The 144,179-nt window shown below is 35.8% G+C and overlaps 1 protein-coding gene across 1 annotated transcript; it reads left to right on the top strand.

Moving 5' to 3' along the window:
- Positions 1–30,618: 30,618 nt before the first annotated feature.
- On the top strand, positions 30,619–124,228 carry CDH9 (cadherin 9). Its single transcript, XM_036309358.1, has 12 exons — positions 30,619–30,748; positions 69,168–69,441; positions 97,484–97,778; positions 102,342–102,461; positions 103,024–103,191; positions 105,605–105,792; positions 106,984–107,237; positions 115,621–115,757; positions 116,231–116,352; positions 118,137–118,254; positions 118,354–118,605; positions 123,292–124,228. The coding sequence occupies exons 2-12, from the start codon at positions 69,217–69,219 to the stop codon at positions 123,777–123,779; spliced, it is 2,367 nt and encodes a 788-aa protein (XP_036165251.1). The 5' UTR covers positions 30,619–30,748; positions 69,168–69,216; the 3' UTR covers positions 123,780–124,228.
- Positions 124,229–144,179: the final 19,951 nt, after the last annotated feature.

Raw genomic sequence — 144,179 nt, 5'->3', positions numbered from 1 at the left:
TATCAAGAATTTAATAGCACAAATTAAGTAAATGGCAAATCATTATTTCATTTGTATGCACTGTAATAGTGTTATTATAAGACATTATTTTGGCATTTATGTGACTGCAACTCTCTATTTCCATGGAAATTTATTTTTATTTTGTTCTTAATTGAGTCAGCTTGACTCATTGTTCTAGATGGATTAGTTAGCTTGCTGGCTCAGAGTACCTTAGAAATAATTCAGGTACAGATGGGGGGAAAAAGTAATTCCATAGTTTTAACAATTGGTCTATTCAGTGTTATAAAATTTCTTAATTATTATCTGGGATAATTTATATAGCTGTTAGAATTTCTGCCTTTTTCATAAAGATGATTTGGGGATGTAAGCATTAACATTGCATTTGGTGTATGTTCTCCTGTTTAAGGACATTTGTTGGCAATCATACTGTTCTTGCTTTTTTTTTTAAAGTATATTCTTATTGATTACAGAGTGGAAGGGAGAGGGAGAGAAAGATAGAAACATCAAGTATGAGAGAGAATCATTGACTGGCCACCTCCTACATGCCCCACACCTGGGACTGAGCCCTCAACATGGGCATATGCCCTGATGGGCATCAAACCATAACTTCCTCATCCATAGGTTGATGCTCAACCACCAAGCCATGCTGGCCGGGCTGCTTCACTACTTTTAAGTAACTCCTATCTCTTCCTATCGCTTATGACACAGGCCTTCTTAAAGAGTACTAGGGACACCTTGTCCCTCTGTCACCTGTTAAGATTGGTTCTAATCTCAGGTTAGGTACAGGGCATTATGAAACTAACACTGTCATCAGCAGACAAGGAATCAAGTAGAGTATAATTTGTTAGGGTTTTCATAAATCAAGAGAGAAATATTGCTAACAGAATCAACCACCTGCCTGGACTAAACTCCTACTCTTGATTACAGAGAGGATACTCTCCCACCAGATGGATGTTGTGGAAAATAGATTGGCTACTTGTGATTCTTTGTGTTTTTGACAACTGCTAGATTCTAGAAAAGAAAAAAAAAAAGAGTTTGAATTGGGAAAATGTTATGGAACCAAATTGATTTTTAAGTCATTGCTAAAAGAAAACTACTTAAATATTCCACGTATCACAGTCCTTGATGTGACCATGCTTTGTTTTGCTTTGCTTTGTTCTCCCTCCCACCCCTTGTACTTAAAGAAGGCCCCTGAACTTTACTCTTTCAACCTCCTCAAGGTTACTGCATCAGAATTGCCAGATACTTTTGTATTGGCAAAATATAATTTGGAGTGATCACTTTTTCTAGGTAGCAATCATTATTGAACACAAGGTTTGTTGCTGTTGATTCTAAAAATACTACTTGCAATAATTAAACCTCTTTGACACTTGATCTAATTTCCTCATCTTCCAAAAAGGATAAACCCTTTAAAAGCCTTTGTATATCCATCAACCCTACACTAACATCCCTTCAATAAACATTTACATTAGCTATCCTTTTCTTATCCTCTCTTTTGCATTTTCATCATGACTGAAGAGAAAGTCCATCATTTGCAAACATAGAAATTCCTGGTTTACCATTTTCAGTTATGTGTAAGGGATCGTCCATGCTCTGCCCGTTCCGTATGACCTCCAATAAAAAATGACCTTTCTGAGCTTCTCTTTTTCATCTGTAGGTGTGGATACTACTACTTGGTTTGCCCACCCCAACAGTGTTTTTTTGTTTGTTTATGAAAATATATTTTTAGTGATTTCAGAGAGGAAGAAGGAAAGAGAGATAGAAACATCAATGATGATCCCAGCTGGTGTTTCTCTCTCTCCCTCTCCCTTCCTTTCTAAAATCAATAAAAAATATATGTTAACATTTTTAAAAAAGAAAAGAAACATTAATGATGAGAGAGAATTATTGATTGGCTACCTTCTGCACGCCCCCTACTGGGGATTGAGCCCAAAACGGGGGGCATGTGCCCTGTCAGGAATCGAACCATGCTCTTCTGTTTCATAGGTCGTGGTTCAACCACTGAGTCACGCAAGCCAGGCCCAAGAGTGTTTTGAGCATCAGTGATCATTATGGATTTAAAGATTGTTTTGGACAATAAAGCACTGTTCTTATAATTAATATTTCACATTGAATCATTTTATTTCTGTATGTTCATATTTATATTCAATGTGTTAGATTTGAAATGGAAGTATGATGATATGAATAATAGAAAAAGGTGGGAGAGTAATGAGATTTTACCATCAGGAATAAAGAAAGGCAATCAGGTTGAATGAATTTTCTAAAATTACAGTCTATTCAAATAAAATACATTTTCTAATACACAAACTAATAATATTGAGTCATTGCCCAATGTCCTTTTCAATAAACTGCAGACCATTATACATATTATGAAAGTTTCTCCATGATCTGGGTTCTGCCTGCATTTCCAGTCATTTAGGTTCCCAATGTCCATTGTGTATTTCCTTATCTTTATGATAAGTGAACTTATCTAAATGCCAATTTCTCAAATACATGTTTTTTTTTTTCTTTTTCTGATGTGTCCATTCTTTTTCAATTGTGAGTTTTTATTCTTGGAATTCCCTAGTACTTTTGTCAATTGACTATATCTTCCTGACATTTAAAAAATCCAATCAGGTGACATCTATATAGTAAATTATGCTTACTATTAGGAAGTAGAGTGATTACTTCTTTACTTTAGCTGTCATTGAAAATTCTATTCAGTCTTTTCAGATATGGGGGTGGGAGAGCTGAAATAGAATTAACAGCCAACAATAAGGCTGAAAGAAAATACAAGAGCCTATATTATGGGGCTTTATGGGAGGTGTCTGAACAACTTTCATTGGAAACTGGATATATACTGTTTTTGTGTCTACCTGGAATTGGCTCAAAAAATGGAGAGAATGGACTTTTGAACTACAGGTTTTGGAACTGAGATTGATACAAGAGTCAGTGACATAAATTTGAAGGAGCCATGTCAGAAAGGAAAAATCCGGACATGATTGTTACTAAATCAGAACAGGACAGTTTAAAGAGCAAAAAGAAGAACCTGGATTCTTTAAAATGTAATATAGTGGATAATAGTTGCAGAGATGGAATTTTTGTTACTTGTCTGTTTGTTTGTAGGACGATATTTTCAGACTCATTCATAGAGAGGGAACAAGCTGTTAAGAAAACCAAGCCAGTTTAGAAAGAGAAAGAAAAGAAAGGTTTGGGATCAGGCCAGGGTCTGAATGGTGAACTTTTGGGCTCATTAATTAGAAGTATCTACTTTGGCTCTGTCACACAAGCCTAATAATTCCTTAAATGCATTTCCCATGGATCTGATAAAAGAAGTATATATTTACATAATGGCTCTTAAAGCCAAACAAACAATTTTTGAAATGACTGAATATGATAATAAAAATATAATAATAAAAATAAATTACAATTATTGAATAGCTATTATGTTCAAGACATTGTTCTAAACATAATCTCATCTAGCCTCTTAAAATTTTTTAATCGCCATTTCATAAAAACAAAATCGACAGTTTGAATCTTGGAAGTATTGTGTAATTTGTCCAAGATCTATGGGTCTTAGAGAAAGCTAGAATATGGTCCAGGTACATCTGTTCCTAATCTCCTGGGCATAGAAATTTCTACTCCTCACAATCTCTCTCATCTCTATATGCTTACTTCATGGCTAATTTTACTTGTGGTTAATTACTACAAACTTTAACTGAGAAAGCTGTTTATTTTTCCATACATATTTTCAGTTTTTACTTTAAGTATTCTCACCAAAATATTTAGCACATATCAACTGTATGATTAAGTTGTACATGCATACATTAAAGTTAAAATAAAGGCAAGTATTATGCACTCACAAAGCAGTATACACTATTCAGAAGAATTCAATACAGAAACCATGAGTTGGAATTCCCCTGTTTATTTTAAATAATTACTTGCTGACAACCTGACAAGTAATTATTTAAAATAAAAGGAAAAATTGGGGGTAGATTCAGAAATATTTTCCAGGCTCTGTATCTGGAATTTGTACTAATTTCAATATTTTAATGGGAAAAATGTTTATTATTAAAGCTTTCTACATATCAAATAATTATTTTTAGGTTAGATGAAATATATTCTTCTAGTCATAAAACTAGGTTTATTTTTACCGGTGCTTAGTAAAACGTTTCTTAGGATATGAAACATTCTACCTAAAGGTATCAAATACTCAAAACTTCTTCAGTCCTCTATCTTTCATAGTATGTTCAGGTATTTGTGAGTAGGTTCCTATTTAAAAATAGACGTGGATATTTTTGTATTGTGGGAAAAAATGGTTTTTACTTAAGTTTTCCTCCTTTCTTATTCTATATTATAATTTATGTTGACTCTGTATTGAATATAAAATACATGAAAAATTCAGGTGAATAATTAATGCAATTTTAATTACAGGGAATTTGATACTTGATGTCATTTCCAGATAATTTATAGTTAATTTGATATTGATAATATCACTGGGTATCATGTTATTATACTTTGGAGCAGAGATTTGTAAGACATTGGGTCTGTAAAAAAAGGGGGGAAACTTATGAAATTAAAAAAAAAAAACCTCATCCTAACATTGGTGCCATTAGAATCAACCTCCTGCCAACTCAGAAAACCCAGCGAAGGCCAAAGAGCACAAGGGACACCAGAGTTCAACCAGTGACTTGCCATGATGCCAGAAGTTCTTGCCCTCGCTAAGGGCAGGACTATTAATGTTTGTAATCTTCCTGGACTTCTAATCAGCAGTGGTCTTTGGAATAACCCATGTTAAATTTTCAGTGCTCTGAGAGAATTTATAACTTTGTTTTCTAAATAAGCTGTGTTTAGCAAAGTTTATGCCAACTTTCTCATATTCCATTGGCCAGGATTTAGTTACATGGCCATATACAAGGGCATGGGGAAAAAAAGGTAATTGATATTTACTATTGTTTTCTAGGTTTTTTTTTCCAAGCAGAAAGCACAAAATAGAAATAATGGCTAAAAAATTAACATTTAAAAGGTAAATTAAACTAAGGGGAAAAGAAATAAATGTATATACCAGTACAAATAAATGTACATACCAGTACAAATTCCTCCAACTGGCATCCTATATAATAATAGTGTAATATGCAAATCGACCAAACAGCGGAACTACCTGTGGAATAACTGGTCGCTATGATGTGCACTGACCACCAGGGGGCAGACGCTCAATGCAAGAGTGTCCCCCAGCCTGCAGGCCTCAGGCCGGCCAAGGAGGGTGCCAGCGGGGGCCCCAATCACCCCGTCAGTCACCCCACAGATTGGCCCTGATCGTGGGCCAGGCTTAGGGACACTACCCATGCACCAGGCCTCTAGTGTTAAAAATAAGATGAATGAGGATAATCACTATTGATCAATCATAATTCTGACTTTTCATAAAGTATAATTTCATTAATCACTAAGACTTGTTCCATACATTTTTATTCTATGCAGTTTTAAAAAATATATAACTACTGTACCCATTGTATTCCTTGTGTTTATAAAGCAAAAAGCAAGTCCTAAGAACTTAAAAATTAAATGAAACTATCCTCAATAAGAGAATACAGTTATTTTTTAAAAAATTGTTTATTGATTTAAGAGAGAGAAAGAGAAGGAGAACCATCAATTTGTTGTTCCACCTAGTCATGCACTCAGGGGTTGATTCCTGCATGTGACCTAGCCAACTGAGGGCCAAATCCACCACCTTGGCATATAAGGATGATGCCCTTACCAACTGAGCCACCCAGCTAGGGCTAGTTTATTTGTTTTGTTTTTTTGTTTGTTATTGTTTTTTTTTTAACTTCCAAAGACCTTGGGAGTAAAGAGGAAAATCCTTCCAGTCTAAGAATAGCTGTAAAACCCCTGATTTTCAGTTTCTTCTTGATTTTTTTCTGCAGCAAAATGAGAAATTTGCTTCTCTACAAAGGACACAAATGATATTTGAATGTGTCTGTAGCCTTGAGTTGCTATTTTTTTTTTATATTCAAGGCATGCTATTGATTAGTTTGTAAATTTTGTCATGACTGTGACCCTGTCTTTATAGATGGTGATTTTAAAAATAACATTGTGTCAGGGTTTTCCAGGTTCCTGCCTTTGTTGGTAATTATAACGCCTAATGTGTGATCCTCAGTTTATGGGAGATGGCAGATAAAATTAGGATGAAATGGTACCTTCAGAACAGTGGTTCTGATGAACATAAAGTTAGAGAAGAATCTCATAAACCTAGGACCTATGAGGACTGAAGCAGTGTCTTGTTCAGCGCCATATCCTGGGTGCTAATTATAGTTTCTACAACAGAGAAAGTGAGTGCTCCATAAATGTTCAACAGATGAGATAATAAATAAGATTTTTTTTCCTGCTGACTTTGAGCTGAGCATTTTAAGCTTTTGGTTCAGAAATAAATAACACACCTCTTTATATGTTGTTGCTCTATAAAGAGACACAATGTTATAATGGTGAATAAGGCTTATTATGAAGTTAGATTCCCTGGCTTCAAACCTCTGATCTGCCACTTATAAATTGTATGATTTGGGGCAAGATGCCAACTTCTGTGAAATAATTTCTCAACTGGAAATGAAAGAGATAATAATAGCTCATATCTAACATGGCTGATGAGAAAATCCAACGTGCTTATATCAGTAAGGATTAAAGGGACACTGCTTAGCTCATTTAATAAAATATGTGGCTAAATTGTGTCTGTTTATCTCAATATTTTAGCATTATTTGTTTTTGAGTGGCTCTGAATATATAGAATGTAAAATTGTTAGTGTTTTATAAATTAAGCAGCAATGTATTCTTCCTAAAATGCATTAAAAATAAGTGCATTAAAGTTTTTCATTTCTAAAACATTTTGAAAATAGTCGCTTTAGCTTTGTATTGTTCTGGAGTAGAAGTAGTCTCCGTGTCAATCAAATGAAATCACTTGCTATAATATTTTGGAATAATAATATCAATGAATATATAGATACAGATAGATGAATAGATTAAAGTTTAATATTTCAGAAACAAAAATATCAATTGTATATAAATTATAACAAGTAATTTGAATTATAAGGTTTGTCCCAAAAAGGGGCAAGGATATAGTTTGTACTGGTGCTACACAATGAAAATATTAAGAATATGAACAAGTTACTTTCAATAAAGTAGAATATTTTTAAATTCCACATCTTAAAAGTTATAAACATAGATTCTACTTGGGCTTGTGTCAAAGTAATTTTTCAGGGTAGGCATCTTTCTACCGGTCATTTTGATTCATTTTATTTTGCTTTACCTATTCAGTGAAAAATTATATTTAGGATTTTCTCTGTTGAATGAACATAGTAAACCCAATCCTCAAGTTGCTAAAGTAGAAAGGTAACTGCTAATGTCATCAGGATTAGGAATGTATAGCTGAAATAAGTGACATATAAGTAGTGCTAGTAGTCATTTTCCATACAGAAATATTATTCCAGGGTCTCCAAAGGGTTCCTTTAGAAAAATAATTAAATATATTCCATTGTATAAATTGGCCATCTTTCTTAAAAATATAGCTGGCCATTTTGAAAGTTGTTAAATTGAATTTATCTCGCACTTCAATGAGAAGTGTGACCAGTAGAATGTGGTGACAGTGACAACCCTCTTGAGGTTGTTGCATTATCATCATTCTCATTCAGCTGCTCTTAGGCAAAAGTTGATACAAAACTTTGGACCTTTTACATGATACTTTAAAAGACTCTAAGAAAATAAATGTTATATTTAAACCGAGAGGATTTTTTAAATGAACATATTTTATATAAATATTTTTGTTGAATTGCTAGCCTTCCTCTTATCACAAGATATAATAAAAATTCAAAAAATGTAAGAAAATATGCAATTAAACCTAGTATTCTATAACATTCACACCACAGTTTATTGTTGTACACATTTGAAAACAATCACTTGTTTTGATATCTCTAATGCATATTGTAATACAGTGGGGCCTTGACTTACAAGTGTCCCAACTAACGAGTTTTTCGAGATACGAACCATCTCTCGGCCGATTTTTTGCTTTGAGTTGCGAGCTAAAATTCAGGTTATGAGCCAGCTTCAGATACCCCACCGCTAGTTGGTGCAGCGGACATCACAGTGAACGCCACAACATCAGCCCAGCATCACGTGTCTCACTCGTTCACTTTTTGATTTGACATATGAGTAATTTGAGTTATGAGCTCTGTCACGGAACGAATTAAACTCGTAAGTCAAGGCCCCACTGTATGCAGTAAATGATCATATGAAGATAAGGTAAGAATTTATTTTTGGAATATTTGTATTCATTTAAAAAAAATAGAGGAGAAATAGAAAAGCTATTCCAGGATTGAATAGTTAAAATAAATTTTAATTGATATAAAGGAATATTAATAGCATGACTGAGAACATAGATTCTTGAGCAACATAGACTTAGTGTCTTTAGTTCTATCAATCACCAACAAACAGGTTTTTCTAAGTAATTTAGCCTTCTATTTTTTTTCTTGATCACTAAAATTAGGACAATAATATCATCCAATTGTTATGAGGATTATGTGTGATAATGATTTGGACTTAATGTGATATTATTGTCTAGTCCAGATAAATCACATTTTATTTCATAATCGTGAAGATTTATTATAGATGTTTTTTCTATTCACCTATTTATATTTTTTGAAATGAAAGATATATTCTTACTTCCAATATTGAGCATATATTTATGAGAATTAACTTATAATTACTGAATCACCATGAAACAGGAGTGGTACTAACATTTTTGTGACTGGTAAAGTGTAGGCATGGTCAAATCAACATAGATGCCAGGTGTGAATTGCAAGTAAGCAAAGACTAACAAATCAAGTAAATATCAACCTAACAAAAGATAAACACATAGAAAAAGAATATACATCATATATACGGAATTGGAATAAATATGTTAATATTTTCCATTGCAAATGTTCTTCTCCTTTAATATTGTGTTGGGAAAAGTTTTTGTTTTGCTTTTTTAAATAAAAAAAAATATGGACTGCCCTGGTCAGTGTAACTTAGTTGGTTTGAGCACGGTTCCTGGCACAAAGATGTCACCAGCTTGATTTCCGATCCAGGCACATACCTACGTTGTGGGTTTGATCCTAGTCGGGGCACATGCAGGGGTAGGGGCATCTGATCCATGTTTCTCTCTCCCTCTCTCTTCCCCTCACTCTAAAATTAATAAAAAACGTATCATTGGGTGAGGATTTTTAAAAATTAAGAAAATATGGACTGATTATTGTTCTCAGTATACTTTATATTCTAGAGCAAGTATTGGCAAACTTTCTTGTTTAAAGAGTCAGATGGTATATATTATAGGCTTGCAAATCACAAGTATTCAGTTCTGCTATTTCAAGTGAAGCAACCAAAAATGTAAATAAATTAGCATGTTTATGTTACAATAAAATGTGATTTGCAAAAGCAAGTGCTGAATTTATATTTTAGACAATGACTTCCTCACCAATAGGAATACCTATTGGAAAGGAAACATATCTGTTTTTATTCACTACCCTATAGAAGTTACTAAACAATGTTAATGTCACATAGTATGTATTTAATAAGTGTATTATAAAGAGATAAATAAAATGTTTTCCTTGAAAACATCTATTAAATATTTTAGCTCATGACTTGTATGTTATCTATAATTCAGTATTATATATCTTGTTTTCAGCCAAGCTTAAACTTCATTAAAAGGATTCTAGTTATAAGAAGTTAATAATGAATGCACATCCTTCAGTAAAAAGAGTATTATTGCATATTACTCTGTGAATAATGTATATGATCATTCACATCTACTGGTAATAGTTTGTACAATTATATAAAATTCCTATTAGGTAACCTTAATTTCTACATTTAATACTGATGACTTTATGTAAGTATTTGTAATGGAAAATACATTTAGCTAAAATATATATTATATGTATAAGTTTCTCACAGCACTGATGTAGACACTCACTTAAATACAAGATAAAATGTTGACATTTTTCAGTAAATTTACTTGTCTAAGTGAGAATCAACTTGTTTTATATTTTATCATGTCAAAATTTCTGCATAAATTAGGAGCACTTTTATTTCTGTAAACCCTGTAGCCTATTTTTGTAGTCAATTGTGGTATTAATATTCAGATTTCATGATAGTCTGCTAATATTACTCATTCTAATCAGAATTTGTTATTCTTTACTGTTAATATCCCCTTAACAAATCACATGGGAGAAAAATGTTCTTTAGTACATTGAGAGTGCAATCTGAAATAGAGATTTTGTTCTCGTGGTATCCAAGAGGCATACTGATTTAAATAATCAGAAATAGAACATTATCTAGAAGAGTGTTTTATTTTTGCTTAGAAAACATTATATTTATGGAATAAAAGTTTATTTACTAACATGGACATATATGAGAAATACTAGTACAAGTCTATTAGAAATATATGTAGGGTCTTTTCTTTAAAAAATAATCTCAACAAATTATTTCCTCTGTTAGAAATTGGAATTTTTTTAGCACACCAAGATTCAATTTATGGTTGAAATTTACACTATGAAATCGTTAACACTTACACTATTGCATTATAATGGAGGTTGAAGGAGCCCCCAGTAGTTATCTGGAAATTAATACAATATCTATTCTGTGGGTTATAAAATTACTGAATTTATTGGTAAATTTTGACCATGAGAAAGCAGTACAAACAATTAATGATAAAAATTCTCAGGCCAAATTCTTTGCAATAGCCACTGAATATCCAAGCAAATATCCTAGTGATTTAATTAATGTCAACAGGATTTTAAGTAAAATCCTCAACAAATTGGTTATGTCTAATATCAGACATTATGTGCTTAGAATTTGTTTCCATAGTAACATATTTAAATTCATGGTAAATAAAGACTATATTAATATTTATATTACTGATGAATAAGGGCCAGATATATTAAGATATTAAATAGTTCATGTATGAGAATTTGATATGGTTTTCAAAACTAACTTCGTATATGTATATTATGGAGAGAGAGAGATGCGTTGTTTACTTATCTATGAATTCATTGGCTGCTTCTTGTATGGGCCCTGACCGAGGATCAGATCGACAACCTTGTCGTATTGGGATGATGCTTCAACCAATTGATGTATCCAGTTAGGGCCTAATTTTCTTATATTTTGTTTTAATAACACATTCCCCACGATGTACAACCACAAGTTATGGCTGCCACAATATTCACTACTGTGACACTCCAGTCCAACTTTCTGGCTCTGACCTTGCATATGAATTATAGTTTCATAGCTCCCAAACAATTTATAGAATGTTTCTACTTGCCTGCATGGCCCTTTCCTGAAAACACATGGTTTAAAAGTTGACATCATATTTTTCCCTTCTCTCTCAGCATTCCTGTCTCCTAACAAATAAGGTTAGAAAGGTTAAGTTTTCCTTAAGGGCAAATCCGAACAACAATTATAGATGCTTCAAAATGTAACCTTTCCTATGATCTCCATTGAAATATTTTGTGTGGGTCTAGGCTAGTTCTTCATAAAAAAAAAAATGTATCCAGTGAAAAAGAATAATACTTTAATTCTCAAAGTTTCACAGAGGTTAATAATAACTACACTTTATTGATGTAAGAGCTGAGGTTTAGTGAACTTTGCCAACTTGCTTAAAATTGCACTGCTGATGGGACTGGAAGAGGTAATAAAGATAAAAAAGAAAAAGATTTTTATGGAGAAAAAGGAGGAAGGAACTTCTGTGAGAAAGACAGTACACAGTTGAGGAGTGGAGGAAAAGGCAGTGAGGTATTGCATATAGCAACTGAGTAATGCTATGGATTATTAATGCTATTAAATATCAATAGTATTCAATACTGAAGAACATAGGGCATTTTTCTTTTTCTTTTAAAATATTAAAGAAATGGCCAATTTGAATTCACTGTGATTTTCTTTGATTTAGTTAATATAATTTTCATTATGTAAAATTTTTCATAATTTTTATTATTTTAGCATGCTCTTTAAAATGTTCTTCCTACATTGACTCATAATTTGTGGTCATTTCTATACTTCTACATTATCACAGTCCAGGAGAATGTTCTTTTTTCTTTAATATATTTTATTGATTTTTCACAGAGCGGAAGGGAGAGGGATAGAGAATTAGAAACATCAATGAGAGAAGAACATCGATCAGCTGCCTCCTGCAACACCTCCTACTAGGGATGTGCCCACAACCAAGGTACATGCCCTTGGCCGGAATCGAAGCTGGGACCTTTCAGTCCGCAGGCCAACGCTCTACCCACAGAGCCAAACCGGTTAGGGCCCTTAACTGGAACCCTTCAGTCTGCAGGCCTACGCTCTATTCACTGAGCCAAACCAGCTAGGGCAAAAATTATTTTTTATTTAATTTTAATTAAATTAAAACTTTCTGGATGTATCTGATAAAAGACACTACTAGCCTTTTATGGTGTGTGAGTGTGTGTGTGTGTGTTGGTGAATGTGTGATTTTAGGTCTTACTGAAAGTACAAGAGATTTACTTGGAGTAATACCTGTTAAAGAGACGAGGGAGTCAAAGAAGGCAGAAAAATCCTGTAGCTTAGATTCAAGATATAGGAAAGAAGGAATGGCCTGAAGGAATTTCAGATTGCAGTAAGGCTCTGAGAAAGTCTGAGCCAGCCCAATGGAGAAAACTCAAAATTCAAGAGCAAAAGTAACTTATTAGAATGAGATCTCTGTTGGGCAGAAACTTTGAGATAATAGAATTCCCACATACTCAGTTGTTTGGGCATAACCTGGGGAGAAAGTTGACCTAGCTCTTGTGCTATAGTGGAACCTCAAAGCTGTTGAAGGATGTCAGATCATTGGCTTTCTTACTGTAAATTAGAGGCCTGGTGCACGAAATTAGTGCATGGAGGGGGGTTCCTCAGCCCAGCCTGCACCCTCTCCAATCTGGGACCCCTCTGGGGATGTCCGACTGCCGGTTTAGGCCCGATCCCTGTGGGGAGTCGGACATCCCTCTCACAATCTGGGACGACTGGCTCCTAACCACTTACTTGCCTAATCGCCTCTAACCTCTCTGCCTGCCTGCCTGATCGCCCCTAACTGCCTTTCCCTGCTGGCCTGATCTCACCCCAAACTGCCCTTCCCTGAAGGCCTGATCTCACTCCCTACTGCCCTCCCTTGCATCCTGATTACCCCTACCTGCCTCTGATTCATCCCCCACCACCATGGCTTTGTCCGGAAGGAAGTTGGATGTCTGGAAGATGGCTAGTTGACCCAGTCTAATTAGCATATTACCCTTTTATTAGTATAGATTAGTATAGATTCTTACGTGTAATCTGCATCTCTCCTTGCTGCTACAGTAGCCCTTTTGCTACGCAAATTCTGTTCTCCCTACATGTTTGGGGTGCACCTCCTCCAAGGTTCACATGGATCTCTCTTCACAGGGTCAAATCTAGGTAAGGGAGGTTAATGGAAAGAACTACAAGCCTCATCCTGTAGTTTGTCTTTATGGCCACACCTGGTACTCATCTTTCCACTCCTCAGCTATCTGTTCTAAATTCACATCACCGTCAACTATTACCTTGGCAGTTCTTGGTGGTTTTTCTGGTGATGTGACCCAAACCCTCATGCCTAAGAATGCTGAGTCTCTAGTAGTCATGACCTTTTCAGGCTAGGGTTGCTGCACTTGCCCATTCCCAATCAAAATTTGATCAACAAGCATCAAGAAAGTTCTAGTTGGGTTCCAGAGTTCTACATATTTCCTTCCTTGTCCTTATTGTAAAACAGCAGCTCGAATTGTCCTGCTAATGAGAGTCAATTAACCCTGCCACAATAGTGACACCTTTTCTCAGGCGCTGGTCCCTGAACACAGAAGTACAAAGCGTACAGTAGAGAGTATAGGGAGCCCAAGGGCCTTGGCAGCTGTTCAATAAAATAGGGATGGCCACAGAGGCAATAACATACAACAAGCTTTACTGGGCGGTGTTTAGACAGGGTTGCAGGAAACAAAAATGCTCTCTTAGCATGAAAACAGCCAAAGAATTATGTTAAGGGGGGCAACATCCAGAACAAGCAAAGGGCAAGGGGACTCCCAGGGTAGAAGAGAATCTGAGAAAGGGCTTAGATGTCTAGGTTATATCACAGTAGCAAGTGTGGAGTCTCTGGGTCAGAGAGCTCCCATGGGTAGTATTGGTTTAGTCTTACAAACAAAAGGCCCTATCTTATCAATGACCAGCAGATGCAGGGTGTAGTTTAGCCAAAGCAGATGGGCTCACAATGACTAACAACCTTCTGGTTTGGGCTATTTTTAAATATTAGATATGTAAAAATATGAGTTTGGTGCTGGTGGTTTCTGAGCTAACGGTTCTCAGTTGGCTGTGGAGAAATAAACAAGCAAGGGGCCGATGTGCAGGTTCCACCGCTGGCTCACTTGCACAACAGACGGCTATAATTTATTATTAGGGAGGCCTCTGTTTGTGCCTCCCGGTGAGAGTGCACCCTCTTTGCGGCCCCGACCTCTTACCCGACAGCACTTACACATCTTTGAGAGTGATGATAAACAGGGTCTCTCTTATATCAGTCGCTTTGTTCTCAGCCTCAGGTATTCTTTCAGGAGAGAGCACTGATTGGGTGAGTATTCCACATCCTAGAGAAGGACATCCCATCCTCACAGAGCACTGTCCCATGTAGGTGCCACGGCAGCTCCTTCAGTAGGACATCCTGGCACCCGTGTCAGTCTACCTGCTGTGGCATCCACTTTGCTGTGAAATCTGTCTGCTGGTTAAAAGCTGTACTGTGTGGAATCTCATGTCTATAAACCAGTCATTCTGTAAACCCCTGGATGGTGGTGCTGGCTGAGGTGAAGCATGCAGGAAAGACAAATTTCCTCCTGGAACATGTGTCTATTCTTGTCAGAAAAAACTCTGGCACATGTAGGATGGAGGGAAACCAATATAATTGTCTTGAAACCAGGTGGCCAAATTGGTCTCTCTTAGGAATATTGGTAAACTAGGAGCCTGGCATTAGTCTTTTGCTGGTAAATTTGTCACATAGCTGAATATATAAATCATACACCATTAACTTTTAGAGAATATGTTGATTAAATTATGTATACATGTTTATCAAGGTTTATTGAGATCTTTGTTTTTTTACATATTTTATTGCTTAAATTTTTTTTTAGCGGTAACAGATGTATTAGTCACTTGCTTACTATATCAAATTATAAAAACATTTTATATATGTGGTATCTACTTCTATGAAATTGTGACTATATTATTTACTTTTTCAGTGTGAGTTTTCTTGCTTTAAGTTCCATTTTCAGAAATTAATAGTATATATTTTCAAAGATATTGTATATATGCATTATGTGTCTGTACGTGTATATTAAGATATTACACTCAAATTAACTCACTTTTATTATTCTATTCTATCATCTGGATTATAACATATAATGAAAATATCTTGTCATTTCTTTCTATCTTAATATGTCATCTGCCCTATTTTAAATAACATTTTCTCTACAAGTTCTATTCAATTAGAGAATTACATAATCAGTTTTGGTTAGTGGAAATAAAATGGATTTTAGATTCTTGAAAAATAGATTCCCAGTACTACCTATTATGGCTTGCTTTTTAAAATTTTTTTGTTGGAGGTGGTTATAATATTCAGAGATGTTTTATCTAAGGCATCAAATATATCGTATCAATATTGCTCAATAAGCCTAATGCATTATTACACTTTCTTGTTCACAAGGTCTTTTAGTTTACACGAGTATTTATTAACCCCCACCCCATCATCATATATCTATAAGAGAGGGACACATAAGAATAGAAATAACAGAACAAAGATGTTCTGCTTGAAAGCATATATTTTAGTGTAGTATGCAATATGTAAAACATAAAAATGGTAATATAGAATTATGTTCAATAATTTATTAAGACATAAAATGGGAAATACTTAATTCTGCTCAAACAGTAGGAGAGAGTTACAGGGATGATATCTGACCAATGTGTTGTGGGTTGAATGTGTTTTCTTTAAGTATATTTAGTTTGAAAGTGGAATGTTCTGAAATGGAGGGAGTAAAATGAAATGCCAACAACTCCACTTTTCAGGGTATTTATCCAAGTAAAATGGAATATTATTAGGCCATAAAATTAATGAAACCTTGGTATTTGTGACAAAATGGATGGACTTTGAACGCATTTTTCCCAGGGCAGTAGACCAAACAGAGAAAGACAAATGCCTTAGGATCTTTCTTACATGTGGAAACTAAAAACAAACATACAAACAAACAAACTACCAAGCTCATAAATACAGAGAACAGCTTGGTGACTATCCGAGATGGGGGTGGGTGGTGGGAGAAATAGATCATTTTTTTAATTGTAAAAAAATGTTAAAAATAAAAGGACAGGCAAAGAAGCAAAAATGAAGCAATCCGCAGGCAAGAATGAAAAAAAAATAATTAATGAATTCAATTAAATAATATAAAATGAACGGGAGACTTTCTGGGCAGAAGGATCAACATATAGAGATGGAAAATAAACTGAAATATTAAGCAACCTGAAAATAAGAACAAATGCTTAGATTCAGGCATATGTGTAAGAGATGAGACGGTTGGCCATATGGAGTCACCTAAGCCATCTGTACAGAAAAGGAATAGCAGTAGCTGATCTGTGAGTCACCCCTTCCCTACTTGAGGTTAATTTAATTGAGACACCGATTTTTCTCTTAGACAATAACCAATTCTGTGTTATGATACTTCTGATAAGGAAAGCATAAAAAGTGAGCTCCATATTTATCTCAGCTTTTTCCCTGGTATGTTTGCCAAAGGTACATGGGAAAATGGAATACAAGCAGTGGTAGCTATATTGATTCATGGATAAAAAAAAGAGAAACTAAGGCAGCAAAGGCAACTTAATTTGGGAGACAGGTTATGAGAAAGGTAGAAACTACATACAAGGATACCTAAAAATCTCTGTTAAAATAGTCCACGTATCCTTGGCTCTATGTATTCAAGGAAAAACTTTGAGCAACTTGGGAGAGAACAGAATCTGAGAAACTGAGAGCCAAATAGGCATGCCAGAGGTTTTCAGAGTTGAAATCCACTGGTGTATAAACTAAGCCAGAATAGAGAGAACTTAATGAAGATTCTAGGTATCCTGTTGAGACCCTGAAAGGCACAGGAAATATGTACCACAGATAAGCCTGCCCTAATGGTCCTAAAACCAAGTCTCAACAGGACCCAGGTGATCCATGAGAATGAGACTGTTTAACAGAGCAAATATCAATACCATTCAGAGGAAGACAGCATATTCCAAATTCTCGATAAGTGAAAGCCACGATGTTCAGTACACAATAAAATCACCAGACATGTACGAGAGCATTCGAGTGATTTTCAGGAGGTAAAACTGCCAACAGAAGCAGACTTGAAAATAACCGAAATATTGAAGTGAGCACAAGAATAAAGAATAATTTATTCTTTAAATAAATAAAAAAATAGTTGACAAAATGGAGAAAAAAGATGAGTTAATGCTAGATTAATATTAATATTAATACTAGAGAAAATATCCTGGGGGGTGGGGGGATAGACAGCCGAGATAGCATAGGATAAGGTAGCATATGACAAAAAACAGGCATGTAAATGAGGTCCTAGAAAAAGAACAGAGAGGAAAAATGAAACAAGTAAATTTTTAAAAAAATAATAAATAAGAATTTTCAAATAAAAAAAGAGAACAAATCACATATTCAAGAAAATAAATAAATAAACCACAAAAAGAGACACAGAGAAAACTACCTCTAGAAAAAGCATAATCAAATCTCAGAGAATAAAATATAAAGAATAAATCTTAAAATCAGCCAGAGAAAAACAAAGAAATACTATTTTTCATGATAATTTTTTTAAAAAAACTGACTTTTCAACAGAATCTTTGCCTCGGAAGACAAAGAAATGTTATATATTAAGTAATAAAAAAATATAGAACAGTTAACAAAGCATTTTATATCCAGCGAAATTAGCCTTCAAAAATAAAGATGAAATTAAAATATTTTCCAAAAAATGAAAGCTATGAAATATTGCTTTTAACTATACCTTCACTATAGGAAATGCTATATCTCAAATGGGAACAAACACGGAATTCCTTTAAGAAGGAATAAAGACTAATGAAATGGTAAATATATAATTAAATATAAAATACTATTATTGTTTATAGCAGTATTGAATATAATTACTTGTATTTTATTAACCTATGTAAAATTAAATATATAATAATATTGGACAAAGGTAGGTACGAAAATACAGTTATTCCATTATAATTATTCTTGTTTGGTTTTAGATGCTATAAAAACACTAACTTATTAGTTGTTTAATAATAAAAAATATGTAATGTTTCTCTAATACATGAAGGCTATATTTTTCAATTTTTAAGCTAATCAGTAGAAGACAGCAATACATGGTATAGCCAAAAAGCTAGTAGAAGAAAGAAAATTAAATAAACAAAATAAAAAAGATCTAATACAGCCCTAACTGGTTTGGCCCAGTGGATAGAGCATCGGCCTGCGGACTGAAGGGTCCCTGGTTCAATTCCGGTCAAGGGCATGTACCTTGGTTGTGGACACATCCCCAGTGGATGGTGTGCAGGAAGCAGCTGATCAATGTTTCTATCTCATAGATGTTTCACACTCTCTATCCCTCTCCCTTCCTCTCTATAAAAAAAATCAATAATATATATATATATATATATATTTTAAAAAGATCTAATAAAAGGTTGCTTAAAAAGGAAGAATAAAGGACAAAATGACAAACAGAAAACAAAGACCTATATGCTAGATCTGAATCCAACTATATTAGCAATGATATTACATGTAAATGCCCTATACATTCCAATTAAATCACAAAGATTATCAAGTAGAATTAAAAATAAATAATTATTCAAACTGTTTTTAAAACTTGTAATATATATATATATTATATATATATATGCACATATGACCTTCTGACCAGCTGGTAGGTATGACATGCACTAACCACCAGGAGTCAGAGGCTCAACGTAAGATCTGCCGAGCTCTGGAGACTTGGCAGTGGTGGTTCTGGGGTGACGCACCCAGGAACCAGAGAGGAAGGAGCCGGATTCCTTGCTGGGCCGCCTGATTCCACCCTTGGCTGTGGGTTATGTTGTTGCTGGGGCACTGTTGGCCCCTGAATCTGGTTTACTGCACACTTGCATTTGCGTTCCACTCCCTGTACCACAGTAACTTTGCAGAGTGCCCTCTCGCACTCCCAGACCCCTCTGGGGATGTCAGAGAGCCGGTTTCAGCCTGATTCCTGCAGGCCAGGCCTAGGGACCCCACGCCAGAGGGACCATTCTCACTCTGCAGATGCCCTTCGAGCCACAGCACCCCTGGTGCGGCAGCCTGGGGAGGGACCACGGTAGGTTGACTCCAGGGCATGTCTGGCCCATCTTGCCCAGTCCCGCCCCACCAGCCACCTTCTAATTAATTTTCTTTCAATGTGCATGAATCCATGCACCAGGCCACTAATTAATTATATATAAATCCTGAAGTACCGAGATACAATCATGCTCTATTATAGAAATACTAGAGGCCCGGTGCACAAAAATTTGTGCACTTGGGGGGAACGGGGGGGTCCCTCAGCCCGGCCTGTGCCCTCTCGCAGTCTGGGACCCCTTGGGAGATAACGACCTGCTGGCTTAGGCCTGCTCCCAGGTGGCAGAGGGCAGGCCCAATCCCTAGGTGCAGCCCCTGGTCGGGCTCAGAGCAGGGCTGATTGGGGAGTTCGGGCGCCACCCCTGTCATGCACAGAGCAGGGCGGCTCCAGAGGTTGTGATGCCACCCTCAGTCACGCTCAGGGTAGGGCCAATTGGGGGGTTGGGGCACAGTCGCCTGTCACACTCAAGGCAGGGTCGATGGGCAGGTTGCGGCGCCAACCCCTGTCATGCACAGAGCAGGGCCAATTAGGGGGTTGGGGCGCTGCCCCCTGTCACTCATGGAGCAGGGCCCATCAGGGGGCTTGGGGCTCCATACCCTGTCACGCACAGAGCAGGACCCATCAGGGGGTTGGGGAGCTCCCCACTGTCACGCACAGAGCAGGGCCTATCAGGGGGTTGGGGAGCTCCCCCCTGTCACTCACAGAGTAGGGCCGATAGGGGAGTTGGGGCACCCCCCCCTGTCACACACAGAGCAGGGCAGATCAGGGGGTTGGGGCACCGCCACTATCACACTCAGGGCAGGGCCGATGAGGAGGTTATGGCTCTACCCTGTCACACACAGAGCAGGGCCCTTGGAGGGCAGGGGGGGGGAGGGGGTTGGGGCACCGCACCCTGTCACACACAGAACAGGGCCGATCAGGGAGTTGGGGCACCGCAGCCTGTCACACACAGAGCCGCAGGGCAATCAGGAGGTTGGGGAGCTCCCCCCATCAGGCACAGAGCAGGGCTGATCAGGGGGTTGGGGCGCCTTCTCGTGTCACAAACAGAGCAGGGCGGATAGGGAGGTTGTGGCCCCGCCCCCTGTCACACACAGAGTCGCAGGGCGATCAGGGAGTTTGGGCGCTGCCCCCTGTCACACTGATCCTGGTGCTGGGAGGCATATTACCCTTTTACTATATAGGATAGAGGCCTGGTGCATGTGTGGGGGCCAGCTGGTTTGCCCTGAAGGGTGTCCTGTATCAGGGTGGGGGTCCCCACTGGGATGCCTGGCCAGTCTAGGTGAGGGGCTGAGGGCTGTTTTCAGGCTGGTGGGTGACTGAAGCTCCCAACTGATCCTTTTTTTCTTTTTTTTTATTCTGGCCATCTTTAGCTCTGAGGCTCCAGCTCTTAGGCCTTTGCTACTGAAAGCAGGTTTCTGGCCTTTGTTTACCTTCTGTATTTGAGACAATATTGGGATCCTGCTGGCTGAAGCCCGGCGGACTAAAGCAGGTTTCTGGGGTTTTGTTTAGCTTCTATATTTGTTACATAGTTGCTAGAGTTGCAGCTCAGAGGCCGGCAGCGGCAGGCGGGGAACATTGGAGTCCTCCGTCACTGAAGCAAGCAAGCCTCATGTTCGCTTTAAGCTGCCTGTCTGCTGGCCACCATGTTGGCTGGCAGTTAATTTGCATATCACACTGATTAGCCAATGGGAAGGGTAGCGGTCGTACGCTAATTACCATGTTTCTCTTTTATTAGATAGGACATGCTATACAAAGCTCAAGTCTAACATTGATGACATGAATACCATTATTTTCATTACTGCACTTTTTGCCCCCATAAGCCAACATAAAGGCTCTTGTGCTGCACATTGGAGAGGTTCAGGAAATACAATTTGTAATTTCTCCTTTGTCTTTCTCTACTAGTGTAACAATGTTGGCAGATTCTTTCCAAATCATCTTGCCCTTGTCACATTGTGCATAATTAAGTTACATTCCAAGAGCAGGCTCAGTAAATGTTAGCTCACAGTGATAGTCTGGAATCCCAAAGTGAAAAACCCAATCAGACATCTAAGACTTCAGCTGTGAGTAAACTGATGCAAAACCAAATGTTAGCCTTGGCCCAGGTGTCAAATTGGAAGAAGAGGCATCATCAGGTGGGAAGGTATAAGTAAACCAGAAGAATTCTTAAAGGTCAGCTGGGCCTTTTGCCTGTAGGTGAACTTCTGTTTGTTTAAGAGCAAAAATTCCAAATTTGATGCTAGTCACTTAACACCTGGTTCTCTATAATGCCATTGCCTCATTTGCTCGTCACAAAGACCCTATGATTATTTTATCCTTTGTTGTGTGAAAATTGAGACTGTGAGGCATTGAGTATCTTGCTCAGATTGACCCAGTTAGCACATGGAAAATTTGGAATTACGATCTAAATTATCAACCCATTCTCTTAAAAAGCAGACTATCATAAGAAAATCAGACAAATATGCTCAGAACATGTAATGTTTTCATGTATAGCACACTAGAAATCACACAAGCGTCAGAGTAGAACAAATCTGGGTTCAGCATTTGCACTAGCTGCTAGCTCTGTGATCTGGCTTTAGCATTTCACCATTTTGAACCTACATTTCTTCATTTGTAGGGTGAGAAAATTCATGCATGTGCCTTTTTATATTATTGTGGAGGTCCAATGAGGAAAATTTAGGAGGTAACTAATGCAATAACTTATGCTTGGTTTTCAACTGTGGTAGCTTTTATTGTTAAAAATGACACCAATTAAACTTAAAACAAACAAAAACACAAGTATAGTCTAGTTCTTCTGTGTGCATTTTTCTTTTAAGAACTGAAATTAATATATGGGTATTAAGATATTAATCTTCGTACACAAGAGCCAAAACTATGAAACCAAGTATTGACTAATATCATATTTCTTTTTAAGGTGTGTTTGTAAAATGGTTACCCTAGCTTTGCCGGTTAAATTACTTTGCTGTACAAATAAAGTTAGCCATATTTACATATAATGAGGTGATTGCAGACAGTTCTTCCTTTTGGTAAAAAAAAAATAATAATAATAAAATAAAAACCTTGAAATCATATACATTAATTAGTTGGCTAATTAAAAAATTAGAGACCCTGCTTTCTGAGCCCTATTTTTGTCAGGCATATCATAATGTATGTTCTGGTAATACCACCACGTGCAAATAAGAAGAGAGTTCAGCCTCCAAGGAACTTAGTCTGATGGAGGGAGAGAGACCTGTCAACAACAAGCAAAACAGACAGAAAGAGATGTGTGCCCATTAGCAATTCCCAAGGAGGAGTGGTTCGCCAAGGACACCTTCACAAAGGAGGTAGCATTTACACTGTGTTGAAAGATGTCAAAAAACAAAGAACAGACGACTTTTCTGGCAAAAGGAACAGCATAGGCAAAGTATGCAAACTAAACAAAATGCAATACATTAAAGGAAATAGAAAAACTTCTGCCGGCCAGTGTGTCTCAGTGATTGACCTTTGACGTATGAACCAAGAGGTCCCTGATTCAATTCCTGATCAGGGCACATGCCTGGGTTTCTGGCTCAGTCCCCAGTAGGGGTTGTGCAAGAGGCAGCCAATGGCTGCTTCTCTCTCATCAATGTTTCCCTCTCTCTGCCCTTCTCCCTTCCTCTCTCTCTTAAAAAAAAAAATAATAATAAAAACATTAAAAACAACAACAACAAACTTCTATTGACCTTGAGCACTACATAATGGGATTGGAAGAACTGGAAACTGAAGTCTTCAGAGACCTGTAGATCTCACATGTTAGACCCTCTCGTGAACATAACCAGGTTCTGACTTTGTAGGCCTGTTATTCTCAGATCAATTCCCTAGCCTGTGGTTGTGATTGGATTTTCTCCTCACTCCAATCATTAGGGCAGCTATGGAAATTGCCAGAGTCTGAGATTTACCCTAAAACAGTTGTTCTCAACCTTCTGGTCCTTTAAATACAGTTCCTCATGTTGTGACCCAACCATAAAATTATTTTCGTTGCTACTTCATAACTGTAATGTTCCTACTGTTATGAATTGTCATGTAAATATCTGATAAGCAGGATGGTCTTAGGTGACCCCTGTGAAAGGGTCATTCGACCGCCAAAGGGGTCGCGACCCACAGGTTGAGAACCGCTGCCCTAGAACAACTGAATGAGAATTTCAAGTTGAGCAGCTTATGCTCAGATGGTTGCCAAGTGTGAACACGGCCAAGAGCCACTGAGCTAGTTTCACTCCAACCAGGGTTCAATGCTAACAGACAGTATATGAGTCAAAAAAACTTTCCTTTTAGTGGGTTTAGAAAGAAAACTTCCCAAGGTCACCTTTCTGCAGGGTATAAGTTATCCTTTCGGTGTCTTAAGAGAAGAAACTCAGACTTTCTACTCTGTTTGAGTGCTTCTAGCTAACTTCTGTGTGTGTCAAGGTATTCTTTCAAAGTGCTTTTATTTAGGGAGATTATGTCAAAGTCACTGTCTGACTCAGAGCTCTCAATCTTTTCTTGGCTGTGCACTTAATATGCATATATATATGTATATATATATGATATGCATATAATTATGATATGTATATACATATGTAAGATACTTATATACATAGCTATGACTTTTTGTACTATGTTAATTATAACTTTTATATAAATAGGACAATTGGTAATACATTTATTACAATTACAATATAATACAATGTGTTGATATGTACTGTAAAACACAATATAAAAATTGCAAAGATTAAAGAAATATAAATCAAACAGTATTTTAAAATTTAAAAAATTGTAAAAACTAAAGGACCGATAACATAACTTAGATTTTTATCCTTAAAGGATAAGGGAAAATATCAAATTAGACATCATTAGCTGAAAGCTTATGTAAGTCATTTATATTAAAGTCACTGATGAAAAACTCCTTATGAATCACCTATAAGAAATGGCTTTTAACTAAATCAAACTATGACACACACATAGACATAAATATCAGCTTACATTTTGGGAAACATTTTCCTTCTTTCAATTCTCTATAATTTCTGCTATTTTCATGGGCAGGCTACTCTTTTGAAGCTTTGAAATACTGTTTATTACAAAGCTCTTTGATTTAAGGGTCAATGTTTTTAAAATTCAAATTGTTGATAACAGACTTTTACATATAAATATAAAAGTTCTCTCTCTCTCTCTCTCTCTGTCTCTCTCTTTCTCTGAGCAAATGCCATTTTTATTTTGTTATTTTATTCATTAATAGACTAAAACCAAACCTAGAATCCATATAATTGCAAACTAAACACCAATATTTAATTTCATTCCTTTATGATAATTAAATAAAACACACTCAAAGGGAGAAATAGCAGGGAAGAAGACAGAAAGTAAATTTCAGGAACTTGAGAGCAGGTGGGCAGTGTTTTACCAAGAAAAATAAATCCTAAATTATCAATTTGTAAGCTGATGAAACTTAAAAAACGACAACAAAAAACACACAAAATAGCAATAAAATAAAATAAAATAGGATGTTTAGCCGCCTTTAAATCAATATGTTTATCAATTAACTTGCAGAAATGTCCACAATATATTGTTAAGTATAAAAGCAAGATGCAGAGAAGTTAATGTAATATGCTGTTTATTTTTAATTAAAACACTAAGGGCACATATAAAAATAGGTAGATACATGATAGGTAAGTAGATATATTTTTAAAATATGGTTATATAAGATACAGAAAATTATAAAAGGCTGTTAATGTCAGTACCTACACTAGAAGAGGAGGTAGTAAAATACAAGGAGAATAGGGACAAGGGAAAGTAAGGGGGGAGGGAAGCAGTGTTAAAACACAATTTTAAAAATATCCATGATAAAAATAATATATAGAATATGATCTCATTTATTTAAAATTAATTGTGTGAGTGATTTCCCTTATATGCTAAATAAAAGCAATAGAAATTTTCTTTATTTTTGTGTTATCAAGTGATTATCTTTTAGAGTAAACATACAATGTTTATGTATAAGCTTATAGCAAAACCATTTTAATTTGAAAAGAAAATAAATTAACATGTGTTTTTATTAAATAATAGAGGCCCGGTGCACAAAATCCATGCATGCGGGGGGGGGGGGCGGTCCCTCAGCCCGGCCTGTGCCCTCTTCAATCCAGGACACCTTGGGAGATGTCCGACTGCCTCTGGGACCGCTAGCTTCTAACCACTCACCTGCCTGACTGCCTGATTGTCCCTACCCCCTCTGCCTGATTGCCTGATCACCTCTAACTGCTCCCATGCTGGCCTGATCACTCCTTTGTCTTGCCCCGCACCTGGGACCCAGGATTCCCTCCTCTGGCCAGTTGCAGGCACCCAGAACCCAGGCTGACTTCATCTGGGCTGGTCACAGCTGCAGGGGATCGTGGGCAGGCAGCTTTGCCTAGGCCAAAGCCACAGGTGCTGGTGCCCGGGACCATGGGGTTGTCAGCTTGTCCCTCTCCCAGGCTGCAGGCACAGCCTCTGGTGCCTGGGACCACAGGGCGGGTGGTTTGTCCCTCTCTCGGGCTACAGGCACAAGCACAGGCACAGGCACAGCCACTGGCACCTGGGACCACGGGGTGAGTGGTTTTTCCCTCTCTGGGCTGCAGGCACAGCCACTGGCACCTGGGACCACGGGGGGCACGGCTTGTCCCTCTCCCGGGCCGCAGCCTGGCTAGTCCCCATTCCACTCTCAGGAGCTCATTTGTGCCTGGCTGGTCCCTATTTTGGCGTGAGGGTATGACAACCATTTGCATATTAGCTCTTTATTATATAGGGTTCATTTTGTTTAAAACTTATGCTAATCACCCTAGTTGGTTTGGCAGACTGAAGGACCCAGGTTCAATTCCTAGTCAGGGCACATGCCTAGGTTATGGCAGCCAATCAGTGGTTCTCTTTCATCACTAATGTTTCTATCTCTCTCTTCCTCTCTGAAATCAATAAAAATATATTTAAAAAAAACTCATGCTAATTACATAAGATAACATTAATTGGCTAGTTACTTTGTGCTTTTCTATGTGCTGAAAAGATACAATGGTGAACAAACCTCTAGGGCAGTGATGGCGAACCTATGATACACGTGTCAGAGGTGACACGCGAACTCATTTTTTTGGTTGATTTTTCTTTGTTAAATGGCATTTAAATATATAAAATAAATATGAAAAATATAAGTCTTTGTTTTACTATGGTTGCAAATGTCAAAAAATTTCTATATGTGACACGGCACCAGAGTTAACTTAGGGTTTTTCAAAATGCTGACATGCCGAGCTCAAAAGGTTCACCATCACTGCTCTAGGGCTTTTAAACATATATCTTTCTTTAATGTAGGTGCCAGTAGAATTTTTGTTATATTATTTTCAGAATTCATATCTAACATGATCTAGGCAAGCATTTGTAAGTATTTTCCAAAATTTATCCATGAGCCAAAAAAAATTTAAAATATATTTAATACCTATAAATCATTTATAAATTGTCATGTTCTTCTAACCTAATTCCTTATTAGAACTTGTTCTAAATCTAGATACAAATTTGCTATATTCTATATAATATTAAAAAAATATCTTTGGCAAGGAAAAACCTTTTAGATATGATTCTATGCTGTGTAGAAATTTTGAGGATGAAAACTCTCTAGGGATACATAATATTCCAGTAACTTTTGTCCATCAGCTCCTGAGTTGGGCTGTACTTTGTTGCTAGTAGGCAACTGAAGGAGGCTGTAGGGCAGTGATGGCGAACCTATGACACGCGTGTCAGAGTTGACACGCGAACTCATTTTTTTGGTTGATTTTTCTTTGTTAAATGGCATTTAAATATATAAAATAAATATCAAAAATATAAGTCTTTGTTTTACTATGCTTGCAAATATCAAATAATTTCTATATGTGACATGGCACCAGAGTTAAGTTAGGGTTTTTCAAAACGCTGACACGCCGAGCTCAAAAGGTTCACCATCACTGCTAGGGTATAGTGCCTAAAAAATGGGCACTAAATTTAAATAGAACTAGTTTCTGCTTCCAGTTCTACCAATCTCTTGGGTAAGTAACTTTTGACAAAATAGCTTCACTGATCGTGTTTTTGCACTATATTAAGAAGAGATAATCCACGTTGTAGAGTTATTTCAAGAAATTTAAAAAATACTTAGTTACTGATGCAAGTATATGATAAATTATAGCCTTTACTATCATTATGATCAGTGGTATTGTTATTACAAGTAATAGTGAAAGCAGTTGTAAAGGCTCCAGTGATAAATATAAGTAAAATTTTTTAAAAAAATAGTGGAGTCATATAACCCATTTATATTCTACATGGCTTTTGAATATGCAAGGACAGAATCAAGCATTCTGTAAACTTTCTAAACTTTTATCTTTTATAAAAAGCTTGGACTCTGGTGAAGCTCTCTGAACCAGGAAGAAAAGACAAAGAACTAAGGACAGCAGCTCTGACTCTAAAACTCCACTTCGGCTGCACTATTTGAAGCATGGATTACTTAATAATCCCACAGCCTCTCCCTGGCACATACTTCAAGGCCACGTTTTGCATTTTCCTTACCTTTTTTCACCATTCTCTAAAAAAGACTTGCTCTCTGTAGTTGTGTATGTGCAGTCAGGGAGTGAGAAGAGACAAGAGAGAATGCAAAGGAGTTGGCGATGGGCCTTGGGATCATACATGATTAAGCAGAGAAAGGAGAATCTCAGAGAAGTGATCAACACTGGTGTGAGGTCAGTGGAGGAGAGGTCCTGCAGGGGACATAGTCTTGCTGGCACCAGATCACAGAGAATGATTTCACAGTAGAAGTCAGAATTGGTTTTTTTTAAATAAAACATAACTTAGAGGTCATAGTATTTTTTATAATGGCATGTGTATGTATTGAGTCACAGTTTAGGGGTAAACACCATCAGTGACACACACATAGGTGCAACTCAAGGTTCATCTAAGAAAAACCGTATATAATCTTGCTGTGATCTGAATGTTTGTGTTTTCCCATAATTCAGATATTGAAATCCCAAAGCCCAAAGTGATTAGGTGATGCTGTTAAGGTAGGGCATTTGGGCCATGATTATGTCATGAAGGGGAAGCCTATTTAGTTTTATTGAGTCAGCTCATGGCTAATCCACCTTGAGGTAAAGAATGGAGAAGATCTATTAAGGTTGTCCAAAAAAAAAAATCATGTTGTGTTTTTTTCTCCTCCTTTGATAGGGCATGACCATGAGCTTGCAGTTGAAGTGGAGAGGAAGCAATGATCATTGGAAATCGAAATATCAAGGCAAGAAGGATTCAATGCATTGTGTGGATTGCCTCAGGGGTTGCTGAATTTACTAAAGTCTTTAAATGATTTAAACAAGGAGACTTAGGCACCATGAAATCTATGGCAAGCATGGATACAGGTGAGAGGAAAAATGGCCCAGCAAAGATCATTTTTCCCAACTCCAGGTCCTGTAGTACATGGGCTATGGGACTAATATCCTCTCTCAGGTGAGAAATACAAAATAGAAAATAATTTTTATATGATAGCCAGCTTTGAGTTAGATCAGGGAATTAAAGGGAATGTTCAAAGACAAGACCTAGGACACAAAGAATTTTCTGAAGTTAAGCAGATTCACCATCAGGCCTAATTGGTCTGAGGGGACTCTGATGAGATTTGGGGACACCTCAAGCCACAGTGATAAAAATCACGGTGATGACAGATGATTGGAGAATCTTCAACTTCAGAGGGGCTTTGATGTAAGTAGGGATATGAGCAATGATGGTTTGTTAGGGAAAAGGAGGAAACAATTTATAACGCCCCGCTCCATTCCTGAGTATAGCTTAACCTTGAGGCTGTAGGAAAAAAATCCGTGGTGTTGAGGTCTGATAGAGTATATTCATAATAATGGCACCTGAACGTTGTTGTGCAAAGCATTTCAGTGTTTTGTTCTGTTTTTATTTGAGTTTTAATCCTTGCCTGAGGATTTGCTTTACAAAATGTTGGCAGTGCCACCTTATATTTGAGGATATGTAAAACTGTATGTTCGTCATATTTGTTTTCCTTTTTAAGAAATAAATTTCCATGATGCACATGTCTCAGATATGCAGCTCTATTATCTACACTTCATGGCTAAGCTACACCTCCACTGGAGAGAGAAAAAAATGTGGTGATTTTATTTTTTATTTCCTTTTTGTCAGTTTTCCTTTGAAGCATCAAGTAGGATATTGATATTGTTTGGCATTTAAGCTATTTACTTACTGTGGCTTAACAAGTCATTATAAAGTGAGCCATATTCCCACTGTACATTTTGTACAACTATTACTAGAACTCCTTTTCAGAAAGATTTATCTGCTAATCAATACCCTTCTATTGTGCCATTTCCAGGAGTGCTAAAGGGACTTCTCTTCTGACACAGGGTTTGACTCAGTTATGGTTCACCCTTCCTGGTAGCTGTGCAATGTGCAACAGTGAATCTAACAGGTGGACCATCTACTTCTTGTGATGTGGCTATGGTCACCATTAGTTTTGGACATTTCCAGAGAAGGTGAAAATCCCTTAACTGCACTATCAAGTAAAAAGCAAAATGTTGTAGACACTTGAAATTATGCTTGGTATCATTCTTGTTACTGAAAAAGAACATGTTAAGCATTGATACTAGATGCTTCTAAATTACCGTGCTGGAAATTTATGCTAGTTTATAAACTCAGAGAGACAGATAAAAATTCATTAGCAGTGACAAATATAATTTGGATTTTTTTCTCTTCCTTTTCTTAAACTTGGAATTGTGGTATTGAACTGAAAGAAGGGGTGGAGAATTCTGCAGGGAATACACACAAAGTCCCTTTGAGCCACCGCTCTCTGCATGGGATGTATATTTTCTTCAGATGATTTACAGGTTAGACACGCTGTGACCTTTCCCTCCCACCTGCAAACAGATTAAAGAAGCTGATTAGCCAAGACTAAAAACCCTGGGTGATGTTCTCTTATGGGGATCTTTGACAAAGCCCTCTTCTCCAAGCCCTCCCTCCCACTCCATTCGCTTGCAAATCGCTGTGCCTACAGAGGTCTTTACTGCCCCAGTCCCAAACCTGGAGCCCTGCAGCGCCATCAGCGGCAACATCTTCCTATGTGAGGGACTGTCTGTTATTAATCAGAAACGCTGAATGGAAACCAATCAGATAGAGAGTTCCTTTGGCTTCAGCTTCCTGCCTGTCTGAGTGAGAAGTAATGCTCCAAGAGGGAGGCACACTGAGATGCATGAAGATTCAGCTGTGAAGATACTATAAAAAGAGGAGGAATGAGACAGAAGCCACAACGCTGCCGGAATCGTCAGTGCTGAGCAAGGCTAAACTCAGTTCCATTGCTTACAACAGTAAGTATTATTTACTTAGCTTGCGAATATGAGCTATTCATTTTTTTTTCCTAATAATGAAGTAGTGCAAATATTGCTTTTTCTCCTAGTAGGGGGTCTCTCTCTCTCTCTCTCTCTCTCTCTCTCTCTCTCTCTCTCTCTCTCTCTCTCTCTCTCTCTCTCTCTCTCTCCCACCCCTCTCTCTCTAACATTTGGAAGCAGGTAAGAATACATAATTTTATAGTATTTGAATAAGGTATTAATAAAATGCTCAGTGAAATAACTTGCAAACATTTGCTTCTTATTTCACTTTTACAAAACTGATACCTAACCAAGCTCTTTCTATAGTGCTCAAATTTTACATATGAAGCATTATTATAAAAATAAAGTCAAACTTTATATTATGCTGCTTGATTTCAGTAGCTTTGAATTACTCGCACATTAGTGTGTGTATGTATATTGCTATTGTTAAATTAATTTGAAAAGGACCCTTGGTTTTCTCATAACTGTTGCTTATTTAATTTGAGTCAGAACTAAAAAAATAAATGCATCTTTTTCATAATTTAAGAAGACATGATTTCTTTGTTTTTTAAATATTAAAGTGAAGTGATATATGAGTAACATATATAGATGGAAACAGGATGCCAGGGTTAATGTGATCACTTTACCTGATATAGGTTTCTTCAACTATCTGTGGTTCTCACTCAGATCAGCGTTCTAAAATGTGCATGTTGGTTGGCTATATAATTGCTCTCCATTACCAGTAAGTAGGCAAATGTATCTTAATGTAATAAAGACTGGATGAAAACCACAGGAGGGAAAGAGTTGCAAAAGCAAAATTGGCAGGTTTTATTTGAAGTGACATGGAAAATGCATTGATTTGAGGGAGCATTGGTGGTTTTTTTTTTTTTTTTTTGCATAATCAATATAGCCATTCACATCTATTAAATTTTCAAGCACATTAATCTCAAATGGTATGACAAATTTTAATTGTAAGGTTATCAACATTTTATAATGTTTCCATTTAGATACTGCTAAGAGTGTATGCTCTTAGATTCTACTTTAAACAACAAGGGTGCATTAGACGAAAAGTGAGCACCTATAGCAGATAAGTTCACATTTATTTTTATGATCAATTTTTGATGAGAATGTAATGGACTATAGATTTGAGGAGAAGTTAGAGGTCTTTTTGGATGTTTTTTGTCATTTAATATTTTGTCATATAGATCTGTAAGATTTATAAAGATTTCTACAAGGTTTTTGAAATCTATGTACTGTGAAAAAAGAAGTGATGCCGTGACAACAAAAAGTGCTAACTTTTGCATGAAAGTTACTTTTTATATTATAAGTTAGAAGAGCTATCAATTTTCAACCATAGTTGACTAAGAATTAATGTGATCATTCAATGTTCTTAACTTGGAAAAAAAGAGTGATTTAAACACCTCCTGCATTCAATAGAGAATAAATCCTATTTTAAGATTCAGAGGCTGCTTCATTGCCTAGGCAATGCTATGTTAAGTGCAGAATACATTTGAGTAACTACAAAACTGGTTAACTCAGGTTTGGATGGTAGATTTTTTTAAAAGATAAAGAAGATGAAAGAACATGCTTTCTAGCACACAGAAGCAAAGAACTTGGGCATAACATGAACAGCTTGCACTTGTGATCTTGTCGAAGAATACATTATGGTTTTTAACTCAAATTTTCTCAAATTTGTAAAATACAATGGCAGGCATTTAGATATATGCCAATATCTTAAAAATACTGTCAACTCTATGTTTGTTTTGAAAAATGAGAAAATGTAAGATAAAGTACCTGGTGTGAGCAAATCTAATTCTGGGAATAATGAATAGAAAAATGCTGTAGAGGGAGCAGATAGGTAGTACCAATTTAAAAGTAATTCACTAACTTTGAGTCAGATTTGGTCGGACTAATAAAGCAAGTCATATAATATAATAATTTCTAAAATGGAAAAGCATAATGTTTCCTTTTATTATGCTATTTGATATTTTAAGACAATTTTGAAATGGTTGACATAATTATACCACCACCGTTGTATTCATTGCATAATTGAAAAAGAAATGCCTATGTAACAATATCACAATATCAAAGCTGGCTTTGAAATTGGAGTTTTAAATGTTGTGTTGCTCAACTTGATAAATTGTGTGTTGGAGCAGAAGCTCTTCTGAGTGTCACCTTGCAGGGAGATTTTATTTGGTGTATTCCTGTGACCCCAGTAAATGCAAAGTTTAGCCAAAGCACTTTCTCTTCTATGGCACATTCACCTAAAGGCTTGGAAAAATTAATTGGAGATTTTTCTCTTCTGGCTCACCTCTCTTTAGACATCAGTAGTGATTTGAGGCAGATATACATTCCCTACAACATTTGCAGTATGAGTAGCTGCAGTTAATCAGAGTGCTTTGAAAAATTACATAACAAAATACGTGAGCATTATGGTAATATATTGTACAGAAGAAACTATAAATTAAGGTAAAAGTTAACTTAATGAAAAACGTGAGTGTCTAATAAATAAACATTGGCTGTAATGTGTTCTCTATGAAAGGGAACAGTCTAGATGTATTATTATTTAGCATTAATATAGATGCTTCAGTGAAATGGATCTTTAGTTTGCTATACATTAGACTAATTTTGTTCCATCAAATGAAAATTTAAATATAAAAAATAAACCTAACATTGGAAAAAAAACAGTTTGATAGTTTAAAAAATGACCAATGTGATACTTTAAATATTTATACTTCTGACTACTTTATTGGATAATTTACTTCTTAAATTATCTACTTAAATAATATTAAGTTTTCTTAAGAAAGAAGAAAGTATGCTAAGACCAAAAGGACATTGGTTTTAATTAGCTTTGTTTCATTTCACCTGTCCCTCATTTATAAATATGACCCGTTGTATGTAGAACATAAGACATGTTTCTTGAGATAGAACATTTTTTCTTTGTATTTTGCATAATTGTTTCTTTAAAAAAGTCTTATGTCTTAAAACATATACCCTTCTAAATAATCATGACATTATGCTATTTAGATTTTTACATAAAATTCTAGAACTTTAGGAAAAAGATGTTAACCTCCAACTCTGATGTGACCCAAGAAAACTAAGGATTAAAAAATCAGGTAACATATCCAAAGCTGTCAAATTGTATATGAAAAATTAAACACACACACACACACACACACACACACACACACACACACAGTGATTAGCTGAAAGCAGTGCTTCCTGGATTGTTTTAAACATCTTGAAAAAGTTTTTCTGTGTGGTGTGTGTGTGTGTGTGTGTGTGTGTGTGTGTGTGTGTGTGTGTGTTTAGTCACTTTAAATTCCTCTGCCGGGAACAACCACCATCCTCATCATTAAAATACAGTAAGGAATGTGCAGTGAGGAGAGTGTCTTTGTAGCACTTTTATACATTTCCATAGCAGTCCTAATAAGTTAATGCACTTGTCCCTAAATTTAGCACTAGTAAGAGATCTTATAGCCACATTAAGAATGCAAAGTGCCTGAATAAAAGCATGATCTCTGGAGCCTAAGCAAGACATTTTACATTAGCACCAGCAAGAAACACCTCCCAAATGCTAAAGTCATGATAATGGATCTGCCAATGAAGAAAAAATGGAAACCTCGTGAGGTGTTATTGTTGTTCTGGAGGTGGTGTAGTGTGTATGTGTGCATATGTGTGTGCACGTGTGTGTGGTGTGTGTGTGTGTGTGTGTGTGTGTGTTGTGTGTGTGACACTTATTTACTTTTATGAGAGAAGGTAGTAAAAAGAAGACCTGAATATTTTCTTAAGGTGGTCTTCAAGATTTTTATTTTTCATTTTTTCTATTCAATTACTTTGCCAAATTATAAATCAATTGCAGGAATAATGAGTACTTTCATATTCTGTATTTCTCCTCATGAGCAAGATAATTCTTGGACTTCCTAATTAATCAATGAAACACCAGAGTATGTGATTGTTTTATAAGTATGAATTAAAAAACCTGCAGCTCATATTACTTTTTCAAATTGGCTCTACAATTATGACGAGCATGGATGACTTCATTATAGTTTTTTAAACCAAATTTATTCAACTTAATATGGAAAAATCAGCGGCTAGTAATTATTTGGTTTTTATTTTAAAGATGAACATGTTTCTAAATGTAGGAAATAGATATACCTCACAAATTTTATATTGGAATATGCTAAACTCACTAAGTTTAATGTAACATAATAGAGTATTCAATGCATAATGGACTTTTTTTCTCATATTTACTAAAGAAGGATCTTAGGAAAGTCAATAAAACAAGAAATGATATTTGCAGGAAGTCAGTATAACACGGGAGACAACAACACATATAACAATGTGTAGTGTAAGCATATAAATGTCAGTAATTCACCTACAGGGACATCTATAAACACAGTTTAGTCTTGGGTGCAATGAAGAAAGATCTCCATGTAAAATATGCTCTACTTCTGTAAAATATTCTCTATTCATATAAAATATGCTCTATAAAACTGAGACATCAATTCTAAAAGTTTCAAAGGGAGTTAGTTTTTCCTCAGATGATCATTCAATTTTTTTCCTACAAAGCAGGGTTACTATAATTTACTGTAATAGACAGAAGTATTATTTTTCAACATTCACATATATGTGCTATAAATACTTCACAAAGCAAAGACTATATCAGAAATTTAAGAAATTAAAATATATTTTATATTTAATGGTAATTAAGTTGAAACATCCAAGAAAACTTGCAGGGCAAATTCACATCTATTTACCTATTTATAATTTAATATCTTTTTAAATTTTTATTTACTAATTTTAAAAAGAGAGAGAGGAAGAGGGAGAGAGAGGGAGAAACATTGATTTTTGTTGTTCCACTTATCTGTGCATTCATTAGTCGATTCTTATATGTGCCCTGAGCGGGGATTGAACCTGAACCTTGGTGTATCAGGGTGATCTCTTACCAACCGAGCTACTCGGCCACGACTTATAATTTAATATCTTTATCTATATATCTGCAACCATATCTGTGTTTTCATTTAAATTTCTGTGTATCTGTGTCAGTAAGTAATTATGTACATGTGTTCACCCTAAATAGATATCTATTTAGGGTGAACACATGTACATAATTATAGATATGAAAAGGAATAATGCAATAATTTTTTATTTTGATGGTTAAATCAATTATAGACTTTTAATTGTTACAATGGTGAAACATTAGACACTACAAGGCTCTTTTGTCAAGCAATCATAGATGTGATATCATGAACAAATAATAACATAACAATTATAACTTATTTTAATTTAGTAAAAGTTAAACTCAGTTACAGTTCAAGTGTTATGGCTGCTTTGGATACTTTTTTGATTAGGGAGAATTAGACTTCCATATTTTAAAACAGTAACTGGAAGTGATCCTTCATTCAATGTTCACAACTCTTGAAGACCTAATAAAAATATAATCTCTTTACCCACTCTTAGAGTGGATGGAAAAGTGCTATTTTAAGTAGGAATAACAATGCTATCTTAAACAATATTAGGTAGAAATTTGATCATCAATATCAGAACATAAAATCATTATTTTTTCTTTGTTATGTATAATGCAAAGGAAGAACATTATGTGGTGAAATTTAAATTATTTATTTGGTCATTTCCTCTCACTGAGGGTCAGGTCAATAGACATTTTATATTTGTTGTATTACTGGGTAAGTTAACTATTTGCTAAATTGGAAATTTGCTTTATTATAAAAAAATGATATTAAAATTAAATAATATTGCCTTATATCTAATAACATATGCACAATAATTAATAAAACTATCAAGGATAATATATTTGTAATACTGTCACTTCTTCCACATTAATGTTATAACTTATTAGGACATTATAAACCAACTATGCATATACTGAGCAGGGATTGGAATAAATTTAACTATTAGAAGAGAGATAATAATTTTCCTTCTTGCCCAAATCTTGCCAGTTTATCTAGATGATGTGACATTGTATATGTATACTTTCAAATCAGTTATGTTTTTAATATCCAAACATTAAATAATACTCAGATTAGTATTTTTGACAATACTTACTCTTCAAGGACTAAGTAATTGATGGACTATTATCATAACACATATGATTATGAATGAAATGTATATTTGTCTGTTTTTTATGTTTAACTTGAAATTGAGACCCCTGATACAATCATTAACAATGAAGAATGTTGTTATTATATCTGCAATAAATATATTTTTCATTTATAATTAAAATTAACTTTGGTCAGTTAAAAATATGGAGTTTTATTAAAATATAAATTGTGAATGTCAATAATAAGCTTATATTTTAAATATTGTAGGGTTATTTTTAGTACATTACAATTAGCATTTTTATCAGTGCTGTCTTTATATATGTATCTCCTTATATATAAACAATAGATATTTAAATATGTATGATGTATATCAAGCTTACGACTTTGGGCTTGACACCTTGTGTTAAATTTTTTGTTTTCTGTAGCTAAATATGGATGATTATTTTATTTATATAAGAAAATAGTTCCAACTTTGAACATTTTTCATAGAAAAGTAATAGAATAATTAATTGTTCTGATAGAAATTTAATCATACATATATGTCAGGAAAGTACTTGAGTTTATAATTATGTATACCCAATGACGAACATTGAAACTGATGGAGACAAAATGATAGAATGGAGACAAGAAAGTGGTGGGATTGCATCACAGACTTAGTGGCAGTCTCACAAGAACTTGAGTTTAATAATGATGTCATCAAGGATATCTGACCTCCTACCTCCCCAGACCTAAGCTGCTGTGGCTTGCTGCTTGTCAAATGAAGCATTACCTTTGGGATCACCACAACCCTTTATTTAACATGGGCATGAAGGGCCTTCTTCATTATACCCACGGCTAAACTGTGTTTATAAAAGTCTGACATTGAAATTGAGCTTTAAACATATTCAGGGAGAAACAAAATGTTATTTTAGAATAAAAATGTCACATGTATATGTCTTGGACCATATTTACAAATTGTACTCTTCTAAAATTATAAGAAAATGTAAATAAACAATCCATATGGAAAGAGTGTGAAGAAATTCAGCCCCAGAATGAAAATTTTATCCAAATTATGGGTTTGGACAAAAATATCCCTAACTATTTATAAATCATATCATATTCTATAAAACATGGATTTGAAAACAGATTTTGAAAAGAACTATTTGATCATTATAAAATTCTATACATATTCAATATAGTGTTGCTTTTTTTTAAAACTTCACCCAAGTATATTTTTCCATTGATTTTTAGAGAGCGTGGAAAAGGGAGGCAAAGACAAAGAGAAATATCAATGTAAGAGAAACACATCATTTGGTTGCCTCCTGCATGCACCCTGACCAGGGCCCGGTGTGGGAAGGATTCTGCAACTGAGGTACGTTCCTTTGACCAGAATCAAACCCAGGACCCTTCGGTCCGCAGGCCAATGCTCTACCCACTGAGCAAAACCAGCTAGGGCTATAGCGGCTTTCTATAAATGAGAGATGTTTTATAAACTATCAGTGATATATATTCATTATTAACGTTAACACTTCAGATAATTTTTCTAAATATAATCATTTGATGATTATATTCTTTATATTCCCAGTATTTTAACTTGTGTCAAGGATTGTGATGATTATTCATCTCACTGTTTTTAACTTCCTATGATTCCCTACTTTCATTGCAGCTTGAGTCTTGCTTCTACATCTGTTTCCATATTGCTTGGCTTCTTTCCCCTTATCATCCTCCCCCACCACCCTCACTTCAAAGACAGAATAGATTTAACTCTGAGTGAGTATTCTTCTTAGCTGGGCTTGCATTTTGTGGACATGATTCAGTGAACTATCTCAGCAAACGAGCTTTTCCAACATGAGAAACTCCTTAGATATGGAGCTAATAAAAATTGGTCACTATATTCATAGATGATTTTAGAGAATCGGCCCCGCCCCTCTCTACCCTTACTGTCTAATTGACTGGAAATGAGCCTTCTAAGGCGTTGAGCATTACCAAGGTCACAATTCATTAAGAAGAGATAGGTCGAACAAGGAGGCACCCTGCTACTCACAGAAGTCTGACTGTAAGTTCAGGAATGCAGTGCTGAGTATTCACAGCTACACGAGAATTTCAGAGAATCATTAAAAAGCAAACAAACTGGGGCTTGAATACCTAAGGCTATCCTTGTATAATTAATATCCATTAGGTGTGTGTGTGTGAAGAGACAAATTGGTAAAGGGTATTGATACTGACTGCTGGACCTCAGGAGTCCCCAGATTGTCACATGCGAACTGTTCCCATTAAGAAGCTGATTTTGTGTTCCGTTTCCAGGGAGTAGAAATGACAGTCCAACTTACAGTGTGCAGGTGTAAGCAGAAACAACGCTTCTCATAACATCAGTACCACAATGTAGTGTCCTAAATGTGTGCAGGCTGGGTGAGAGGTATGGTCACAACCCCATATGCACCCTTCGTACCGTTTTTATTTTTTAAATTCACAATCAGGAAAAAAAAGAAAGATCTTCAGATTATTTGTAATAATGAATTAATGAATTCACTGGCTAATTATTTTATTTTTTTCACCTTTGAATTTACTTGTTATTAACCCCCTACTATGTCTTAGGCGAGCTGGGAGACCTTCACATGGAAACCACAACTTCCAAACAACTTCAGTTCTTAGTGACTCCCTTCTTGTCATAAGTGACAAATGTACCTGTTTGTAACCTCTTTTTATTTAGTCTTAGTTTTCCCCATACATCTTGCAACTAATCTGTATTCTACCCCTACCAAAAAGCATTAAACTCACGCAAAAAAAATTCCTCGTTACTTCATCTTAAAAATAAGTAACATTTTACAGACTACCTTGCCACTCTGGTCACCCTGTATAAAATTAACTCTTGTTTGATAATGTCCCTGAAAAATGAAAGTCATTATCCTAATTCCAAATAGGGAGCACAGATAGATAGGACTATATCTCCCTTTTAAAATCTACTTTTCAAATTAATTCAAGACAATTTTTCAATCTCCTCACTCCTGCCAAAGACATGCAAAGAAAAACAATGTATGATTTATAATTATCTATTTTTTTTAATTTTTTGCTCAATCCCTCCACCCCTCCAACACCACTGCCCCACCCAAGCTCTCTGTCTGCTTTCTATCTATGAGTCTGTCTTTATTTTCTTGTTAGTTCAGTTTGTTCATTAAATTCCACATATGAGTGAAATCATTTGGTACTTTTCTTTCTCTGAGTTTATTCCACTTAGAATCCATATAAGATAAACTGTTACCAAATTCTGAGAACTATAAACCTTGTCACATCTTACATTAGTCTTTTCCTCTAGCCCTTAGGCCACTCTTCTTCTAAGAATCTTAATATACTTTGCTGTACTAATATAATAACATTGCTGTACTAATATAATAACATTGTAATTGCTCTCCTCGCCAACAATTTAACTACTGATGCACTTCACAAAATATAATTTTGTAAATTAAAAATATGTTCAGGCCCAGCTGGTGTGGCTCAGTGTTTGAGCATGGACCTATGAACCAGGAGGTCACGGTTCCATTACAGATCAGGGCACATGGCAGGGTTGCATGCTCAATCCCCAGTAGGGGGCATGCAGGAGGCAGCCAATCAATGATTCTCTCCCATCATTGATGTTTCTATCTCTCCTTCTCCCTTCTTCTCTGAAATCAATAAAAATAAATTCTAAAAAAAATGTTCAAATAACCACCTCTTCTCTCACTCTCAATCCACACCCCATCAAATCCAGAAATAAGTCAGTACTCTCCAGCCTTGAATCTGAGACTTCGGCAATTGGTTTTATCATTATTTTTTTTCTGCTAAATTATGAGTGTCAAAAATATGGCCACAGCCTTAAGGAGCCTAAAGAATAGGCTTTTAAAGAGTTAAAACTACTTTGGAATCTTACAAAAATGTTGTGCTTATGATTTAACAAGAGGCCCAGTGCATGAAATTCATGCACGAGAGGGAGTCCCCTCAACCCACCCTGCACCCTCTCCAATCCGGGACCCCTTGGGGGATGTCCGACTGCCGGTTTATGCCCGATCCTGGGGACATCCCTCTCACAATCTGGGACCACTGGCTCCTAACTGCTCACCTGCCTGCCTGCCTGCCTGCCTGATCACCTATAACTGCCCCCCCCCTGCTGGTCTGGTCACCCCCAACTGCCCCCCGACTGGCATAGTCACCCCTAACTGCCCCCACCCAGCTGGCCTGGTTGCCCCTAACTGCCCCCCCCACCAGCCTGGCTTCCCCTTACTGCCCCCCTCTGCTGGCCTGGTTGCCCCTCACTGGCCCCCCTGCTGCTGGCTTGGTTGCCTGCAACTTCCCCCACTGTGGCCTGGTCGCCCCGCGCAGCCTGCTGCTCGGTCATTTGGTCTCCCCTCACTGACCTCCCTGTGGGTTGGTTGCCCCAAGAAGCCTTCTACTCAGTCATTTTGTTGCCCCTCACTAACCTCCCTGCCAGCCTATTTGCCCCACGCAGCCTGTTCGGTCGTCCGTTTGGTTGCGATGGTCGCTTAGGCATATATATATATATATATATATATATATATATATATATATATATATATATAAATACGTGTGTATGAAAATGGGAAAGTATTTTAAAGCCCTAGAGGGCCTGTAGCTTCCTGTGTAAAATTAAGATGTTAACAGTATTGACATGACAATGTATTATGAGGAGACTATGACCACTGTTCCTATGACCACTGTTGTTATTATTAAGAATGTTGTTGCTCAGGTTTAGCATATCTAGGTAAAGAGCATGGGGACTCTCAATATAGAAAAGCATGAGAGAGACCTAGCTTCATTTAAGGACTAATTTCATTGTTCTTTCATTTAGATAAGGTAAATCTGGGTCAGTTACCACATTCTGAATATAAATATTAATATACATGATATGGTTTTTTAAATTGACGTAGCATAAAATGGAAATATATTTTGAACAATTTTGTCATAAATTTATACCATATTGAATATAGAATATTTACTATTGCAGATACAATGCTATAAAGTTTATTGCTTTAAGTCAGAATGAGTACATTACACATGGATCTTAGAGATATGAGTGAGTTATGAAAGTCTTTTAAATCAATGTTAATAAAATTTCATAGTATTTCATATCATCACATAATTCAATGCCATGTATTTAACTTTCTTTTTCTATCATTTTTATGGTTGTCCCCTTTTATGCTTTGAATTATACTAATGACTATAAAGTAAATGACAGTCTTTACCTTAAAAAGAATACAGCTTATAAAGGTGGTTTATTTGTATGAGAATGTTACTATGGTTTGAAAAGTATAGTTCAAACCAAAATGTAACAATGATTGCATGCTTGTGAGTAACATCCACCATAATTAACCTGGAAGTTATATTTGTGGTGAATGTTAATAATTTGATAGTTTATCCCTAATCTTTATAAAGTAGAATTTTATTATTCATGAACTATAGAAACTATTATATTATTTAGTAAATTTGTTATTCTGAACTCATAGATTAGTGCCATTTTTTTCACCTTTTACAAAGCATGCGTCATTTCTCTGGTCCTGAGATAATAGCAGTGAGCATGAGACAAAGAGTTTCTAATCTCAGGAAGGTCTTCTCTAGAGTAGTGACACAACTAATAAATAACATAACTACGGTACTGATGAATGTTGAGAAAGTAGGCAGTGTGATGGACAGTTACTTAAAGGGATGGGTGAAGCTTTATCAAGGTGGAAAGAGGTTTTGTTGAGAAGATGATATTTGAATTGATTCTGAATGGAGATAAGAAAATATTATGAGAAACATCATCATAAATAAAAGAGATAGCAGTTTCAAAGGTCCTGATACATTAAAAACTTTGCTCATTGTATAATATCCCAATCACAATTATTTTAATTTGTAAATACTATATATCATGCTTATTTAGAGATAAATTTAGTAATAAGAATGTGAACTAGTGAACTAAACATTTCCTACTATTCATAGTATTGTTATGTTAACAACTTGGGTTCAAAAAAAATTTTTTTTTTGCTTATTTAAATAAATTGTTCCAATATATCTTTATATTTTTATGCCTATAAAGTTGGACTCAATAAATGTTATTATTTATGTGGTGGTGGGAATTTCGGACAGCTAACTGTGGAATATTTAAATATGAAGAATGTGTCCAAAATATGTAGTTTCTCCTGGTTATAAGTAGAAAAACTCACTTAAATTAAAGCAGGGATGAGTACCTTACTATAAGGAGGACATATAAAACTGTATATTTTTTCGTATATACACTGTATATTTCTACATCACTATCTATAATGATAAGGACAAAAAAAGGCATCTATACTAATAATAGGGTAACATGCAAATTGGTCGGGATGCCCTCACGCATAATGACTGATCAGCAGGCTGCGTGCACAGCAGGTGCGGGTGGGCAGGGACTTGCAGCATCGGGCACTTGCATCACACCATCACAATCCATCACCAGGAGGGCTTCCATGCAGCCCAGCCCATGGGCGGCCCCCAGCGGAGGCACCAGGAGGACTGCCCAGCACTAATGTGACACTGCCTGTGTGCAGTCAGACATCCCCTGAGGGGATTGGAGAGGGTGCAGGCCGAGCTGAGGGACCCCCCCCCCTGCATAAATTCCATGCACCAAGCCTCTAGTTTATAATAAGATTGATCCACCTTATCCTGAATATTGAGGGGAGGTTCTATCCTTGAAGGCGCTAGAATAGGATCTGCTCTAGAATTATCTCAAAATTTTCCAAATATTAGTTTCTTTCTACTTGTGTGATTTTATGTTGAACATGACTTTCATACTTCTATTATAGTTTCCAAAATCTAGTTCTTTCTGTGACGGCAGATCTCTACTTTGAGGATCTGCTCTCATCACTTTGTGTTGTATGGCACGCCAACCTTTACCTTTTGGCACTTTTATGGTTTCTCTTTTATTTTTGCTGATTTCCTCTTTTGGATGAATCTCTGGTTAAATTTTCTGAAATGATCATGTAAGTCTAAATCTCCTTTCTTCATACCAGAACCCTAGATATTGTTTTGGTGGTCATTCAATATTTTCATAACCATATCTGAATTAGCTATCTCTAGTTATGTTCTCTTGGGTCCAAATTTTAAAAGGTGGAATTATAATCCAATCTGGTATAATAAAGAGAATAATGGTTGGGAGTAAAAAGACCAGAGATAAGGGGTTTGTTTTCCTTCACCACTCTAGAATTAATTTCTTCACTGTAATAATGGTAGAGAGAGGCTAGAGACATCTAAGGGCTCTTTCACTTCCAAAGTCAATTGAATCTTTACTAGAAGTTAGTTATATATATTTAACATTCAATTGTTTCTCTAACAAGCTTCCATCTTGCAAGGAAAAATAAAACAACAGAAATTCTGTGCTTAAAAATATCCAAAAGCCTGGATATCATGCTGTCAGACCTGGTCCTCTCGAAGGATTTCTCTGCATTGGTGTTCACTCTAGTACCAGATCTATCACATGTGTTCAAACAGTCTTGTCCATATTGCGTAAATTCCCCACACTGATATCAGAATTTCAATGAGTAAAAATAATGAGTTGGAGTTCGATTATTGTCACACATATTCAGAAATGTATTTATTTCAGTGTGTGTACAGAACTACTCTGTTTCAAACATTCTATCAGCATATTCACAAGTAATATTACAAATTCAGATATCAACCACCTAAAAGAAAGACAAAATTCAGTCATCAATTTTAATACATTTTTGTGTTGTAACTAATTAAAACAGTATAATTTATTCCTTTGTTTAAAAGTATACATATTTCTGCAGGTATAAAATGATACTATTTTATACTATTTAAATACACAAATTATTTCTGTATTATAGCCATCGTTGCATGATATGGAGCAATCTCTTAATAAAATTGCCCAATCTTTGGAAAAAAAGAAAATATCTGTTTGACAATTTTAAAATAAAGACTGAATTCATTTGAAGAATAAATAATTATTATGTGAAATGAATCTCTAAAAAATTCAATTTGTAAAATACCAGATTTATTAAAAAGGAATGAATACAAGGCCAGTAATTTCTTTGAGGTTATCTATTGGCATCATTTCATGCTCTATCCTTGGATATTAGTTATTTTTTTAATAAATAACTTATCTTAGGGACTTCAGGTAGTAAACCCCGCTTAAGCATAGAAGAAATTACTATCCTAACCATTTATTATCTATAGTGTTATGAGATTAATAAGAAAAGCAGGAGTATGTTAGATAAGTTCTAACAAATCACAACAGAACAACATCCTGTTTCAATGTAATCTCTTGAGAAAACATTATATGTGTATCTGATAGTCAATTAAATATTTTGCTTTCACAATCTATTTACAAGAAAATTAATTATTTGTAGATAAAGTCTCTCCTTGCAATTTCCTACTGGAGTAACAGATTTCTTTCTGATGTTCTGAAGAAATAAATTAACCTATTCACTAATTAAATTAATCCCATTTTGTAATAAGGAAATGCAGATTCAATTTTTCTTTGTCAATGAACCCTTATTTATAATGGTATCCTACCCTAGTCTATGGGGAAAATGAGTAGCAGCTGTGTTGGATAAACCACACACATAATTAGCATACAGAATCCCTTTGCCAGTGATATTGCTGAAGTAATGTAAAATATGATAAATTCCTGGGTGTGTTTTATGGATGAATCATATTTTATGTTACTTTTAAGAGTGTTCTTGAAAGACATTGAATGAATCCAAATTCAGTATGTATTGTCAATATTGATTCTTTATTTGCTTACACTGAACCACAGATAGAAATTTAAGCAAAATAGATAAAGAAGCCTATTTTTAAACCTCTTATGGAATCCTTCATGATTAATCCAGAAATCTTAGCTTAGAATCAAGTTATTTTGTGCATCTTTTTATTGTTGATTTTCTAAGTAATTACATTTACTATTGGCCAAAAGATATAAAACAAACTATAACTAAAATAGCTATAACTAACTAGATAAAATGAGTAATGTGGCTAGATTTTTCTATAGACACATAGCTTTCCCTGTTAGCCTTACATTAAAACCTGTTATCTAACTGTTGATAATTTTATTGAGCAATTGAGCATTCATTCATTTATTCATTTAATTTTTTTAAAAATATTGACTGTTTGAAATGTGGTCAGTTTTCTTGGTTGCTTCTCAGAGGCATGTTTTTAATATATTTTAGCTTCAAGTAACTTTACTATAAATTGTCACCCAGAACCCAACCATGTGACTCAGTGGCTGAGCATGTACCTATAAACCAGGAGTCCACAGTTTGATTCCCGGTTGGTCAGGGCACTTGCTTGGGTTGTGGGCTCGATTCCCAGTGTGGGGTGTGCAGAAGACAGCTGATCAATGATTCTCTCTTGTCATTGACGTTTCTATCTTTATCCTTCTCCCTTCTCTGAAATCAATAAAAAATAAATTATGTGGCTCAGCTTCCCTGTTCTAGGAAATCCTTATCCCTTCATCTTGTTCCTTCTGAACAACTGGGTCATGGAACAGTTATTTAGTACTAAGAATTCTAGGGTGATTCATTCAATAAACCTTCCCCAAAATGTTTAAAAGTGTTCGTGTACATGGAAACAACCTCAATATTATTACATTAATTTCCCTTATCTGCAGGCGATACATTCCAAGACCCTCAGTAGATGCCTGGAAACATTGATAGTACCAAACTATATACTCTTTACACTATGTATATTTTTTCCTACACATACATATGTTTCACTGAAAGGAAGCACGTTAAGTCTTCCCTTCGGCATATCTTAATTACCACTATCACTACTCTTCTGGGTGAGAGTCATTATTAAGTAAAACAGTTGTTATTTGAAAACAAGCACTGAGATATGGCAACAGCGGTGGGGAGCCAGAGCATATAGAGAATGGATATGCTGGACAAAGGGATATTCATGGCCTATTCATGGCCAGGGAGCAGAGAAGGACAACATGAACTTTTGTGTGTGTGCGTGCGTGTGTGTATGTGTGTGTGTGTGTGCGCGCTACTCAGAATGGTGCACAACTTAAAACCTATGAATTGTTTATTTCTGGAATTTTCCATTGAATATTTTTGAACTACGATAGACCTTGGGTAACTGAAACCATGGAAACTGCAGATAAGGCAGGACTACTATCAATCCATTTCTATAAGTGATGAGAAAAATCATGTGGTTCAGGTTAGTTGAGGCTTATGTGATTCCACCCCTTCCTTAATAAGACTCAATACTAAGAAATGTTACTTAATTCTCCTTTCATCTTTTGTAATTAATTTTTATAATTTTATTTTTTTATTTATCTTTATTGTTGAAAGTATTACAGATGTCTCCTTTCTGTTTTCCCAAAGAACCCTCCATCCCACCCCCTACCCCCAAGGCCTTCACCACATTATTGCTTGTGTCCATGGATTATGCATATCCTATATAATAAAAGGCTAATATGAAAATTGTCCCCTCAACTGGGAGTTTGACTGAGAGTTTGATCAGAGGGTGGGGCTGGCCGGCCAACCGCCTGTGGCCCCTTCCCCCAAGCCGGCTGGGCCAGACCCCACCCATGCACAAATTATTGCACCAGGCCTCTAGTATGCATATAATTTCTTTGGTTAATCTCTTCCCACTACCCACTCACTCCCACCTTCCCTCTGAGAGCCATTGGTCTGTTCTGTGCTTCTATGTCTCTGGATCTATTTTGTTCATCTGTTTATTTTGTTCATTAGATTCCACATACAAGTGAGATCATGTGATACTGGTCTTTTTCTTTAAATGGCTTATTTCGCTTAGCATAATATTCTCCAGGTCCTTCCATGCTATCTCAAAGGGTAAGAGATCCTTCTTTTTTACTGTTGCATAGTATTCCATGGTGTAAATGTACCACAGCTTTTTAATCCACTCATCTATTGATGGGCACTTGAGCTACAAGTATTTGAAGATCTTAGCTATTATAAATAGCACTGCTATGAACATAGGGATGCATATATTCCCTCTGACTGGTGTTTTAGCTTTCTTAGGATATATTCCTAGAAATGGCAGTTTCATATTTAATTTTTTGATGAAACTCCATACCATTTTCCATAATGGCTGCACCAGTCTGCATTCCCACCAGCAGTGCATTAGGGTTCCCTTTTCTCCACATCCTTGCTAGCACTTTCATTTGTTGATTTGTTGATGGTAGCCATTCTGACAGGTGTGAGGTCATACTTCATTTTCATTTTAATTTGCACCTCTCAGATGATTAGCCACTCTGAGCATTTTTTCATATGTCTATTTTCTGTATGTCCATTTTGGAGAAGTGTCTATTTAGGTACTTTGCCCATTTTTTAATTGGGTTGTCTTCTTTTTGTTAAGTTGAAATAGTTCCTTTTATATTTTGGAAATTAACCCTTTAACAGATGTATCCTTGGCAAATACGTTCTTCTGTACAGTGGGCTCTCTCTTCAATTTGTTGATGGTTTCTTTTGCTGTGCAGAACTTTTTATTTGAAGTAGCTCCATTTGTTATTTTCTCCTTAGTTTCCCTTGCCCTAGGAGATGTATCGCCAAACATATTGCTACAAGAGATGTCTGAGATTTTGCTGCAAATTTTTATAATATTATCATGGCTGAAAAAATAATTTTCTTCTGGGATTATATACAACTTTATGGCCAAAAATTAAGTACTGCTTATTAAAATGTCAAAATTCATAAGTCAAAATGAGACCAAGCTAAATTTACATCTAGACACATTGTGCAATTCGTATGAGAAACTGATCCAAAACCGCAAATTCATAAAACCAAGTTACTTAGCACAATACTTTAGCTCCCTCTTTTGGATGGCCCTGATTATAATATGAAAATATGAGAAAATTCCCTAATTTCCCTTTATTTCTACTGTCAGTATATAATAGGTGAGACAATGTTTACTCAGTTGTTAAACTCTGTAAAATTAGTAGTTTTAATCAGTCTTCAAATGAAAATAAATTAAATCTACATCTAGTAATATTTTATTAGTTGAATACTTATTGAACACTTTGCTTTAAAGTTAACAATGTATTTTAACAAAGTATTATAATATACACTATTTAAAATGAATTAATATTCACCTCATTTTGTGAGGATTTTAAATGAGTCTTAAATAAAATATTTGAAGTTAGTTATTTTACTATGCAATAATCATTTAAAAAATAATTAATACTTTAGAAAGTATTGAATACCAGATATTGTAAATTGATGAATTATTACTTTAGAGGTTTTTAACTATCTTCCTTAGTTATTTCAGTAATGACTTAGAAGATAATACATAAAGAAGTATAAACTAATATTTGTGTCATCTCCTAGATATATACATGCATGTGTTGGGTATATATACATGTGTGTATTTACATATATGCATATGCTCTTGTACTTATTAAATTTTAAGCTTGTCATATTGCAGAAGAATAAACAAAGTCAGAAAAATAATTAAGTAACTTGATGACACTCTGACACCTCCAATTCTAATTGATCTAAGTGGAACCTTTTGAGAACTATCAGGTTTAAGTGAGTTAAAAAATGCCTTCCTTCTTGGTGGATTAAAAAACAATGTGTTCTTTGAAACTTTCTATCTACATCCCCAATTTTCTCTCAATCTAACCAATATTTTCTAAATATGTAAAATGTATCATATCTTAAGTTTCTGACTTGACTTTTAAAACAATATTTAACAGTTGGTTGAAGAAAACAAAAATGTATTTCATGGCTATTTTCCACAATGGATTTAAGTTATGCTGGATTTTAAACTACTACTTGGGAGAAAATTCTGTGACAAATTATGCTAAACTTTCTCCCACATAGAACCACTTTCAGATTTTTAATGCAATCATTGAAAAGCTCATAAACATTTGAAATTAAAATGTTTATATGCTTATAAGATAAGCATTCTTATCTTATAAGATGAATAGCACATACGTTTTTAAGTATATTGGCAAAATGGGCTTCTTCTCTTAATTGATGGCAAACATACATTGCTAGCATACACAGTGATTAAGCTTTTTGTAAATAAGTCATATAATTGTTTCTGTTCACATTGTGGCACTTTGTGATGAGTAATGTATTTTTTAGTCAAACAACAATCTCACCTTCATCCCTCTCCTCAACGTTGTATAGTCTATTTATTCTAGCACTGTATCATAGAAAGCACTTATGCATGCATGGCCAAAACCCATACTTGATAATATATCTATGTTCTAGAATATCTACATTAATAATAGACAAATATGTAAATTGACCATACCTTCATGATGCCCCACAGCCAATTGGGAGTGAGTATGCAAATTAACCCAACAAAGATGCCAGGCCTGTGGGCAGCGCTCAGGTGCCGAGCAGCCGTGGGGTGGGGTGGGATGCTTGTGTCATTGCCATGGCGATGGAGCAGGCGTCCGTCACAGCCCCAGCCACTCCGGTCCTCTGGGCAGCATGGGAAGGCGGAAAGGTGGCTCCGGGCCGGAACAAAGGGAGAAAGGTGGCTCCTGGCCAGAGCAAAGGCAGAAAGGCGGCTCTGGGCCGGAGCGAAGGCAGTGCTGGCAGCTAGGAGAAGGAAGGCCCATTCTTGCATGAATCTTTGTGCATCAGGCCTCTAGTTAAGTATAGAGTTCATTAATACTGGATACTCACATACCAGTACTGCATGTTAGAGATTTACTGAGATGCCAATAAATATCTATTTCTGAGGATGGTTACAATTAAGAAAAAATGCATTGCTCAAAACCACTAACATGTAGAAATGTTAAAGGATAGGTTATCTCAGTAATAAAAGTCACAAAAAGCATGATTGCATGTTGTATCTGTCTTTATCTATACAGTCCCTTTGTTTATTTACCTACATTAGTTCGAATGACAATGATGTCTCATTAGAGTAAGATGACAAAATCTCAAACTGAAAATGATTTTTCACTAAGTTATTATCAGGAGATAATGACATACTGAAAGTTCTGAGTCTCACTGTTGACACTGGCGACCCTCATATGCTTAATAAGCAGAATCCTATTAGAAAAGACAGCTGTGGCAAGAGTTTGGCGGATACAGAGTTACATCATTATGCAATAGGACATAAGTTAAACAATTCTGGGAATGACTGTTAATGTAAAAGAAACCAGAGCATATATTTTAGGATTTATATTTAGTAACAGGCACCTTCCTAAGAGGCAAATATTTGAAGATTTTATTTTGCATTGATGAATATATATTTAATTTAGTATATCATATATCTGATGTTTAATGATGCCATTTAAGCAGCAAACATATATGCCTTTGGCAAATATAGAGAAAAAATAAAATAAATACAATGGTCTTACCATGTGGCAAAATTAAATGAGTTTCATAAAGAGAAGGATTCCTAGTAAGAAGTGTAAGAAGCTTCAATAGGCCTGATTTTAAGAATTGACTCAGATGCATTTTTACTTTTTAGACTTCATCTTCCAGCAAAGAAAATATGTCCTAAAAGATCAACAGTGAGAGCATGACTATTTAGAGTGAAAATAATATTCTCCCTTTAAATTCAGTGGGTTAATAGAGATATTCAGTTGTGCAGTAATGTTCATCATATTTCAGTGTATGGTTGTGAAGTATTTCTAACCAAATTGTAAACATATTCAACTTTGCAGTGCTTTAAAAATGAGATGTAATTATGGACATCGTGTGTAAAATGAAAAATAACATATTCAAATTATTGAAATAGTCCTCTATAGTTAGCTGTTTTGTTACAACTCATCTTATGAGGCACAGACAGAGTGCACTGGATCACTTGAACTCTTGGTTTGTTATTTTTCCTCCAAGTCAAACCATAATTCCACACTAACCTCTGTATACATCATAAGGATAATTAATTTTTATTGTAAAACACTTCTGATTCATAGGTTTTTATTGAAAAATCTTTAGAAAATCATGGGAGCTGAGAGTGCCTGATAGAGATAAAAATAAATCAATGAAACAAAGTGAAGGCTCTTGTATGAAACAATAATTATGGTCCATAAGGAGAGGGTCTGATTCATTCAATAGTCTGCACTTGATGCTGGACCAGTGGGGTGGGAACTCAATCTGTTCCTTAATAATTTCTCCTTATGAATCCATATTATATAAACACTGACAAGTTATATTTGTGCCAATTTTACTACTTTTCTTTGATATATTGTTTTAAACAGACCTCTTGATTTGTTTAGGACAACTATCATAGAACTACTTTAAAAAAGGAAGTCACCTATGTTAATTAACTTTTTAATTCTCAAAATAAATACTGTTTTATTTGGATTACAGCATAGTGGTTATGTCATAGGTACTAGAGTCAGACTCCCTAAGTCAAAATTTCAGCTGCCACTGGAAAAGCCCATTGCCCAAAAGATCACCAGAAACACTGCTATAGCCAAGCAATTTCCTGCAACAAGGCATACTGCTCAATGTGGGATAATTTCAGATATGTTGGTCAGAAGAAGTCAGGATAGGCTTATGGCGTTTGGAAATATAGCGGAGCATTTTGTAAGTGCTTATAAAAAGCAGGGATGAGCACTTGATTGGGGAATATCAGGAAATTGGGGAAATTTTGAAAATGTGCATTAGATTCTGTCAAGAAAGCTGGAAAAAGAGTTTGAAGTTGACTTTGATAAGGAAGTAGAAACCAGAGGAGGAAGATGTTTGGTCATTCTTTTTGGGGGGTACCTAGCACCCCTCCTTTTTCTAGTTCGCTCACAGCTATTGAGTGAGCTTATCTGATGTTGATATTCTGTTAAGTTATTTTTGATCAGCAGGGGAAACCATATCGCAGCTCTTAATTTCCACGCAGGTATGAGGTATCAGAGCTCATTTTTGGTTGTTTCTCATAACCTAACAGGTATTATCTAGGGCAATATATTTAAACACTCAGTACTTTCATATTTTTGTGTATCAAATGTAAATAATAGCACCTTCATCAAGTTGGTTTGAGGACTGGTATGTGATTTAAGATACATGTATCAGTCAAAAGGACTAGGGTGTGCAGTGAAGTTTTTTTTAAAAAAGCTTCATTTTCCCTCCCATTATATATTTACTAGAGGCTGGGTGCATGAAATTTGTGCACTTGGCGGGGGGTTCCTTGCCCAGCCTGCACCCTCTCCAATATGGGACCCCTCTCACAATCCCTCTCACAATCCGGGACTGCTGGCTCCTAACTACTCGCCTGCCTGCCTGCCTGATTTCCCCTAACTACTTCTGCCTGCCAGCCTGATCACCCCTTAACTGCTCCCCTGCCGGCCTGATTAACACCTAACTGCTCTCCTGCCAGCCCGATTGCCCCCAACTATCCTCCCCTGCCGGCCTGATCTCACCCCCTACTACCCTCCCCTGCTGACCTGATGGCCCCCAACTGCCCTCCACTGCTAGCCTGCTCACCCCCAACTGCCCTTCCCTGCCAGCCTGGTTGCCCCCAACTGCCCTCCCCTGCAGGCCTGGTTCCCCCCAATTGCCCTCCCCTGCCGGCCTGATCTTGCCCCCAACTGCCCTCCTCTGTTGGCCAATTTGGTTCTGATTGGTCGGTTTCTATGACAGTCAGTGTCAAAAACTCTGTCTCCTAGGCAGCCATTGGCTCCTCACAGTTGACCTAGATTTGGTTCTGACTGGTCAGTTTCTATGCCAGTCAGCATCAAAAGTTCCACCTCCTAGGCAGCCATTGGCTCCTCACACTTCACCCAGATTTGGTTCTGATTGATCAGTTTCTATGCCAGTCAGCATCTCTGGGCCTACCAAGAGGGCCTGATCAGAAAGGCGGTGCTGATCAGCAGACCGGTGGAGTCCTGGAGAGAAATGGAGGTGTGGCTGCTGGAGAGAAAGAGAGAGGCAAGTGCTGATCAACAGAAGCCACAGAGGCTACGGATCAGACCCTGCTTCTCTTCAGGCCTCTCTCTGGGCCTTATTTGAAGCCTCCTCAGCAGTCAGTGCTGGGTCACCGCGCCTGTCGCTACAGCAACCCAGTGCTGACTTCAGGACTGACTTGTGGTTGGTCGAGTCTCCTGTTATGAGGGACTAAGGGTTTTTTTATATATTAGGATCACAGGTTGGCTGGTAGGGGTGTGAGATAGCTCCCTCTCATCATTTTGGTTCTAGGCTAACAAGTTTTGCTATTTGGCATGGCAAAGGAAAGAAGACAGTGACAGGCTCACAGAACAGTTCATAAACCCTCTTTCCAGAAAGAACCTACATTGCATCCACTCAAACTTTCCTGGTTAAATAGCTTCACAGAACTTCAGGATGGCAGAGAAGCACAACCCCAATGGGCTAGGATGATGGAGGAATGGACTATATGGGAACAGAATGAATGGCCACTACAAACTGTGAAACGCTACTGGTCCCTCACTCATTAAGAGTGCCAGATATGACAATAATAAAGGACTGTTATGTTACTATGATCTTAATTTTCTTTCCCTCCACAGGATTTAATTATTACATTCACATGTGATTGTATTTTCAAATGGACTTTTCAAGTGAAATAAACACAGGATTTTTAATATCAATGTCTGAAAATGAGATACTAAAAATATATATATTTTGGTAAATGTATTGTGTTCAAATAGGTGACTTGCAAAGGTAAACATGCTAATGCATATTTATACTAAAAAGTTTAGTTAGAGAGTATTTGAAATATGAAACCTACAGCTAGATTATGGTGGTTGCTTATTTCAGTTTTTTAATTGGTTAGATTACACTTGATAAAATTAAATAATATGGAGGTCCATTATAATGTTGCCAAATGGTGCACTGGGCTCACGTAATGCTGTGACTGTGTAGTGCTAATTGAAAACATTACCATGGTGATTGCGATAGTGACATTTAAATTGGCATCAGTGTAAGAAATCTTTACAAGAGGCTCTCACAGTATTACACAGTACATTTCAAGAATATAAGTGTAATTTTGCTGGCATCTTCATTCATATAGGCTGAGGAAAAGAAATACATGTGCATATGTTTAATATATATTTGAGAAAAATAGTTAAATGGAAATATTCATGATTTATGTATGATTTTAATATTTTAATATTATATCCTTCTATATTATAATTCCTGTTTGAATTCTCAAAATGTTTTAAGACATATGATATGTAACTCAACATACTGAACATTAAGAAATTTAAATGTATTATATAGTCCCTCAACACATATTTTGAGTCTTCTGTGCTATGCAAGACTGTTTTGGATTATAGTTTGAAAAGAGAGTCACAGTAATTTAAAGGTAGCTAAATTTAACAGAGCCTTTCAAAGTCTTTCAAGAGAAGTAGCAGGAGCTCTATGAGTATTACTAACATTACTAGAGGCCCGGTGCATGAATTCATGCACCAGTGGGGTCCCTCGACCTGGCCTGCGGTATCGGGCCATAACTGGCTCTCCGACATCCCCCAAGGGGTCCCGGATTGTGAGAGGGTGCAGGCCAGGCTGAGGGACCCTGCCAGTACACAATTGGGGCCAGGGAGGGACATAGGAGGTTGGCCAGCTGGGGAGGGACCACGGGAGGACTCCAGAGCCTGTCTGGCCCATCTAATTCAGTCCTTATCGGCTGGACCTCAGCAGCAAGCTAATCTACCAGTTGGAATGACTGCCTCCTTGTGGTCAGTGCATGTCATAGCGACTGGTCAACTGGTCAACTGTCTGTCCCCTGATGATCAGTGCACATCATAGCAAGCGGTTGAGTGGCCTTAGCATATCATTAGCATATTGTGCTTTGATTGGTTGAACAGCCAACTGGATGACTGGACACTTAGCATATTAGGCTTTTATTATATAGGACTAAAGGCCTGGTGCATGAAAATTCTTGCATTCAGGGGGCGAGAGGGAAGGTCCCTCAGCCTGGCTTGCACCCTCTCACAGCCTGGGAGCCCTCAGGGGATGTCTGCCTGCCAGCTGACAGTCAGACACCTTAGCGCTGCTGAGGAGGCGGGAGAGGCTCTCACCATCACTGCTGCATTCACAGCCCTCAGCCTGGCTTATGGCTGAGCGGAGCTCCCCCTGTGGATCGCACTGACCACCAGGGGGCAGCTCCTGCATTGAGCATCTGCCCCCTGGTGGTTGTTCCCAGTCGTTCCCACCATTAGGGTCAATTTGCATATTGCCTTTTTATTATATAGGATTATTATGACTTTCACAAATTAAGAAACTAAGACATAGAAATGTTTCTCTAAAAGTTACATAACTAGTAGGTAGTACAGTCTTTTGAAATAATTCTGAGTTTGTGGTCTTAAAAATGTCTTCATGTTACCTCTCTGTCATTAATATTATGGTCTCAATGACACGAAAGCACAGGGGAAAAAAAAGAATCTCTTACCTTTACCTGATAAAGTTAAGGAAATACTACAAATGGTTAATAAATATTAATATTTAAGCAGCACTATATTGGATTCCTAGGGCTACTGTAACAAAGTACAATGACCAAGAGGAATATGGTAGGGGAGAAATGAAATAGGAGAGAGAGGTGGAAAGAACACAACACCAACATTGCCTCAGATTGAGTCTAGCCTGGGCCTGATCACAGAGAGAAGGCTTTGAGAATAAAGACTCTTGAGGCAAGGGGTCTGGGTATTCATACTTCAGTGTCATTGACTTTGGTGATGAGTGAAATAACATCCCTAGCTTGGCGATTCTCATCAGTCTAGGAAAATTCCCAGAAGAAGAGGTAGATCTAAGCAATTGGCAGCCAAACCTTAAGGTAGTTGGCTTTGTCAATGACATCTGCATGGATCACCAGAATCTACTGCAGACTGCACATTAACACTTACAATAAACTTTGAATGTGCTTATCCCTTTAAAACGGTAAATGTAATAGCTTACAATGACCTTCTCAAATCTCATTTATAGTTTCCTAGGCAGATGTATATTCCTTTATTGCACCTTAATAGAATATAATTATATAATGACTTAATCAAGAATTTTGGTTTGAAGGAAAGGAATATACATATATTACATATTATAGATCTACTATATTTCAGTCCCACACACAACCTGAACTCATCCATTGTCTCTCACCAGTAAATGGTAACTCTAAATCTGTTTTTCAAGCCAAAACCTGGGACTTATTCCTAACTCTTCCACTTCTATTAATTGCAAGCCAGTAAAAACATTCTTTCATCAGTATTATTTCAATCACCTTCTCAGCATTTTCTTTGTGTCCTTTCTTGCCTTGGTAAGTCTATGTTTCATATGCCAGCTAGAAGAACCCATTTAATATTATGTCAGGATCATCCTCTACAGCAAACAAACCCTGATGTCAGTATCATGAAGATCACCGCTCTTTATCATGGCTTGGAGGACTCTGGGAGCTGGCCCCTCTATGACTTTGGAGTCTATAACTTTCCCCTTGTTAACTCAACTTAGGTCCTTTCCATGACTTGAAGGCTTCTAAAATGCACCACACACCTTGCTACAAACTACATTTTCTTGTTCTGGAACACTGTTCCCATTGAAATCCTCCTAACTCACTCCTGACTCTTTGGCTTTCTGCACAAATGTCACTATAATTGAAAGGGTAATTTTGACAGTATTTTTGAAAATAACAGTACTCTCCCAACACACATAATTTATCTCTTTAACTTGCTTTATTTTTTTTATTCTTTTTCTTTACTCATTTGTTTCAGAATAATGATGACCAATAAGCGTTTTTTAAACTATTATTCTCATATACTCATGGATTTGTAAACATTATATTTGTTTCAATCTATTTAGTAATTATCCCTTTTGATACTCATATTATCCCATCATTGGTTAGTTGGGAGCCCTTCATATGAACTCTTGAGTCCTTTTGACAAGACCCCAGTTGTCTTTGCTCACTTCCTTGCATTTGGATACAAGATGTTTCAATCATCTTGCACAAATTCTCCCTAAGACCTGGTATTAGCTATTTATCCCAGGAATATTGCTTCCTTTAGGAGACATGGTATTTATAGTCTGCAATCTCAGGTGAACATGTTATTGAGTGTCCTTATGCTGCTAGGATGGTGTGCATTTTCCTTGGCTTTACTATAGCCCAATGTATGTTATATTAAGTATTCATGCCCCCTCGGCTTGAAAATCATTTTGTCCAGTTTTCAGTATTTAATAACACAGTGACTAAAGATGTCCATTTGTTTGTGATAATATGAAATGTTGCCTTAACCCCACAACAGTAATACCTTGTTGGTCAACATTCTTAAAAAGTCGGGAGTATAGATACCTCTCTTCTTTTTAAATCTCTGACAGACTAAAATGATTTATTCATTAGGCATACCTCCAAATTAAATTATTTTCAAAATAATGCCACCTAAATTGTCTTATTTTTTCCTTATCCTGTTGTATTTTAGGGAATGTATTAAATGAGTAGATATAATAATATCTTGGCCAACTTCAAAAGGGGCATCATTATAATAGAAGGTCATATATCAATGTTGATACTCTTGATTCCCACTCAGGAAACCCACACTGGGGGTGAAAAAACTTGCTTGCTTATCTGCTTTTAATTGAAAGTCCATGTGTTTTCCATATAACAAAAAGGCATCCATCATACTTTTCTCAAATACTGGAAATAGGTTGTTTACATGTCTTTATATTCTATAATACCATGCATTCTATGTGTGTTTTTTTCATTCTATTACATGTAACTAGAGGCCCAGCGCGTGATTGAAATCGCGCGAGGAGGCACCCTGCCTCCCGCCCTGTGAGGAGGCACCCCGCGGGGGGCTGGAACCCTTGCCTGACCCCCATAGCGCCAGTCACTGCATTGTGTTGGCTGGGGTGGGGGCATGCTCCAAGCCGCTTGGTGCCCGGACGCTCAGAACACGTCCCTGGCTCCCGCGTTGTGTCCGCTGGGGTGGGGGCAGGTGCTCCTGTGTGTTGTGTCTCCACTCTGGTCCACCCCCCACCCCAGTGTCCCTGCAGCCGCTGGGGTGAGGGCGGCACGCAGTCCCCTCTCGCCCATCTGAGAGCGCAGCTCCTCCTGAGCCATGGTGATGCTCGGCTAATTAGCATATTTCCTGTTTACATATTTATATAGAAGTTTTTATTGTTTGTTTGATAGAACATTGGGAAAATCTTTTTTTTAAATATATTTTATTGATTCTTTACAGAGAGGAAGGGAGAGAGACAGAGAATCAGAAACATCCACGAGAGAGAAACACCAACCAGCTGCCTCTTGCACATCCCCCACTGGAGATGCGCCCGCAACCCAGGCACATGCCCTTGACCGGAATCGAACATGGGACCCTTGAGTCCGCAGGCCGACGCTCCATCCACTGAGCCAAACCGGCTCTGGCTGGAAAATCTTATTCAAGAGTCTCTCAGCTGATAACGGCTTATACTGCCGATTTTCTAGGAAAGACCTAATGCTAAATTTCAAAGCTGGGTGTTTGGTAGTGTTAACTACTCAGGGCTGCTTATATAAAGCTGGCAGCTCATATTTGTTCCATCAATTTCTGTGTTGTTGTTTTTTAATTATTTTGTATCATTTATTTAGAGAAGGGTAGAATCTTAAAATACAATGTGACAATATTTGGGTATGGATTCTTGAAAAAATAAATGTTTTAGAGAATATACATATGTATATATATATACACACACATATATGAAATAAATATATGAACACATACCTATGAGATAAATATAATAAAGTAATTATCTAGTACATGTACATTCATATATATCTACCTATATTTAATATAAGGATTGTCAATTACTATGAAAAATTGATATATTAAGACATATATCCCTAAATAGTTCCTTGATTATATAATACTCATAATTTTGGTGCTTAGTCATAGGATTTGATCCATTATCTGTCACTTACATAACTGAGCTGTCAGACTTGTGTCTCTAACTGATATAAAAACATACTAATGTGTTGGAAAAATAAGTGGCTGGCCTAGGAATCAGACATATGTAGGAATTCTGCCAAACCCACAAAACAACTGGATAATCAGAAACGGTTTTTTTCATCTCTCCAAACTTCATATCTCTCATCTGGGAAGGATTTAAATTTATTACCATATCTCACAGTTGTTGCTGTTTTAAATATACATAGGTTTATTTGTGTGGAAGTAATTTGTTGATGACAAATTGTATAATAAGGTACTAAAATTAATCCCATCTACTTGTCTTATACATATATTTCATCTAAAAAGCTTTGCTTGAAAAACAAGATTAAAATTATTAAAATACTTTATCTGTGTTTAAACTATGGGGATAATAAATAAAAACATAATTTAATTTTGGATGTAGATTTTATAAGTTAAACCTTTACTTAATTATAACAAGGCACATTTTTTCTTGATTCACAAATAGCCAAAAGAGATTTTTCTCAAATGCAATCCTAATATATAAAAACCCTGGGTCCGTCACATCCACAATGACCGGAGGCTTGACCTAACGCCCAGGCTGCATGCACAACAGGTTCGAATAGGTGGGGACTTGTGGCAGTGGAGACAGGGATGAGGGAGGTGGGGCCAGCACTCACACTAACTCACAACCATACACACGCACAGAAACACACACAGTGCCCACCAGCTCACAACCTTTTCTCCCCTTCTTTCCCTCCCTCCCAGCTTGCTCATGGAGCCTCTCTCAGAATGAGGAAACAAAACATGCTGGGCCTGAAGAGGCCTGGATGGAAGGGAGGGTGGGAAGAGGGTGTAGCGGCCCTCACTGGCCCCACCCCCTCCCAGCGGGGAAAGAGGAAGAGGGAGACAGGGAGGCAGGGAGGCCTGGAGGACTGCTGAGAAAAACAAAGAGAGACTGAGACTGGGCGAGATCAGGCTGGCAGGGAAGAGCAGTTAGGGGAGATCAGGCAGGAAGGCAGAGGCAGTTAAGGGTGATCAGGCAGGCATGCAGAGGGGTTAGGGGCAATCAGGCAGGCAGGCAGAGGCAGTTAGGGGCAATCAGGCAGGCAGGCACGCCAGCGGTTAGGAGCCAGTGGCTCCAGATTGCGAGAGGGATGTCCAACATTCCCCAAGGGGTCCCCAATTGGAGAGGGTGCAGGCTGGGCTGAGTGAACAGCCCCCTCTCCCCCCCGCACAAATTTTGTGCACCAGGCCACTAGTTGAAATATAATTAAGGGAAGAGGGAATAATAATAATAATAACACTATTTTCAGTTTTTAAAGTTTAAAATATTCCAAGTGAATTCTCTGGCTACAAAATCAAAGGTAAACCAAATTTAAAATATTATTATTTATAATGCATCTGATAGTATTTATTTGTCAACAAAAATGTGATTAAAATTTAGAGCATTTAAGGCTGATAGAGATAATTAAACATGGAACAATTAAGTAATCATCTTCTGCTATTGAATGAATAAAGGATATGACTAATTTTAAATAAAGTCTATGGGAATAGGTTTTATATCCTAAATGTAAAGAATTATGCCAAGAATTATGAGGAAAAAAGTAGATATTTCATGAAAGGGCTTCAGAATTTAAATAAACGTTCTATCATTTATAGCAATCGTGTGAAATTTATATTAATTTCATGTTATACAATATTTAAAAGAATATTACACTTACTTCACTGCCAATTGTATTCCACTTGTTAGGAAAAATAAGCATTCTTTTATTTTTTAATTTATTTTTATTACATTTATTAGGGTGACATTTGTTAATAAGAGCATTCTTTTATTTTTTATTTTTTTTTAAATTTCTTTATTGGTTAAGGTATTACAAATGTGTCCTCATCTCCCCATTAATGCCTAAACTCCCCGAGTCCCACTCATGTTCTCATCCCCCTGTTGTCTATGGTCCATTGGTTTGGCTTATATGCATGCATTCAAGTCCTTTGGTTGATCTCTTCCCCTTACCCCCACCCTCCCTTACTTTCCCTCTGGGGATTGATAGTCTGATTGTTGTTTCTCTGTCTTTGGATCTGTCCCTGTTCATCAGTCTATGTAGTTCTCTATATTCCACAAATGAGTGAGATCATGTGGTATTTATCTTTCTCTGACTGGCTAATTTCACTTAGCATAATGCTCTCTAGTTCCATCCATGCTGTTGCAAATGGCAAGAGTTCCTTCTTTTTTGCTGCAGCGTAGTATTCCATTGTGTAGATGTACCACCGTTTTTTAATCCACTCATCTGCTGATGGGCACTTAGGCTGTTTCCAAATCTTAGCTATGGTGAATTGTGCTGCTATGAACATAGGGGTGCATATATCCTTTCTGATTGGTGTTTCTGGTTTCTTGGGATATATTCCTAGAAGTGGGATCACAGGGTCAAATGGCAGTTCCATTTTTAGTTTTTTGAGGAAACTCCATACTGTTTTCCACAGTGGCTGCACGATTCTGCATTCCCACCAACAGTGCAGAAGTGTTCCTTTTTCTCCACATTCTCTCCAACACTTGTTGTTTGTTGATTTGTTGATGATAGCCATTCTGACAGGTGTGAGATGATACCGCATTGTTGTTTTGATTTGCATCTCTCGTATAATTAGTGACTTGGAGCATGTTTTCATATGTCTTTCGGCCTTCTGTATGTCCTCTTTTGAAAAGTTCCTATCTAGGTCCGTTGCCCATTTTTTGATTGGATTGTTTATCTTCCTTTTGTTAAGTTGCATGAGTTCCCTGTAAATGTTGGAGATTAAACTCTTATCGGTGATATCGTTGGTTTCCTTTGCTGTGCAAAAGGTTTTTATTTTGATGTAGTCCCATTTATTTATTTTATCTTTAGTTTCCATTGCCCTACGAGCAGTATCAGAGAAGAAATTCCTTCAGCATGTGTTTGCGATTTCGCTGCCTGTGGATTCCTCTAGCATTTTTATGGTTTCCCATCTTACGTTTAAGTCTTTTATCCATTTTGAGTTTATTTTTGTTTATGGTGTGAGTTGTTGGTCTAGTTTCATCTTTTTGCATGTATCTGTACAATTTTCCCAACATCATTTACTGAAGAGATTGTCTTGACTCTATTGTATGCTCTTGCCTCCTTTGTCGAATATTAATTGGGCATAGTGGTTTGGGTCAATTTCTGGGTTCTCTATTCTATTCCATTGATCTATATGTCTGTTCTTGTGCCAGTACCATTTGACAAAATCCAACACCCTTTATTGATAAAAACACTCAGCAATGTAGGAATAGAAGGATCATACCTCAACATAATAAAAGCCATATATGACAAACCCACAGCCAACATCATAATCAATGGGCAAAAACTAAAACCATTTCCCCTAAAAACAGGAACAAGACAGGGATGCCCCCTCTCACCACTCCTATTCAACATAGTACTAGAAGTACTAGCCATTGCGATCAGACAAGAAGAAGAAATAAAAGGCATCCAAATTGGAAAAGAAGAAGTAAAACTGTCCTTATTTGCAGATGACATGATACTGTACATAGAGAACCTAAAGACTCCATTAAAAAATTATTAGACTTAATAAATGAATTCGGCAATATAGCAGGATACAAAATTAATGCCAAGAAATCTATGGCATTTCTTTACACCAATAGTGAACTTACAGAAAGTGAGACTAAAAAAGCAATCCCATTTACCATCGCACCAAAAAAAATTAAGATATCTAGGAATAAATTTAACTAAGGAAGTAAAAGACTTACATGGGAAAAACTACAGGACACTGAAAAAAGAGATAGAGGAAGACATAAACAGATGGAAGAACATACCGTGTTCATGGATTGGTAGAATCAATATCATCAAAATGTCCATACTACCCAAAGCAATCTATAGATTCAATGCAATCCCCATTAAATTACCAATGGCATATTTCACAGATCTAGAACGAACGCTCCAAAAATTCATCTGGAATAAAAAAAGACCTCGAATAGCTGCAGCAATCCTGAGAAAGAAGAACAAAGTAGATGGAATCTCAACACCAGATATCAAGATGTAGTACAAAGCCACTGTTCTTAAAACAGCATGGTGCTGGCACAAGAACAGACATATAGATCAATAAGAGCATTCTTTTAAAAGGCACATTTCCTACAAGTTCAACTCTTTCCATATCTCTATCAACTATTTATGGAATAGATTATTAAATCAATGTATGTGATCCTAGGCTCAAGTTTGGGATTATCCATTTTATGCATGAATCACTAACCAATTAATTTTACAAATACATGTTAAGTACCTACTGAATGTCAATAACTATTCTATACAGGACACGATCATTTACCAAATATCTCATCACCATAAAAGTTACATTATAATAAGGGGAATGAGTCAATAAATTTATAATCTACTAAATGAAAGAATTAAAATCATGGTAAATAATATAAAGAAAATAAATCTGTGGTATGACTGAAATGGGGTAAGCTATTTTTGAAAAAGTTGTTTAGAAGACTTTTCCAAAAAGCAGAATATTATATAGAGACTGAATATAATGAGAAAGAGATGGCTCTGGATGACCCACATAGATAGTTGCAGGTGAGATTGTGAGTCAAGACAAAGACCTTGAACTGGGCAAGCAACTGAAGCCCATGAAAGAGGCCTCTAGGTGAGCACCTGTTGTAATGTACCCCACAAATCACAGAAGGACGCCTCAAGAAGTCAAATTAAAGAGTCACGTTTATTGCAATCTGGGACTATGAGGGGCCATTCCCCAAATCTCATAGTAATAAGATGGTCAAAAAACCAGACTTATATAGGAAAAGATCACATAGGTATTGATTACATCCCAAGGTTTGGAATGAGGAATCTGGTTTGCAAAAAAGCAGTTTACAGAAGCAGAATTAAGCATGTTAATTATAGTTTGGGGTCTCCGGATCACTTAGTTGATAGAAACACATAATCTGGGACCACTGGGTTGATAGGAACACATTATTTAGAGACCTCGGGTCTTGAGACCACTGAGTTGCCAGGAATTCATTATCTAGAGCCATCAAGGCAATTTAGAGTAACTGCACTGTCCTGGTCTTGGGACCACTGAGTCAACTGGAATGCATTATCTGTGGCCACTAAGACAATTTAGGATAATTGTGCTGTCCTGTTTCCCAGGTACAGAAGAAAGTGCTTCGATAACCAGTAAGATCACAATCAATGGGATAGTCACGTTACAATCAATAAGGCGTTCAATCAAATGGGATGATTTGTACAATTCAGAAAATCAAAGTAACTTTTCTGTTGTTACACAGAAGCCAAACAGCAGGGTTAGAGTTAAACTACAGTTTCTACCTGAGATGGTTGCTACCATACCTCATACCTATGGAGCAATGTTACTTAGCAGCAGTATAATTACTATAAGCATTGTCATCAGTAACACAGAATTCAAATCCTCAGTTCCTTCTTTTTTCCACAGGTGCCTACCACCTTGTGATATAAGTAAGTTACTTCAATAAGAAAAGCCTTAATTTAATCCTCTAACATGGCCATTCCCTCTTTGTAATATTACTGAGCTGGAAGTTAAAATTGTTTGAGGAAAGAGTCAGCAAATTGCCTAGAACACAGAAGGCAAGTTAGAATAAATGCTGGTTGCCAGCATCCAGCATCATAGAAGTTAGAAGGGTAAGCCCAAGTGCAATGGCATACCAAGATTAATTCTCAGTTCTTCTATTTGGGCAATCTTTGAACCTCTTTGTACCTCAGTTTCCCCATAAGAATATGAGGTGGAGTTGTCCTAGCTGGTTTGGTTCAGTGGATAGAGTGTCAGCATGCAGACTGAAGGGTCCCAGGTTCAACTCTGATCAAGGGCACATGCCAGGGTTACAGACCTAATTCCCAGTAGGGGACATGTGGGACGCAGCCAATCAATGATTATCTCTCATCATTGATGTTTCTATCTCTTTCCCCCTCTCCCTTCTTCTTTGAAATCAATAAAAATATGTTAAAAAAAAGAATATGAGGAAATATAGAAGACTCTACTTTAAAAGGCTATCAGCCTATATAATAAAAGACTAATATGCAAATAGACCGAACAGAGGAATGACCGTTTGCTATGACACGCACTGACCACCAGGGGGAAGACACTCTACGCAGGAGCTGCACCCAGTGTTCAGTCCACTCCCAGAGGGGGAGTTCCACTCAGCCAGAAGCCTGAGCTAGGCTCATGGTTGGTGCCTAAGCCATCAGTTGGACATCCCCCGAGAGCTTCTGGACTGCAAGAGGGTGCAGGCTGGGCTGAGGGACACCCCCCCCCCCAACCCCAAGTGCACAAATTTCGTGCACTGGTCCTTTAGTAAATATATAAATTAAATGAGTAAAATCAGTAGAATGGTGAATTTTTCCTTCCCATTATTAATTATGCCAAAATGTTGTTAGCAATAGCAGTATAAAATTATTTATTTATTTTGAATAAAAATAACAAAAAACTTAATTCTTAATTTTTCTGACAGAACTGCTTTTCCACTCAATGAATGGCTCAGTTCACAAATTAAAAATCTAAAAATTATATTTTTTATTTTTTCCACTGCTATAATGACCAATACATGAGATGGTAGTATTTAATCTTGTAAATATACAGATTTTTATCTATGTCTTAGGTCTTGTTCTCCAGAAACAAACACTGAGGTGAGGATTTGTGTGCAAGTGATTAGCTAAAACATTGCTTCCAGACCAGGAAGCTAGGGAAAGAGTGGGGGGGAAACAAAACAGGGTATAATCAAAATAAGTTCTAATGTTAGTCAAAGTTCCAACCCCAGCATGATTCTGCAGGGGAGCTCTGGGATGTATAGCACATGTAGGTTTTCATGTTTCTGCACCTGTTAGACAATGGCTCAGGGATTCTGTTGGAGATAATTGTCAAGTTGTAAGCACTTTAAGCTCCCTCTGCATATGGGCAAAGTGGCTCCAATAGCCAAAGAAGGTTCTCCAAAGAGAACTGCAGGTGCAAGCCATTAGAAGAAGCAAAACCATACAAAAACTGGAGTGTATGGTGTGTGTGTGTATGTGTGCACGTGCCTTTCTGTGGGCATATTAAAATAGCTAAGGGAACCTCAACAGAGTATCACTCTCCACTTCAAATCATTTCTCTATATGCCATTGTCATCTCCTACTGGACTAGAGTGATAGATTCTAACTGATCTCCCTTTAACCAAACCCTTTCCTACCCTCTAACTTATTTCAACTCTGTATTCGGATTAACCTTTTATAAACATGCCATGTTAAAATATTCCAAATGCTTTCCAATGCACTGAAAATGAATGCAATATTGTATTCTATCTTTAAGGACTATGGGATCCTAGCCCCTGCCGAAGTCACTGGCTCCATCTAATGCAATTGGACTTTTTTGCTTAAAGTCTTACATTCTATCCAAAGTGGGCATCGTAGTTAGAACAGACCTCAGGAAATAAAGAATGCTCTCCAATTTCTCTGGCAAGGGTTATCAGAAAAGACAATGGCCAAAGGAATCTCTCAGTGAGAAGAAATCACTGCCCTCGCGGCTCCACTGCCTTGCCCCCACCCACTGGTCATCCCAGTCATTCCAGAAGGTCATTTGAAAGGTTGTTCTGCTGTCCGGTCTAATTAGCATATTAGCTCTTTATTATAGAGGATTATATAGAATACTGTATACACACACATACACATACACATACACACACAGTGGGAGCAACCATGGTTGATGATGATATTAACATCTTGAGAATTCGTATACTAGCACTGTGTTAACTTCTTTACCTATATTATCTAAAAAAATACTGTTTAAGGCCTTGGTTTTAAAACTATTTCTGACACTTATTTCCTATAAGATTTTTATCAAATTACTTATATTCTTAATGTGTGAGTATTTTCATAGATGTATGCTGTTGTAAAAATAAGTCCTTGTACTACAAATGACTATTAAAAGTTAAACAAATATTAATGATAACTTGGGAATAAGGTATTAATTATATTCCTTTGATAGAAAGAGTAGTTAAGTCCTAGTAATGTGGGTAAATATCCCAAAGTCTCACAGATAATTAGGAATAAGCCACGCTAGAAGTTTATATTTGGTCTTTATGCCCTGATAAATGCAATTGAATTATAGGTGTACTAGAGGTCCGGTGCACAAAATTCATGTACTCAGGGGGGTCCCTCAGCCTGTGAGCCTGGCTTCTGGCTGAGCGGTGCTCCTCCTGTGGGACCGCACTGACCACCAGGGGGCAGCTCCTGCATTGAGCATCTGCCCCCTGGTGGTCAGTGTGTGAAATAGCGACCAGTCGTTCTACCATTAAGTTGGTTTGCATATTAGCCTTTTACTATCTAGGATGTTCCAGCATTGAGCATTTGGGTTAAGCCAGGTAAATCTGAATCCATTACCAGGACTTTTCAAACAAGTTAGAAATAACTATTGGTTGTTTTCTGGATTGGAACATATTAAATCTGAACTCCATAAATTCCAATATTTCATCAGATTGAGAAAGCTTGGTTCAAAGCAAGAAAGAGAAGAGAGACAGAATCAGAGTCAGAGCATAGTACTCAAGTACTCAACCCCGCCGATTCTAGTTTTCATGAGCAGGAGATGCCCAGTAGCTCTTTACCCCTTTCATTCTTTCCTTTCCACACTTAATGTGATTGTATAATTCAATTAATTCTTCTTTTGCCTACCCTAGTTTGGGATGGGTTTCTATTGCTTACCAAGTCATTATCATCATCAGCAGCAGCAGTATTATCATCTCACATCTACTAAATTAAATGCCTTATAAATTTAAACCAATATGCTAATAAATAAAATTAATTGAGATACCAATGAGTTATTGTTTTTACTTCAAGAAGATTCCACTTACTATCGCAACAGAGAGACATTCTTTGTTTCAAAAACTGGATCAAGGTATCCCACACCTAGTTTCACAACACCCATCTGTGTGCTCTTCTTTCTTGTTAGGAAATATATGTGTTGTTGTTTTTAAATTATCAGGTAAAATGTTTCCATTCAGAGCATGTTCAACTCAGTCTCAAATAAATTTGAGTGACTCACTCAACTGATTGTTGGGGGGAATAACAGCTATCAATTGTAAAGATCAGCATGGTATGGCACTATGTATTGCAAGACACAATCCAAAGTATATTTGGTATCATTGAATTTTCCTTGGGTCACCATCTCAACTTATTACAGAATAACAAGAGGAGGAGAAAGAGAAGAAACAGCTAGTAAAATGTAGTAGGTTGTTGGCAGAAGACAGTTTTCTGTAAAGTACATAGGTTCATATATATGCATATTTTAGTAAATAATACACATATGGCCTCTATGATCTTTGATGTATTATAGAGATTATTTTTTTCAAAATATATATTATTTTAAATTACAAATATACTCACATGTATATGCTGCCATATAATTATATTAAAGTCAGTCATTAACTTCCTGTATAGTTTAATTGTGATATATATATCTTCCTACTTACCTATATAAGTTTTTAAGAATAGTTCACTGATGTAACATGGAAAATAATATAAATAACATTTAGAAAAGTTTTACAGTTTACAGGTCATTTGAAAGTGAAACACAACCTAATAAAGCATTTTCTCCCCCTACTCCTCAGGGGAAATAGACGGTACATTGAATTTGATATCCTGCTGAAGCCGCAAATAATGAGGACTTACCATTGCCTACCACTATTCATCTGGACCTATATGTTTTATGCAGTTGATGCTATCCCATTACAAGAAAAAGTTAACAGTGATTTACCAAGCAAAAGGATGATGAGTTTGACAAAAGATGGTAAAATGCTACATCGCACCAAGCGAGGCTGGATGTGGAATCAGTTCTTTTTGTTGGAAGAGTACACAGGTACAGATACACAATATGTAGGCAAGGTAAGAATTTTTATATGATAATATAGAGGCTGAAAGTGGTTTATATTTTACAGTGGCTTTTGACATCACTAATGATTATTCAAACAATATTTGACTCATTGCGGTGTGCAAAAGGCATGACATTTCAGTAGAGTACAGTAAGGAATGTGATTTGTTCAGGTAGCTCAATATAGGTCAGTATTCATAGTATGTCTCAAAATAAAATTGGTTATATGTAGAATTGATTCATTATTAATCAGGTATGTATGATTTTAATTGTATGTGTATGCATCTAAAAGATTAAAATTTTCTTTGAAATTTAATTTGAAGTCATGGGTAAATAATAACTAGTGTGCTATAGGAGGCAATACAAAGTACAATTATAATATGCCAAAAATTACTAAATTATGTTAGCCTGTACTAATGAGTAATTTATTATAATTAAGAGTAGTATGATATGTATAAGAAAAAAATACTTCTAGACAGTTCTATTTCTTTTTTAAAAAATATTTTTATTGATTTCAGAGAGGAAAGGAGAGGGAGAGAGAAATAGAAACATCAATGATGAGAGATAATTATTGATCAGCTGCCTCCTGGATGCCCCACACTGGGGATCAAGTCCACCACCCAGCATGTGTCCTGACCGGAGTTGAACCATCACCTCCTGGTTCATAGGTGGACACTCAGCCACTGAGCCACTCCCAGTGGGCGCTTCTATTCTTAATCTCAGTCAAACTGAACAACTTCCTGCCTACAATTCAGACCCACGGGTTTGAGGAAAAAGAAAAAAAGAAGTAGAAGAAAGAAACTACCTTTAGAAAGCTTTAATAGCATTCTAGTAGCAGGATGATGTTGTTCATTCACCTGAAGTACTTTGTAGATGCTGCTCATTAGCAATCAGGAGCAAATGGCAATGGAAAATACTTAACACTTCTTGCATTCAATTTTCAGCAAACATTCATTCAACCTCTCTCCTTTCCTCTGTGTCACAGATTATGTGACATGACCTTTCTGATAGCCAAAGTTTTCTATTTATCTATCTTCCCCTTACCAATCTCATTTATGCTGTTTTATGTACCAGCAATTCCTGTGTTCTCTGTGCTTTACCCCGTATTTATGCCCACTCATTTCAAATCATGAAAATAAAAAATAAACAATTATGAATACTAACATCATCCATAGATTCTTATATATTTTCTTGGTTCTTGGCATATGATACTAGAGGTGATTGCAATGAAATGAGTATTGCTTAGTTCACTGCAACATCAGTCAAATAAGAAGAGGCCAAAAATATAAACAAAAAGGTACCTAATATCACAAAAGTTATGCCTATTGCTTTTAAATTATAAATGCATTTATCTGTGAAATTTCCAAAATCTTGACCAGATTCTTCTTTTGTGTGTGTGATATTATGTTTTTCCAAATGCAGCCTATTTTATCAAAAGTCTATTACTTTCACTTTCTTTGAAATATCTGTCCTCTGGTTCCATAGGTCATACGCATTTTGCCTCATACGGTCCACCTGATGACTTTTTTATCTCTTATTTCTCTTCAGGTTAGTCATATGGCATCCTACAGCATCCCTCACTTAACATCACTTTTCATTCCATAGTTAATAACTAACATCGTGATATTTCAAGTTCAACTGACAAATGTTTGTATCTAAGAACTTGAAATTGCTTTATGATTCTTTTTCTCAAGCTGTGTATAAAGGGCACATTCAGTTCATGGGGCCTTATATAAAAGGTTTCATCCTGGGAGATTCACAGATACAGAAGAATAACAACAGATAAAAAGACATACTTGTAATCTTAAGGCAACCAAGGCTCCACTACAAGCATTTATTTTTGGCTGTAAAAAAATTCTTTCTCATAAAAATTGAGTGTGTATTGATTAATTGACCACTACTGCTGCACATACATTTTATTTTATTTTTTGTTAAAATTATTGAGGTTACATTGATTAAAAGAACCATATAGGTTTCAAACATACATTTCTATGCTACATGATCTGTATATTAGATTCTTTGTCCACCATAGATTCTTACTCAGCCATAAGAAAAGATGAATTACTGATATTTACAACAACATGGATGGATGGACCTTGACAATATTATTCTGAAAATTTAAAACATACATATGCTTTAGATCTTTCTGTACCATTTTGAATTAGTTCTGTAATCTGTCAATGATAGCTAACAGTGTGTGTAGTTTTAACTACTTTTCATAAATTGTTATCACTTCTCTTGAGAAAAAAAACAACTATTTTTTTTTTTTTTTTTTAGCTATGGACAAGGTAAGGTGTTCGGTTTCCTGTGCCTATTTATTTTTGACATGAGTCAAGATGGAAAACCCATATATAGTATTCAGAATTTTTCTCAAATGAAGATAATCACATCAAATCTGTGTGTCCATTATTTTATAGTATTTATGGAAAACAATATGTATATGAAAGAGAGATTTTAATATAAACACCTGTACTACTTTCTGAAAAGCACACTTTCTCTGTTTTGCAATAGGATCTTGTCTTATATAAGCCATCCCCACATATCTACTTCATTATAAAAGTGGGCTTCCAATTATTTTTAGCATTTCTTAAGTTCGTCAGGGTTTATAAACTCTCTCCTAACCTGCTCTCCTGGCTTTGACATTATTATTAATTAGTATACAGAGACTAGCTAGACTCTTGCCTCTGAACTTGGTCGAACACATGAGTTGTAATGAGGATGGAACTGCTTGTACAATAACAGATTGTCTTTTTGATCACATTGTTCTGGCTGCTCTGGCTGAACACTAACCTAGTCTTCCCAGTTCTATTGCACTGGCAATATCCCATGTGAAATAAAGGCCTACCATATTTACCATGTACTACCAGGACTGGGTAAAAATAGGTAGCTTTTAGTGCAAAGAGATGTTCACAAATATTTTCTTAGTTTTACAGAAACTGGGAGTTCCAGAAAATAATTCCTATATTAATTTATAAGTGATATAGAATTTTATAAAGTCATAAAGGTATAATCCTTGAATGTAAAATCTAGGCCTTAATTCTGAAATTAGAGGAAGCAGTTTTGAACAAATAAAGTAGTGCTAGAAATATTTTTAAAATATATATTTTTTTTAAAATATATTTTATTGATTTTCCACAGAGAGGAAGGGAGAGAGATAGAGAGTTAGAAACATCGATGAGAGAGAAACATCGACCGGCTGCCTCCTGCACATCCCCTACTGGGGACGTGCCCGCAACCCAGGTACATGCCCCCGACCGGAATCGAACCTGGGACCCTTCAGTCCGCAGGCCGACGCTCTATCCACTGAGCCAAACCGGTTTCGGCTTTTAAAATATTTTTATTGAGTTCAGAGAGGAAGGGATAGGGAGAGAGAGATAGAAACATCAATGATGAGAAAGAATCATTGATAGGCTGCATCTTGCACACCCCCTACTGGGGATGCAGCCCACACCTGGGCACGTGCCCTGACCCGGAATGGAACTGTCACCTCCTGGCTCATAATTTGACACTCAACCACTGACCGACACTGGCTGGGGAGTACTTGCCAGATTTAATAAAATCTACATGTGCACAGACAAACATACAATTTACAAGGTTCAGTCATGATTGCACCATTTAGTAATTATGCAGAAGTTAGAAGTCAATTAAACTTCACATACCTTAGATTCTTGCTAGTTTAAATTAAAATTTCTTTAACTCCAAAGTTCAGATATTTTCTAAGAGTGTGAAGAAACCTGTCTGTGGGCAGGAGGATCTAGTAAAAATGTAATAAAAATTTGCATGTGTCCCTAACCGGATTGGCTCAGTGGCTAGAGCATCGGCCTGCGGACTCAAGGTTCCCAGTTTCTATTCTGGTCAAGGGCATGTACCTTGGTTGCGGGCACATCTCCAGTAAGGAGTGTGCAGGAGACAGGTGATTGATGTTTCTCACTCATTGATGTTTCTAACTCTATTCCTCTCCCTTCCTCTCTGTAAAAAATCAATAAAATATATTTAAAAAAATTTGCATGTGGATAATCCAAACAGGTGGAATTGCATATAACATGATAAAAGACACACACACACACACACACACACACACACACACACACACACACACACGTCCAATGGGATAAAGATAAGATCATTAATGTGAAAGGTCCAGAATTCCATGCCGATGGGATGGACCGGAAGAACATGAAAATTAATCACAATGATATTTTCATAAGGAAATACTTTAGAATGTTTTCTTATGTCATTTTAGATGTTTGCAAGACAGGAAAGAAAAATCAGCAATGTTGAAATTAAGAGCAATTTTTGTTTTTCACAATGCCATCTGAAATTTGGTTGCTCACTCTTGACAAAACTATCAGATATTTACCAATTCTGTTTTCTATACCAAGAGAAACCTTTGGTTCTTACAAAGAGGATTATAAAGTCACAGAAACTACTATGTAGTTTCCCTATAATTTGAATAGACACATGTGATGAATTACTTATGAAAACTAGTAATACAGCTCAAGAGAAGAATTAAAATATACTTGTTTCCTTTTAGTGAATTTTGGGTAACGCTGGTTAACAAAATTACACAGGTTTCAGGTGCACAATTCCACAATACAAAAAGCATATTAAAGGCTTCTATTATTCTGTTAGAGAATCTTCAAATGCATTTTATTTTTTGGATATTAGATCTAGATCTTGTGGAATCCCTAATGGTCATGGATTAATAATTAATTGGTCACATGCCTATTATTATTGAAAATTAAGCATAATTTAAATACTTTATTTTACTATCTGATTAAAACACATTTATTGTATGAAGAGTAGACAAACTTACAGGAGTAGTGTTTTTTTAAGGAAAACATTAGTAGTCACAAAATAATTTTGAGATATCAACTTAGTTGACCATTATATTTTAATTCAAAGATATGTGTTTAGCACTTATTTTGATTAGGGCAATCGACATAGTATCCTAGAACTACCTATAAGTAGTCACTATCTAAATATAAAATATCATTTTGCAGACTTAGCTCTAAATTTTTAATAGTTTTAATAAAGATATTTCATAGCTTAAATCATCATGAGTGTAATCATAGAATCCTAGAATTGGAGGGGATTTTAACAATTATTGGGCTCTTGGTTATAATTAGATACAATTAGTTTAGATGTTAACTAAAACAATGAAAATACAGATACCAACAGCAAAACAGATAGGAGTCTGGTTTATATTATATTGAGAAATCAATCTGTTGAGTAATTAAGCTTTTGCACTAATGTATGTTGACTTATGCCATAAACATTGCTATTTCCCCAAAACATACATAAAATAATGTATTTGGATATGGAGTTTTCTCTTCGGCTTTAGGATATGGCAGTTTGAAGTATATAAACACAGAAAAAAAGTCTCACATTTCCTGAGGATGTTTGATAAAGTTTTATAGTGTTGCAGTGTTTTTCAGAACCAAAATAAATTACATTTATAAAGGTTTTATAATGTCATTACTTATGGTGCAGTACATGTAGCAGCTGCTTCTGATTTAAAAGCACATTGTATCCCAAAATTCTCTGTATAGGTTGTTTTTTTTTTTTTTTAAACTAGAAACACATGAGGAAAATATTAAGCATTAACCTAAGTCCTCAGGACAATGCACAAATACTTACTTCACACCGAGTTATTTAAAAGCCAGCTTTTATATTAGAGAGCTATTATTTTATTCTTACTGCCAGTACTGTATTATCACATCACTGCATGCTACACTAGCCTTTTACGTACTTTAATTCTCAAACCATACTACACACTGTTTCTTGAACAATACCAATATCTTGGCCAAAATGGCTATAGAAAAAATCAACAGCCACCCTCAAATTTACTTAAATAGAAATCAAAGTATTCGTTACCATTGTACATTCCAGCCAGTGTCCCCATAACAATGCAGCCTTAGCTCTAGGCAGAATGCGACTTTTTTCTTCCATATTCTTGACCTCTACTTTCATTATGTTCACGGGCCTTTTTTATAGGAAATATCTAAGCACCCTTACCATAATTTCATCTCTTCTCCTTGTTTTAAGTCTAATCTCAAATTAATCCTCTTACGTAAAGTCGATCTTATCTCCATTCACCCCAGCTAGAATTCCCCATCAAAGTTATGTCACTTATCAAAATCTTACTTATGTCCAATTTTAATTATTCTGGTCTACTATCTAGAATCTGTGACCTTTGAATCTGTGTTGGGTTTCAGTTCTTCAAAATGTGTGACATCATATATTTACTCACAATTAGCATTCGGCTGCTCTCTTAAGAGAACTTTATTGAGCATTTATAATCTGGGTCCTGAGAAACTGACATTATGAATCACAGGAAGAGCAGATAAACTTTAAAATAAGTATATTCCTTTCTCATGACACATGTTGCACCAAATTCAGTACTTTTCCTGTATTCCCATTATACTCAGTGCCCTGATTGCAACCAAGCCCCTCCCATTTTGTTCTATGCCCTTAAACAGCAAATATTTTAATTTCACTTTCACTCCAAATATGATATGTCCTTGATACAGATAATTTAAAAGAGGTATCCATGATTAAAAGATAGGATTAAACAAATTCTGACTGAATATGGAATTGTAACTACTCCCAGAAACATTTACATTTAAAATTTTAGAGAGCTTTCCCTGCCCCTCTGAAATGTAAATAACTGTTAAACCATTCAAAAATGTAAGTGCGGTAGAAAATGTTCATTAGTATGATTACCAAATTATGGTGATTTTTCCTGATGTCCTATTTCAGTGCTTTTGTACTATTTCAAATACTCCAACATTTTCTTCCTCTATTTCCAAATTTATAGAACATCAAGTCCACCCGTACATACTCATCATTACTTTTAAAAAGTCACTTAGGTATCCAATTCCAGTGGCCTTTTTAAAAATTCATGTGTCTCTTTATGTTGTTCATGCATTTCTAGTCATTATGTTGGCATTTTTGTTTATCTATGTGTAATATGAAGCTGCCTTAATTATTGAAGCAATATTTAATTTTTTAATCTAGTCATTTAAGTTCCCTAACTGTGTTCCTCTTCTTCAAGATCACTATGGCTTTTGAGGCCTTTTGCATTATCATAAACTTTTTAAAATTAGCTTTTCAATTTTCACTAGTCTCAGAAACTATTTCAGATTAAAGAGTTTAAAATGATGCCTCTGTAAGAAAAGATGTGATCCTGGATTAAATTCTGAATTTAAGTGGGAAGTTACCATAAAAATATTATTAGAATAATTGACATATTTAAAAATGGACTGTTTATTTTAATATATATATATATATATATATATATATATATATATATATATATAAATCCAGCAACAAGAACACCATAAGGATCACAACCACCTGTCACTATGATGCCCACTGTGGCCAGCGGACTGGCTCGATCAGGGGTGGAGCCGGCAGGCCAACCTCCCACAGCCCTTCTCCCCCAGCTGGCCCCACCCCGATGGGCCCCCACCACCCCGATAGGCCCACAGCCCCTCCCCCTGCTGGCCTCACCCCTGATTGCCTCCCCAACCCTGGTAGGGGGCAGGGATCAACAGTCAACCTCCTGAAGCCCCTCCCCATGGCTAGCCCCACCTTCAATGGGGCCCCACCACCTCCATCAGTCCACAGCTGCTCCCCCCGGTCTGCCCTGCACCTGATCACCCACCCCCACTCCAATAGGGGGAGAGGCCCAGCTGACCTACCTCCTACAGCCCCTCCTCCCAGCCAGACCCACCCCTCGATGGGCCCCCTACTCTGATCAGGGGCAGGGCTGGCCGGCCAACCACCCATTGCCCTTCCCCCAGGCCGCTGGCCCCTGATAGGCCTCCCCACCTCATTAGGGGGTGGGGGCAGCTGGCCCACCACCCACAGCCCCTCTCCATAGCTGACCCCACCCCTGATTAGACCCCACCATCCCGATTGTCCTGTGGCCCCTTCCCCAGCCAGATCCTCCCCAGATCAATGGGGGGTGAGGCTGGCCAGCCAACCTCCCATGGCCCCTCCCTTGTCCACTGACTCTCAATTGCCCCCCCACACTCTGATTGGGGGTGGGGCCCACTGGCCAATCACCCATGGCTCCTTCCCCCAGCAAGCCCAGCCCTGATCAGGGTGGGCCGGGAGGCCAGTCTCCTACTGTTTCCTCCTCCTGACAGGCCCAGCCTCGATCAACCCCGATTGGGACCGGGTTGGCTGGACCCCACCCGTGCAAAAATTTGTGCACTGGGCCTCTAGTGTTATATATAATTATATTGTTATTTTCTTAATTTTGTGATTTTACTATAATTATATTAGTTTTCTAATTCTTAGGTTATAGGTGCTGAAATAGTCATCTCGAGGTATAAATGGATATGATGTCTACAAGTGGGAGAAGGTAATTTTAGTGCATATAATACATGTAATAATATATAGGACAAACATTCAAAGGCCTACAGAAGTCTATAACACAATAAGAAAAATATGAACAGGTAAATATAAAATTGGCAATAAGATTAGCTAAGTATTTCACAAAAAAATGATATCCAAATCTCCTGCTGGAAAAAAATATATATATATGTATATATATATATATATATATATATATATATATATATATATATATGTATATATATATATGACAAAGTGCTCAACTCATTAGGAAATGTAGAATTAAACCACTAAAAACAAGAATTACTATGAATAAAAATGCCCCAAATCCCATGGAACGCTCACAGATCCATGTTAAACTACAAATACTAGAGACATTAAAGGAGACTTAAATAGAGAAATACAATGTGCTTGGAGATTAGAAGACTAAAAAAATCTAAGGATTAAATGCCATTCCAATCAATACCCCTGTAGTATTTCTTTTAAGTTTATTTTGAACAAAATTAAATCTTTGGAGGATCACTCAAATTGTGCACAGAAGTTCTGTACATCATCCAGCAATTTGAGCAATGATCACCATTTCATGAATTTGTGTAGTCACTTTCGGTTTGTAAAGACTTTATATTATGGCAGAACTATTTCCATCTTGTTGCCGCTTCTAGGACTTGTCCCTTCTTGAGAACTATATACTTGGAGTACTTGAATACCCACACTAACTTGGCAAGGATTCAACTCTCACTTTTGTTCCCTGCTGATGAAATCTCTGTTCAGTTTCTTAGCTTTCTTGCTGATGTTATCTGTCTTGCATGGAGCTGTATTTAGTGCACATCAACTAAACATTTGGGAATGTTAAAAGACATTTGGGGGATCAAATCTCTGTGAGTCCCACCTCCCGAAAATTGTGTTCTCCAGTTTATAGTCACTCAGGCAGACTCAAACTCTAACCACTATCCCCTCAGCCCAACAATACTGCTTCTTTCTGTTTGAGCTCTGATTACCTATTTTCCCCATCCCCATAATCAGAAAGTAGCCTCTGTAGGGAGAATAGGCACTGACTGTTTGTTGATAAAGAATTTCAGTTTGGGAAGATGAAAAAGTCTTACAGATGGATGGTAATGATGGTTGCACAACCATGTGAATATACTTAATGACATTGAATTTTACACTTAAAAATAGTAAAAATTGCAAACTGAACATTATGTATGTTTTACCACAATTTTTAAAAAGTGTGTTCACCATTAGATTGTCATAAACTTCAGGATTTTATTATTATATGTTTTGACTTTTAGTAATGCCTTGTATTCAACAGAGTTCAGCAATATTTTGTTTAAATGGAGAACTCAGCTTTCATAGAAATAAATTAAATACTTATTTTTAAAAATTCCATCAATGCAAGAATAAAATAAAGAAAGGCTAAAGCTTAACTTAAGATCATGGCCTTCTGCACTCCTCCTCTATGGGTTGATGTCTAGTGTTATCAAATTATCCTCAAACTGTCCAGTGTCATGTTTATCGGTCTCTATGTGTGTTTGTTTCGGCCATATGTTTGTAATTTTTCTCTGTGAGTATAATTTTAATGCAACTACTTCATAAGGACAGGAATCCCAATTCCAAGATTGCTTTTGAGAAACATAGCAAAATGTGAATATGCAGATTGCATGCACCACTAAGTACTGCAATATTGTAAGATTTAAAAAAGTTTTCTGAAGTGCTAAGTCACAATAAGCTCCCTTTGCCCCCCCCAAAGCTACACTTAAAATTTTTGTTTCATGTCTTATTATATTAAGTAGAACTTGCAAGTGCTTTATATCATAGGGGGTAGCTAAATCAGTCACTTTTAAGGGTGGAATTGTTGGCATTTGGATGTCCTCTAGCATGTCAAGAACTGTGAAGGCCCTCTGTTTCCTTCCTGGCAAAGAACTCAAACTTTCAAGTGGAAAAAGCCAGGGGCCATTTGTAAACATGTTCTATTCACTTCTTGTCTGGACCGACACATCTCTACAGTCACACTTCTGCCCTGCCAGTCACAACTCCGCAAGCACCCATGAGATCCGTAATCACTGTCTTCTTTCCAGGGCAATTTTGTACACCTCCCCTTATTCCACCATGCATTGGTGAGAATAAAAGGGCAGAGGACAGTTCCACCAGTTATCTTTTAAACTTTCTAAACTTTTATTTTCTGTATATATAACAGTTATGTAAAATAAATATCACACCGCTACTTTGCTTTTACTGCATTTTATAAAAAAGTATTTCTGTCATATCTATTCAAACTGCTTATTCTTTGAAAATACAGACTCCTTTCCCCCTCTCCCTCTGCTCGTATCAGCACTCGATTCAATGTTGAATTTAGGCGAGGTTTTTGAGCAGAGGATTCTGTGATGCTAGCATCATTATTATAATTACTGCAAGAGAGAGATAAAAATGAACAGGCAGATATCTTCCAAACCCATTGAACTGCTTTAGCGGAGTTTTACGAAGGGAAAACAAATCACATGTTAGCGTATTTGCTTATTTATCTTTATGAGTACAAAACCATCAATCATTTTGCTCACTTAAGGTGGCCTTTCCTTAACATGAAAACATGATCTTAAAAATGTAACAGAAAGGGAAAATTTAAATTTAAAATATGTTATATGGCATGCTTAGATAAAATTAAGCTGTATTAAATAATATAAACATTACATGTTATTTTGTTGATTTTTCAATGTATTTTAAATTGCAAAAATGCATTATAAACATTGTTTTGAACCTAAAATTTATTCATATTAAAATAGATAATATGGCTAAGGAGCCCCCAGTCCCCAGGGACCCACGGGCAACTCGCACACCAGTTGCCCCCCCCAAGGATCCTTGCAGGCACTGCTGCTGCATCCCCTGCGGCCCCTGCCCGACGCCGGGGCTTAGAGTGCAGGGAATGCAAAAAGCTGTTTAGCACAGAGACATCACTGCAGGTGCACCGGCGCATACACACAGGAGAGCGGCCATACCCATGTCCAGACTGTGGCAAAGCCTTCCGTCAGAGTACCCATCTGAAGGACCACCGGCGCCTGCACACAGGTGAGCGGCCCTTTGCCTGTGAAGTGTGTGGCAAGGCCTTTGCTATCTCCATGCGCCTGGCAGAACATCGCCGCATTCACATGGGTGAAAGGCCCTATTCCTGCCCCGACTGTGGCAAGAGCTACCGTTCCTTCTCCAACCTATGGAAACACCGCAAGACCCACCAGCAGCAGCATCAGGCAGCTGTGCGGCAGCAGCTAGCAGAGGCAGAGGCTGCTGTTGGCCTGGCAGTGATGGAGACTGCAGTAGAGGCGCTGCCTTTGGTGGAAGCCATTGAGATCTACCCTCTGGCTGAGGCCGAGGGAGTCCAGATCAGTGGCTGACCCTGCCAGCTTCCCTCTTCAGAAGCACCATGCCCTGTTGCTGAAGAACCCCCTCCAACATCCCCTTAAATTTCTGTACAGAGCCCCCTTCACCCTTCCCAACTGCTATGTGAATTCTGTAACTGGATTTATTCTCTTATGAGGAGTGTTCTGGGGTCCCTAATATGCATAAAAGTGCCCCTCACCCTTCCACTTGTTAGCACTGGTGGCCCCAAAGTGAAATAGTCAATAAAAACTGATTTGGACATAAAAAAATTTAAAAAAGAAAAAAAAAAGAAGTAAAATAGATAATATCATAAAACAAAATGAAAGGAAACCATTAAAGGAAATATTTATTAAACCATGTTCCCTGAAGTATATTAGCACAGAGACACACTCAAATCAGTGAAATTGATTAGAATCACTTGAAAAGCTTTGGTTCTAGAAGGATTTGAAATTGATGGATAATATCCTATAATTAAATGTGACAAATATAAATTTAGTTTCAACTGTGAATCAACAGTGAATATGGTTCACACTTCCAAATGTCAGGTGACTTCTTTAGTAAAAGAATACAAAATATAATTGATGCCATACAGGTGATTGAAAACTAATGTAAAAAAGCAAATAACATACTATTTAGGCAATGAGATATCCAGTAGAATTGTCCACAGATGTTTTAAATCTTGGTAGCTTAATTTTTTTTTAATTTCTTATGCTATTAACATAAAACATAGTATAGAGCTAATATAGAGAGCACATTCAATATTGGAAGCCATGTCTCATGAACAGTTATCACTTCTCATGAACACTTATCACTTCAAAGTTGGATTAAAAGATAAACTTACTACTACCTTGCTGCAGTTAACAATCTGAAGAGGAGTGCAGGCAAATGTACACACACACACACACACACACATGCACGCACACATGTTAGAGCAATGAGAATGGCTTTTTTAAAAGATTAAGCATCACAAGCAAATATTACAAGGACAACTCTGTTGTCAAAGTATCTCAGCCATGCAGTTGATTTTAGAAACATATGCAAATATGTTGCATAATAATGATTCATTCTAAATTCCCTTCTTATTGACTTGCAGGTTTTATATTTCATGAATTTTGTGCATTGAAAACACAATGAATAACGCTATTTAAAGCTGTTCCTACTGAGGAGGTATTTCCTCAAAGTTGGGGTGAAATTGCTGTTGATAGCACTCCCTAGAATATGAAAATTGCCTCTTGAAAATGATGTATTCAAGGCTATATCTTTGTTTGTGTTCTATTAGATATACGATGACTGAAGAGTGAATCCTCATTTTCTCTCATGTCATTCACTCGTGGTGTAATATGTGCTTCATCTTGACCGTTTTCATGGTGAACAATGCTGGAGTAAGGCAGCACACATCTCTTCTGACTTTCTGGTCAAGGCTAGAAGTAGAGGCTCACATATTAGCTTTGCATAAAGCTAAAAGGAAGCAGGGTTTGCATTTATGTCAAAAGGAACTACATAGAATAAAAGGAAACAAAGGTGTAAAAATTATGATAAGAATGGCCTCTCTTGTCAGTAGCATTTCTGAGCTTTTTACTGCTAACACTATACATTGGAATTTTAGAGAAAATGAAAGTGTTTGTTGCTATTTAATTTGAATTATATGTGAAGATCCAGGACCATTCATACCTATTGTATTTACAGTTGGCATTTGAGTCACTGTAGCACTTGCAACATTTATAAGAAAAAAACATTTTTAATGTGTATAAAGTATATAGAACAAGGTCAAATTTGCAAAATGTGTTTTCTTGGCATATGAATAAGGTCTAGTCTATGTAAATGTATGGAAAGAGAATTCAGTGAAGGCAAAGAAATGAAGGTTCTGATTACTAATGCAAAAACTTCAGGGTGTACTCAATTATCCTATCATCCTTCTTTGGAGTTGTTGCGATGGTTTAGTTATTTTCTACATTTATTTTAAGCTAACAAGCCTGATAAGTATGATATAACTTAATGAAGCTTGATCATGACTGTGCAAGCAACACAATATTGGGAAAACCACTTATAGGACATACGGAACCACACACAGCATGTGTATGTACACATATTGTTGCAGTGAGGTTGTTTTTCCTCACACATTTCTGAGGTTAGGTAAGCTGTCAGAAAAACTATGAATAGATCTGTGGGGAGTATTCTTTCCTGCTAAACAATGTGCATCATGGTTATTTCTTCAGTAAGCTTTTTGAAAAACTTTAATTGATTATAAAGAAATGTAATTTAGATTAGTAACTATAAGTTGACTTGTCTGTCTAGACAAAAAGACAATGACTATTTAGATTTGGAACATGTTCATAAAAACAAAAGCCTAATGTATCTTAAATTATTAGAACTGAAGTTTTACTACTACATTTTAGCTTTATTTTATTTTAATCTTTTTATTTTTTATTTTTTAAATATATTTTTATCAATTTTAGACAGGAAAGAAGAGGGAGATAGAAACATCAATGATGAGAAAAATCATTGATCAGCAGCCTCCTGCACACCCCCTATTGGAAATCAAGCTCACAACCCTAGAATATGCCCTTGGCCAAAATCAAACCTGGGATCCTTCAGTCCACAGGTTGATGCACTATCCACTAAGCCAAACCAGCTAGGGCTATAGTTTTATTTTAATTTAAAAGTGTCATTTGAATTTAAAATTGGTTTTGGTATTAAGACATTGAGACTCATATGACTTACCTGGAAAAAGGTATTTGTATATGTATACATGGATATAAGATATATAACACACATAATATATCCACATATACATATATAAATTTTCTTTTTCAACCCACAAATAAAATCAGCAGAAGACAGAAAAAAGAAATCTAGGATCCTTATGTTAGCAAAAAAAAAAAAAAAAAAAAAGGAAAAGGAGTGAAAAGAAATAATGAGCACAGGTATCAGGCAAAGGACATTTTGCTTTTTATTTTTTTAATTTAAATTTTATTATTATTATTTTTTTAATCCTCACCTGAGGATATTTTTCCATTGATTTTTAGGGAGAGTGGAAGAGAGAGGGAAAGACAGAGAGAAACATTGGTGTGAGAGAAACACATCGATTGGTTGCCTCCTGCACTCGCCCCAACCATGGCCCAGGCCTGGAAGGAACCTGAAACCAAGGTACATGCCCTTGACTGGAATCAAACCTGGAACCCTTTGGTCAACAGGCTAACGCTCTATCCACTGAGCCTAACCAGCTAGGGCCATATTGGGTTTTAAAAGTATCAATGCAGTCCAATTAAACTCTACAACTCTGTATTGATATATGTTAGTTCTAGTTATTATGCTAGGATATCTCAGGTTTACAATGAGTGATACTTTACAAATATCAAAATGAGCAGGAACATACATACAAATGTAAGAGCTAACCTTACAGAGCCCAGTTAAATAGAATTTCTGTTTTTGCCTTATTTACATGCTCTAATTTATCATATTGATATTTCAAAAATTTCACACTATCACCATTCCAAAAATCTTTTCTGGCTGCTAATGTAAGAATAGATTCTCTATTTCAATCAAAACAACAAAAATGATAGTAAAGCAATTTGTTCTTTTTTAATGAAACTTGTAAAAAGGAAAAAGTTTGATAATTTGTCAAGGGATTTTGAAGTGCATTTTTAGTGAAAAGTAATAAAAAATAACAAAAAAATAATAGTTGATGTAGCAATTCACTCTACCCAGTAGATGTACTCTTAGAAATATATGAAGATATATGTACAATAGTATTCATTATAACACTTAACATAACAACCAATGACAATAACAAAAGAACCAACTTAAATATCTGTGCAAGATTCTTTAAATACAAACGAATAAGTCTTTCACAATTATCTGATCTGCTTATATCCCCTCACCAGAAGCAAATGAGGGTGATTTTTCTTTATGTAGTAAAATTTCATGATAACAGAAGAGAAACAAAATCAAATTAAAGAGATCCAAATTTCTATGTCTCATTGCTTTATTTTTTCCTTTTACTTTTTTAAAATATACACTTCAATGAAATTCAGTACATTATTAATGTGCCACCATTATTTCTATTTCTAAAATGTCTTCATCAACTCAAAAAGAAATCTCATACCTTCTGAGCAGTCACTTCCTAGTCTCCTAGACCCTATATTTTTGTTATATAGATTATTTTGGGGTTTCCAATTACCCTTCTTTTATAATGAAATGTTTTTACTTGGTGGACCTAAGTTCGTCATAAATATAACAAGCGTACAATTTAGAATTTATTTAAAATAATTTTGTCTTCATTGTACCAAGGTATTATCTTATGAGTTCAGTTTTCTAATCTTAACTTAGTTACTTTCTGGTAACCAATTTTTTCACATGTATCATGAGTTTATTTTGTTTTTTTGTTTGTTTATATCTATGAATACTATTGCCTCCACTATCCCCTAATTTAGAGGTAAACTTCAGCTTTGTGTTTAGGAAAAATCCCTACAGAATGAGAGATATCTCAGCTGGCACATGTAGGAATCAGACAGGCAAATAAGAAAAGCATCCTTTTGATAAATAAATAAATAAATAAATAAACAGGAAAAACTATGTAGGCCTTCTAATTTCTTAGAAAGCTTATATCTTATTCCAATGTGGATGTAAACCATCTCTTTGCTCCATGTTGGTTAGAGAAGAAGGGTAACAAAAACCAGCCAACCAACCAATGATGCCATTTTACACGCCATTCTTATCTCCCTCAATGTCCATCCTTCTTATTTTAACTTTTCATTTCTGTTAACCTCGGGGGTTCATATGTACTAACAATCAAACAAACAAACAAACAAACCCCAAACCAGACAGTTCTGTTCCTCACTAGAATTTTCTTTGTTGTTCACTGAGATTTATATCTCATTTTTCAGAATAATGTGTTAGTATATCCTACCCATTTCTTCTCCTCCAGGAATTCACTAAAATTAACTAGTGCATCAGTCCTTGTTCTCCACATTCTTGTAAATTTATTCATTTTAATAGTTTTTCACTATATTTCAGTTTGTTTGTGAGAGAGAATGGGAAGCTAATTTGTTAGCTTAATCTGTCATTTTAAATCCGAAGTCTCACAATGATTTCCAGGTAATCTTTAAATAGAATCTTATGTAAAATAAAGGTGGTTTATTTAAAATATAGGCAGCTCCAGAATATATTAATTAATTTGATGAAGAGAAAGCATACTGTGGTATAGCATGGAATCTGCATAATGCCTATAGTTGTGCATAAAATTTGTAATTTAAGTAAGTAATCCCAAATATTCATGGAAATAGCAATTTGGCAACAAAATAATCTTTAATAACAAGATTTTATTATTCTTAACTTATGCTTTTAAGATCACTTCTCATTGACTTTATACATAAATGTACCTTATTATTATCATACTAGAGGCTCAGTGCACAAAATTCATGCACTGGGTAGGGGATGGACCCTCTCTCAGTCCAGAACCCCTTAGGGGATGTCTGCCTGCCTGCTTAAGCCCGATTCCCCAAGGGTCTAAGCTGGCAGTCAGACCTCCCTCTTGCAGTCTGGGGCTCTCGCTCCTTTCCACCCACCTGCAGCAGAGATGGGAGAGGCCGCTCAGTATAAGCGCCACTCAGCCAGAAGCAGGGCTCATTGCTCCTTAGTGCTGCGGAGGTGGGAGAGGCTCCCACCACCACCACTGCGCTCTCCAGCTGTGAGCCTAGATTCTGGCTGAGTGGTGTTCCCCCTTGTGAGAGTGCACTGACCACCAGGGGGCAGCTCCTGGTTGAGTGTCTGCGCCCTGGTGGTCAGTGCATGTCATAGCGACCGGTTGTTCCACTGTTGAGTGTATTTGCATATTAGGGTTTTATTATATAGGAGAAAATGTATTCAATACCACTCTATAGCAAATGAGATTACAAATTTCAAAAATAAGGTTATTGCTCGGCCAACATGGCTCAGTTGTTGGGCATTGACCTATGAACCAGGAGGTCATGGTTCAATTCTTAGTCAGGTCACATGCCTGGGTTGTGGGCTCAAACCCCAGGGTGGGGCAGGAGGCAGCCAATCAATGATTTTTCTCTCATCATTGATGTTTCTATCTCTCTTTCCCTCTCCATTCTTCTCTAAAAACATTAACAATATATTTTTTTAAATAAGTTTATTTAGTTTAATATTTTAGATGGAAATTAAAAATGTGATATTAAAATTCAAATGGATATTTGGATATTTTTGAAGAAAGTAAATGAAATTTTTAAAAATTGGATATACAGAAGTTATCAAATTAAGGAAATGTTAAAAGCTAAGTGCTAAGGATAACAAATAATTAGATGTGCTCATAGCTAAATGATAAAAGCAGAAGAAAGGCCAACTTTTTGAATTTGCTAATGATTATGTGTAATCTTCATTGAGCACTAACCATAGCCTAGATACTTTATTGTTTCATATATTACTAAAAACTTAACCCTTAATTCTAAGGATGATCACTACTATTATGATGATTTTATGGAGATGCAGAAAGGCTAAATCATTTGCTTCAGTCATATAGTATCAATTGCAGACTTAGGGTTTTAAATTTGTCTGTCTCTAAGAATCCATCCTTTTAACCATTATATTACTAGATGCCCAGTGCATGAATTCGTGCATCAGTGGGGTCCCTCGGTCTGGCCTGCGGGATCAGGCTGAAACCGGCTCTCCAACATCCTCCAAGGGGTCCCAGATTACGAGAGGGCACAGGCCAGGCCTAGGGATCCCACCCGTGCACAATCGAGGCCAGGGAGGGACGTGGGAGGTTGGCCAGCTGGGGAGGGACCACGGTGGGGGCTCCAGGGCATGTCCGGCCCATCTCACTCAGTCCTGATCAGCCAGACCCCAGCAGCAAGTTAACCTACTGGTCAGAGCATCTCCCCTGGTGGTCACTGCACATCATAGCAATTGGTCAACTGGTCGACTGTCTGCCCCTTGGTGGTCAGTGCACGCCATAGCAACTGGTTGAACAGTTGACAGCCTGCCCCCTAGTGATCAGTGCATGCCATAGCAAGTGGTTGAGCAGCCTTACCATATCCTTAGCATATTATGATTTGATTGCTTGAATGGCCGACCAGGCACTTAGCATATTAGGTTTTTATTATATAGGATACTGATGGTTAGTGTAGCTTAGTCTATGATATATCAATCACACATCCGCTAACTGTAGAAAGATGGATTAGTATAAGAAAATATACCTGAATATATGTGATAGGAAGAATTATATGCTTATGTCCTAATACCTAGAATCTATGACTTTGGTACATTGTATGGCAAAGGAGAATTGAGGTTGCTATTCAGCTATTCTTGAAATACAGACAGAGATAGAGATAGTAGAGAGATAGATAGATGATAGGTAAATGATAGATAGATAGATGATAGATAGATATATAGAGAGATGATAGAGATAGAGACAGAGACAGACAGAGATAGAGACAGATATATATATATATATATATATATATATATATATATATATATATATAGAGAGAGAGAGAGAGAGAGAGAGAGAGAGAGAGGAGATAGAGATAAATTGGTAAAGAAATGCAACCAAAAAATAATGTTCAGAGAAATACCACGTGAAAATCATTTGACCTGCTATTGCAGGGTTTGCAGCTGGAGGAAGGGACTTAAGATCCAAGGACTCCGACCCTAGCTGGTTTGGCTCAGTGCATAGAGCGTCGGTCTGCGGACCTAAGGGTCCTGGGTTTGATTCTTGTCATGGGCACCGTACTTAGGTTGCAGGCTCCTCCCCAGCCCAGACCCCAGGCTGTAGTCCAGGCCTGTGCAGGAGGCAACCAATGTATGTGTTTCTTTCACATCAATATCTGTCTCTCTCTCTCTTCTACTCTCTCTGAAAGTCATCCTCAGGTGAAAATTTAAAAAAGAAAAGAGCCAAGGAATCAATCAGGTAGGCCCTAGAAACTTAAAAAGGCAGGGAAATGGATTTTCCCATAGATCTTCCAGAAGTAATACAGCCCTGCTGATATCTTGATTTTAGCCTACTTAGACCTTGGTGGACATCTGACCTAGAGAACTGCACCTTAATAAATGTGTATTACTGTAGGCCTTTATGATTGTTGTAAATTGTTACAGCAGGAATAGGAAACTAACACAGGATATAAGAAAGAGCTTCGACATATTGTAACATTTAACCTGAGCCCTGAAGAACAGTCGGGAATACTTCAAAGAAGTAGAGAGAAGACTTTCTAGATAGTGGGAGTTAATGTTTGAAAAGAAAGAAAGCAAACAGCTAAAAAAGAATAGTTGAGAAATCACAGACTAGTAATGTTTGGTTTTAGTTGAAATTAAGGGTTAACTGCTTAGGAAAATATTCTAACAGTCCATTGTAAATTGTCATTTAAATTAAATTTTATGACACATACCACAGATTTGATTTTTTAAAGTTTTGGCAGAATCATTATAACACTAGAGGTCCAATGCACGAAATTCATGCAAGAGCAGGCCCTCACAGCCCCAGCTGCCTTGGGCCTCACAGCCCTGCCCCCTGCCCACTGGTCATTCTTGAAGGTTGTTCCACTGTCTGGTCTAATTAGCATATTAACTCTTTATTATATAGGATAAAAATTATAATTTATTTTTATTTGTACAATTTTTATCAGAACATCACATATGTTTGTTTTATATGTAACAGCAATGTTAAAATCAACAAGTTTAATTCGTAACTGAACCAAGTAAACTAGCCATTTAAGTCTTTTAAAAGTTATTCCCTCCAAAAAAACTGAGGGAGTTTTTCTTTTCCACTCCACAGACTGGTTTCCCAATCGTTCTGTTTTTGTGGAGGACTTTCAATTGATGAGTAAACTGCTTTGGATATATTTCAGAACTTCTTTCCCAAAATAAAACTAATCTGGACAAATTGAATATTGCATAGATTTCTTTGCAGGTGCTGTTCTTTAGACACCAAATGCAATTGCCATCCAGTATAATTTTTACCTATTTACCCCACAGTAAAAACTATCTGAACTGAAAAATATGATGGATATAACCTGTGATCATCCAGCTAATACAATTGTTTTACCTCAATGATAATTTTTAGCTTATTTCAAAATAGCCAACTCAATATGGGACATTATTTCAGTCTTCACTGACTCATAAGCATATGAACTACTGCCCAGCTTCTACCTCTTCTATAGCCTCTTCCTCCATAAGAAGCTGGGAATAATGTTTTATCTCCAAAGAGTAGTGATTTATTTTTTCCAGATGGGAAGAACTGGGCAGTTACCAAAAAGAAAAAAAGCTCCTAATTTTCCAAAACTGTAGTTAGAGAGATAATTAATACTCAAAATTGATAATTAACCACTAATGAAGGAAACTGTGGAAAGTGTTATTGCTAATTGGAATTTATGTGTTATAGAAAGAAATGAAAAAAGAATAATGAGGAGTCAGGAAACTTTGTTTTAAATGCCTTTCTGCAATAAAATTCTAACATGACCTTGAGCAACGTAATTAATCTGTCACTCTAAATTAAAGAGTTTGTGCTCAACTATATTGAGATCCATGGTGAAGAAAGCAAGCCAATATGGATATAGTTTAGTGCATGAGGAGGGAAACAATGAGTAGATAATTTTAAGAGGAACAAAGAGGGAAGGTCACATAGGTTCTTGGAAGCCATAATGATCTTTTGGTTTTATCTGATTTTTTGGTGTGTGGGAGAGAGAGAGAGAGAGAGAGAGAGAGAGAGAGAGAGAGAGAGAGAGAGAGTGAGTTAGTTACTGGAATGAAAAAAAAATGAAAACCATAGATCTGATTTAAGGAAGTGATTCATATAAACTAATTATATTTGGGGGGAAAAATCACTCTGGTTGCTTTGTGGAATTTGGGTCCTAAAGGCGAGAGAGATTCAGGGACACTGAGTAGGAAGTTACTAAAGTAATCCAAGTGGTCAACAGTGGTGGTTTGAACTAATATGTTAACAGAAAAGATGGAGATTATAGAATCTACAGATAGTTTGGATAAAGGGGATGAGTGAGAAATAGAGGAAATAATTTTGATGCAATCAAGCATACAAAAGGTAGCTCTGTTGACCACTGTAGAGTATGCTGGAAAAGGCAAGATGAGAGGATGGATACATAGTGGATCGCTCAGAGAGAAATAGAGCATTTTATTTGGATCATAAAAAGTTTTAAATTGCTTCTTTGGCATAATGATGGTTAGGAAAGGCAAGCATTTGAATATTAGCTTTGAAAAGACAGTGAAAAATTGGGAATGGAAATGTCATTGTGAGAGTGTTTACCTATAATTTGCCTGTAAACCTATTTGACTAGGTAACTACTTAGAAAGTACAGATAGAAGAAAGAAATAAAGACTCATTATGGTAGAATGGTAAATTCACTAAGGCAGTATCCATGGCAATGTCTAGGAAAATATGCTTTGTGAGTTCACTTGTAGTGTACTGGTGCATAAGTTTATTTAAAAAATAGTTTGAAGTATAATAGAGAAAATGAATAGAATGATAGTTATAGTTTCAAATTTGCACTGTATAATTGAAGCAAAATTATATAATGGCTGTATATTTCAAATTACTGCCCTATTAGGTTTTGTTAAGAAAATGTCTGATGTATTACTAAGTATAAACTTTAATGTTTTGCAGCAAAAAGGAGGAAATAGCTGCAGAAATATAAACATTTCTATAAACACTGAGGGTACACTGAAGTTAATGTGAAGAGCCTCTGTTGTCAGGGTGTTTTATGCTAATACCATAGATTATCAATTATACAACGTTTTCTAATTGCATATGTATTTTAGTTTCCTTACTGTCTTTAAACAGCCTCACTATTCGACTTTTCTCTTCTTAAATTGTGTTCTTTAAGGAATGGAGACATTTGTGGTTAATGCAATGAAAATTAGTCTTAAAACTGCATAAATTTAAATTAATTCCTAGGGAGAATTGTTGTTGTTTTTTTAAGACCTGTGTGTTGAGGATGAAAGTTTGTGGGCACCATTGAACCAAGATATCTGTGAGACCAGCCTTGGGTTGTCACTATTAAGGAATGATAAATGATTGTCCTTTCCTTGTCAGTGAAGACAAATGATAGGGAATTATCAAATCAGATTCGCATAGGTCAGAGATATTGCCCAATATCAAGCTTTACTGATAATTTCAAGGACACAATAATCTATGGAAAAATCTAAAGGAGAAAGACATTCAGGGTATTCAGTACAGCTTCCCAGTTCCCCACAGTATGCATCTCTAGCCCACTTCTAAAGAATGGATCCCAAGTAAGAAGGACAGTCACTTGTTTAAAAAATGTTTTATTTAGAGTCTGAAGCATCCCCATTATGTACTCACATAGCTTACGAGACATTTTCAAGAGAGCATGCCTCATTAATCATAGGTTCTAGATTTAATAACCAAAGGCAACCCTAAAGCATGGACAGCCCACTAAAGAATTTTAAAGGTAAGTACTACCTTTCTATCAAATAACATTGGTTTGTCATAGGGTTTTTTTTTTTGTTTGTTTTTCTGCAGAATGCTTACAATATAGGTCATGTTCACATCCCTAATTTTAACCTCTCTCTAGTAATGTGAAGGAAATATGTTGTAGGTGAACTACTGAACTCCCTAGTCAATCATCTGTTCTAAGTCAATATTTCCACACTATATACTTCTAAGATGTATTTCCAATTTTTGTCTTATAGTTTGTGTTATATTTTTTACTAAGATTAAATTTAGTAACACCCTGACAATAAATTGGATTTGACTCATACCATTTTAATAGGATTTTTCTCTGCAAAGCTTTTTAAGATGATGATATGCCTACAGAGTTATTTGAATATTCTGTCAGTGCAATTATTCTTATTCCTCCAGTGGGTTCAGTCAGTTGAACATTTTATATATATTAATATAAGTATTTATTGAATGTGTAATTTTATAAGGCCAAATTTACTTCCTTTTCTGTACAGCTTTCAGAAGTCTTTTATCAAGTAGTGACTTCAATTTAAATCATAACATATTTTCTCACTCTGAAGAGTTATTTACAAAAGTCTGGTTTTAATTTAATTCTATAAATTAATTTGCAAACCATTTGTTCATCGTATAGCTTTGTCAGAGAGATTAATGTAGTAATTTCCTGTTGTGCCATACATTCTAACTGACTGAGATGGTGACCAAACACTATTCAGTGAATTTTGGATTATATTTGGTTTGTAGATATAATAATATCCCAGTTAATATAGGGAAGGGTTTAGGACACTGGCTTCCAGGTGTAATGACAAGATTTCACATCTCTATCTAATAAAACCCAAAATTTAAACCATAGTGAAGACTTTTTAAAATGTTTTTGTAATATTCTGGACTTTAAAAACAATGATAAAAGTCACACTTTTTTGTGGTGTCCTACTATTACTAAAGTTTAATATAGTGTTCATACTATTAAATTGCCTTTGTTTGGCTCACTAAGCTATACAGTTACTGGCCTTTGAAGCCACCAGAAAATAATGATGCCTGATAGTCTTTCCTTATACTGAATAAGCCTTTTTCTACCACTGTTGACAGCTCTGTTAAAGTTTTTACTGATTTTAATTGATTTAAGTAGGGCTTTGTTTTCTCTCTAGATAAATGTCCAGGCATTAGAGAACAGCTTTTTCTAAGGTCCCTATATATGTTATTAAGGCTTTTTCATCACGCCAACAACATTCTAGGAATGTTATTTCACTCCTATTCACAACCCACCGAGCTCTTAATATACCCACAGAACATTTGAAACAGTGGGGCCAGTGTTTATCAAGTCAGCACATCCATTGTTGCGATGGTAAAATGAGAAGTTCAGTGCTTCTTCTGTGGGGGCAACAAGTCCTGAGGCTTCTCCCTCCACCTGCCATTGGTCATCATTAGATCTCAAAGGGATAACTAAGAGTATAGTTCTGTTGCCGAGTCACTCACTTGGAAACTGCATCGTTGCATCCCTCCCTGGTATACTAACCTTTTCCTTTTATTATATCTCTCATTTCTATTTATTACTTTTTTTTCCACCCAAGGTTGACTATTAGCTTAGCAGGCATGTTATCTACCTACAGAAATGGTAATAAAAGAAGCTTTACTCACACTTCTCAGCCATTCTCCACCCCCATCTCTGGGCAGATTAGGGATTTGACAGGTAAAGGATCGAGGACAAGCCTGTTGCTTGGTAATGGAATTGCATTTATAGGTAGCTGTAGTAGGCCATGAGGGTTGATGTTACGACTCAACTCAAAATATCTTTATACATAATATGCTGGAAAATTTAATTACAACAAAATTAGGCCTTAAGCATTCACTACATATATAAAAAATTTTAATGCATCTGGCATTACTGGATAAGGAATAATGGGGAAAATGTTTCATACATAGAAAAATGGGGTGTTTCATAATTGCATCTCCCACTCCTCTATTCCTAGCTCTACATTCTAAAAACAATTCGGTGATGTCTCACTTTTCCTCCTCTGAATTTCAAATTTAGAACATGTTCATTTAAATGATTAAGCCAACCCATAGAGCCTTTTAGTCACCCATTTTTAATACCAAGTCTTTCCATTGCCTGTTGAATAGAGTACTACAGTGTGTAAGTTTGGCTGTGGGAGCGCACTGACCACTAGGGGCAGCTCCTGCATTGAGTGTCTGACCCCTGTTGGTTCCCGCACATCATAGCTACTGGCTGGTCAGCCAGTCATCTGGTTGCTTAGGCTTTTTTTTTTAACGATACATGAATATTGGCTGATAGTAACAGTTGGGCATTATGGAATACTTTCGCAATTAAAAGCCCTTAAAACAAAATTTAAACAAGCAAATAATAAAAAAAAGTAAACAAATAAAACCACACCTAACTTTTAAAGAAAAATTGATTAGGAATGAATTTGCTTTGATTTTACAAATTTTACTTTAAAATGTTGTATTAGTCTGGGTTCTCCCAAGAATCAGAGAATAAGGTATATCTTATATATATACTAGAGGCCTGGTGCACGAAATTCGTGCACTTGGGGGGACAGTCCTTCAGCTCTGCCTGAGCCCTCTCGTAATCTGGAGTCCTCTGGGGATGTCCAACTGGTGGCTCAGTCGGACATCATTAGCACTGCCATGGAGGTGGGAGAGGCTCATGCCACCGTCACTGTGCTCACCATCCATGAGCCCAGCTTCTGGCTGAGTGGTGTCCCCCCATGGAATTGCACTGACCACCACAGGTAGCTCCTGCATTGAGTGGGATTGGGCCGAAACTGGCTCTCTGACATCCCCTGACAGGTCCCGGATTGCGAGAGGGCATAGGCCAGGCCAAGGGACCCCACCAGTGCACAGTTGGGGAGGGACTTAGGAGGTTGGCCAGCTGGGGAGGGACCATGGGAGGTTTCCAGGTTATGTTCAGCCATCTCACTCAGTCCCAATTGGCCAGACCCCAGCAGCAAGCTAACCTACTGGTCAGAGCATCTGCCCCCTGTTGGTCAGTGAATGTCATAGTGAATGATTGAGCACCCTTAGCATATCATTAGCATATCACACTTTGATTGGTTGAACGGACAACTGGACACTTAGCATATTAGGCTTTTAATATATATTTCTTGTAAGAAATTGGTTTATGTGCTATGGAATACAGGAAGTCCCAAAACCTGCAGTCGGTGGACTGGAGACATAGAAGAGCCAAAATATAGTTCCATGCTGAGTCTGAAGGTTTGATAAGCAGGAGAGCTGAACGTTCAAGTTCCAGTCTGAGGCTGAGTCTACAGGCAGGAGAAGATGTATGTTGCAGAACAAGCACACCCAGACAGGGAGAGCGTCTCTCTTAACTCAGCCTTTGATTGTATTCAGGCTTCCAGTGGATTGGATGATACATGCCCACACTGGGGAGAACAATCTGCTTTATGTGGCTCACCAATGCAAATATTAATCTCACCCTCACAGACCCATCCAGAATAATGTTTAACTGAGTGTATGAGGATCGCATGATGCAAATTGACACAAAATTAACCATCACAAGTCTGCTCCTTGACAATTTCATACCATACATGCTTCCCTGATCTTCAAATAAAGACAATAACAAGATGTGTAATTTCACATAACATGATACAACTATCGTGCATACTGAAACACATAGATCCCTCCCCCAAAAGAGGTAAAGTCATGTGTACTCTTCCCCTTGATATCCTGTAACTTCAATATAATTATGTAATATGAACAATTCTTAAATACTGTAATATAAAGTAAATTCATCTTACGTTGCATGATAAAAGGATAGGAGAGGAAAAAAATAATTGTTTAACTTATGCAGACATACAAATATATTCCTAACAGATAAAGAGGACATATTTATGACAATTTACAGTTCTCATTTCCTATAACTAGTCATGAGATCATAGCTGGAATTTGTAACTACTTTCTTCCACTACCAAATATTTGCCTTTACCAAGCACCTCATCAGGTTCAAAGACAATATATAGCAGACATCAGCTAGTTAAGACACAAGTTTCAGAATATTGTTAGGTTTGCAAACACGTTAAGATTATTTTCCAATGTAAACATGTTTTATCTATTTTAAACACCCAATGAACAGCCTTATACACTAAGAAGTTTATTTCTAAGATGCGTATGGATCAGAAGAAGAAATACAATTTATGAAAAAAATCTTCATAATTTCATTAAATTATTAATGGCCAGTGGAAAAGTCATGCATGTTTTATATCACTTGAAATTTCATATATACACAAAATGTCAATTTAAAAAAGTAAATGAGAACACTGTGTTTGAAAGAGTACCCTCCCAAAATCCCATAGAAAATAATATATGAGATTAAAATTCTCTCTCTGATTGGTCTCTCTGATGACAAAACCTGTGTATCTACAATGTTATACTGAAAGGAGGTAAAATAACTTCAAAATCCAATATTTTTCCCCAAACTTATCTCCATAATAAGTTGAGAAATTCCTTATATTCCTTCTTTTGAGTTTAATAATTTTAAATGTAATCAAGTATATATTAATATTTTATACTCAAGATCTAAGTTAATAACCTTATTTTTGTAAATGTACTAGAGGTTTAAGTGGTGGTAACATTCTATTAAAATATTCTGGAAACACTGTTTTGAAAAAGATATATTCATTTTTGTTATATTTTAAATTTGGTCCATTATGATGTAGAATTACAATTGTTTAAAATTTTTGAGAATGATAAAACTAAAATGCTTAGTTTTCCCACGGTGAAAATTAAGATAACCATTGCAATCATTGTTCCAGTGCTGTTATGTGGAGATAAATTGATTTGTGCCAACATTATTTTTCTGTAATAACAATGCATATATTTATAGAACTCTTTTTTTTCCTACTTATCTGAAGCTTCACACTGACCAAGATAAAGGAGATGGAAATTTAAAATACATATTAACAGGAGATGGGGCTGGCAGTATATTCATTATAGATGAAAATACAGGAGATATTCATGCTGCAAAGAAATTAGACAGAGAAGAAAAATCCCTGTACATTCTTCGTGCCAAGGCTATAGACAGAAAGACTGGACGGCAGGTGGAACCTGAATCTGAATTTATCATTAAAATCCATGATATAAATGACAATGAACCAAAATTCACAAAAGACTTATACACTGCAAGTGTTCCTGAAATGTCTGGAGTAGGTAGGTATATGCTAATCCATGTAAACTAACTTGTTTGTTTGTTTGATAAGATAATTATTATGAACATTCAGTCATGATACGTGGCCTCTTTCAAGATAAGAAATATAGCCCTAGCTGGTTTGGCTCAGTGGATAGAGCATCGGCCTGTGGACATAAGGGTCCTGGGTTCTCCAGGGTTCAATTCTGGACAAGGACACATGATCTGGCTTTGGGCTCAATCCCCATTAGGGGGTGTGCAGGAAGCAGCATCACTGATGTTTCTAACTCTCTCTCCCTCTCCCTTTTCTCTGAAATCAATAAAAGTGTATTTAAAAAAAGATAAGAATTATAACTGAAAATTACTACTTAATGTTAGCTATCTCACTTTTAAATATTTTCAACAGTTTATATCTTAATGTTTCCTGCTATGCTGTAACTGATATCTAAAATGATCACTATTGAGAATAATTATTTTATTGCATTTCAACTAACATTTTCACTTCTACTTAACTGTCATTCAAATGGCAGTCAAGTTGAGTATTTTTGTGTGAAATGAAAGGAATACAAATAGTATTAGCAGTTTGGGCAGTTTTGTTCAAATTATTTTGCATAATAACTAATGTTCTTGCATTTGACAAATTTCTTTTGATCATCTCATTTGATCACTGAAACAACTTAATGTTGTAGGCATGGGAAATAGAACTTCAAACCCCCATTCTGTTAATTAAGGACCCAGGATTCAGAAAGATTAAGCAACTGAATTAAGATCAAATAACCTGGTAGCATAACAACAACATTTCAAGTCTTTTTATGTTATTTAGTTACTATTGTGCAAACTGGAAATACCTGCTTCATTTTTAAGGCTGCCCATAGTTTTAAATGCCATCAATTAGGAAATAATTTTTATCTGCATGTCTGACTACATTTAGCTCTACTTTTGTGAAAGGTTTAGATTTGTTAGTGAGATAAGAGCTGACTCTTAAATCATATATTTCTAAAAAAAAACAAACCTATAAAACTCAGTGAAGTAAGCTTCCATAATATCTGAACTATGCAATTGATTTTCACAATTGATGCTATTTAGTTGAATACTATTTTAAAATCAGCTTTAAGTCTATAAGTTTGACATTATTATAATTAATACATGTCTGAAATAAATTCTTTATGGGGAAAAATAAATTTATATCCACCTTTACTGAGTGATTGATGTTAAATGTTTTGTGCCATGTAGTCAGAAGAACTAAGAGTTTGTATAAAAGTTATAATTTCCTCTAACATCAAAGGAAATCTCATCTGTGTGAGAAAACTGCAGTTCTACTGCCTTTTCAGGCATTCATTTCAGTAAAATGAAAGAGACTTATCAAATTAAACAGGACTCCTATGCAATCATAAAGCCTAGGATGAAATGTAGCTGTTGTGTTCTCTTTAATACTTTTAAATATCTATTATCCTGGTACAGTTCCATGAAAAGTCCTGGACTGGTCCACAGGGGTCAACCAGTGGGCCAGTGCAAACCTACATACATCATGATCTCTGTGTGGGCTTACATTTGAGATGAAGATATATCTAAAAATTGTATGCATACAAGTTCTTTGTTTGATCTTCTCCCACCCACCCACCCCAATAGGGCAGTGAAGGCCTGGGGTGGAGGGGTGGGGGCAGACTAGAAGAGGTCAATGGGGTAAAAAAGGGGGCATGTAATACTTTCAACAATAAAGATTTTTTTAATGGAAAAAAAAGATATATCTAAAATTTATACCCTCCATCTCAACTTCCTATTCATGAGCATTCTAAAGCAGTTTGATTTTCCAGTTAACACCCTTTAATTTTTAAAATCTATATATTTTTTATTGATTTCAGAGAGGAAGGGAGAGGGAGAGATAGAAACATCAATGATGAGAAAGAATCATTGATTGTCTGCTTCCTGCATGCCCCCAATGGGGGATCGAGCCTGCTACCCAGGCCTTTGCCCTGACTAGACTGTGACCTCCTGGTTCATAGGTCAATGCTCAACCACTGAGCCATGCTAGCCAGGCGACACCTTTTAATTTTTCTAAAACGTAATTGTTTTTCTTGTATATATGTTATTTGGCAGATATTTTGAGACTTAATTGTACACAAACTTTCATTTTCCTTCTCCAAAAACATGACATACCCATAGGAGTAAAAAGTATAATTGAGATGACAGACATACTTGAATATAGTACATTTTGATAATAATTGATTCAAATTTGTATAACTTCAGAATTTCAAAAGATTATTTAATTTTAGAAAACAATATTTATTAGAGACTGTTTTTTAAATTGACACTATAACACCTTCACCCAACCATCACCCCCTCGCCCCTGGCCTCCACCACACTGTTGTCTGTGTCTATGGACAAGGTATATATGTCCTTTGGCTAACCTGATATTTAAACTGAATAGTACGTGCTTTCTCATATATTGTTTTGCATATTCAATGGAATATTATTATCTGTACATGAGTAGTCAAAAGTAGGTTCATAGTTATAATACAAATAGATAATAGAATAATTAATAGATAAAAATACAAGAATATACTGTTTCAAGTACTCACAACTGTAAGCCTACTTTTGCCAACCGCTGCATACCTAATTCAAATATTTTCCTTCTCATATGAAATACAAATACAGTCTAGATAGATCCTATGAGAATTTATTACAGGACTGGAGTAAGCATGTCTGTACAGGTTTTTTTTTTTTTTTTTCTTTTTTAAAAGTCCTTCTCTTGTTCAATAGCCATAATAAAATATAGAATATATAAGTTTATGAATGGAAGAAGGCTTACAGCTTTTCTTATTTAAAAATATCTTACTTTGAGGCAATCTATATTTCATTTACTTTAGACAGATTAAAGGCAGTACACTTTTTTATTATTGCAGATATTAAAAATCAGAGGGAAGGTGGGGAAAGTGGGAGAGCAAATGGGAAGAGATCAACCAAAGAACTTATATGCATATATGCATAACCCATGGACACAGACCAATAGGGTGGTGAGGGCCTGGGGAGGGGTTGTAGGGGGCTGGAAGAGGTCAATGGGGGAGGGGAAAGGACATATATAATATTTTCAACAATGAAGATTTTTTAAAAATTAAGCAGAAAATATCAGAATTTGGACCACTGCCAGTTGCATTTCCTCCATCTTTAAATTTACAAAAAAAAAAAAAACCAACAAAACAAAATACAACCTGAAAAACAGAGCAGGCAACAGTATGGCTCTTGTTGCAGCTTTTGGTACTAATAAATACATATAAGAACTACTGGTAAGTCTTGGTCCCATTTATAGAGGATAATAATTATCCTTTATTGCTAATATTGACATCACTGCATTAATTACTTCCTCCTTGGCCCACCCATAGACTTTGCATGTGTATCTAACTTTAAATATATACAATATTTACATGCAGAAGATAAAATACTCGGTATAATCGTTTATTTTAATTCATAAGGATGAGCCCCAAAGAGTTAAACTGACTTGCTCCAAAATACACAGAGATGGTTTTTTACTGTACTGTTTTTTTTTTGTTAAGATTGATAAATACAGTAATAGCTGGATAGATATAGTGCTTTACTATTTTTTCTCTACTGTAAAATAGTTATGCTTAGAGAAAACCTAGTTTGAAAAACTAATTTTATGATATTCTTGGTAACTACTCAAAAGCATCACTTTTCATCTTATTATTTAATTCAAATGCCCCCCATCAATAAATTTAGATAAAAATAAGAATAATGGAAGGAGGAGACTGTATTTTACAATAAAATTTTCTAGAATTTTTTGCTGATTAAAAAAATAAATATAAATTCATGATAATTTTGAAGATGTGATTTTTCTCTGCTTTTTCCTGTACAAATAACCATTTATAGAGGGAAACTAAAGGGTGATACTTACAAAGTCTGTCAGACTATGTGTAAGTCATATACTGGCAGATAATCCCATGCATAATCAAATAATAAAGCTGCCTCTATAATTGAAGTAGTACACACTGATTTAATTCTAATATTAATTTTATTATATTAGTAATTTTATTTAAATTAAAGAGTTAAAAGACTACTCCTATTAACTTTGGGGGTAAATAACATCTAATAAAAATGAATTTTTTTTTAGAATTTTCCTTCTTTTCATTATTTTTCTCTAATACTCTATATACTGTTCTCTCGCTGTTTATTTTTGTCTTAATATATCTGTCTCTTCTTTTTCTCTCTCACTGACTCTTCTCCTTTGCTTTTGCCCTCTGCCCATGTTTCTCTCAAAATCATGTCATAGTTCTTTTTAATTCTCAGAGTCATGTGCACATCCCCCTTTTTAGTGAAAATCTAATATTTCCAATTAACTCTTGGAAGCTGATACACATTAGCGTCTTCAACAATAAAGATATTTTTAAAGTTACAAAAATAAAAAGGAATGAAAGAGAAAAGTAAAGTTTTTTGGAGGTAGTATCATTTAAGGAAATGTCTTACAACTAACCATGGTCTAACTCACTACATTATCAGCAGTCGTTTTTCAGAAGGATAGTTTCTAATTGAGATGTATTTAAGTGTCTGTGTTTGGGTGGGCATTTGTGTAGGAACATCTGTAATACAAGTGACTGCAACCGATGCGGATGATGCCAACTACGGAAATAGTGCCAAAGTGGTCTACAGCATATTGCAAGGACAGCCATATTTCTCAGTGGACCCAGAATCAGGTAACGACAGTTAACATTTGGTCCCTTTCTCATTACATAATGCATCTGGATACACAGTTAATTTGTATATATTTTTTTGGTATTTTAAAAGCTATCCATTTAATATCTATTTCTATGTATTCCTTACATTTATACATGGGAATAAAATCAAATTTCCTGTAATTTAAATAGATTATTTGAATCAACTCTGGACTATTTATTGAGTTTATATTTATGGCTCTAAATACAAAATGTCAGCACTTTCTGTGTTCTACTCAAACTTAAAGAATGTGACAACCACCAACATTGAACTTATTTGTCTGATGGTTTTTGGAGTAAAATTTTTTGTGTTCACCAAAAGAATGAATTGATTTAGAAAAACTCATTTCCTAAGCAGTAGCCAATAGAAGAATTCTTTCTGTTCTGTCAATAATGTTAAAGTGGCTATAGATTGAAATATGTATTTAGGTACACTAACATTTTCTCTGTTTGTTATGATTCACTTCCGTAAAATGGACCTCAAATAGCTCCATTTTAAAAATCAGTGATTAAATGATAAAATATTTCTTTACTTTTCCAAAAGGTATAATAAAAACTGCATTACCAGACATGAGCAGAGAAAACAGAGAGAAGTACCAAGTGGTTATACAAGCCAAAGACATGGGCGGCCAGATGGGAGGCCTTTCTGGAACCACCACAGTGCACATCACTCTGACGGATGTCAACAACAACCCACCTCGATTTCCCCAGAGTAAGAAAGGTCTCATGTTGGAAGGCTTCTCCAACACACTACGAAGAGAGGCTAACACTTGTAATAGTGGTTTCTCAGCTAGTTTACACATAAAGGCATAACACGTGTCCCCGAAATATATCACAATTCCCCACAAAAGTGAAAGTCATTATGATCATTTTCGTCAGTGAGTAGGTAGTAAGAAACACATACATACACACACACACACACACACACACACACACACACACACACACACAGAAATGATGTCCTTTTGGCAATTTTAATGATCCTCTTCTACCTTTAGAAGAGCTGTAAAGTTTTCCAGACGATCATTCTCAGCCTTCACTAAGATCAACTTGCTTTGTTTCTTATTTCTTTCCTGGTTAGGAGTGTGTAGGAGTGTGGACTCGCAAATCTGATTGCCTGGCTTCAAATCCCATGTCTATCATGGGTCTTTCCTCCATTCTCTTGTCTGTACATAAGAATTATAATTCCTTGCTTAATTGATTCTAAAACACAGACTGGGTGCTTTAACAGTCCTTGAAATGAAGCACTATTTTAAAATCACTGTGTGTTGGTTCAATTACAGCATTTTTCCCCTTTTTTAGTGGCCCCTACAGTTATAGTATACCTTGGTTGTGATGGCACTGTGAGACATGTTAAAGTTTGCTGGTGTCTGCTACCACTGGTGAAGGTTAAATCAGTCAGTGCTCTTTCAGTCATCACCATCTTGTATGCTATGAGGTCCTACAAAAGCAGATTCCCAGGATTTGCTAAAAATGTTTTCATTCTGCAGGAAATAAACATATAAAGGCCCTGATCTTAAAATGTTCAGTTAAGGATCTCAAATTTAAATTTATGACATTGATTCCAATATAGTAAAGCATTTTTCCAGGCTAAACAAACTTTATATGTTTATTTCCTGCAGAATGAAATAGTAAAGCATTTTTCCAGGCTAAACAAACTTAAAATATTTGATGATTCAGCTTTGGATGGTGGACTTAAACATATAATGAACGTTAAAAAAATAAAGTTTGCTAAAAAACATAATAAGCTGAATTAACATAAATCTAAACTTTGTTTTGAGTTTCCTTCAATATAAATAAAGAGTATGGTTTAATGAATTCTCAAATGGCTTGCCATTCTATCATTCTATAATCTATTGTAAACTTAGCAAAAGTTTTGGAATTATAATAATAATAGTTAAAAATGTTCAAGAACTAGCCCCTGAGCTAAGCATTTTAAAGACATAATTTCATGCAATCCTCATAATAAACTTATGAGTCTATTGCTATCATTATCATTTTATAGATATTGAAATCAAGGGTTAGAGAATTTAACTAACTTGGCCAGTGATGGCAATTTAAGTCCAGGCTGTTATATTTAGAAGTTCCTCTTCTTTAAAATATAAATATATATTTGTATCATTTCAGATAGGAAAGGAGAGGGAGAGAGAGAATCACTGATTGGCTGCCTAACTTCACACCCCACACTGGGGACGGAACCTGCAACCCAGGCATGTGCCCTGTCCAGGATCAAACTGTGATCTCCTGAGCCACACTGGCCGGGCAGATGTCCCTCTTCTTAACCACCAACCAAACTTAAAAGAGAACAGACTTTGAAGTCAGAGAGCTTTTGTTCTTCATTCTGTTTTCCCCAATTTTACAGGATGATTTTCTTGAGCCCTATTCCTGAGGATAATATACCTACCTTGGTCCTATGAAAACAAATATTAGAAATAAATTAACATAGAGGGCCTCTAGCCTTATATAGATTTCAGCACATATTAAATGTTTAAAAAACATTTCTAACTTTCATTGACAAATTTTTGTAAGTTTTTTTTCCTATTTGTATTTTGAATAGTCAGAAACTAAAATGCTTTTAGAGATAGCACATAAAATATAATGGTTGGCTAGAACTGCAGGAAACAGAAATATTCAGATCCCACTTGAAAGCATAAACAGGTTAAAAATTGCTGTGTATAGTTAATTTTTTCTACCCCTGATGTAGAATATAAAAATAAATGCATAAGAGGGCAAGGAACCTAATATGCACTGCTTATCTAGCGCTTTCAACATCTTCATTACACATTTTTATGTTTATTAAATTATTTAAAAGATTTATTTGGTTCTTGCCCTAAGTCAGAGTTCTGGATTCTGATATTAGGCCTGCCATCAATTATCTGAATGACCTTGGGACATTCACTTAATCTTTCTGGAACTTATATTTCTCAATTACAAAATGAGAGTGTTCTGCCTTTATAAATTATGTTTCCAACTTAATAAATCTATAATTTTTGACAGCTTACAACTCAATATGATGAAAAACTCTCCCAATTTAAAATTAATTTATTTAAGTGAAAAAGGCAAAGGAAATAAAGGATTTTTGTTATCGAGAGATGAAATGTCAAGAGCTCTGATTTAATTTTCAGGTACGTATCAATTTAATTCCCCCGAGTCTGTCCCTCTCGGAACACATCTTGGAAGGATAAAAGCCAATGACCCCGATGTGGGGGAAAATGCTGAGATGGAATACAGCATTGCTGAAGGAGACGGAGCTGACATGTTCGATGTCATCACTGACAAGGATACACAGGAAGGGATTATAACTGTCAAACAGGTTTCTTCTCGCTGTCTTCATTTTATCATTGAGCGCTGTATGGTTGATTTTTGCTTTTCAGTTCAGGGAAGAAAAAGGCCTAGGATTTATTTTTCCATCCTTTACATGCTGTCTATCCTTCTTGTAAGCGGGGATGCTTGTGATTATACTTCAAGTAAGTTAAGCGCCTTCATCATTGACACTTAAAAACTGATATAAAAACTTGGCTGCTTGTGCTTATAAAGGCAACAATCAAACCAGGGTCAGCTAACCTCTGAAGCACTATTTCATGGTTCTCCATGGCATGCAAAGTAGGCACGCAGCCCTCGCTTTATTTCAAGCACTTTTTAGCATATTTAAATTGTGAAATGTGATGTTCTATTCAAGGTGATGAGGCCTGAAGATGCTATGTGTTTTTTGTTGGATTTCTTGATTTTTAATGCAGTGTGTGAGAAGATTATGAAGTTTACATGGGATAATCCAGCTAAATATTGATAATATTGATTATTTTCTATTGCCTCAATCGCTTGCTTTAATTTACCTCTTGCTTTCCACCATGTTCAGATGAATGATATTTTTTCTTTTCATAATACCAGTTTTAGAAATGTAGGACCTAAGGAAGTGACATATGAATAGTTTGAAAAATCTCTAATTTTCCCCTCTAGTTTTTTTAAAATATATATATTTTATTGATTTTTACAGAGAGGAAGGGAGAGGGATAGAGAGTTAGAAACATCGATGAGAGAGAAGCATCGATCAGCTGCCTCCTGCACACCCCCTTGACTGGAATCAAACCTGGGACCCTTCAGTCCCCAGGCCGACACTCTGTCCAGTGAGCCAAACCCGCTAGGGCTTCCCTCTAGTTTTAACTTTGTATAAATTTAGTAATAATAATAATAGTAATAAAAATAATAAATAACCTATATATCCATGAGGTAACAAACCTGTGACCACCAAAATGTGAAATGTATTACTAATAGGAAATCAGTACTAATGTGTATATGATAATATTTAGTTATATGCTATAAATATTGTGTAAAGTTTAACCATATTTACTGACTTATTTGATAGATCTATGAAGCAATAATTGGGGAAGTTATTTAACCAGAATTACTGGTTCCATTAAGAGAGCTAGTTATTAAATATTGAATTTTCCTTCCATTGTTATGCCTGCTATGCTATACTAATTTTTCTTATTTTATTTAACTTCAGAATTTAGATTTTGAAGACAAAATGCTGTACACTTTAAGAGTGGATGCAAGTAACACACACCCAGATCCACGATTCCTACACCTGGGACCTTTCAAAGACACAGCTGTGGTCAAAATATCCGTGGAAGATATAGATGAGCCTCCTGTGTTCAGTAAAATTTCTTACTTAATAGAGGTCGATGAAGATGTAAAGGAGGGCAGCATCATTGGGCAAGTTATGGCATATGACCCAGATGCCACAAACAATTTCATACAGTAAGTATTTTGAGAAAATGTAAAGTTTGCAGAAAAATAATCTTACCATTTACAAGCTGTGTGAAAAAAATTACATTGTACAATACATGACCAATTGCAAACATTTTCATAGCACAGACTCTTAACTGGGCTGTCTTCTAAGTGCTCTGCAAATATTATTTAGTTTGACTCATCATTCTATAGGGTAGGTCCTATTATTATACCTTTCTGAAGATGGTAAGATGAAGGCACTGAACGTCTAAATAACTTGCTAAATCAGTCAGTGGCCAAACAAGGTTTGAAAATTGGGCTGTTAGTCTTCAGAGTCTGTGATTTTTAATCCCTTGGCTGTTGTGATTATATCTCATTGTCCCTCTTGGCTAAGTGATGGTTCAAATAATAAGTGATCTAAACAAATAAATTTAAAGAATGTTCTAGAAATGTTCTTAAAAGATATCTTGAAAATGTTGAAAAGCTTTCTTTTGAAAACACTCAACCAGTTTGTACTGCCCACTCCTGCAGGAATGCCCACTGAATCTCCTTGCTCCTCCACACTGAGGGCAGTGCCCCTACACCCTGATTCCTCCCCTTCTGGCTGAGCCCCGCTGGGAGCTTTAGGCTATAGGGCTGCATCCATGGCTTAGCTCAGCTTTTCTCCCTTCTCACCCCCCCAGTTTGTTTCCCTTTGCTCACTTGTAGATGTTTCAACTCACAGATTTCTCGGGCATGTTTGTGCATTGATCAGGAAACCATGTGTTCAGTGACAGCAGTTCAGATTGTTGAGACTTCAAGGGGAGAGACCACAGGGATCTCTCAGGCCACCTTCCTCTGATGTCCCACCCACTACTTTCAAAACATGGCTTTTATCCCACAGAATTTGGTCTCATTTCTCTTTGCTTTTTCCCATTGCCCACAATATGGAATTATATGAGTTCACACTATAAACATGTTTGCTTAGAAAATTATAGCTCTATTTTTATTCTTCTCTTTAAACATATGTATTGAGATAGTATTGACCAAGAAAGAACTGCACAATTATAAACTGTCTGATTCAGTAAACTCTGAGATTTTAATACATCATTAACACATCACCCAAATCAGTATAATGTACACGTATCTTATCCTTTCCTCATGTTCCTTTGCAATACCTTCCTCTCAAACTTCTTGGAACCCAACCCAGGCCCCAGACAAACACTAATCTGCTTTCTGTCAATATTGATCTGTCTAAATTAGATTTTCTTGAGTTTATGCAAATGAAATCATGCAGTACTTATTCTCTTTTGTGTAACTTCTTTCACTTAGCAAAACTGACATATTGTCATGTAGGTGATACATCATTAATAAAAATTTAGCTTGTTTGGATACACACACACACACACACACACACACACACACACACACACACATATTCTGCCCTATATCTGACATCATGACGACACATTTTTTAGGAGTAAAATTTCTGGGTCAAAAACTAATAGTGAAATTTGCAACCTTGCTTCACAGTATATAAAAGTGGCTGATAAATTTTTAAGTTCATAGCTATCCCGGAAACATTTGCTTTTTATGTGGTATCAACTCTTGAAAAAAAATGAATAGCAATTTTACTTGTAAAATCTAAAGAATTATGACAGAAGAAAAATATTGAGAACAAATTAATCTAAAATCATGTTCCTAAAATTATGCTACTAAGTCTACCAATGTATAAAGCCATCCTGGAAATACACCATATAGGTTGCTTTCTGTTAGCATAGAAATGTATGAAATAAATGCTTTAGAGATCCAATCATAGTGTGAAAATGCAGCAATAAAAGGAGGCAACATTGTCATCCCAAGCATTTAGGAGGATGACTGATCCCCAGAGCAGAAATAGGCTATAAGCATCATGAAGAACCATTTTCCAGGGAAAGCTTGGGAACTAATTCTCACCCACCAGTAAATCTGTTCATCAAACATATTTTCTGAAATACATCTGCCACTTGCAACATGTGATTATGGGTACAATTAACAGCTGTTGTTAGCTCTGCTTCACCTCATTAGTAATCATGGATTCCCAAGTTATAGGGTTGATTATAGCTTTACAGGTTCTGAAAAAAACACGTCTCATTTCACACCTATTTGATGCTGAACGTATTTAAAGTTCAATGAATTTTTGAAGAACTCTTTTTGTTTTTACTGAAGTCAAATTGAGAGTAAGTCCAAAACAAACTTGTAATGATAAATTAGTTATGCCTCAATAAAAAACTACATGACTCCGCCATAAGCTAAAATAAGTGAAGAAGTGCACTCATATATATGTGTCTCCCTAGTACTTGCTGATTTTATTATGCAGATTAAAATAATAATAATTAGAATATGTCACTAATATCTGAAAAAAATTTAAACTATTTGTTAAAACATATAAAACATTTGTTCAAAGATTTAAACTATTTGTTCAAATTCATAACCATAAAACATATTTCTGAAAAGCAGTAGCTGGGAAGGAGAGAGCAGAGCCACAGCCTAATTGTATTGACAGTTGGTCATTGATGTGCCTGGAATTCAGTAAAGAAAAACGAATGCTATCTTTGACATATTTCTTCATATTATCAATTTGTTCTGGTGTCTGTAATCTAATTTACTTTTTCATATTAGATGTAAATATAGGGATCTGAAGTGTGCTTGTCAATGGTAGAACATACAAAACAAACAGAAAGCAATACAACATAACAAAGAGCAACCAACTAAGCCAGATTTCAGCTTTTGCAAGCTCAGTTCTCTTGTAATCTTTTTACTTGCTATTCTCAGCCTTTATGATTGGATCCTGTCCCTGCAGAAGATATTCATTAAAAAATTATGCCAATAATATTTTTTAAAATTATTGTTCAAATTCAATGTAAGGAGATCAATAAAATGTTGTTTTAATAAGCAATCTGCTGGAACACAGAGATTGCTTTGTTCCTAGGTAGAAGACATTTATCAGTTCTTTCTGGTCATTTGTTGTAATCTGGTGCATTTATTTTTAATAGGTACACCAGAATAGCCTATTCAGTGTTGAAAATAGAATATAAAATATTGGATGCTAAAGAAGAGAAAACATATCCCTGGGCTTTGAAAAACTGCGGGACATTATTTGCACTGGGACAAATTCTGAATATAGACCTGAAAGTTTGCAGCATTAATGTTAAACTGAGCTATTTCTAAATCCTTCATGAATTAACTTGAAAACAGTACTTTTCAAGTTTGAACCTAAAAGTAGATCAGCTGAAATTCCAAACTATTTTGATTCCACATAAGCTCCAAGTGTGTCAAAGCTAGATTTGTATGTTAGAACAGTTAGCTATTCCTCAGTCATAGAAACTGTCATAATAATCTCTAGTCTAGGGCAAGTAGCAGTGGGCACAAAGGGATTTTTATTTTCCTCTTTGATATTCATTGTGAACAGTAGGAAGAAATCCAAGATCTATTCAGCTATAAGCAGATAATCTTTAACTATTGACCTTTCCAATAATGGAGATAAATATATGTAGGTGAATATTATGCATTGAGTTCCATTCAATGCATATTAGTAGATGTGACTATGTTGTTTAACTTTGCTGTCTTTGTTTTCATTCCAGATTGTTTTATTCATAAGCAGAATTAAGGAAAATACTAGTAAGCCATTTTTTAACGTTTCAGTGATTTTCTCAGCCCAAATTAGGAACTAAATTGTAAATGGGTTGACAACTAGAAATAAACACTATATCTGATTTCATTTTAGCACTATTAAGAAACAGATTAAAATTATATGACTGTCACCCTCAATTTTAGTACATTAATAGAAATCATACAAATAAGACCTATCTCAGATTCCTGTCTGACAAAGAAATCTTGGTTAAAACTAATAGAGCTTTTGCTTTTAGGAATATATATATATAATTATGCATTTTATATATTCATTATTATATCTAGATTTCTGATTATCCTCTACCTAGGATTTTCCACCTCAGAATTACAGCCACTCTTGTGCAGTTACCATATGTCAAATGAGTTTTTTAAACATCCCCAAATATTTTTATAATAATTATGTTGGAAAATTACAATTGTGATTGTTGAAAACTTGTGGGAATACTATCATTTTCATGCCACTGTTTCATTAGAAGAATGACAAGAAGGTGATTGACCTGATTCCACATTTTGGGACTGAGGTACAGAAAGAACTCACTTTGAAGCAATATTTGTTAGTCTGAATAAATCATTTACAAATTTTAGTGGAAAAAAATTAGGCAAGCACCAATATGTACTATGTTCAATTTCTTAAATCATTTTTGAAATCTGAGTTTACTAACATATGCCTTAAATTCAGCATAATTCATCTACTAATACATTAAGTTGCATGTTCTTTATTAAAGCAACCCAAACAAACAAACAAAAACACATATCATTATCTTCATCCAATGTTTAAAAATTTCCAATGTTTAGAAACCTAAATATATATTACTTATGTTTGTTAAAGTTAATGCCTGATAGTAAATAGATTAGAGATTTATAATGGGAACTATAATTCCATAATTCACCAGACTAAAAAGGAGTTCATGTGTTAAGTGCTTTTAATAGATACCAAGAAAAATGAAGAGAACACCAGATGCTCATTAGTCTGTTAGTTGTCTGTAAGTGTTTGCTCTTTATTCTATCCTGTTTATACCGTGGTATGTCACCGTGCTATACAAACCTTGTCCATGGATAAGCCACATGAGATTCATCTACGTTTGTTAGAATCCTAGCTCCCACACTTGACCTGCTGAATGAGAATTTGTTTTTGGCAAGATTCCCATGTGATTTATATATAAATATTAGAGGCCCATTGCATAAAGATTTGTGCAATAGGCCTTCCTTCCCCTGGTTGGAGGCACCGGTTTTCCACAGTCACCCAGTACCCAGGCCTTCCCTCTGGCCATCACCTTCTGTCTTCGCTCCAGCCAGAGTATTCACTGCAGCCAGAGCCTTCAGTCTTTGCTGTGTGTGGAGCCTTCAGCCTTTGCTGTGATAAGAGTGCCACTACTGTAACTCCCTCCGCCCCCTGCCCTCTCCCTCATAGGAGAAGTCCCTCCCAGCCTGGCCACTCCTCCACTCCTGTATGTGTGCTGCCCAGAGGCCCAGAACTGCTAGGGGACAGGGCTGCCACCATCTTTGTTGGGTTAATTCGCATACTCACTTCTGATTGGCTGGTGGGTGTCACGGATGTATGGTCAATTTGCATTTTCTCTTTTATTAGTGTAGATATTAGTTAACATTCTACTTTTCTGCTTTCTTCTATTTTTTAAGGGTTAATGTGATTAGTTTAGGCTCATTTAGATAATCAAGGATAATATCTATCTCATTTTTTAAATATATTTTTATTGCTTTCAGAGAGGAAGGGAGAGGGATAGAGATATAGAAACATCAATAATGAGAGAGAATCATTGATCGACTGCCTCCTGCACAACCCTTACTGGGGATCAAGCCCGCAACCCAGACATGTGCCCTTGACCAGAATTGAACCCAGGACTCTTCAGTCCACAGGCCGACACTCTATCCACTGAGCCAAACCAGCTAAGGGAATTTTTTTAAACCTTAATCACATCTTCAAAGTAACTTTTACCATGTAAGGTATCATAATCATAGGTTCCAGTGATAAGGAGATGGACATCATTTAGGGAGTGACATTATTTTGCCAACCATTGAATGATACAAGTTTCATAGTGACATCTTTCATATCTAGACTAATGAGAAATATTCATAGAACTCTGTGATAATGTCATCTCCTTTTCATTTGGAATAGATTAGATAGACAGATTGGAGGAAGATATTCAATTCAGCTCTATTCTTTGAATAGTCATTCAAAAGCAATGTTTTTACAACAGCCTCTCCACATTCATTTATGCTCATAAGGACTCTGTGAACACATGTTCTTATGTGTTCTCTTAAACATAATTCCTGTTTATCTAATGCAATTGACTCTCTCAAGTTTAATATAACTGCTTAGTATTTCTCAAGTATTGCATGGGTGTATACCAGGGGTGGGCAAACTTTTTGACTCACCGGCCACAATGGGTTCTTGAACTGAACTGGAGGGCCGGAACAAAAGCATGGATGGAGTGTTTGTGTGAACTAATATAAATTCAAAGTAAACATCATTAGATAAAAGGGTACGGTCTTTTTTTTTTTTAAGTTTTATTCATTTCAAACGGGCCGTAGTTTGCCCATGGCTGGTCTATACTATAACAAGTAAATCAAGTGCAATTAAAAACTTACTAAAAGCTGCCACAAGGGTTCCTAAGTATAAATAATTAACAAAGTACACATAATCATAGAATTGTAATAATGGAAACAGCCAAAGATATCATACTAGTGACTCAGTGAACGATTCATGCACATTGAAAGGAAATTAATTAGAAGGTGGCCAGTGGGATGGGACTGAGCAAGAAGGGCCAGACACACCCTGGAGCCAACCTCCCATGGTCCCTCCCTGGTGTCTGCAGAGTGAGCTGGAGTCCCTACAGCAGGTGGGGTCCTTTATTGGCCTACCTTGTGGGGGATCAGCCAGAAGCTAGCTCTCCGACATCCCTTGAGGGGTCCCAGAGTGCAAGAGGGCACTCTGCAAATTTTCTGTCATATAGGGAGTGGAACACAAATGCAAGTATCCAGTAAACCAGATTCTGGGCCAACAGTTCAGCAGCAACAACATAACAACATAACTCATGGCCGAAGGTGGAATCACATTGCCCCATGAGGAACTGGGCTCCCTCCTCTCTGGTTTCGGTGTGCGTCACCCAAGAACCGACACTGCCAAGTCACTGTAGCTCAGCAGCTCCTGTGTTGAGTGTTTGCCTCCTGGTGGTCAGTGTGTGTCATAGTGACTGGTTGGACAGTGGGAGGGACACTTAGCATATTAGCCTTTTATATACATACTAGAGGCACGTTGCACAAAAATTTGTGCACTCGGGGGCAGGGGGGCCCCTCAGCCCAGCCTATGGCCTCTTGCAGTCTGGGACCCCTTGGAGGATGTCCATCTGCTGGCTTAGGCCCGCTCCCTGGGGGATCGGCCCCAGTTGGCAGTCAGACATTCTTCTGGCAGCCTGGCAGCCCTCGGGGGATGTCCACTTGCCAGCGGGGAGCAGGCCTAAACTGCAGTCAGACATCCTTAGCGCTGCTGAGGAGGCGGGAGAGGCTCCCACCACCACCGCTGTACTGGCAGCCATCAGCCTGGCTTGTGGCTGAGCAGAGCTAACCCTGTGGGAGTGCACTGACCACCAGGGGGCTGCTCCTGCATTGAGCGTCTGCCCCCTGGTGGTCAGTGTGTGTCATAGTGACCAGTCATTACCAGTTGTTCTGCTCTTAGGGTCAGTTTGCATATTACCCTTTTATTATATACGATAGAGGCCTGGTGCATGGGTGGGGACCGGCTGGTTTGCCCTGACGGGTGTCCCGGATCAGGGCAGGGGTCCCGCTGGGGTGCCTGGCCAGCCTGGGTGAGGGGCTGATGGGTGTTTTCAAGCTGGTCACACCCCCTTCAGTGTGGTGGTCCCCACTGGGATGCCTGGCCAGTCTGGGTGAGGAGCTGAGGGCCGTTATCAGGCTGGCCAAGCCCCCCGGCGATGGAAGCTCCCAGCCTCTCCTTTTTTTCTTTTTTCTTCTGGGATTTATTTACCTTCTATAATTGAAACTTTGTAGCCTTGAGAGGAGCTCAGAGCCGGCCAGGGCAGGCAGGAGGGAAGCAGGCAGCTGAAAGCAGGTATCTAGGGTTTATTTACCTTCTATAAGTGAAACTTTGTTGCTTTGAGTGGAGCTCAGAGCCAGCCAGGAAGCTTGGCTTCCTCCATCATTGGGGCAACCACGCCTCCTGCTTGCTCCAGCTCCGTGACTGCCAGCCGCCATCTTGGTTGGGTTAATTTGCATATAGTCACTCTGATTGGCTGGTGGCCGTGGCTTAAGGCATAGCGAAGGTACGGTCAATTTGCATGTTTGCCTTTCATTAGTGTAGATATATAGTCTAAATGGCAGTTACTTTTTAAAATATATTCCCTTTAATAAGGTACTACAAATGTGTCCTTATCCCCCCCACCCCCCATTCCTGCCCTTACCCTCACTCTCATCCCCTGTTGTCTGCATCCATTGGTTATGCTTATATGCATGCTTACAAGTCCTTTGGTTGATCTCTCCCCCTTATCCCCACCCTCCCCTACTTTCCCTCTGAGGTTTGAGCATCTGATCAATGCTTCTCTGTTCTGGATCTGTTTTTGTCTAAATGACAGTTACTTTTTAAAATAAAAATTCAAAACAGCTCTCAGCATTGCACTGACCATGTCTTGATCAGAACATTTTGTTAATTGCCTCTAACTTTAAGAAATATTAGATGAACTAATCATCTTCAAACAATGCTTGGATTCATGAGTCGCTTTTCTTTCAGATACTCTGTTGATCGGCACACTGATATGGACCGGATTTTCAGTATCCACCCAGAAAACGGCTCTATTTTCACATTAAAACCCCTTGACCGGGAATCATCTCCATGGCACAACATCACCATTATAGCCACAGAAATAAGTGAGTTGAGCATGCATCCAATTTAACACAGTATTTTCACCAAAGTAGTAAAATAATGGCATTAAATAAACTATTTTTCTTGAGGGAAATGATTTCATCATTAGAAATTTCTTAGAGAATGATTTAGAATGCCTGGATTTTATAATTGCTTTAATGATTATCAAATATTCATCTATTTTAAACTTGATTTTCTGCATACATACCTTACTACAAGATAGAAATATAATCTAACCTCATAAAATAAACAGTCTAAGAAAATGACCTCTTACAAATAATGGCTTATTATCAATCATATTCTCCTATTTTATCATATTTTCCATCTGGACCATGTAAGAAAGCTGAGATATCCATCAGCAGTCCAATCAAGTAGTGAACACCACAGAAAAGATCTGTTGCTAAGTTACAAATAGTGAGAGTGGTATCACCGGTTCTCTGTGAATGAGACTGAAATCTTATATATGTTCTTGTTGCAGATAACTCAAAACAAAGTAGCCATGTTCCTGTCTTCATCAGAATTCTAGATATAAATGACCATGCTCCGGAATTTGCCATGTACTATGAAACATTTGTTTGTGAAAATGCAAAACCTGGGCAGGTAAACAAAGTTGTTATAAACTTTAAAAATACTGTTTCCTCTTCAAAAAAGCAGATGACTTTGCATTACTTGCACAAGTTTGTGGGTTTTTTTTCATGCAATCTATTGTCAGCCCTTCTTGTCACATTTTTATCTCCTTTTACCAAAAATGTCACAGTGATCTGAAAAAGATGACTCTTAAAATTGTTTTTAATATGGATTCCATGCTAAAATAAGAAAATGTAATATATTTAAGCTATTGATATGTATTCTCTCTTAAAATATGCTTAAACAATGGTCCATCTAATTTCAAAATCTCAGAGTCATATAATCAAAGGACCAATGTTGCTTACGATTAAAAATATTACTAAATTTTAAATAGTGTTCAGCTGTTCTGAAACCGGATATTGAGCAAGAATATTAAGACTTATGTACGTTTTTTCTGTGTAATGCTCTAGTCTACTAAAGAGAAACATTGGGTTCAGTTTGTATTAATAATCATGCACTTTGAGAACCATTACATAAAAAATACATAAGGCTACATGTCATTCTGTCAAAACGAAAGAAATTATGGTTAACATCAAAGTATAGAGGAAAACTATTGGATTAGTGAGTACCTAGAATAGGATGTTACCTGGAGGTTGCACAACTGTTTGTTTTTGTAGAGGAGATATTTGAAAGTAAGAATAATTAAATGACTGCGATTTCAAATCGCACAGATGGCATGCCCAGTACTGGAAAAACAGGCACCCCGATGTGTAGCTTAGTGACTTTTCCACCATACAGTGCTCAGTGGAACTTCTGTGCCCAATCTGTCCTTTGGTGCTCCAATCATTCACTCCAGCACAGCCCTGACTTACAGGGAGCATAGCTAAGAAGTTCTGTACTTTCTCCACTTTGACACTGATTTTACAGAACTTTGGAATTATTTATTTGTATTATATCTTTTTAAACTTTTCAAATACCATTAAAAGAAAGCTAAATATAATCGTTGATTAATTAGAATAGATTGATCTAGAGACAAATGGTAGGGAAGGGGGGTTAGAGAGCAACCAAAGGACTTATATGCGTGTATATCAGCATAACCAATGGACACAGACACTGGGGCGGTGGGGGCTTACCCAGGCTGGGAAGGGATGGGGGAGTGGGTCAATTGGGGAAAAAGGAGACATATGTAAAACTTTAGACATTAATAATAAAAAAAAGAATACTTAAAAAAAGAAAGCTAAATAATTTGAATAAAATAGGCAGTAGGATTATAGTGATGGTGCCCCATAGCTTTAAAATGTTTTGACTTCTGATATTATATGACCTATTGCTCATTTTCCAAAACTATATTAATAGTGTTTTTAGTCTATAGAAGGTGGTTATACTAAGCACTTACTTTTTTTTTTTTTCAATGCATCTGTTCTCTTCCTTTGAAACCACCATTATGTAGTGTAGACGACAGATTGGTAACCAATTAATAACAAAAGAGACTGGTGCTTTCTAAAAATGTTCAAAGAGGATTGAGTTGGACTGATGACATTTTTCTTTAAGATTGGGCACTGCACTGGCCAGGAATCAGACAACAATGCCTAGAGATACCCTGTTAACGAATACTTGATGGAGACTTTTTATTCTTAACTGAATCAGCTGCATGAGAACCATAGAAAAACCTTGGCATAATTTTCTGAAGATTGTATATTTTTTTTTGTTTCTTTAATTTCAGTGATATATTTAAAGCACAAACACTTATTTAAAAATGCCCCGTAATAACAAGAGTTGCTTTTTGTTGGGCTTTATTTTAATGCCTTTTGTTGTAGTTAATTCAGACTGTCAGCGTCATGGACAAAGATGATCCTCCCCGAGGCCACAAATTCTTCTTTGAACCAGTGCCAGAGTTTCCCCTCAATCCAAACTTCACCATTGTCGATAACAAAGGTACAGAGCGCTTTTGAAAACAGAACATTATGAGACCTGAAGATGCAAAATTAAAAACTGATCTGGCTTATTTTCTCTGCACCTTTTTCTCCCCCGCAGATAACACAGCAGGGATCATGACTCGAAAAGATGGGTACAGCCGCCACAAAATGAGCACCTACCTACTCCCCATTTTAATCTTTGACAACGATTATCCGATTCAAAGCAGCACCGGCACACTCACCATCCGCGTGTGCGCCTGTGACCAGCAAGGAAACATGCAGTCGTGCAGCGCGCAGGCCTTGGTCCTGGCCGCGGGCCTGAGCACCGGCGCCCTGGTTGCCATCCTGCTCTGTGTCATCATACTGCTCGGTAAAGCTGCACCCCCAGGCTATCCAACTCCCACAGCTCTCTCCTCATTGCCCAGTGAGCCTGCCCTGAGACGCACTCTTCTCTATAGCTGAAGATTGAATATTTTAATTTTTTCTTTAATTGTCCTTTCAAGTAGAAAAGAAAAGGAGTGTCTGTGGGGATAGGTCTAGCTTTCTAGAGATCAAAAAACACGGATAAAATAGCTAATGGTATATTATATTTATTGGTTCTTTTATCTTATACTGTTTAGTGCTAAACAGAGTCAGTGTCCTAATGAGTTTTAATATAAGAATTGATTAAATCAGTGGTTCTCAACCTGTGGGTCGCGACCCCTTTGGGGGGTCAAACAACTTTTTCACAGGGGTTGCCTAAAACCATTGGAAAACACACACACATATATATATATATATATATAATGACATTGTTTTTGTGATTAATCACTATGCTTTAATTATGTTCAATTTGTAACAATGAAATTGGGGGTCACCACAACATGAGGAACTGTATTGAAGGGTCGTGGCATTAGGAAGGTTGAGAACCAATGGATTAAATTGTTACATCAACTCTGTAAAATAAATACTTGTATTCTTCTACAGAAAGGTTAAATCACTTATACAAAGTCATTCATTTAGAAAGCGTTTAAACCACCATTAAAAAGCCAGATTATTTGAATTCCGAATTCTCCTTTCTAACTATTACAAATGGTTAGAACCAAAGAGTGCCTTTACGAATAGCATTACTAACAAATACTAAGTTATGCATATCAGACAGCAAAGGTATTTAAGTTGTCACAATAAGATAATTATTTTTTTCCAAAAAATGTATTACATGTTGGTGAAATACACCAACTTAAAAGCTTATGTTCATTTTTAAAAATATCACTATGGAATATCTAGTCCTGCAAAGTTTTCTAAATAAAGTCATACTTCCAATATCAAATGTTTTATTTGAGCATGCCCTAACAGGACAACGATTTAATTCAATTAAACAGTTGTTCCACTGTAAAACATTACCCCAAAATTGTTTCCAACAAATATTCATCCAAAATGCTTGTGCTTAGGGCAGGATAGCTAGCCAAATTTATGTTCCAGTGCCCATATGTGCTGGCTCCTTTTCATTGCAAATCCTTTCAAACTATCTGGATGAAATCCCTTTGGCCAGATATCCTTGCAGGACTTCAGTGGGGGATTGATGAAAGTGAAGGGAAACCATTATTTTTCAGTTAAAATGATCCAACTATTTAGAAAAACAGTTTCTCAGGGTGCTAGAACATACACACTACTACCATCTCTATCAGCCTTTGCATCTCCACCTGCTGCTAGATAGTTCAGCTCTTCTGTAAAATATTTTTTGTATCCCCCATGGAGAGGACATGTTGGCTTACCCTTTGAGCAAAGTGCTACTTTTATGCTTTTCATGTTGTTTTATTTGTTCAGATAGTTCTACTTCCCTAGTTAAGAATGTGGAACCATGTATATTTCAAACTTGATTTTTTTTATTCTTATGTTAATACTAGAGGCCTAATTCACAAAGATTTGTGCAAGAATGGGCCTTCCTCCCTCTGTCTGCCGGCACCAACTTTCGCTTGGCCGGACCTGCCTTTCTGCCCTTGCTCAGGCCTAGAGCTGCCTTTCCGCCTTCCCACACTGCCCAGAAGCCAGGAGCAGCTGGGGCGGTGTGGAATGCCTATGCCGTCACCATGGCGACAATGCAAGCGTCCCGCCTTGCCCCCGGCCACTTGCTGCCTGAGTATGCAAATTAACCCACCAGCTTTGTTGGGTTAATTTGCATACTCACTTCTGATTGGCTGGTGGGCATCACGAAGGTACAGTCAATTTGCGTCTTTCTATTTTATTAGTGTAGATAATACACAGACATACATAAAGACATGCATGCATATGAGAGGGAATAAAAGCACCTCCCAAGTAAGTTTAGATATTACAGCATTATCAAACTGAGCTCCAGGGCCCTGGTTGCCATCCTGCTCTGTGTCATCATATGGCTCAAACTAAACTGCATCATAGTTTCCTCTGCAGAAATCCATGAAACTTCTTTCATTTTGAAAAGCTGGCCACCTTTCTTTCCTGAGGAATATACTAGTAGAAGGCACACTCTTATGCTCGCCTTCCCAACTTATTGCCTAAATGTGGAGTGATTTTTTTATTATTTTAATAAGAAATGGTTAGAACCAGATCCTAAAATCTCAGAAGGTTTCATTATCCAAGTTCCAATGCAGTGTTGCTGCTGTTTTGAGGTTGTATACAGACAGCTGGACAGAGCTACTACACTATAGTTAAGAGTTTGCCCTTTGCAACAGTGATAGAGCCTGGGCAAAGGCATTTTAGACATACCCTGTTACAGTTGGAAGAAAGGCATTTCTTAGTTTATATCCATGTTGTAAGGCTAAGTAGGGGATAAACACCTAGAGCAGGATTGTTTATTTTTTTAATCTTTTTAGTTCCAAGAACACCTTTGGCAGTCAGGTAAAGTTTATAGATCTATTTAGAATAGTAATTTAAATTTATAGAAATGGAAAATATAAGACAAAACACATATATTTGTCAATTGAACAAAAAACAGCAAAATGTTCTTGGTTATTGTTATATTGCCTTGTATTACAAGTCTAATGATCATTTGAGATATGCTGTAAATATAATGTAATATAAAATAAGTGATTTCTACTGATTTAATAGTCACAGATACAGCTACTATCACTATAGATTATGCTAAAATTCATAATAGAAAGAAATGCTAAATTCCAGTTATAGTTTAGTGAAAATAATGATACACTTTTTTTCTGTCCCTAATCTTAGCTTCTCTGCATTCCATCCACATACCCCAGCTTAGTAGCCTCAGTCTAGGGAAAGAAGCAGATACTTGTGACCTGGCAGAGGACAAAACACTCAGAATAGGTCCCAAGGACCATTGGTGAGAATCAGTAAACATTAAATTAGCTAATAAACCTTTCAAATAATTTGACTATATCATTGTGCTTTTATTTATAAAAAGTAGAAAGTTATAAATTAATGCATTGAATATTAAGTTTAGAAAGAACCTTTTTTTCCTACTGCACAGTTCACTAGAGTACAGTTATATCTCATTTTTACTGAACAGTCTCCAAGATGATTCCAGATGTAGCTGAGCACTTAAAGCCCATTCTGTGGGGGTTAACTAAAGATACTTCTAATGATTTTTAAAAAATCCTTTCTCCCAATTAGTAGGAGCTGCGGAATGTGTGTTGGCTAATATGACAATAGCATCGCTCAAGTTTTTAAGGAGTTATAAAGGCCTCAAGAGCCAATGTGAAGAATGATCCCTTTAAATTAAATGAGTGCCCTTTGTACAATCTTGAAAAAAAGATTGAGAAAAAAAATAAATATTTTTGAGGCAAAATTTCCTTATTTTTCAGTGACACATGAATAGTATTGACAAAACATTTAGCTGCCCTAAAGTAAATGACCCATTCGTTATTTTTTCAGGCAATTTGTAAATGTGCTTTTGGGAAATTTTCGTTATTCTTAATTTTTCATTATGTATAAAATCAGCGAAGTGGTCCATTTTCAATAGAAAATTTGTAGTTGCAAACAATGTGTTTTTTCTTGTTTTTAAAATGTATTTTAATTACATAATGTATTTATTTTGCATTTGTTCATTACAAAATGAATATATTAAATTAAGTAATATAATAAAAAATAAGAAAGTATAACATGTGGAAATATTTACAGTTAACTTGATACTATAGGTGTATATAGGTACATGTATAGCTAATGATATAGGTAATAAACAAAAAACAACGCAGAGATTACAAGTAGTACAATTAACATTTTCACCAAAGAGCTTGACTGCAGCTGTGAAAGTCAAGGAAGTCCTCTGTAACAAGATATTATCTGAGACATCTTGTAAGATGAGTATAAGCTTAAAATGTGTTTGTATTTTATATTGTAAATATAAAATACAATAACGTGTTATATTTCAGGTCTTAAGCAGGCTTTCAAAACCAGATCAATAAAGGAGTCTAAAAAAACATATATGCACTATGGGAAGGAATGAGATCGGTAGCATATCCATATTTATGTGTAAATATATGTTGTATATCTGTTATATGTTGTGTATATGCTGTATATATTTATGCATACATATACCTATGTACTATATAGACATGTAACAGATGTATAGAATGCACATATCTGCATATATGAGCATATATGAATAATGTTTTACATATATTCCCTTGAGTTATTAAGAAAATATTAAATTGGTGTTCAGTTTTTCTTGGCATAATAATTACTGTAGCTTTAAATTTTTAGTATATTTAAACACACTATCATTTACAGTTGGCTAAATGCATTAGCTGTAATTGAATAAAGCTTTTTCAATATCAGGGCTCCATAGAAGAGTGAATATTGAAAGTAGGTTAATGAAACTACAATATTTACTTCTTTATCATTTCACTGTATCTCGTCATTGGCCCAAAGACCCTATATTTGAATATGATACTTATTTTTTTTTTATCCAATCTTAGCACTTCTCACACCACACAAACGTCATTCACAGAAGTATGCTATATTTAATTTAAATCTGAATTATGGATCTCACTGTATATATATTCTCATTCATTCTCTCTCTCTCTCTCTCTCTCTCTCTCTCTCTCTCTCTCTCTCTCTCTCTCTATCTCTCTTTAAATAGTTTTAGTTGTGCTGTTTGCTGCATTGAAGAGGCAGAGGAAAAAGGAACCTCTGATCATTTCAAAGGACGATGTCCGGGACAACATCGTGACCTACAATGACGAAGGCGGCGGGGAAGAAGACACACAAGCTTTCGATATTGGCACGTTGAGGAACCCAGAAGCAAGAGAAGACAGTAAACTGAGAAGGGATGTAATGCCAGAAGGGATTTTTCAGATCAGGAGGACTGTGCCTCTGTGGGAAAATATTGATGTACAAGATTTTATCCATCGAAGATTAAAAGAAAATGATTCAGACCCCAGCGCGCCTCCTTACGATTCACTGGCTACATACGCCTATGAAGGGAATGACTCCATAGCAGACTCACTCAGCTCTTTAGAATCGCTCACCGCAGATTGTAACCAAGATTATGATTACCTCAGCGACTGGGGACCTCGCTTTAAAAAACTGGCCGATATGTATGGGGGTGATGAGAGTGACCGAGAATAGAGTATTGTATGACTTGACCCATGTTAGTGGAAGTACTCTGTGTTACTGGATTGAGTGGCCTGTATTCTCTTCCTTGAAGGAACATTTTAAAAAAATCAAAATTACAAACAATACGTAGGTGTTGTCTTAGTAAGGGTTTGCTTAATCAGTAAGTTTCTGTGAATGAATATGAATGACATAGATTTTTTTTAAAGTAATAATATAATAACCAGTTCACCCTCTTTGCCTAACAATCTATGAAGGAAAGTATATCACATCAATAATCAACAAAAATACATAAAGGCTTTTTGTGCCTTTCCTTAGATATAATAACTTTATAAATGTTTTCTTAACCGACTTAAAGTCACCTTTACTATTAAATGAATCATTGTGCAACTGCTTTGTAAATTAAAATGGAAAAACATATCCCTAAAGAAATAGGAATGACTATTACTGACATATTTATTTAGTTGAAGAATGTATGGGTGTTAATTTATTCATATTTTTATAAATGTATATTTATATTTTTGTATTTTTATGAAATAAACTAGTATTTATAAAAATAAATTTCATTTTATGTAATTCTTAGAAGCTGTTCTGATTTACTTATAATAGAAAATGTTTACATATTTAAAACTAAAATATGGTTTACTCAGGGAAAAAGCAGTTAGCTATGTTATTATATGTGATTTGGAACTATGAATGAGCATTAGTATAAATTGTGAAAATCTATTTTGACCTTTTAAAAATGGACAACTGTTTATTGAGCCACTGGTACCTACCCATCAATAGGATACGAGACACATTTGGAATATAAAATATAAATATAATTGTGAATGATTAACTTTGTTTGTTTCTACAGTTCTTTACTATGGAATCAACCAGTGAATTTGCAGAGTAATTCTGGCAGTATTGTTATGTAGATGAAGAAAAATATCTGAAGCACTCTTCCTCCATCAATAGTAGTTTTCAGAATGAGAGATAATAGTTCTGATTTTTTTCTTCATGATTAGACAATTCATGGAATATAACTTGGGTAACATTTAAAGTATGTGTCAATAAACTAGAGAAGTTTTTTAATTGATCCTTTTATTGAGAAGTTGCAAAGTCATTGTATTTGAGTAAATCTTGGAAGACCTAGTGACATGTAGACTGAACTCAAGAAATCTTAAGGAATATGAAATTTTACTAATTATTGGATTGTCCAGAAAACAGAACATAGATCATCCTCACACACAGGAAAGAAGGAAGAGATGGAGAATTGTGCATAATAATTTCTAATTATTGAAAGAATGACATGAAAACTTGCCCTGGTTTGGCCTGGAGAATAAATCCTAATCAAAATGATAGAAATTTCACAGGGAGATCACTTCTTATTCATTTTCTGAGAAAATAATTATCCTTTTGTTTTTCTTTTATTACTTATTCTTTAAGGAGAAAAATGTCATGCGCAGAATAATTCCTAGGTGAAATTTATACAGAAATTTAACATCAAACAGTCTGTTACCAAGACCTTTAAAAAGCATATTCCTACTAAATCATAAAGAGGCACTTTTGTGTTCTGTTATATTACTGTACAGTAAAAGTTTTGAAAACTAAGACTATTTTAATACTTTTATGACCAATAGCTAACACACTGAAGATTTAATTTAATGCAAAGAAGAAAACATATTGGGCATTTAAGAATTTTTTTTTTCCTAATCATAGAATGTCTCAGAAAACAGAAAGTGTTTAGTTTTAGTTTAGAAAGTCTTAGTTTTTACCTAAGAAAGTAATTCCTTTCCCCACTGCTAGAGCTCTTTCAGCATGAATCAAATATTTGAAGAGGAACCATGGTAGTTAGAAAAAAAAATAGATTATATATCTATTAATACCTCTTATAATCCCTTAATTCTATAATCACTAGAAAGATAAGTGAAAATAAGTAAACAGATTCTAAGGAAGTCTATAATGACTACATATATAATAGTTGGTTGATAAAGAAGAAATGATGTCAAGTCAGAAATGGAGAAATTGACAGTTACATCCTTTGCCTGTTTGGTTTTGCCATGCTTTAAATACTGAACATACTACAGAAAACCAAGCTATCTACAAGTTTATGTCTATAATTGCTTTGATAAAATAATATTTTACCAGATATTAGATAGAATTTTTAAACTCCATTTTGAAAACTATTAATTTGACTACCATTTTTCAATCCAATAATGAAGTTAGATTCACAGTTCTCCCTTTTCTTGATCTGGAAATGACTGATTATTGGGACAGAAGAAAGATGTTTCATATTTAGTAGGAATATTTAATAATTATTTTGCTATTAATTAGAAGATCTAATTTTATCAATAAAATTCCAGATCTAGGTAGTATTAATACTTCCTATAATTTTCCAGTAATGTAGGGAATTCCTATTGTGGGAAATATATAACTCTAAGAATAAATATAGGTTGATAATAGTTTATATGAAATAGAAACACCTACTCTTCATGTCTCTCTCGTCAAACATCAAAGCACAGACAATGGGTCTTATCTGACTTGCTATGTTTGTTGTTGTTTGACAAAATAGTGTTAAAAACTGGGACTGAAAAAGCACCATGTTATTGCCAGAATTTTACCTCTAAATAAACTCTCTGGATTTTTTTTGAAAAAATCTATTAGTGAGCTAAAGCCATTTTTCCCTTATATTTATGTCACTCCGTTAATTTCATAAGTTGCCAGCTCATGTGTGACAGTGTTCTTTTAGATAGTTATTGTTGTTTCTAAACATATAATTATCTAATTTGTATAGCAGTCATTTTCAATAATATATTATGAATGACTTTCACAAATATGTGGCTTTGTTTTGACTATAATTAATTTTAATATTATCAAAGTTAACTATGCTACGGTTTATGGTTTCCCTGCTATTATTTGCTTGGTTTTCTATGTGCCCGTATTATTAATTCGGCTCAAACACTTTGTCAATCATCAAATTTTCTCTCAAGATTCTCAAGCACAAAAAAAGGAGTGAGCCAATCTCATCTCCTTGAAGAAATCTTATCCTCAGTCACTGAACCACTCCAGTGGGATGGACTAATTGCCCTCTATTCCAGGTGCATCCTGGCGCCTCCTCCCTCAATCACCCAGGCCATTCCCTGGATCTCTCCTTCAGAGTTGCAGTCCTGAGTCCCGTAGCTCATGTCAAGCACTTTCCGTTTGCTTTCCTTGTTCCCCCTCCCCATTATATTGAACCTAATTTGATCTACATATCTCCCAAATGACATTGCTTATCTGTGTCTAATATAATAGTTCCATTATGTTTTAAACAAAAAATATTCCTTAATAATCAATCCGTTTATTTTTATTTTTTCTCTAGATGTATTTGTTACCCTGAAGTTTCATTAGTATTTCTGAAGTGTTTAACTTCTTCGTGACCAGAAATTTATCTTTTAGACACTTAATTGTTTAATTTTTATGACCTGCCTGCTCCTCATAGTCATTAGGCATTTGAGTTTGTAAGTCCTATTATACAACACTGGCCAGAGCTCTAAAAATTTATGAATGCTATTATTAATAAATCTATTTTTATTTTAATTACTATGTTTAGTATATAATTATTACTGATACTAATCACTTCATACATATGGGTTATAAGAAAATATATTTTTAAGTGATCATATTCTTGAGAGGAATGTAAACATTCAGATCAGCTTTTGCCTGTTTCACTATACCCACAAAATACTACTTTTCAGTGTATATCATCCTAGAAAATTTATTTACTATCTTTTGTATATTTTAAAATGCATTTCTCACATTTACTTGATAATCAACTACAACATTATTTATATGATAGCAATTAAAAACGAATCAAGTATACAATGCCTATATGTTTATTAGATTTAAATTATAATTACCAGAGGATGCAATATTTATAGCCACTCTTTAATACTTACTTTTTATGAATGCCTCAGTTGTGTGATAGATTTCAAAATTTAATTTTTATAGAAAATATTGGTACTTTAGTCTATTCAGTGCAGGAATAATATACTAAGGAAAGTATGATTATAATAAAAAGTATTGTTTTGCATTCTATATTATAATTCAAATTATAGTTTATTATAATTATACTAGAGGCCCAGTGCATGAAATTAATGCATGGGGGGGGTCTCCCTCAGCCTGGCCTGCACCCTTTCTAATCCAGGACCCCTCGGGGGATGTCCGACTGCCTCTCGCAATCCGGGACTGCTGGCTCCTAACCACTCACCTGCCTGCCTGCCTGATCGCTCCTAACTGCTCCCTTGCTGGCCTGATCACCCCTAACCACTTCTGCCTCGCCCCACACTCAGGACCCAGGATTCCCTCCTCTAGCCGGTTGCAGTCACCTGGAACCCGGGCTTCCCTCCCTCTGGCCAGCCGCAGGAACCCTGGACCCAGGCCGGCTTCACCTGGGCCGGCTGCAGCCACAGGCACCCGGGACCATGGGGTGGGCAGCTTGTCCCTCTCCCAGAGTGCAGCCCCAGCTACTGGTACCCGGGACCACTGGGCAGGCGGCTTGTCTCTCTCCTGGGCTGCAGGTTCAGCTGCTGGCACCAGGGACCACAGGGGGTGCGACTTGTCCTTCTCCCGGGCTGCAGCCTGGCTGGCCCCCATTCCTCTCTCATGAGCTCATTTGTGCATAGCTGGTCCCCATTACTCTCTCCCCGGTGTTGAGTGTCTGAGCCATTACAGCGTGATGGCATGATGGCGTGATAACCATTTGCATATTAGCTCTTTATTATATAGGAAACTATAATTATTCAGTATATTATATTAACAAATGTATTTTATTGAAAGGATTTTATATAAGTTAATGATTAATTGCTTTATTAACTTTGTAAAATCCTTATTAAATGCTAAAATGTGTGAGAGGCTAGTTGAAAAAAAAATAGTACAATGCTGAACCCATTTCTTTTAAGAGTTTAGAATTTAGTTCAATAGATAAAAGAAAAAACAAGTAACTAAATGGTAAAGTGGCATCTGATTAGGGATTTGAAATTATATTAAGGTCAAAAAGGTAAGAAATATTTTTGGCTTCACATGTGTTTTACAATTATATCTTTTAAAACTAGATGAGCCCTGGCCAGGTAGCTCAGCTGTATGGAGTATAATCCTGATGTCCCAGGTCAGGGTACATACAAGGACAACCAATGAATGCATAGGTAAGTAGAACAACAAATAGACGTTTCTCTCTCTCTCTCTTTTTTTTTCTCTTTCTCTCACCTTCTTTCTCTCTCTCCCCTCTTCTCTGTCTAAATCAATCAATAAAAATTTTTAAAAATGAATGTGAATTTTTGTATCTAGTAAAAATAAATCATATTCAAATAAAATATGGTAAGAAAATATTCATACTTAAACTCAGCCAATTTTAATATTAAAATTTGAGGTCAATGAATAAAATGTATGGCTTTTTTGGTCATGTGTACTGAATTAAATCAAAGTGTACCTAGGACCAGGGAGGCATTTTGATGGCCTTCCCATCGGTCCCCTACCAGCACTTTCTCCCATGTGTTTTTTAATTTGTCAAAAAGAAAACATTTTCTCAAGTACTGAGATAACTTTTCAGTGATTGAAAACTTTATCTATTGCCAAAGGTAAAATTAGGAAAACATTGCATTAAACAGAAGTTCATATATTGATTCCCAGTCATGGATTTCATCTATTTAATAATATATAGTTTTAAAATGTAGAGGATTGTGCATTCATGTTATCTGAATGTATTTTTGTGCTCAGGTTTTAATTTTTATAGAAAAAAAAAAAACATACTTTGAATTACAACTTAGCCAATCAATGGGAATAAACTATTTGTGAAGCTTATAGTATTCTAAATATCCCCTTGTTTTCCTGTTTAATGGTAGATTCCTACATTGATAGCATCATACTATTACATTGCCTAACTTATAAAAATGTAGCTAACACATTCACATGTGTTTTAGTTTCAGAAATGTTGATGTATTTGCTAAATGATATCAAACATCTTATCAAGAAATAATCATGTAATATGACTGAATTCTTAGGTATTATTTATTGAGTTATAATAACCTAATGAAATGATGGAAATTTTGATCTTGTGCCACTAAATAAGATGATATACTTGCTCTGAATAGAAGTGTTGATCTAAGCATTGGTTAATAAAATAGCAGGGAAGTTATTTCCATTTCATGGTGTGTAAAATTAATTTCGTAACCTTCCAGCTATAATGAAAGATCATATTATGCATTTTTCATTATTAATCTACTCTTCATACTTATTATGAAATTATATTAAACATTCTCAACCAACCTTTACTCATTAAAACTTTAATGCAATAACCATCAGTTTTACTCACTGAATAACAAATAATTTAGGAGCAATGTTAAAATATATTTAAATGTAAGTTTGTTAAATAAAATGGTGATCTGAATTGCATTCAAAAAATATTTTATTTAAAATTCTACTCCAATGCAGTTGAAACTAATAGAACTAAACTGCTTGCTTTTAGCTTATACATGACAAATTAATTAGCATATTTATTGTTATTTTCAGCCGCTTATCAAAATATGTTCCATTTATTCTCTAAATACTGTATTCATTTTCCTTTTACAAATATATATTCATGCCCCTGTCAATATAAGTGTATTAATAAAATAATGCAGTGTTTCAAAAGAAAGATAAACAAACACTACTTAATTTTAGGCATCTATTTTTTATAAATTCCTGCATATGTGGCAAAAACACCTTTGAGAATTAGGATCACAGATGTGAACTAAAGATTAAGAGGAAATTCTGTTCATCTTTGAGAGAAAAAATCCTTTTACAAATTTTTATGAAGAGTCCAAGAGGAAAAGCGGTAAATGTAAGTGATCACAAAGAAGAGCCCCAAGCTAAAATTTATGTTACAAATCTCAAAGGGCAGTGCAATTTCAATATTTTTTAAAAGTAGAATTGTTTTATGAGGAAAAAAGGAGAAAGTTCATCTTTAGTCTTCTTTGATTTATGAGGAAGAGGATATAACCTCATCAAAATTTAATTTAAAATTAAATCCGAACGAGAATAAAATCAACCATACAAACAAGTTAAGTTCTAATCCACTGAGAGCAAAATGATAATGATTTAAGGACTAATATGTTCATATAAAAGTTCTAATGTGCGCTTATAGTATTCAGCATGTTTTGAGACAGTGTCCTTTATGAATACAAAGCCTTGCAATGAATATTGACAGAAGAGGAAAACACACACGCACACACACAAAACAACAAAACGAAGGACATGTACCCTTCCATGAATTATGGTGTTTATCATACATAAATAATTTTTTTTACCATTTCCACTTTTAGAGTTGCCATGTGTTCCATTTCATTAGTTTATTCAGTAATATAGTAATATACGGGGGAGGGGAAGAGTATGCACAGTTATCTGTATAGAAAGCAATACAATAATTAATAAATAATAAAAGAATAAAATATTTCACATATTCACAATTGTCAACCTACTTTTACCCCACTTTGTACATAACCAAAGGAGAAATCTTCAATTTGGAAACTGTTTGTAACAGAAAGGAACATGCACATGCATAAAATGTAATTCTATCAAGCACAGTGGTACAAAATGAATTCTGTAATAAAAATACTAGTAAAACTTCTTAGACACTTATTTCCTTAGAACAAATATAAGATTTCCAGTGGGAAAAGAACCAAGTCTATACAAACAAATGTAAATATATATATATATATATATATATATATATATATATATATATATATAGCATTTCATCATATTCTGGTTAGGATCTAATAGGTAGTTTCAGAGGAAAATTTTTAAAAAGTATTTATAAACATAGCACAAAAATCACTGTCAAGGCTGTTATGCTAAAATCATTTCCATATAAAAATGGAGACAATCATATGGACACAATGTTTAATGGCTTTGTCTCCTACAAGTGACAAATAAAGGTTCAGAAATAAAGTTTGAAATAGGCTCCCTAGTCAGCATCTGCGGGTAGCGAAATCTGCTTAATACCACACCATGGCAAGGAGAGGGAAGCACTGATATTTTTACTTCTCGCTCCTTTTGCTCCTTTATTTAATTCAGGTGCTTTCCATGGGCTAAACCCTATGGGAAACTAAAAATAAGAAAGACCTGTGATACAGTGTACAGATATTAGCTTCCTGTAGTACAGAACAGAGCAACACTGAACAGAACAGAGAAGCTTGGAACACTGATCTGGTGAGGCAACAAAAAAAGTCATCAGGTTTTTCTATTATAAGACCTTAGTATAAGTCTCATTCAACATCCATAACACTCTGAACATATAAAGCAAGTGTTTCCTGACAAGCTTTATGTCTATGATGCATATATTCCTATTGAAACACTACGTGGGCAGTATCATTGTTATCCCTATTTCACAGCTGAGGAAACCAGAATATGTAGAGATATTTTTTCCCACGGTCACACGGGTAAAAGGAAGAGTGAGGATTCAAAAACATATTCTGGATCCAGAACATATTTTTTGATCACTTCTCTGCCTTACCTCCAAAAAATTCTATAAGTATCATTACTGGAGAAATAAATAATGCTGGCAGCCCTTCAAACCCAGAGCTAAAAAGCATCAATGAAATTAGTAGGCATACATTAAAGCAGATTTTTCAAAGGAACCTGAATATCTAGAGGTGCATAAACTACTTCCCTATCTGTTTCCACAAACTTGGAGCACTCAGCTAGGAACCAACTTCAAGCACATGCTCAGTCAGATTGGAAGAGACAGTCATGCTCATTCTACCCCTGGAGTGTGAATACAAAATCTGTCCTAAAACCTGGAAACAAACTCAAACACAGTGCTTTGTACAAACAACAACAACATCAAAAACAACCTGGTTTAATACATACCTTGCAGCTCTTCAATCAGCAGATCACTCAGTTGACTGAAAGGCATCTCCTAAGAATCTCTGAACGGGCTAAATGGCTGTGTCAATTCTTTCCAAAAGACCCAACCCCAGTACTCATTCTTATAACTCACAGCAGACAGTGTCTTCTATCAGAGGCTTTAAAATTATCATATCAATTATAAATCAAAGAATAATTTTAATAAAACATTATTTCAAATTATTTTTGAAAGATATTATTACCAAAATAATCAATCTGTATAAATGCTAAGATTTCAATTTTCAAAAGAATTTTTAAAATATAATTTATTCTCAAGTCTATATGTCTGTGATGGAATTACAATTTTCTAGATCAGTAGCAACAACATTCTGACTAATCAAAAACACATAAGAATGAAAATAACCTACATGGGTAGAAGTCGATTATTATAAAACAGTCTGAAGGTCAAGCTATGATTATACAATTATTCCATACTCCAAAAATATATATACTACACCAAAACCAAAAAGATTACTAGACTTTAACATTATGCAATAACTTCTTGGTGTTAATAAACCTGTAAACATGTAAAGGCACTGGGTTCTTAAAGGTTGAGGTTAATAAATTCTCAGGAAATGTGATATTTTTTTATAATTTAGTTTGTTTTTGTACTTAATTCATCTCAGCACTGTTTCAGTTGAATACATGAGAGAAAAGACTCCCATATGTCTAAAATAAGTGATTCCTATTTCTTTTAAACAGTAATAGACTGTTTTAAAATACATTGACTGACAGCAAAATAAGGGACATTTGTGAAGTTCAAAAGTCAACTGTATTAATATCCTGGGTAATGTATACATTTCTTTGTTTTTCAAAACTTAATACATTAGATCCCTCTAATATAAGCTTTAAGCTTCACTTTCATTCATCTCCCCAACTAAAGTGGTAGCACCAGGAGAACACAAACCAAATCCTACTTATTCACTTATCCTTAGCACAAAGCACATGCAACACTCAGGAATTATTTAATACATATTTGTTGGTTACCTGAATGAAGATATTGGGGATGAAGATGCCTTGTCTTCAAAGAGTAGAGCAGACTGGATGATCCTTACCTTATAGAAGTCAGAGGGTACTCAACATGATTCTATAAAGAGAAAATTAAATAAGAGATAGCAATCTTTCCAAAGGGGTTGTCTTAACTAAAAAGACTTATTGAATAATAATAATCAAGTCAAAGATTACTTGCTTGTCTTTTGTCAGTGAGATAATTAACAGAAAGACAGTGAGTGTAAAAGATTCTGTGAAGACCTTTCTCAGCAACTGTGCTTACAGGATTAGTAACCAATGTCTGAAAGAAATATTGCTATTCTGAGGCATGATGGCAAAAAATAATTCATTTCAATGAAGAAGGTATTTGGAGGAGACCATGTTTCTGAGAGGTTCCTGAGTGGCAGCCCTGTTAAAAGTCTATTTTAAGGAAGAAAGACGTGAATAATTGATCACAGAGAAAATGGCTTACTTGATTTTATATCTAAAGAAAACTATTTCTTAAATCACTAGGATGAATCACCAGTTGGCATTCATTGCAGTTATATACTAAGAGCAGATGGAATATAAAGTGGTATAAAACATGACTGAGAAAACAAGCATTTTAAAAGTTAATGAAAGAAAAAAAAAACAAGTATAAAGTATTCCTAGTGAATGTTAATGCAATTATAGCGCAAAGAGAATCCCTATAATTTCCATGATTATCCTAAGGGTAAGTAATAATAGTAGTAATAATAATACTAGTAAATATCATTTTTCTAAGCAGTATCTTAAGCATGTTAAGTATATCATATTACCTGATCCTAAAATAACACTTGAGAGGTGTGCTTTTATTAATGCTAGTTTGTTGATAAGATAAATAAGTCTCAGGGGTTAAATAAACCATAGGGAGTAGAAGATCCAGCATTCAAATTAAACAGATTCATCCCAATCTGTTAGTTCACAGACTCTATACTGTATCAATTACATTAAACCATACTTGGAGTACTACCTTGTTGAATTTACAAATTAGTAAATGATGTAAGAATATTTTGGTGTAATGCCTTGAGTTTTATTAACTCATAAAAGAATGCAGTGCTTACTAGCTACTGGACACTTTGGGCATTAGAGAAACAACAGACAACAGTAAACAAAAGAGACAACATAAACTTTCTTTTTCTTTACTTTGCCTCAAGGTACTTATTGTTTTAGTGTACAGTTTTTAGTATTAGTTATTGAGCATTTACTATAGCTTTGCTACTTTTCTAAGCTCTTTAAAGCTATTAATTGATTTAATCTAATATTGAGGTAGAACTATTGTTTCATGCATTTCTGATACGAATAAATAAACACAAAGGTATTGAATAATTTGCTTAAGTTCTCACAGTTAATAAATAATAAAGCTGAAAATAATCCCCAGGGAATCAGCCTCTAAATTCTGTCCATGCAACCACTATATAATAAGCCAGGAATATTTTATCAGATAGCTTTCATTATGAGCTTCTAAACTGCTTATTTTAGTCAACCCCCAAGTCTGCTTCATTAAGGATAAATTAAATAATAGAGTCTAAAGATGGAAAAACTTTTTGAATAAGTTAAATACCATAGTTTATAATAGGAGATAAGCCAGCTTTCAATATCAGCCAGAATTTGTAAAGATGGAGATCAGAAAGAAAGAGCCGAACCCTATGGAGCAGAACTGTCAGCCAACTGTAATACTGACCTGAATTTAGTGCCAAAAGAGAAAGAAGTCTTTTTGTTTGTTTTTTTTAGTAACCAAATTACTGTTGTATCTCTCTGTTACAGACTAACATTACCATGACAAAAAAAGATGATTATTAAATAATTTAATTCAAATACACTCTTTAGAAAAAAGTATAATTAACAGTACCCAAGAAATCGTGTATTTAGAGGAAAAAACTGAATTTAGCTTATGTATTAGATGTCTTCTAAATACAGAAGAGTAGCAATTTTAGATTTGCGAACAATTCCCAACTGTTATCTTTAGGAGAACTGGAATCCTTGTGCCATTTAGACAAAATATCCCATACTTAGCAAGTTTTACCTGGACATTCGGCCAAGGCTATTTCTCAGTCTATGTCATTTATATGAAGATCAGAATAAGGACTAGTGCTTTTACTGAGGTTTTCTTAGGGCACTTTTTAATTTATAAATATTAAATGTCATTTATTATCATTCTGATTTTTATTCAGACTAAGAGCACTCATTAAATTTGCCAAGCTGAGAAAAGAATTAAGATCAATTATTGTAGATACTTCCAATAGTCTGTTCTTATTGTAAATTTGTTCACTATCAAAGGTATTTTTAAGCGTAAGTATTTCATGAGCAACTTGTAAGTTTTCAGTATTACATCAAATGAGATTTAAGGATATGAAAGGTGAGCATTATTAGTATTGACTTGTCTCTGCTTATGGATGTTGCATACCCAGCAGGTAGTGCATACTTACTCCACGCCTTCCAGTAAGATGTAGTCCAGAACTGCATTATGGCTTTGATGAGCATAAGAATGTTTGCTTTGGGGGCCCCGTACTCTCTAAAAAAATAAAATAAAATAATATTTTACTTCTTGACATAAAGATATTCAATTTGTTCTCTCTCTCTAGACATATAAAGATCAAACACAACAATTATCTCAAGCCTTGAAAAGATCAAGCTAAATGGATATGTGGATGATTGTTAATGGGCTCACTTTCAATTCTGCTGAGAGACTATACTTGCAGAAAGGGAAAGTACAGAGAGGTTATAGTAAGGGCAAACTTATTTCCAAATACCTAGGAGATATATGCTTACTTCTGAACACTAAAAGCCACAGTCATATTTTTTCTCCATCTAATTGGAATAAATTCATTCTTTTCCCATGTGGTGAATTTATCAGATGCCATGGTGAAATGATTGGCCCATAACATTTCAGAGTGAAGGAATGGGAGCCAAAGGTAGAACCCCTTGAGGTTCATAGGAGTTTACAGCTACTTATTGAAGTAAAAGTTCCTGATGTATTCACTTAGGAAGATAAAGATATATTTTAAGTCCAGCTGAAAGAAAATCTTTCTCCAAAGCAAGAAGTTATTGCATAAATCTGCCCCAAAGAATAATTTTTAATCTCATGTAAATTCAGCCTATATGCCTAGATCCAGGAACATTTTGAATAACATAATTTAAGGCAATCACCTCCCCCACCCCAAGGTAGTTGTGAAAATCTGTAATATTTCTTTTGATATCATCATCCATCTGAAATTCTTATTTTATCCTTCTGAATTCTTAAATCTACATGATATATCAACTAAAACTGTATAATTTCTTGGGTACACTTGAATCAAAGTTATCATAAAATACTCAAAGTTTTCAATGAATTCTACATTTGTCTTACCAGATGGCACATCTGGATAATTTGTACACATAAGATAATTATTTATAAAAAGAATAACTGACATATTCCAGAAAAAAAATAGAAACAAAGAATATCAATAAAACTAATCAACAATTACAGGACTAAATATGCTATTAAAATTAAGTTTTTATTTATCATAAAGGGTTTATTTCATGGTAGCTATGGACAATAGGAAGGTAATAACACTTAAAATTATTTGCTTAGCTTACTTCAATTCCATTGACATATGTCTCCAATTTAAGCCAACTAAACATATTGTATGATTTAGTCAGTATACAGTGAAGCACAAGGATGTCAAACTTCCGGCCCACAGGCCCCATGTGGCCCACAGTGAATATTTTTGTGGCCCAGCCAATATAATGGTATGTAAGAAACGTTTTAATAAAATTTTGTAACTTCATTTTTACACTTTTGTCAAAATTAACATAAGTTATACATAATAATTAAGTTAACATAATTATGTTATATGTAATTATAAATAACAAACTACAACGTTCACTAATGACTGATTACTATAATCATGTTGCATTCATTTCCCTTATGTGCCTTATGTGCAGGGGCACCATTTTTCTCCACTAATACTAGCAGCGAATATTTTAGCAGCCAGTTGCCACATCATTAGTCTTGTACTGACTTATTTGGTGTGTGCATCAGGAAATATTTTGCTTTCGGAGAACAAGAAAAATAGTTTTATCTGTGTTACACTTATTAATTTGTGCAGTTATTCAGTGTCTGGTAAGTTAATGTTCAAGAAAAATATATTAATTTTTATTAAAGTGTTCTATTATTTTATGTTAACAATTACTCATTTATTTCAGCCCTTTGTATTCAACATGTCTCTATAGAAATAAACCTACATTTCTATTAAAATTGAAGCTTTTGGTTTTTTGTGGCCCACATAAACTTAAACCTTTTTTATTTGGCCAGTGTTAGTCTTTGAGTTTGACATGCTTGGTGTAATACAAACAACTTAATTTAGGAATACTTGTGTATTTAGACTCATTAAGTCATTACATTAAATATTATACACTTTGCATAAATAAAATACTTATCATAACAATGTACTAAATATGTAGTCACTTAATTTTGCATCAAAATGGGTAGTCTGTAAAACTGTATGTAGGTAAGGACTTTTAGAAACTTCTTTTTGTGATCCACCTTCAAAATCATCTTCATTCAGATTATCTTGTTTCTCCACTGACTTTTGCCTATTTCTAGTAAATGCTTTATAAGCAATACATTTCTCCGAAATAATCCAATATTTACTAGTAAGAAGGATTAATTCTACCAACCCTTCATTATTCTCAGTGAGAAAATTTATAAACTCCCTATATCCTTTTGCTCTTAAAAAAAAAAAAAAAGAAAGAAAAAGATGCACACAGATATTTTATTGATTTCAGAGAGAAAAGGAGAGGGAGGGAGAGAGATAAGCATCAATGATGAGAGAGAATCATTGATCAACTGCCTCCTGCATGCCCTAATCTGGGAATCAAAACCACAACCTGGGCATTTTTCCTGACCAGGAAATGAACAGTGACCTCCTGGGTCATAGATCGATACTCAACCACTGAGCCACGCCGGGCTGGGCCTTTTGTCCTTTTTCACCACGTTTTTATTTTGCTTTTCGGAGATTCTGCTTCTACCACTTAATATGTTTTTATTTTCTTTCTGTACCTCCATTTCACTTATTATAATACTAACAGCAATGCAAAATAGATAATCCACTGTGTGGTGTGATCTCTTTATAACTTTAGGAGGACAGTCATTTTACCCCTTTGTGCCCAGTAGGAATATTATATATTTTTCTTAGGAATCCACAAATCATATTTGAATTAGAAAATTATCCTTAGAAAATTAACAGAATGATAATCATACCCTCAGGAAACAAAATTACCCTGTCAATGAAACTCTTGGTTCTCTCAGTCGACAGTGTCTCAATGATAGCTACTGAGCAAGATCAAATAAACCGTTAGAGTGAGGGAAAGTAGGAAATTGAGTAAAATCACTTTCACTTCTGACTTTTAATGGCCGAACACATGTAGATTTAAGTGGTATGCCATTATCTTTGATCTGCATTGGCAGATGTCTCTACCCATCAGTACTTAATAAATCTTTTCCCAGTTTTTAGATAGGTGTAGTTATAAGCATTAAATAAAAGGCTTTCATATAGAATATATGGTGATAAAATTAAAGATGTAGAGTTATCCTTAGAAAAATGTGGTTGAAGACTTTTTATGACCTGTGCCACTTGATGAAACAATAGAGGCTATTGTAAAGCTTTTTGGAGCCCTTCTTACCATCAACATTTTTAATAAATTAATTTTAACTGATGTCCTCATTCTGCTGGTTCTTTAAGCCCCTGGTTAGTTTATCTTATGGTTAAAACTAAAAGCCTGAAATAAAGACCTTCTGAAATTCCTCTGCTACGTGTATCTTAAAACTATGCTCCCCAGGCCTCCTGGCATGGCTCAGTGGTTGAGCATCGACCAATGAACCAGGCAGTCATGGTTCGATTCCTGGTTAGAGCACATGCCCAGATTGCTGGCTCAATCCCCAGTATGGGGCGTGCAGGAGGTGGCAATCAATGATTCTACTCATCATTGATGTTTCTATCTCTCTCTCTTCCTCCCCCTTCCTCTCTGAAATCATAGTATATATATTTTAAAAATTAACAAAAAAACTATGTTCTCCAGTCATAGCACTTATTTTTCTATATAGAAATTGCATGATTGTTCTCTCTGATCAATGATGTCTAGTCTTCTTTCATTTTGTGTGTATGTGTGTGTGTATGTGTGTGTGTGTGTGTATATATATATATATATATATATATATATATATATATATATATATATATATTGATATCCAGATAAGGTTTTTTTCAATTGCTGCTGATTGTTGAGAAAGATGACATTTTCAAACTGCCCATTGAATTTGGCAGTCAGGATCTGTTAGTGATGATGAGAAGAGCCATGTCAATGAAGTCATCGGAATAGAATCATGACTGAGGTGCTTTCAAAGGAGAAGTAAACCAGAAGACTGAACAATTCGAATTCAAATAATATTCTTTAATTGAATAGCCAACAAAGTTTATGTCAGTTGGAAGGAGTTCAGAGTCAAAGCACAGTTTTTAAAGCTGGGATATATTAAGCCAGGATACATGTTGATGAAAATGACTCAATAGAAAGAAAACATGGTGGTAAAGCAAGTAGGAAGAAAGGAAGGTTTTGAAGTGAAACAAAGAAGGAAAGAGATAAAAAATTACAAGTGGGTCTTTTGTCTTAGAAAGGAATCCAATGTAGACCTTCTGACAGAAAGATAAAAACATAGATTGAGATGGTTTTGATAAATTTGATGATAGATGTATGTAGACATTCTCTTCTCCCTTGCTTCCATTTTCTCAGTGCAAAAGAGCTAAAGTTTTCTTGGAAAAAGCCAGGAAAAATAATTCTTTTTTTTTTATATTTTATTGATTTTTTACAGAGAGGAAGGGAGAGAGATAGAGAGTTAGAAACATTGATGAGAGAGAAACACCGATCAGCTGCCTCCCGCACACCTCCCACTGGGTACATGCCCCTGACCGGAATCGAACCCGGGACCCTTCAGTCCGCAGGCCGACGCTCTATCCACTGAGCCAAACCGGTTTCGGCGGAAAAATAATTCTTAAATGATGTAGGAGAAAGGAGAAGATGTGATATAGGCACCTGCGAAAGTGCCTCTGTGCCATCAAATATACTTCAACATAATTCCATCTGAAGTAAGATGATTTACTCCTTTCCACCCTGATAAGACTCTAGCCCACACCTCCAAGTACAATTGACCACTTTCCTTTGTATTACTACTTGACCCTGAATTTTGATCTCCTGTAATACTGTCTGGCACTTTAGTTTTATAGTGATCTTACTCTGATGGACTGTGAGTGCCTTTAAAGGTAAGAACTCTTGTCTTATAGTTCAGGGTATGCTTAGTGATTTTCAAATACTATCTTACTATCTTTTATTTAAGGAAGAAGTAATACTTTATGCAATGATGAAATCTTAGATAAAAGATATAACTTAAAATTCTTATCATAAGTTTTACATACAAAACAGTTCCCAGAGCCTGGCAACTAAGGAATATTCCAAATTGCACTATTTACATTTCCTTAAATTTATGGTATAGGTACCAATGCTTTCAACAACATTTTGAGTAATTAAAATGTCATAATGCTTCTGAAGCATAAATCTTCACTAATAAAACAAACTGATCAAATGTCCTTGTCTTGATTGAAGTTTATCTTGCCATATATTTGAATCTATAAGTATATGGCAGTATTGCATTCAGATACCAGTATTTGTTTTGTTTCAATTAGGTTCTAATTTTTACTTCATATTTTTAATACATCCCTAAATAGTAATTTAAATATTAGCAGTAATTTCAGAATAAAGGAGATGCTAATTTTCATAGCAGTTATATTTGAGAGTGGAATTTATAATATGATTACTTTTGCCTGGCTGGTATTGCTCAGTGGTTGAGCATCAGCCCATGAACCAAGAGGTCAAGGTTCATTTACAAGCCAGGGCATATGACTGGTTTGCAGGCTCGATCCCCAGTAGGGGGTGTGCAAAGGCAGCCAATCAACATTGTTATCATCAATGTTTCTATCTCTCTATCTCCCTTCCTCTCTCTCTAAAAATAAATGAAAAACATATATTTAAAAATATGATTACATTAATTTGCTTAGAATGAACACAATTTTAATAACAGTTCAATATTGTCAGTCAAAATTAGTTAATTTTTTAAACTTCTAGTGATGACTGCTTCAACATATAAAATCCTTTACCATAAAATACTTTTTGTTCTAGATGCACAATCTATATGCCTAATTGTATCACCCTTGGTACTCAAAGGCGATTTAAACTCAACAAGATTAAACCGAAGTCATGATCTTTCTACCCCCAAAAAACATTATCTTCCAGCATTCTCTTAGTAAATGAGCTGATTCAACCAGTTATTGAGTTAGAAACCACAATATTACACTCTCTTGCTGTCTTAATTACCTAACCCATCATCATATTCCTGTCAATTTTTTTCTACAACACCATTGAAACATGTATACTTCTTGCCACATGCAAAACTATTGCCATATTATTCTTAGAGTTCAGCAATAGCCTTTTAATTTGCATCCAAGTACCTCAGCCCTTTTCAAACCAGTTTGTTTATCCTGCAATAAGGATTACTTTTACAAAGTTAAAATCTTTTACTACATATCATCACAACTAAAATTAAAAGCAAAAATCAATGCATTTCTATTACTCATAGTCTAACAGGACATAGAAGCTTCTCCAGCTTTTCCTCAAATTTACTCCCATTCTCTTTGGATACCAGCCAGTCTGTCCTTTTCACATTTTTGCAAATGTGACGTGCTGCTGTTTAAAGATACTTTCAGTTGCTGTCTCCACTACCTGGGACACTTTTTATTCTGCACCCCACATCCTTCTACTTGTAAAATTAAACCTTTCTTTCCAATTTTAATTTAAAGTCACATCTTCAGTGATCTACTTTGACTCAAACCATTTCAAGGTTGTGGCACATACTGTTTGCAACAGATCTTATTTTACATGTATTTGTTTATTTCTCTGATTATTTGCTAGCTTACTGTCTATCCCATTAGATTGAGACTCCTCAAGTTGTGTTTATTTAGAAGCAAAGTGCCAGAGGCAATTCTGGAACCAATTGTTCAAAATTGTGCAAGTTAAAAGAGGATTCTGGAAACTTTTTGTTTATTTTGGTTAAACAGATGGCAGCTGCTCATATAAAAAATAATACATGCTACATAAAAAAATGAATCAACATCAAATAACAAAATACTTTTGGTAGACGATATACCTACCTATAGAGGACATATTTGTTTTCCCATTGATTGTTCATAAATAATCACTCAATTTTTATTTTTGAAAGGTCCAATTTAAAACAACTTCCTTCCACAATTGGAAAGGTAAAGGGTTTCTTTATTTCTTCCTTCCTTCCTTCCTTCCTTCTTTCCTTCCTTCCTTCCTTCCTTCCTTCCTTCCTTCCTTCCTTCCTTCCTTCCTTCCTTCCTTCCTTCAGTCCTTCCTTCCTTCTTTCTTTCTTCTTCTTTTTTTTTTTTTTTGTTAATCCTCACCTGAGGATATTTTTCCATTGCTGTTTAGAGAGAGTAAAAAGAAGAGGTAAAGACAGAGAAAGGGAAACGTCTATGTGAGAGAGACACATGGATTGATTTTCTCCCACATGTGTCCCAATAGGGCTGGTGATCGAGGTACCTGCCCTTGAGCCTACCAGAATCAAACTGGGGGCCTTCAGTCTGCAGGCCAGCACTCTATCCACTGAGCTACAATGTCTGGGGCTGAGGGGTTTCTTATACATTACCACTCTCTATTTTGTTTTACAAACAATAAATGACATGATTTAATGTTTAATAAACCAAATTTCATAGATATTAAAGGATATTCACTAGAGTTTTTAAACTAAGTATCACTTCTAATCAATATATTTTAAACATCAAATTAATGAAAAAGTTTCATAAGGGAAATATTTTCTACAAGTCTTTTTAAAAAAATAAATGCATACTGTTTAAAGGAATGTTTTGTTCCTAATAATATGGATAACTCCATAATTTACATCTGTATTTGTTACAGTTTAAGTAAAACAGTCCCTGAAAAGGAAAAAGGAAAACTATATTTCCCTGGAGGCTGTGCCAGTCACTAGCTACTTGGCCTTGGGCAACTAGCACTGGCATTCTGAATCGTCTTCCTTCCTGTTTCCAATGAATGTGCTACTAGGGATTATTTCTAAGGGCACATTCGAAGCTGTATTCTGTGGCTTGATTTTCTAATTCAAATGAAATACAGTATTAATGTAGTCATAGATTTTTTTTAATCCCTGAAGTTTCTTTAATGAGGAAATCAAAATAGCTTAAAGAAAATCACCAAAAGTATACATGAAAAGGGGAAGTAGACCTGGGGATTCTTTCCCAATTTGGACGATTTTGTTGCTGAGGGATTGTTTCCATGGTACACATTCTGTCAAAATCCCTCAGAAAAGGTGTCTATATTACCATTATTTGCTCTGACAATATCAGCTGTTAACAGTACACACTTGCTTTTGAAAACGAA

Source organism: Myotis myotis, unplaced genomic scaffold (genome assembly GCF_014108235.1).
Source record: "Myotis myotis isolate mMyoMyo1 unplaced genomic scaffold, mMyoMyo1.p scaffold_m19_p_5, whole genome shotgun sequence".
Classification (NCBI taxonomy): Eukaryota; Metazoa; Chordata; class Mammalia; order Chiroptera; family Vespertilionidae; genus Myotis; species Myotis myotis.
Note: the sequence above shows the minus strand (reverse complement) of the source record. Positions and strands in the feature narration are given on the sequence as shown.

Bases quoted from the DNA above. Each gene is read 5' to 3' on its own strand.
- CDH9 (XM_036309358.1), top strand. From the start codon at position 69,217: ATGAGGACTTACCATTGCCTACCACTATTCATCTGGACCTATATGTTT. The intron at 69,442-97,483 runs GTAAGAATTTTT...ACTTATCTGAAG, and splicing joins ATACACAATATGTAGGCAAG to CTTCACACTGACCAAGATAA. The intron at 103,192-105,604 runs GTAAGAAAGGTC...TTTAATTTTCAG, and splicing joins CCCACCTCGATTTCCCCAGA to GTACGTATCAATTTAATTCC.